The 143,073-nt window shown below is 46.1% G+C and overlaps 6 protein-coding genes, 1 long non-coding RNA gene and 3 pseudogenes across 14 annotated transcripts in view; 5 read left to right on the forward strand and 5 right to left on the reverse strand.

Moving 5' to 3' along the window:
- Nucleotides 1-8,933: 8,933 nt before the first annotated feature.
- On the reverse strand, nt 8,934-10,332 carry LOC103648025 (uncharacterized). The gene is made up of 5 exons (XR_002749983.2): nt 10,164-10,332; nt 9,836-10,077; nt 9,397-9,485; nt 9,271-9,323; nt 8,934-9,123 (listed from the first exon to the last, which is right to left on the reverse strand). It is a non-coding gene; the product is annotated as an uncharacterized lncRNA (long non-coding RNA).
- Nucleotides 10,333-10,336: 4 nt separating this feature from the next.
- LOC103649379 (guanine nucleotide exchange factor SPIKE 1) lies at nt 10,337-11,814 on the reverse strand. Its single transcript, XM_020549191.1, has 6 exons — nt 11,665-11,814; nt 11,175-11,226; nt 10,962-11,059; nt 10,683-10,820; nt 10,416-10,587; nt 10,337-10,353 (listed from the first exon to the last, which is right to left on the reverse strand). Exons 1-6 carry the CDS (start codon nt 11,812-11,814, stop codon nt 10,337-10,339), a joined length of 627 nt encoding a protein of 208 aa, XP_020404780.1.
- Nucleotides 11,815-17,692: 5,878 nt separating this feature from the next.
- LOC103648026 (60S ribosomal protein L34 pseudogene) lies at nt 17,693-18,042 on the reverse strand (annotated as a pseudogene). The gene is made up of 2 exons (NR_164478.1): nt 17,973-18,042; nt 17,693-17,780 (listed from the first exon to the last, which is right to left on the reverse strand). The product of NR_164478.1 is annotated as a 60S ribosomal protein L34 pseudogene (transcript).
- A 435-nt stretch (nt 18,043-18,477) lies between these two features.
- Nucleotides 18,478-23,249, forward strand: LOC100284223 (putative acyl-CoA N-acyltransferases (NAT) family protein). The gene is made up of 4 exons (NM_001157118.2): nt 18,478-18,750; nt 18,883-19,009; nt 22,030-22,085; nt 22,801-23,249. Exons 1-4 carry the CDS (start codon nt 18,541-18,543, stop codon nt 23,011-23,013), a joined length of 606 nt encoding a protein of 201 aa, NP_001150590.2. The 5' UTR covers nt 18,478-18,540; the 3' UTR covers nt 23,014-23,249.
- A 4,343-nt stretch (nt 23,250-27,592) lies between these two features.
- Nucleotides 27,593-39,071, forward strand: LOC103648029 (no exine formation 1). The gene is made up of 5 exons (XM_008672531.4): nt 27,593-29,084; nt 31,493-32,064; nt 32,161-32,380; nt 37,344-38,683; nt 38,763-39,071. The coding sequence occupies exons 1-4, from the start codon at nt 27,798-27,800 to the stop codon at nt 38,658-38,660; spliced, it is 3,396 nt and encodes a 1,131-aa protein (XP_008670753.1). The 5' UTR covers nt 27,593-27,797; the 3' UTR covers nt 38,661-38,683; nt 38,763-39,071.
- Nucleotides 32,387-37,333, forward strand: LOC103648028 (uncharacterized; annotated as a pseudogene).
- A 4,405-nt stretch (nt 39,072-43,476) lies between the features above and the next one.
- On the reverse strand, nt 43,477-76,361 carry LOC103648027 (uncharacterized). 6 transcript variants are annotated; one of them, XR_563193.2, is made up of 7 exons: nt 75,725-76,361; nt 75,316-75,444; nt 45,765-45,878; nt 45,386-45,683; nt 45,154-45,226; nt 44,326-45,057; nt 43,477-43,792 (listed from the first exon to the last, which is right to left on the reverse strand). XR_563193.2 is itself a non-coding variant. In XM_008672529.2 (6 exons), the coding sequence occupies exons 1-5, from the start codon at nt 76,032-76,034 to the stop codon at nt 44,843-44,845; spliced, it is 840 nt and encodes a 279-aa protein (XP_008670751.1). In that variant the 5' UTR covers nt 76,035-76,361; the 3' UTR covers nt 43,477-43,792; nt 44,326-44,842. The 6 variants fall into 6 exon arrangements, 3 of the variants coding, with proteins under 3 accessions (XP_008670751.1, XP_008670749.1, XP_008670752.1); XR_563192.2 differs by having other exon boundaries at nt 75,316-75,618; XR_563191.2 differs by lacking the exon at nt 75,725-76,361 and having other exon boundaries at nt 75,316-75,718.
- An 18,739-nt stretch (nt 76,362-95,100) lies between these two features.
- Nucleotides 95,101-110,556, forward strand: LOC103649380 (probable zinc metalloprotease EGY2, chloroplastic; annotated as a pseudogene).
- Nucleotides 110,557-124,830: 14,274 nt separating this feature from the next.
- LOC103648030 (succinate dehydrogenase assembly factor 2, mitochondrial) lies at nt 124,831-133,092 on the forward strand. The gene is given in 5 exon segments (XM_008672532.4): nt 124,831-124,894; nt 124,897-125,023; nt 125,121-125,247; nt 132,448-132,516; nt 132,605-133,092. Coding segments are annotated over 5 exon segments (519 nt in total). The 5' UTR covers nt 124,831-124,845; the 3' UTR covers nt 132,752-133,092.
- A 731-nt stretch (nt 133,093-133,823) lies between these two features.
- Nucleotides 133,824-143,073, reverse strand: part of LOC100278851 (uncharacterized) — an 11,147-nt gene continuing 1,897 nt past the window's right edge. The window contains exons 4-15 of one of the 2 annotated variants that reach the window (NM_001366629.1): nt 142,992-143,073; nt 142,833-142,904; nt 136,443-136,555; nt 136,021-136,152; nt 135,858-135,926; nt 135,690-135,777; nt 135,510-135,581; nt 135,327-135,427; nt 135,037-135,154; nt 134,891-134,950; nt 134,579-134,689; nt 133,824-134,248 (exon numbers count right to left, since the gene is read on the reverse strand). The exon at nt 142,992-143,073 is cut by the window's right edge and continues 23 nt beyond it. In NM_001366629.1, coding sequence (NP_001353558.1) covers nt 134,144-134,248; nt 134,579-134,689; nt 134,891-134,950; nt 135,037-135,154; nt 135,327-135,427; nt 135,510-135,581; nt 135,690-135,777; nt 135,858-135,926; nt 136,021-136,152; nt 136,443-136,555; nt 142,833-142,904; nt 142,992-143,073 — 1,123 coding nt within the window. In that variant the 3' untranslated portion in view covers nt 133,824-134,143. The remainder of the gene's footprint in view (nt 134,249-134,578; nt 134,690-134,890; nt 134,951-135,036; nt 135,155-135,326; nt 135,428-135,509; nt 135,582-135,689; nt 135,778-135,857; nt 135,927-136,020; nt 136,153-136,442; nt 136,556-142,832; nt 142,905-142,991) is intronic. The other variant, NM_001151991.2, reaches the window with a different exon arrangement.

The following is a 143,073-nucleotide window of genomic DNA, read 5'->3' on the forward strand; positions in this document are numbered from 1 at the left end:
CACGGTGACCGGGAGCCGTGCGGCTAGATCGCCGTGTTCCTGGCGGTTGGTGGTCTCCTAGCGCAATTGTGTGGGTTGTTGAGCATCACCGGCGTACAGAGAAGCTAGAACAGGAATAAAGAGGACATGAGCAGACCTGTGAAAGGCTGGCCACGGTAGGGTGTAGTTCTTGGCGGCGGAGAGGGATTTGGGGGATACCAGAAATTCGAGCGTGCTGGTGGAGGATTGAGGGTGGGAGCGGGTGCAATAGCTTCGGGATGACCTAGCGCAGCTGCCCAGGGGCTCAATTTATAGTGTTCGCGGGCGGTGGTGCTCAATTTGGATGGAGATGAGCAGCGGCCGGAGATAGGGAAGAACACAGGTGTGGTGAATTCGTGGCTATTGCCGTGGCAAGCTCCCCGGCGACGATGGGACGGGTAGAGGGAGTCATGGCGACGCTGTAAAACGGCTAGGCCACGCGGCGCACGGTCGGGAAGCGGCGGTCGACGGCGAACTTATCGTGTCAGCCGCAAAGCAGAAAGGAAGACAGGAGAGGGGGTCGTCGGAGTGGTGGCCAGCTCACCGGCGGTGAGGATCTTTACCGAGCCATGTTTATCCGATGGCCACGACGCACGAATCGCGACGAGCGGCGATCAACGGTGAGGGACCACCGGCGGCGAGCAAAGGGATGGGATCTTTTTCAGTTACCCGTTACTGTACCATGGCAAGCGCTTCATCAGTCGCCTGACAACCAAAGTTGAAGCTGAGTTTCCTCTCGATTTCCCATAACAACTCCAACCAAGATCTGCAGCAAAGTTGTAAAGCAACATGCCCTCTACAATCTTGCCATATAATGTTGCCCCAAAAAGCCACTGCATCTGGTTTGAAATTGGGCTTGAAGTTCAGGGCAGGAATCTGTTAGTCTGATATTCAGACAGAACCAGGCTGACAGTCCAACTTGGGTTGAGATTTTCTCTATTTTCTTCATAAGGACATGGCTTGAACCCTTAAACAAAGTTGTTCTCCTATGATTGGGCTATCAACTTGATATGGTCACCTATCATGAATTCTCACTATTTTGAAAGCTACACAGCCCCAAAGTTGGGCCTACAACCCTGTTTTCAGACTTAGCATAGGAATCAAAATCAAGGTCCTTTTTGCAAATGAGTCCAAAGCTTAGGGTTAGGCTTTCAAGTCCACATATTTGTGAACCAAATGACTTTATATGTTTAAACATAGTAGTTTTTACACTTTGGTCCAAAGGTTCATCACTTTTGCACATAAGCCCCTAGGGTTTGGTTTTAGGGTTTTCCAGAGTTCCAATTAGGGTTTCTGGTATCCCAGGGGTATAAAAGTGTTTCAACTTTATTCTTGGGGTCATTTTATGACTTTTACCCTAAAGTCTTTAGGTTTCCTTAACTTGGGTTAAGTTTCACCCCTTTAACCACTATTTAGGGTTAAGTCCTTTAACCAGGGTTCTATTTGCAAAAACATTAAAACAATACAACTTGTTTGAAATTTTTGCCTAGTGAATGCACTCTAGGTGTGTCAAACATATGCAATGCCAATGCTTATGATGTCATGCTCAAGTTTTAGTTATAGTAACACCAGGGGTGTTACAAATCGGGAAGTCGTGGCATGAGGTTCCGAGGGGTACCCCTGCCTTCGGGAGGCAGAGCTCTCGGCCCGTCGGGCCGCAGCGCCTTCCAGGAGATTCTTGAGCTCTCCCTGGATTCGCCGACCCTCGGTGGTTGATGGCTCCGGCATCACGCGGAGGAGCATCGCTGCGGCTGCCAGGTTCTGACCGACCCCGCTGGATGCGGGCGGCGGCCTGACCCTGACGTCGTTGGCGACGCGGTGCTGGAAACCTTGGGGCAGGTGGCGCATTTCTCTGGCCGGGGGTTGGCCCGCCCATACCTGCCCGATGTCTCGACGGATCGGCTCAAGCGCTCCTACTCCCTCGTCGAGCCTGGCCTGCGCCCCGCGGACTTGCTCGAGCTGTGGGTCGTGACCCCCCGCCGGAACGGGGACCACAGCTAGCTCCCGCGGGATGTTGGCGCGAGGCACCGGTCTAGGGAGATCACCGTCCTCCGGCATGCCGAGATGGTTGCCTTCGGAGGGATCCCCTAGCTCGACGTGGAAACATTCACGGCTTGGGCCGCAGTCCTTGTCGTCAAGGCTGCGGCTACCGTCGGAACAGTCGGAGAGGCAGTAGTCACATGCGGTCATAAACTCCCGCATGGCACTGGGGTTGCCAAATCCAGAGAAATCCCAGCAGATGCTGGGATCGCCATCTTCCTCGGACCTAGCGACCTTGCTTTGGCGGGTTGAGGCCGAGTCGAAATGATGTAAGATGGGAATTAGTCGGTACCTTTTGGTCGACGAGGAGCGTCATAGTCGCGTCGGGGACTGGTTGCACCGTCGTCTCAGGTACGAGGGCGACGTCCTGCAAGCTCTCCGCGAGTGCGCTGGCGTCGTCCACTTGCTCAGGATTGATGTGTCGCGGGGGGACGGCGCTCGCCTTCGTCTCCAACGCGAGGTCGACGCCCGGCGTGCCCTCCGTTGGGGCGCTGGGGACGTCGATTCGCTCGACAGCCGATGAAGCGCGGCCTCCCGCTTGACCTTGGTTGCCCCGCCTCCTCCTCCGTTGGCGGGGGAGAGGACGGGGCGAGCTTGAATGTTGTTCTTCCACCATGCGGGGAAGATGTCGTCGATTCCGCCGCCGGCGGGCGGGTTGTCGGCCGCCATTGTCGTTGTCGCGCGGCGGTGGAAGGAGTATCATGTCGTAGCTGCCGTCGAAGGACATGAACTCAAGACTCCCGAAACGGAGCACCGTCCCGGGCCGGAGTGGTTGCTGGAGACTGCCCATCTGGAGCTTGACGGGAAGCTGTTCGTCAGCACGCAGCAGGCCCCTACCTGGCGCGCCAACTGTCGGCGTTTCGAGACCGGGGGGTCCCTAAGCCGACGAGTGAGTGTGCCGCGTGCCCCAGCCCAGATGGGTCGAGCGCGTGGGCAAGCGCGAAGGGGGGAAAGCGAGGTGGCCGGAGACGGGCGTGAGAGAGGTGGAAATCCCGCGGCCTTCGTGTTCGTCCCGCGCCCAGGTCGGGTGCGCTTGCAGTAGGGGGTTACAAGCGTCCACGCGGGTGAGGGAAGCGAGCGGCCCCAAGAGAGCGCCTGTCCCGTCCTCGTCCCCGCGCGGCCAACCCTCTCTAAGAGGGCCCTGGTCCTTCCTTTTATAGGCGTAAGGAGAGGATCCAGGTGTACAATGGGGGTGTAGCGTGGTGCTACGTGTCTAGCGGGGGAGAGCTGACGCCCTAAGTACATGCCAATGTGGCAGCCGGAGAGATCTTGGCACCCTGCTGGTGTGATGTCGTGGCGGTCGGAGGAGCGACGGTGCTTGGCGGAGGGACAACTGTTGGAGCGGTCGAGTCCTTGCTGACGTCTGCCTGCTTCCGTAAGAGAGCTGGGAGCCGCCGTCGTCACAGAGCGTGCGGGGGCGCCATCATTGCCTATCTGGCGGAGCTAGCCAGATGGGACACCGGTCTTGTTCCCTACGGCCCGAGGCGGCTCGGGGTAGGGTGATGATGGTGCTTCCTGTTGACGTGGCTGGCCTGTGCCCTAGGTTGGGCGACGTGGAGGCTCCTCCGAAGCCGAGGTCGAGTCTGTCTTCCGTGGCCGAGGCCGAGCCTCTGGGTCGGGCGAGGCGGAGGTCGTTCGGCGGAGGCCAGGGCGGAGTCTGAGCCCTGGGGTCGGGCGAAGCGGAGTTCGTCGTCTTCCGGGGCCGAGCCCGAGTCCGAGCCCTGGGTCGGGCGGAGCGGAGTTCGCCGTCTTCCGGGACTTAGCCCGAGTCCGAGCCCTGGGTCGGGCGGAGCGGAGTTCGCCGTCTTCCGGGACTTAGCCAGAGTCCGAGCCCTGGGTCGGGCGGAGCGGAGTTCGCCGTCTTCCGGGACTTAGCCCGAGTCCGAGCCCTGGGTCGGGCGGAGCTTCCTATGGCGCCTTTGGCAGGACCTGACTGCCTCTCAGTCTCACTCTGTCAAGTGGCGCTGTAGTCGGAGTGGCGCGGGCGGCGCTGTCCTTCTGTCAGACCGGTCAGTGGAGCGGCGAAGTGACGGCGGTCACTTCGGCTCTGCCAGAGGGCGCGCGTCAGGATAAGGTGTCAGGTCACCTTTGCATTAAATGCTCCTGCGGTTTGGTCGGTCGGTGCGGCGATTTAGTCAGGGTTGCTTCTTAGCGAAGGCAGGGCCTCGGGCGAGCCGGAGATGTGTCTGCCGTTGGAGGGGGGCCTCGGGCGAGACGGAAACCATCCGGGGTCGGCTGCCCTTGTCCGAGGCTAGGCTCGGGCGAGGCGTGATCGAGTCGCTCGAATGGACCGATCCCTGACTTAATCGCACCCATCAGGCCTTAGCAGCTTAATGTTGATGGGGGTTACCAGCTGAGAATTAGGAGTCTTGAGGGTACCCCTAATTATGGTCCCCGACAGGGCTTGTTCAGCTGGTTAGTCGTCCTTTGAATTTCTATTAGCACCGATCAGATGGGAGTATGGTTTAGCCAAACCTCTAGGTGGGTTTTCCGGCCATGGCGCTGCCATGGTGTCCTTGCGCCGTCGGGCGGGGTCGTGTGACAGGTGAGGAATAGGGGTGGCGCTGGTGGGTCGTTGGATCCGCGGTGGACGTACAGGATTAGATGGGAGTTTACCGCTTCGGTGATTAGATCCGGAGCGTGGATCTGTGAAGCAACGGCTGAGATCAAAGTCAGGCGTCCCGCCACGGGATGGATCAGGGACCGTAGGATCGTGATCCATTGGCAGCCAGTGTGTACCGATTCATGGTGTTGGGATTCTAATCTGATCCTTAGCGTTAGATCAGACGGCTCGGATCCTAGCGTACACCTTCGCCGTGCACTTCTTTCAAAAGAGCCCCTGTAGTTTGTTGAATCAACCCGCAGTCAGCAGTGCTAAATAATTACAAGTAAGTCCTGGTTTTTGCAGAATAGATCCTAGAGAATTTTAAAATGGTGTACGCAGTACAGTCTTGGTTTCCGATTTCATAAATTAATATCAAAAAATGATTTTTATATAAAGTAAACTCCAAAACTTCATAAATCCATAACTTCTTTATTTTAACTCCAAATTAATCCATTCCAGTTGCATTAATCTCATATTAATATTGTTCTTCATCTAGTAACCTTGACCACTTTTATTTACCCAATAATGTTCTCTATAATCATTTTGGCATGCATAGGCTTAATTTTGATGGGACCTAATAGGTCACCCTAGTTTGGTTATCTTTACACCTTGTTTATCCCTGAACTTTTGGGTAGTCTTTGCTATTGCTATATATGATTTTGGGTGTTGAGATAACTATTACACATGGTCATTCTTTATTATTATTGTTCTATTTCTGTTTATGATAAGACAATTATGTTAATTGGAACATGTAGCTTAACTTGAGAAACACATGCCACCACAAGGGTGGAATGGGACACTGTTGGCTGACTAATTAGGAAAGCTAGTGGATGACTACCTTACCCGAAAGGGCAAGGGCAGTAGGGGATTAGGCGTGTAGGAAGGTTCTCGGGTTGATTTTGCTGTGATGGCGGTCAGACGAGGGAATCCTACATTGTTCTTCCTAAAAACTGTAGCGGGTTTTCTGAAGCTAGTGGAACTTGGTAAAGGCCTCGTAGTGTTACCCTACCTCGCTTCCTTGGTAGAGGTGTATGGGGTCCGATCAACCCTGTGGCAAATGGTTAACATGACTTGTGGGTAATGGGTACAACCTCTACAGAGTGTAAAACTGGTATACTAGTCGTGCTCGCGGTCATTAGCAGCTCAGGACTCTCGCATGATTAATTTATGAAATTAAATTCAATACATCATTTGCATCACATTGTGGATTATTATTAATTTTGATCTATTATTACTCTGGTTTGGTATCTACTTATAATTAGTAACTGCTAATAAAATTTTGACCAACTTTAAAAGCAATGCTCAGCTTCAACCATCTTTTTTTGGTAATCCTTACACTTCATATGAGCTCCCACCTTTGGCGAGTTCATGCACATTATTCCCCACAACATGTTGAGCGTTGAACGTATGTGAGCTCACCCTTGCTGTCTCACACCCACCCCATAGGTCAAGGACATGTATCGTAGGATGAGACGCATGAAGGATGTTGTGATGTTTGTGAGTGGTCTAGGTCATCATCTTCCAGTCAACTTTGGGTTGCTGGATCGTTGTCTTCATATGATGTAATTATTTAACTATTCTGTACAGAACTCTGTTATATATTAATGTTGTGACATTCGTTTCTGTACCATGAGTCATCATATGTGTAAGACTTGGTCCTAGCACACTTGGTGATTACTTCGCGCTCGGATCCCTAAAACCCGGGTGTGACAGTTGTGTAAATTAAACTAATTTATTTCTAATCCACCTTAATATATATGGTTTAATGTGAATAGTAGAGCATCCAAACAAGCTCTAAGATTGTTGTCAACAATTCACCTATATGGTCACCGAAAATATTGTTTTACACTGTATAATGCAATGTTTATAAAGTAGAATTTGAAATAAATAATAAGGATGAATAAATTGTTGAAGATAGACTAAGTAAAAGCGAAGTGGGATGACGTGTGGTACCTGCTCTACTTGTTTTGGATTTTTGCTGCCAAAGAGGTAGGAAGCTCAGTAATACGCAAAAGGCTAGTATGGACCAAGTTCAGTCACATGCAACTATATTTTGGTCAATTCCTAACATTTCTTTCATTTCGAAGTAAACCATGACAATCGAAAGATGTATTCTTTAATCCATGGTTCTGGTAATGCGTACTGATGATAAATTCATCTTACCTCATGTTCTGGACTTGTGCCAACCGTTTTCGCTTGATCCCTAAGCCTAGCCCAATCTTGCATATTGAAGGTATGTTTGGTTTACTACTTAACTTGTGCTTAACTTTTCTGCCTAAGGTTAGTTCTTTAATTCGGACGACTAACCTTAGGCAAACTATGACACAGTTAGGTGTGAACCAAACAGGCCCTCAATGTCGTTAGAAACTGTTTTATACAGCGGATAATATGTATATAATAAAGTTTAAAATAAGAGATGAGATAAAAAAAGAAAATAGCAGAGTTATTGAAAAAAGCCTTAGAGCTAGTTTAGGAGAAAAAGAATTAGAGAAGATTGACCAACTCCTATTTATCTAAATTGGAATAACAAATAAATATGAAGTAAATTTTAGTCTCGTCAATCCTTTCAATTCTCTGCTCCCACGCTAGCTTTTAGACTATCTCTAGCAGACTCTTTATTTTATTACCTATCTCATTTTCTATTTCAAACTCCACTCTGTAAACAGTGTATTCTATAGTGCAAAACAGTACTCTGCATAGTCGTTTATATGGTCTATTAGGTATGTCCTTACTGCATCGCACGACCAGACCTGGTGGGCCTCCCACGACGGTTTCTGCAGTAGGCCTAGGCCTAGGATCAATAGGTCGAGACGTATAGACTTTCGATGGATCGTCTGCGTATTAAGGCTTTGTTTGGAAGGACTTCACTTGAAAAATTATAGTTTTAGTTTTTCAGCTTCACCATAAAACAACTTTAAGAGACTGGTAAGACGGAGTTCGAAATTATTTAGCTTGTACATAGACTCCAACTTCTGTAGTACAATTAATTTATGTGAATTTACTTAGGGGTGTTTGTTTGAGATTATAATCTGCACAGATTATATAACACAAACAAACACTACCTTAATTACTTTTGATGATTAGCGAGTAGAGAAAAGTACATGAATCGGTAGATCATATAACTAATGATATGATGGATAATTTTAGTGTCATTTTTTGAGAAAATATAAAAATAATGTTTTTAAAGTATTACTAGGTCAGTGCTCGTGCGTTGCAACGGTGACATATAATATCTCGATAACTTAAATATGCACATATGTGTTATAAGATAGTTATGAGATAGAGGATGACATATATGCGAGCTGTCCGGGATGACATCGAAGAGAAACTTAAACCTGTGACGCACGGACACTCATCTAGTGTATTATATAAGATAGGTTAGTGCCCGTGCATTACATCTGGAACATATAATATCTCGATAACTTTCTCCCGCCGCAGCTAAGCTCGTTCACGAAGCTCTCGTCGTTCAAAGACCACACCTTCACCGTGTCTTCGCTGACAGACACCACGTACTCGCCGGTGGGATCCCAGCACACGGAATCGACGCCCTTAGTGTGGCTCTGCAATTTCAAAAAAAACAAAAAAAACAGATTGTCACACGGCTGCTTTCAAGTATCTCTTTCTCAATAACAACAGGGGACCTGTAGTGATTAATAAAGAACTGTAGTCAACAAGGTTCCAGCCTCTACACCAAGCAGGTGTGACTTGCAAACATATTCAAGAGTGCACCTCAGTCATGAACCTCAAATCTCCTCACGAAAGCTTGCCTCTCCACATCCAGGATAGAGACTACATTGTCTGAAGCCGTTGCAACGAGTCCTCCATAACGTGGTTGGAATCTCAGCTAGGTCGAACCTCCCTGAAAAGGTGTAGCATACAGAAAAAATCCTCTTAGTTGCCATGCAACTCTCTACATGTTCAAGGAAAAAAGATGGAAAAATACACAGGTGATAGTATTGTCACATTTGAGACAAGTTGCTGATTATGCCTGGTGCTACTCACATCAGTATACATATATTATCGATGCTTGCTACCATCACACGTCGATGCGATATTAAATGGCTACTTTATCTAATAGATTGTAACTCAGGGCTTGTTCGTTTTCACCGTTAATCCATGTGGATTGGGTGGTATTGAGTCGATTTATATCAATAACAAGTCAAAATCCATCTCAATCCATTCCAATACACTTTAATCCACATGTAATTGGAATAACCAAACAAGGCCTCAAGTGGACAACTCTTGTGTGTTAGCAGCAAGTTAAGAAAACTACAGGTCGACAAAAAACGAAGTCAAGCTGAGAAACCTTGAAAATTCGGACAACATTTCCATGCTTGATGCTCCAGAACCGTATCTCGTTGTCCCCATCGCAAGAACAAATGAGCCTTTTAACAACTGGTGTCTAACCTTATTCGTTCATCCAAATTGCGCTCTTGCAGTGTGAGAGCATTGATATCTGCCTGTTGATAACAAATATAAAGAACAAATATTTATTCCAAGAGAAAAACCATTACTTAAGCATGAAGCATCTGCATTCCCAATTCGATAAATTGTGTCATGAGAATTCAGAAGAACTATATTAGTCAGAGAGAAGTGAACAGTGGTACCTGTAAAATGGACATATCATCACTAATCTCCGGGTCGAGAGTCGTCAACTCCTCTACAAAAGGCCACATGAATTAAGTAATGCCCATAAACCACCAATTACAGATACAGACATTGAGAATAATTACTTCCAACGGATGTTGTTCTTAAGCTTCTTTTCTATCAGTCCTATCCCTTCAAGAACATTAGTGATGTCATATATACGCCTTTTCTGTACCTGAAAAAAGCTATATATGCATATGTTTAACAAAAGAAACCATGACTGGATCAAGGTACCAAAAGGAAAGCACCAACCTCTAGTCAACATCAATATCATCTGAACAGCTGTGATCAACCAAGCCAGCCAGCAGACCAACCTGGATATATATATATATCGTTGAGCTAAAACAGCATGGTACAGTGGGGCTAACCTAGCTACAGCTAGCAACCAATACGAATTGAAATAAGCTACGAGCGAGCGAGAAGGGGCATAGCGTGGCGCCATGGACGACCCTCCTTGTGCTACAGGTCGCTTAGCTGTGTGGTAGTAGATGAACAGTTGTGATCAACATTTCAGCTGTGATCAACCTCTAGAGTTTCTGCAGCATTATTCAGATCAACAATGCCACCAGGTGCACCTTTTAGCAAGTTCAGGAACTTTGTCAAGAGCCCTAAAAGGCAACAATACCTCGCAATTAAAAAAAGGAAAACTCATCAAGATGCCATGGAGACGTGAACAAAAGAACAGGAAAACCATAGTTGATTCTTCTCACCGAGGGAGCTATCATAGCGGCAGCCACCAACAGGAGTAGAAGGATTGCCCGGAGAACCTGAGGAAGAGTATTTGCAATTGAATTGAGTATTGGTCCCAAATAGGATGATTTATGGTTTACATTACAAGTGTGGCATCACTCACCAAAACCCAAAGGGGTCCGAGGACCAGATTTCTGGCCCTTCGTAGCCTTAGGCTTGGTGGATGCTTTTAAACCTTTCCCTGAAGGGGGTGTAGGAACTGGGCTGCTGCCAGCATTAGCATATCCAGGGCTCATCCAGTCATTTGATTCGGTAGCTTCATTTTCTGTTCTGTCGTTATGTTTCCGTTTCAACTGCAATAGGAAGGTTCTTGTTAGAATCGGAGCTAAATAAGGAGTCACATGCAGATGGTAACGCGTAATGCTTTGAAAAGGATTTGAGATATAATATTTGTGAGCAGCATCACTAAGACCACCCGCATGGTTACCTTCAAACAGAGGAATCATGGCCCATGCAAATGACTCTTTACAAGGCATAATTCGAGACCATACTTGCAGCTTTTGCTTCTCTTTCTTAGCTAAGTGCACCTGACAAAGAATGGGTGCAGGAATAATATGAGAACACGCAATCGATGTAGGCAGCACAACACTAATATTATAATGAATAACACTTTTTAACTTACAGGCTCTTTATGAGAATAAACAGAAGGTGTTACTCCCCCTTCTTCAGTAGCAGCCTTTTCCAATTGAATCAAAAGGCAGACTGATGGTGAATGTGTGTCCAATGAAAAAACACCTCGACGATCCAAAGAACCCTGAGCCTATTAAGCCCAGAGGAAGTTAAATGATCAGTAAGAATAGAAATTTGATTAGTGTAAACTTAACATTGTTAACATGCTACAATATTCTATATATGCAGATATAAAACAAGAAGAAGAAAACAACTGGCGCTGAGAGCTTACATCCTGCATATCTGTTGGAAGTATGTGAAAGTAGAAGTCTTCTGACAGTTTTTCTCTTCTATCTCTGTTATACAAGCAAATCATTCCACTGAAAGGTTCTAAACGCACATGATAGATCGTGAAAACAGAAAGTTAAAATTGTGCGGTTGAGTGTAAATGAGATAAATTACAGTAAAGAAGTTAAGAAGCAATCACAAAATATTCTAGCTTTACTGGATGAATTGAACAATTCAAAAACAGAAATGTTGTAACGCTTTCCATATATCTATTGTTTTAAGTAAAGATTTAGAAACAGCGATAGCCAACATAAGAGTTTTGGAAGTGGGCATCCTATCCTAGTAATTATTGTACCTACCATCAATACTATAAGTTGTTCATTAGTGCACATAAGCACATCAAGTCTGCACCCTTGGAGATGCACTGAGAAAGGTAGTTATTAAGGTTAAAATAAGAGAACTAAGAGGTGCATTTTACTTTGTTTATGGCATTTCCAGTGCAATTGATATAATTGGCTCTAATAAGAGTAAAAATATGTCCACTGGTTTTCCATCGGTTCGCCAAAAGTAGTACTATATATGATTTACTATATAATGCACCTAGCTACATTGTACCTAACACAACCAACAACAATGGTGGAACTGTTTATAGAACAACAGAAGTAAATCAAGAGTAGCATGGTAGCTACCAGCCAGGCGAACATTACCTGAAGCACGACAGAGGTGGTGGTGTTAGCATGAACTGTGAGCAAGCAAATACTCTGCAACGTTCTCTTGAGTGTCATCTCATACTCCCTCTCTTGCCTTCCTGCAAAAACAACTCGCCATTTCAGTGACCTAGTAACACGCACAGCCATGGGACAAAATGAACTTGAGGGGAAGAGCGGGGTATCGATCTGGCCGGTCCTAGGCTTCCACGGCCTCGATGGAGGCCTTCTCGGGGGTTCTCCCCCTTACGGTCCCCGGCTTGGGCCCATACACGGCGGCTAGCATGACGATTCCGCCCTGCGCCCACCACGCGCAGCCGTGGGCGCGGTGGAGCAGGTTCCCGGTGCAGGTGAACAGCCGGAGCTGGTTCGGGTTCTGCCCATCCGCGCGGCTACCTCCCTCCATCATCCCTTACCACTACGCTCCGGTCAGGGGCGTCCCAGAGTGCGAAATGAAAGTAGAGGCCTAATTTAACATACTAAAATAAGAATAGTAGTATGTGATAAAGGTGTAAACTTAGTATTGTACCTGGTACATAATATTCACATGAAAATCATCAATCTCTTTGTGTTCTTTGTAAATGAAATCTTCAATAATATATTCATAGTCAATCTTTTCTACCATATCTCCCTCAACTGCTATGACAGCCAATGCATTAAGTCTTTCTTATATCATTGTAGAGAGCAAGTAGGACTTTAATAGCTTCAACTTAGAAAAGCTTCACTCAGCCGATGCAACAGTCACAAGAATAGTCAAAAAGAACTCTGTATGCAATGGTTGCATTAGGAAAATAATCATGCTCCTCCAGAAAATTTTGAATTTCAAGAGGAACAATGTTGTTCTGTGGAATAAAACCTTGGAGAAAACCCAATTCTACATACAGGTCATTTGCATCAATTACCAAAGGCATCATACATCACCTGCAATGTGCCGCAAGAAACAGTCAAGTCTGTATTTTGATAAGCAATGCATGCAGTGAAACCGGGGTGCAGAAATTGTGTTTCTGAAAAAAAAAGGTGATGAAAAAAGTCACAATAACTAATCAGTATTTCTGAGATACCAAAAAAATAAAACATGGGGCAAGTAGGGACGGACTGTTGGAATTAAAGCACATCACACATGCCTAAGTGCTATGGCACTGTATGCCATCATTTTGCATTAATCCTTTGTTCTACAGGTTTCATCCTCATCTGGTCAGGCATAGATCTTGGCTATCAGATTTCTACCATAACCCCAGCCACATTTATCGTTTTGTATATATCAACTGGAAGTCTGAAACTTCAGCAACAAACCGACATTTATGTCCTACAGTGTACAATATTATTATTACATAGTTTATTCTAAATTTTGCAAAGCACCATTTCTTACAGTACAAACAATCATCAATAAATTAGAATTAAGATTATTGAAGAACACATGTAGAACCCTGTAAAACGTGTATTGCACAGTTGCATCCTACCATGACTGTAAAGTTGATTAAAAATACTAACAAAAATCTAATGTGCAAGCAATAGGATAATTTCAATCTGATCCTATTCAAAATAAATGTAGGAGTGTAAATAAGCACAAAACATGATGTTACCTCTTCGAAAGATTATTGAACAGCCATCGGGTTGAACTCAGTGTCTTTCTTCTTTAGCTCTAGGGTGATATTCTTCTCTAACAAAAATCTAATGTGCAAGCAATAGGATAATTTCAATCTGATCCTATTCAAAATAAATGTAGGAGTGTAAATAAGCACAAAACAGGGAGTTACCTCTTCGAAAGATTATTGAACAACCATCGGGCTTAACTCAGTGTCTTTCTTCTTTAGCTCTAGGGTGATATTCTTCTCTATCTTCAGGAAATCTGTGATTTTGACCTTCTTGGGTGAAGTAGCTCGATTCTTCTCCTCTGTTTGGGAAGCCTGGCATTTAGCCTTGGTCGGTGAGGGTGACCCCTTCTTCCCATCGGTGTGCCAGACAACACCTTCAGCAGGAGGCTAGGTGTCAAATTTAACAGCTAGGGTTTAGGACCTCTTTGGCGATAGGTAATTCTCCTTCATGGCATCAAATTGAGTGATCACAACTGGTAATTTGGGGGACTTCGTTGGGGACAGCGCCAGCTTGGACCTTCGGTTCGACCTTCGCACGGTCGGTCTTTGCCTGCGGCTTCTCCGGAGATGGCGCTGCAAGGGGAGGACGATCGTGAAGTGGGGGTGGAGACAGGCGATGGCAGAGGCAATCTTGGTCTCAGGGGCGGGGTGTTCTGCCATCACGCGATAATCTCGGGAGGGGGAGGGACGGACGGACGACCAATGGGGTAGGGTCAAGGTGCGGCAGCCGGGGGCGCTGGGCGTGGGCGGGCTCGGGGCCTAGAGCGGCACGCCGATGCGAGAATGGCGGGCGAGGAGGCTGCAGGTTGGAGCATGTGGGCCGCGCGCGGACGAGGAACGCGAGGCCTCCTGGAGCGGGGCGGACGCAAGCCTTCCTAGAATGGCGCCTACGTGATGATGGTGTGCGGGGAGGGCGCAGGGCATTGCGGAGGAATGGCGCCGGCGCGAGCTCTCCGGGGATGGGCTAGGGCACGGCGCGGACGCGAGAATGGCGATAGTGGGCAGGGGCATGGTGTAGCCTGTGGAGGCGAGCAGGGAGGGTGGGTCGTGGGAGTGGCAGCGGTGTGGGGAGGAGAGTCGGGGGAGGTTAGAGGAGCAGTTGCCGAGGGATGGAGTAGACTTGAAGGGGAGGCGACGAGACGGACGGTGATGATTTGATGTATATAGATGGACGGTGCAGATAGGCTGAAGGCAGAACCAGGGGGAGGCAGCCTACCCCTTACAGCCTTAATATAGAAGTATAGATTTATTAACAAACAACGATAATATGAAACAGCAGGGAAAATAACATCAATTGTGAGTTGAAGTGCTAAGATTGATGCAAGAAAATAATATCAATGCTATGCAAATTCAGAAGTTAAGTGAGAGAATAAGTGAAGCACCTGGCAGATGAGGTCCTCGGCTAGGGTGAGGACAGCAAAGGTGGCGGCCTTTAGTTGCAATAGGCTTCTTATCAAGAGCCATCAAGTACCTGGTACAATTCACAAGCGCGATTTGAACGAAGTGAAGTACTCTTGGATTCTCAAATTCACACGAAAAGTACTGGGAGCGCGGTTGAATAACCATGCCAAGAAGACCCGCCAGCCTTTGGCGACGTCACTGCCTCCTGCCGCTGTAGTGGAGCCGTTGCAGCAGGCGGCAGCACGGAGCAGTTGTAGGCTACCGCGTTTGCGCGGGCGGATGGCGGCTAGGCCAAACAACCATGAAGTTGAAGAACCACAAGTACCTCCCATCGTGCATTGACATATAGGACATTGGCTGGTAAAGCTTAGCTGGAGGGATTGCAGGGAGAGCTGGTGCAGGAGAGACGGCGCGCGGGGGTGGGGGAGCCCTGGCGAGATGGCGCGCGGGGGTGGGGCTATGGAGGTCGTGGCACACGGGTTGGGGGAGCCCTGGCGATGACGGCGCGTGGGGGTGGGGCGGTGGAGACGGCGAGCAGGGGTGGGGCTGTGGAGGCGACACGGCACACGGAGGTGGGGGAGGCCGTCGACTGTGGGCCTTGTCTGGGCCACAAGCAAATGGGCCTCCCAGTAAGCGTGTAATTCGTATTGGCAAGCTAAAAATAGTATCACATTGTTCACTAAACTGTGCACACATCTGTTTATAAGGTCTAGTGCGCACACAACATGTGTAGTCTTGGTTGGCCGCGAGCTTTGACCCACGCAGCTAGTTTTTTTGGTAAAAATTTGGTCGCGGTGCACGGGACATATAGTTGGGAATGGGAAATGGGTCACATGCGCGGGACACAGTTGGGAATGGAAATGAAAACACAGGTTACACAGATGTGGAAGAATGAGAATGGCAACACAGGTTCAGGAAACCGATCTGTCAGGGGCGCATGGGAATGGGAATGGCAGAACCAGGAATGGCAGCCTACCCCTTACCGTCTTAATAGTAGTAAAGAGCTTCTTCATATTTGAAAAAACACAATAAAATCAGGAACATAGTGGTTAGCTACCTAACAAATGAACATGTAACAAGGATCTTGTTATCAACAAAAGTACTGCATACAGACAAATGAACATGTAACAACATAGAACCGTGTATGTATACATCATTGAAGTAGCAAAAATTCAGTTACACAATCAAAGCATTTTTAGTTTATTAACGTATCAAAAAAAATGATTCCACTCAGAGCCTGTACGCTAATTAACAGAAACAAACTGTGTAACCATATATTATGATTGGTTGCCTGAACCACATGTGAATATACCAGTTTGTTTATGTTAATTGGCTTGAGAGCAGTAATGCAAATACGGCTCTAATCCATCACCTAAGCAGTAATGCAATCAATAATTATAATTGAATAAAAAAACAGAAATGCAACCAATTAAAATAAAGATTGCAAGGGGAGCACAACAGAATACATGTTCTGAATATGTTGGTGCTAGATTTCCAAGTGTTGCTTCAAGCAGAGGAGCGTCTTCTTGGCCGCTTTCTTCTCCAGTGCTTTCTTGTCCCTGCCAACAACAACCGGATGGGGACAGGGTCAGCGCCAAGCAACAAAGATGATATGGACATGTCGCAGAACCATCAAAGAATAAGTGCATCTCTTGCGGCTGCCCGTCCTAGGAGACCTTAGCGTTGGGCTTCCGCGCCGCTGCACGCTCATGATCGCAGCCACGTTGCTTGCTGTGTGCGCGCAAGTGATGGATTGGAGCCGTTGTGGAACGAAAACAGCATATAAAAATGCTAAGCATCTAGGCGCGACAAATTTGCTGAGAGAGCGGAGCAGCATGGTTGTTGAGGGATTGGATTGATAGAACAAGGGGTATCTCAGTGCAAAGGGCCTCGTAGGGAAGATTAGGCAATCAGCCTGAAAGTTTCAGACATATGCTTGTCATGTTTCTCAGTAACCATAGGCCCATTAGTATGAACAGAACAGGCAGTACACAGTTTCGAATGTGTAACGGCAATTTGGAAGTTACAACAAAACATGTTTTAAGGGGAAAGCATAGAAGAGACATCAACAGAGAACATCTCAACAACCAGGAACACCAAAGGGAATAATCGTGTCCCAACATTTCATAATAACCTGTACTACATGAAAAAACAATTCCCTGTCGGTATGTAGCTGAAATCACTGTCAGTTATTGAAGTAGGAGCAACAAACCAGCAAACCAACCAGTAGGGATACTTGGTGCATTTTACATATTCGTGTTATGAACTGGGATGATAATCATGCATCATAGCCACTTGATAACAGGAACATGCACCATGGCCAGAAAAACACATCAAAATCAAAATCAATACAAAGTACACAATGCAAATATACAATTCCATGTAATTGACATCAAAGCCCAGTCTCTCTGGCATCCTGATTTGTTACAATTTCTAGACAAACAACACAAAATGCTGAAATCTTCACAGGAAAATTCAGACATATGCTTGTCAATTGTAACTGTATAATTGTTGGCCAACAAACTCAAAACAAAAATGGAAGGCAGGCCTGGAGAAAGGACAACTTGATACGACCTATAACACAAGCAAAACTTGTACAACACAGCACATTGTGCTCAGATGTGTACACTGCCCTAGGATGAATAATAAGTACCAGTAACACAGATAGATTGAAATGCAAATTAACCAGCTTCGGCAAACACACAAAGGTTAGGGATTAGCTACAAATACAGTTTGCCAAGGTCCTATAGCATTCTTTTAAATCTAAGGATAATAAACTGTTCCAACCAAGAGCCCGCAACATGATTCGACAATAATAGGTGCACTTAAATCTCCAGTTTGCAATGACACTTCACAAGAATGAGTCATAAGGTACACAAAATACTAATGTCGTGGTTTAAATACATGTTCCATCAGAAACTCTTAGCCTAGGCTGATCAAGCAGCATTAAAGTTGAAATCTCTGCATGGAGCATGATGCAACGACCTAACACAATAACGAGAGGATAAAATAGAAAGATGGGCGGCACATACTCCTTGGATCTTCTTCCCGGTGACTGGGCACTTCGGTCCGCTCGCGCGCTTCTTGGTGTACTGGAACACAAGTTTCCCACCTAATCAACTACATCACAACAACGACACTAAGTGAATATACGAGATTAAGTGGTAACGGTGCGATATCCGGTCTAAAGGGTCCTAGATCTCAAGGGCAGATCCATCTAACTCCTAACCAAAACATGAACAAATCAGCGAGAATCCTATCTCTACAACCTGCACGAACAGAAACAACGCGGGATGAGTGCGCTGATCTTACCAGGTGTCTTGACGACGCGGGTCTGGTTCGATTTGGTGGCGTAGCTGTGCCGCTTCCGGTAGGTGAGCCACCGCACCATCTTGCCCCAAGCCGCACCATCTTGCCCCCAGCCGCTGCTTCCGGTAGGGAAGATGACAGCCGAGACGCACGGCGATGGGACGGGGATTGTTGAGATGGGGGGAGCAGATCGTGGGGGGAGGGAGAGTGAGGATCGCGGCCATCGCGGCGGCTCGTGGGGGAGGATCGCGGCCATCGTGCAAAACAGTAAGACATACGACAATCGTGTCCACTGTCTTTTGCTTCGAGGGTGAGGATTGAGCAGGGACAGATCGACGGTGCAGATTGGCTGAAGGCAGAACCAGGTGGAGGCAGCCTACCCCTTACACTCTTAATATAGTAGTATAGATTTGATGAGCTTGTAAAATTTTATGAGACTGACATTAATTTTAGTTTTTTTTAACCTAGAGCTATTGGAGCTAAATCTATTTGGATCTTAGATAGATTTAATTTTTTTGAAGTGAAGTCTCTAAACAGGGCCTCACACGATATCATCACCGGGACTGCGGCGATGTCGTCGGCCGCCGCCTCCTCCTCTCCCGCCGCCGGTAGCGAAGGAAGCGGTGGTGCGGTGGAAGGGCGGGAGATCGCGTACGTGAGCTACGGAGGGGAGCATCACCTGCCGCTGGTAATGTCGCTGGTCGACGAGGAGCTCAGCGAGCCCTACTCCATCTTCACATACCGCTACTTCGTGTACCTCTGGCCGCAGCTCACCTTCCTGGTACACACGCCTCCCCTTCTCTCTCCCCCACCTCTCTCCTCCGCTCCCTCTCGAATCACGCCGTGGTAGTGCCGGATTTGACGCTCTCCTGGTTCTTCGTCTTGGGTGGCAACGGAATGGGGGGTGATGCAGGCGTTCGATGCCAGGGATGGCAAGTGCGTGGGGACGGTCGTGTGCAAGATGGGGGAGCACCGGGGTGCATTCAGGGGCTACATCGCCATGCTCGTCGTCCTGAAGCCCTACCGAGGAAGGGGAATAGGTGACACACTCTGTTTTTAGCTCTTGAATTGCTGTCACCTCTATTCTCGACAAGGAAAATGATCGTGCCGGATTGGTCGATTACACACTAGACTGCAGAAACCTTGATGCGCGGTCCAATTATGTGCACGGTGCACAGAGACTATTAAACAGATCAATTATTACTATGCTTTATGAACTTGCTTGTGTTGTTGTACAACTGGCATTGTTCATTTCTGTCACAAATTCGTAATTTTGCCATTAGAAAAAAAAAGAATATCCCAATTGTGCCAGAAAGAAGCTTCATTTTCTGTGTGAAAATTCCGCTTCCTTGGTTTGCAACATGAACAGGCATATATTGTTTCTTGACAATTGGCATGAGTCATATGACTGTTGTGGCCCCTTTCTTGAAAAAATAGATGTATTTCTTTGACAAAATGTAGTTGAGAAACACTACTAGTTAGAAAAGGAGTTTTGCAAACTTTGTTCTAGTATTCTCCATATACTGTGTATAGACTTGTCGGCAAGGCAAGTTGAGGAAAGCCAGAAGGCCACAACTAATTAATCGAGCGAAGTTGGTGCCGATCTGGGCAGCACCAATCACTAGTGGTGTACCGCCTGGCGGTGCCCTATGCGGCAGCGCGGCCGGTCCGTGACTTTGGGCCGGACGGTCCGCGACTTGGGCGCAGGAGCGGCATGTTCCCTGCTCGCTCCGGACGGTCCGCTCACAAGGTCGGACGGTCCGCGATGGCGCAAGGTCGTCTTCCTCCTCGCTGGAATCTAGATCTCGCCCCCTAGGGGAGAGATCTTAGGGTGCTCCGGGATGACAGGTCACCTGAGGCGTCTCCAGACGACGTGGAGTTGTCTAGGAATTAAGAGACAGTCGAGGTAGTGTATCTTGAATGGACAACTAGATCTTATGGTCGTCTTAGGGTCGGCAGGCCATCCAAGATGGATCTAGACGATGCAGAGTCGAATAGTGATGAAGGTGGATATGCAGGAAGCTATAACTAGAACTACGCTATATCTACTCCTAGGGCAGGAATGATAATGAAAGTAATTGGTTCGATTGGAATGTGTTCGGGGGTTCTCAATCGGTCGTACCTCTTCATATATATAGGGGGAGGTCTGGACCCGTTCCTAGGCGATAGCTAACAAATCCCACATGATTAGATGAATAACCACGCACGAGATAAGGATAATCGTCCGAGTTAATCTGATCACGGGGGCACAGACAGTCCGGGCTTTACGGCCGAACTGTCCACCACTTTTGGTGTTCAACAAGCGAGTTTTTGGATGTCCGCCAATTCCACTGACTTGTGTTCTTTGAACTTAGTGGCTGATACATACAAACCCGCATGACCCACAGAGCACGTGGAGCTGGCATGTTTTCGTTACTGCTTCACATGCCTAAAGGACAGGACCAGTGTCGGAGCCTCCCAAATGAGTGAGATCTAGGGAAGGGATAAACCGAGACAAGCCTCCCCCTGCAAATGCGGAGAGAACATGTGACCTGGTAACTCAGTGAGACAACTCTCACTAGTACACTAGACCTGTCCTTCGACAATCACACTCCTGCTTAATAGAAATACATACCGCTGCTAGAGAATCGGGAAAGATCTGGCCAACAAATTTATCATAATCCACAAAAGTCCCAGCAGAATAGTAATTCATGCTATTCAACAATAGATCAATCAAACAAAATTCTAGATAGATTGCATAGATGAACAAGTGATAGCTATTTTAGTATGAGTTATTATCATTTCATCTGTCATGTCATGGGATTTTTGCGAATATTAATAATGTCCCCAATATTGCACTGGGATAAAAGCTTATGATTTTAGCGAAAATGATTAGTGATTATGGCGAGGAACGTTAACATGTTTTATTTGATAATTTTTTCACAGAGGACTAATATTTTGACAGACCCTTCTGTTGAGAATCTTTTTTCTAGCATACATTGATGATGAAATCCTTGAAATTATCTATCTTTTCAGCACTTATATGTTGAATTAGTCCATTAGCGGTTATTGCTTTTGTTATGCAGTGTCATAGTTGTTAAGGCATCACTTAAGTGGTAAGGCGAGGTTTAGGAGCAAGGCGTCCGCCTCGCCTTGCGTCCGTGACTAAGGCGTCCGCCTTAGACAATAAGGTGTCGCCTTAGACAATAAGGTGTCGCCTTAGCGCCTTGAGTGTCGCCTTAGCGACGCTTTGCGGACGCCTTGGATGGTTGTCCTCCCTCAGTGTGCTCTCTTCCCTCTCTGCTCTCCCCCAGTGCGCTATCTTCCCTTCCCTCTCTGCTCTCTCTGTTATCTCCCCTCTCTACTTTCTCTGTTCTCCCTCTCTGCTCTCTCTTTTTCAATTAACTCAGTTTCAGTTAACTGCCAGTGTTCTTAGTTAGTTAACTCAGTTTTAGTTCTCTAAATATGGATATGATCATATGAATGAGTGATAGTGATGAGGCAGTTAACTGCCAGTGTTCTTAGTTAGTTAATTCAGTTTTAGTTCTCTAAATCTGGATATGAATGTGAGTGATAGTGATGAGGCGAACGAGGTGGAAGATGATGAAGAGAGTCCTCCTACATTTCATGATGAGTTCGATGATGGCTATTGAGAGATGAGGGTGTTATCTACTACTATCTATTACTTCAGTTGGACTAGTCTATTATGTTGATTTATGTTGAACTTGTACTCCTATTTGCTACTATAATACTATTATCTCTATCTATTTGAGACTATATTCCTATAAATTCAATTTTAATTGTCTATTTTTGTATATTACTAAGTCGTCGCCTCGCCTTACGCCTTATCGCTTAAAAGGTAAAAAGGGGGTCGGTCGCCTTACCTCACCTTGCCACTTTAACAACTATGTGCAGTGTGTTTAGCACAAGTTAGTTTTCCAATAAAGGAATGATAATTATATCATTATGAATATACTTGTTTTCATGTGTAAACTGGTTCCAGATCTTTAGCTTTTTCACCTTTTTCAATTGGTTGATCTTAACAAGCAAAGTAACTAAATTTCTGTCTGTCTTGATACAGCAACTGAGCTAGTTACTAGATCAATTCGGGTGATGATGGAGTCTGGCTGTGAGGAGGTAACTACTAACTACTACGTCATTTCATGTCCTCTTTTGATTCCCAACGTTCCAGTTGAGGCCTTGTTCGGTTATTCCTATCTCATGTGGATTGGATGAGATTGGAAAAAATTATAAAAGATTTTGACTTGTTTGGGATTGAAACCCACTCAATTCCACCCAATCCACATGGATAGAGAGCAAAACGAACAAACCCTGATTTAGAAATTCCTAGAAATTAAAAAAAACTCGACCTGCGGGGGTAAGACATCCCCGAGTATTGTACTAAGAAGAAGACCTTCTCACACAGGTCGAGAAAACCCTGAACCCTTGCCCCACCCATACACAGCGGCATCGAAGCCCATGTGAGAACAATCGCGACCGAGGCTGAGCCTTAGACCTGTGCTTTGGCGTGGGACAGACAAGAAGATTTTTTTTAACCACAGCCTGAAATTTGCACCCACAGGAAGTCGAACTCAGAACCCGAGGAGCGCTACTCAGACCACATAAACAACTCGGCTAGAGGCCCTTTCACAAATTCCTAGAAGTTAAAGCTTGCAGCCTATCTTTATTTTGGCATTTGCATTTTGTGTGTGTAAGAAGGGTTTATAACATCTTCAGCTAGAAAGATGGAAATAAGTTTGACCCTAGATTGACATGCAGTTTGCATATAAACATGAAAACATCTTTCCCGAAAGTTCAAGTATTTTACATCCAACTTGTACCTTCTGATCAGGTGACACTTGAAGCAGAAGTTACTAACAAGGGTGCCCTTGCTCTCTATGGTCGCCTGGGGTTTATCCGAGCAAAAAGACTGTACAGGTACTATTTGAATGGTGTAGACGCTTTTCGGCTGAAACTTCTGTTTCCACGCCCTGATCCTGGCCTGCCTCCAATGATGGTTGGCAATGACAGGGATGACCAGAAGATGGATTCTCCCTACTTGTGACAGTACCCTAATCAGTATGTAGAATTGAGTTGGAGACCCTGATCATTCTTTTTTGCTCTGTTTCATGCTTTTATAGCTAGCATGTAACTGCATATTGTTGTACTAACATATAAATTTTCGAGGTGTTTTATTTCCTCCTGTTCTTTGATAAGGATGTATTAATCAACTTCAGATCAAACAATAAGACCGTGCAGTTCTTTTGCTCAATAAACAAAACGCATGCCGCAGTTGCTGTAGACTGTAGAGTGTTGTGAAAATTGCCTTTTAAAGCTGTCATGTATGTTCAGTTGTTTGTTCAGTTGTTCCCTTTGAATATCCTTTCATCTTGTATAAATACATTCTCACATAAGGGTGACAATGGACTGTGATACAAATGTTTCTTCATAATTTATTTGAGCCCTTAATAAATTTTAGTTTAAAATTGAATAAAAATAGAGCTGGATTCTAATCCGATCCTTAAATTTTATAATGTAAAGTTTAAATGCCATTACCACCCCTATTGGCACATCAATATAAATTAGAGTCATTCCCATCTTTATTCATTTACATTCACATTCTAATACCTCATCAGCACTTTGCTCTTAAGAAAAAGAACAGAACAAAAGAGGTGCAAAGACTTATGTACCATCATCGATGAGCATGGCGAGACTTGACTTGTCTTCTCGTACCCTTAGGCCCCGTTTGTTTTGTTGGAATTGAATTCCATTTTAATAATTATAATTTAGACAAAACTAATTAAGTTCATATATTTATATATGTAATATATTTATATATTATCCTAAATTATATGAGAGAGATAGTTATATACTACATTTATGTTATAGTGAAGCAAGTAGAAGGGTGTGCTATAAGTTGTAGATCGGAAAAATAGTATGTAAATTTATAGAATCAATTTCCATGTCTCACCCTATGAATTTGAGATAGGCTTATATGATAACTTTGGAAAGTGGTGGAATGTCACATTCTAAAAAAATAGTCTATTCTATTAGTAAGATTCTAATTCCTCAAAATGAAAGGAAACAAACAGAACCTTAGTGATATGTTCTTCGTGGTCTGCTGCATAAGTGAAGTTTATCGTGGCCTGATTCGCTGCCGAAAGCATTGAGGCCTTAAGGACTGATGACAACATTTTATGATTAACATGTGTATTCTAAAGTGAAATTGAGATCACAAGGATGAAGATTGATTGGCCTATACAATATTCATGCTCTATTGATAGAAGTCACTTCTCGATTTGTAAAACAACGAGCAAAAAGTTAAGGATGAACTAATTTTAAATGTCACACATAGATTAGCGATGTTTTTTTTTAATCTTTTCTTTAAGAGTACTAAAATAGAAATAGGCATCTTGATCTAAGTAAGTTTAGTGGTGAGCAGCGATGCATATTTATGAAAATCTAGTGCTAGGTAAGCCTACAAAAGTCCATAAGAAGTTTGATATTAATCATAACTCAAAAATCGTTTAAAACAAGTGAGTTGGTGTTGCAACAGAGATACCAAATATGTTTGATGGACACTGGATATGTGCCATTGGGGTCAACCTTGTTTAGATCGGAGTTAACTCTACGCATCGGTATGATGTACATGTACTATATATGACACCTATAGAGCTATGTAGACGATCGTTTGAGGTCATACATTTATCAGACGTGTTTGATGTGGCACTGTATATGATAATGTACATAATTTCTAGAGAGATTGCAAACTGAGTACGAGACGAGTATGAGAGGAGAGAGATTGCAAACAGAGTGTGAGAGGATGAGTATTCATTGAACCCGCTTCTCGAGGACCCAGAGCGGCGCGCACGGAGTCGAAGTGACCGGTTTCGGGACGGGCCTGCACCACGTCCGGTACCTCGTCCGGTCGTCCCCGTCCCCGTCGCCGCCGACGACCCAGCGACCTCGTTGGCGCCTCGCTGACGGCTGACCTCTACCCGTACCATTACTACTTACAGCTCCAGGCGCTAGCTGTGGTCGAGACTCTTCGCGGTGCTCCCGGCGCGGGCCACGCGCGTCGTGGTCACCGTCGACGTGGGCGTGCTCCAGAACGAGGACCGTACGCCGGAGCGCGTGGCACGCATGCGCGCGGCGCTTGAGGTGCTGGCGCGAGAGACGGACGCGTCGCCCATGGCCTGCGTTCAAGAGAGCAGCGCCTGCCGGTGCCGGTGTGCTGCGATGAGTACTCAGGTGGGGGCGATCGGCCAGCGAAGCGGGTGAAGAGGTTCGCTGTTGCAGTCGCAGTCGCAGGGAAGTTGTGCGCCATCTGCCACGAGACGCTGGAGCGTAGACTCGCAGCGTGGCCCCGCTGCTCCCACGTCTTCCACGGCAAGTGCCTGGAGCAGCTCGTCGTCACGGGGCAGCGTCGCTGCCCTATGTGTAGGAGACTAGGAGTACGCTGTCAATCAATGCATGTTCGATTGATCTGAAGCATGAATTTGCTGGTTGTATGTAGCAGTAACATTTTCTTCTACTTCTATGAACCTTTAATTTCACGGGAACAGAGAGATTCGGGAACAACCAGATGTTCTAATTGCTACTTTCAAACCATGTTCGATTGATCCGCTGGTTTCGAATAGCCTGACTGCGTGATCATTGAACCGCTCAACGGACCTAACGGTTGGGTTGACATTTCAGGCCAGTAGTTTTTACTGATCAATAAACTGGCTTAATGTATAATGTAACACCTTAAATTTTGGTTATAAAAATTTCTTTACTCTATACTTAAAAAATCAGATGTTACTCTATGTTTTTCTTACTTTTTTTACTAAAATAATGGAGAATTATTTTATTATATATCGGCGTCGTGAGCTCTAGTGGTGATTTAGTTAATTAGCATCCAAAATTTAGTCCGGAACTAAAGTTTAGCATGTGTCATATCGTATATTTGAATGCCTATCACACATATTAAATATAGTCTAATTATTAAACTAATCGTACAACTAAAGACTAAATAGTGAGATAAAATTTTTAAGGCTAATTAATTTATGATTAGAAAATGTTTATTGTAGCACCACATAAGCGAATCATTAACTAATTAGGCTTAATAGATTTGTCTTATATTTCTAACTAGTATCCAAACATCCGATATGACAAGAGCTAGCCTCGTAACTAAACATTATAGCAAGTATAATAAGAGGCAATAGCTAACTAAATGTTGAGGTGGAGGAGAAGAATATGAGAGAGAAGAAGTGGGCTGAAACTTACAACCGACTTCGACACAATAACCAAGAAGCTTTATGAGAGAGACAAGTGGGGTCCTGTATACTGAAGAGCTAACCCCGATACAGATCAACTAAATGACATACTACAAGAATCCCTAAGCCAACGGTTGGCTCTATTAACAACTCTAATAGTTCTCTAAACAACTCTCTAAATCTTAAATTTAAGAAGTAAACATAAAAACGCTTCTTCAATAGTTCTTCAAATGGACTTGCTAAATTTAGTTACTTGCTATCTAGCCCCATCTACTCTCTAGATTTGACAACTCGATAGTAACTCCCTAAACACAGTTTTCGCCTATTCCTTCACACTTACGTGTTCATTTTTCCATTTCTTATACAACGAGGTAGTAAGATCCAGCATGCTCTTTTTTTCAATTCCCGTACAACGAAGTAGTCAGGTTCGACATGTGTGGCACAACATTCTCCTCTACTGTCGGACCATCACTCATCTATAGGTCACGTCGTCGGACTGTCACTTCCCAACAGGTCACGTCGACCGACCTTCTCTGTTCTCGATGTCCACTACCCTCGATCCTATCGTCAAACAAATCTGACGGGAGTAGGCCTACCAAAACTAAATTCAAAAAAATCAAACTATTATCTAAATATAAGAAGCTATTGGAGACTACACTATTTTTACTCCCGATAGCTAATTAACAACTTACGAAATGCCCCCTCCGATTTTTCATTTGACGTTTTCTAGCGTAAAGTTGTACTATGTAGCGTCAAATAAAAAATGAAGATATTATAAGTTTAGAAAGCTTTTTTCTAGACAACCAATGACACATCGCCACATCGGCCGGCACACACGCCCTGGCCCAACCACCGCGCCTCAGACTAGGGCTAGAAACGATCCGAGACGAGCTTGGTGCGGTTCGGTCACTTAATAAGCCATACTCAGCTCTACTCAGTCGTATTACGAACTGAAACATTAGGTTTGGCTCGAGCTCGTTCAGGCTTACGAGCCGACATATTAAGTCCCTTTTAAAACATTAATTATAAATTTTCATTATATATAAAATAAAACTATATAAAAATAGCAATATAATTTAAACTATATCTAGCATTGATTCATTAAAAATAAAAAAATAAATCAATAACATAATAATACAACAACATAATACCGTATTATTAGGTCGGCTCTAAACCGGCTCAGACCGCGAGCCTCTCCTAGCCAGCAGGCTCGCGAGCCTAGAACCTTTTTTTTCCTACCTGTTCAACCCATGCGCTTGGCTAACCCCTTCCACCTAAAACATAGTACCTATTTTACTTTTAATCCCTTCCATATGAAACCGTTGGATCTGGATTGGATGCTTTGGTTAGTTTGATTGCACGTTTGCACCAAAATAAGTGATTGCACAGAATATGTGCTCGTACTTGTGACTCGTGAGCCGTGACCGTGAGTGACGTCTTCCCTTCCCCACCGCGCCCCTGCCCCCACTCTCCCACTTCAGATCTCCTCGTCCACTCCGTCGCCGTCGTCTTCCTCTCTCCCCTCCCGCCGGCCGATGCATCCCAAACCCTAGCCCTCCGGCGCAAAACCCTAGATCCCGCCCCCGCCTGCATGGATCCCTCATCCGGATCCACGTCCCGCCACGGGCGTCTCCTCATCTCGCCGTCGCTATCCACCCCGACCTTCTCCACCCACTCCCCGTCCCCCTCATCGGCCGCGTCCCCCGCGCCGCACCGCAACTCCACATCCTCTCCGAAGCCCCTCGTATCTTTCCCCTCACCCTCTTCCGCCAACAGGCCCCGATCCTCCTACGTCGGCGCTGGACCGCGCGCTGCCACCGCAGCGGCCTCGGCCTCGGGTCCGGCGTTCGCCCACAACGCGCGCCTTGCGGCGGCCCTGGTCCCTGCCGCGGCCTTCCTTCTCGACCTTGGCGGGCTCCCCGTCTTCGCCGTCCTCGCCATCGGCCTAGCGGCGGCATACCTTCTCGACGCGCTCCAGCTGCGCCAGGGCTCCTTCTTCACCGTCTGGGCGGCGCTGCTCGCGGCCGATGTCGCTTTTTTCTTCTCCGCCTCCCTATCGTCCGCGGCCGCTGCCTCGCTGCCGCTGACCGTCCTCGCGCTGCTTCTCTGCGCTGAGACCTCCTTCCTCATTGGCGTCTGGGCGTCGCTGCAGTTCCGATGGATCCAGCTCGAGAACCCGACTATTGTTGCTGCCCTGGAGCGGCTGCTCTTTGCCTGTGTGCCCATTGCCGCCCCCGCCCTCTTCACGTGGGCTCTCGTGTCTGCGGTCGGCATGGCCAATGCATCCTACTATTTTGCCACGTTCTGCATGGTGTTCTACTGGCTGTTCTCTATACCCCGTCGGTCCAGCTTCAATAGCCGGAAGCAGGATGCTCCAATGCTGGACAGTGATGGCATTCTTGGTCCCTTGGAGAGCTGTGTGCATTCTCTGTATGTGCTGTTCGTGCCGGTGTTGTTCCATGCCGTGTCCCATCGTGCAACACTCTTCACATCGTTGGCCAGTGTGTGTGAATTGTTGTTGCTGTTCTTCATACCGTTCTTGTTCCAGCTGTATGCATCCACTCGTGGTGCACTGTGGTGGATCACCAGGGATGCACGCACCATGGACCAGATAAGAATTGTGAATGGGTTCGTCGCACTGGTCGTGGTGGTGCTTTGCCTTGAGGTGAGAGTTGTGTTCCACTCGTTTGGAAGGTACATTCATGCTCCACCACCGCTGAATTACCTGCTTGTAACTGTCACAATGCTTGGTGGCGCTTTGGGTCTTGCAGCACATGCTGCGGGCAAGGTTGGGGATGCTGCTAGTTCTGTGGCTTTTACAGGATTGGCAGTGCTAGTCAGTGGAGCAGGAGCTGTAGTCATTGGATTCCCCATGGTGGTATGTTGTGGCCTCCTTTGTGCAATTGATATCTTCTTTGATTTGTTTAAAGTAATTCATGTTGCATGCTACGTTGAACCAACAAATGTAATTCTATGAAGTACATCTTGTATTGTAAAGTCGATATAAAGCTTTGGACTTACTAATGATAATCACTGCTTCTGGTCGTGTATGGAACATTTGAGTTTCTCTTCGTTGTCTCGACTCCACATATTTTAGACTGGTTATACATCAGGTACTAGTAGTAGCTCTTAGATGAATTGGTCAAGGAGTTATTGTTCTTATCATTAAGTTAGTACTGCCATTGATGTCTGTCCATTTTATGTCACATTGTTACACTATAGATACAGTATGGTTAAACAGTTCTATGAGACTTTACACCAATTCTGTGTTTGCTATTTTTCTTGTCTCTTTGTATTGTTGAGGATCTAAATTCTTATGTTCAGTTGGTTCTTTAGCAGCAATAACTTTTAAATTTTAGTATTGTTAGATTATAATAGTTTTTTCTTGGATCATAGTTTTTAAGGCGTAGGCGACCAGGCGCCCAAAAGTAGCTAGGCGTCCGTGTCGCTCAGTGAAGAACCAGCAAGAGGGAGGGAGACGAGGAAGGGGAGCGTTGAATTGGAGTGGTGGCGCTCAAATCGGGGTGGCGGCGCGGCGGCCCAAATCAGCACGACGATGGCCAAATCAGGGCGGTGACGGCTCGAATCGGGGCGGCGGCGGCGTCGCCTGAATCAGGGGCAGCGACACCAAATTGGGGGCGGCGGCGGTTCCATCGGCTGTGGAAGGGGGGCAGCAGGGGAAGATATATGGGCTAGATGGTGGGCTGGGCCTGCTACCCCTTTCCTTCTTTTTCTTCCTCTCCATGCTACTGTCTTGCTGGTTCTTAGATAGATAAGGCGTCGCCTTGCTCGCCTTAGGCTTCGCCTAGGCGTCCAGGCGGTGGTCCAACACCTTGTCTCACCTTACCGCTTTATAAGAACCGTGTCTTGGATGGATCAGGCAGTTCTTTATACAGTGAGATCATTATTATTTGGATAATCTTCAAAAGTTCTGACCAGCAAACTGAAGCAAAACAGTTCTTTTAATAATCTTTTGCTTGATTTATGCCAATTTTGACATGGATAAATAAAGTAAATTTCACAAACTGCACTAAGTTTGTTAAAAAAATTATCACAAAACTACACTGTCAAAAGCTAGCTTCATATAATTACACATATATTCAAACTAATATTGCAAAACTACAGTTTGTAAGATTAACTTCACAAAATACACTTTGATTGCCAATCCATATAAAACTACATTGCAAGTTTCAGTTTTAAGCCTTTAAAAGCATAATTTTGTGTAATTGGTTCCTAGAGGTGTAGTTTTGTTTTTGTACCTATTTTAATAAAAGTGTTGTTTTATAAAACTGTTTCTACTTTCTAAGAAGTGTAGTTTTTGCGATGATTTTCCAATCATTGTGTTGCTTTGTGGGTTAACTGCAGTAAAGAAACTATCAATACCGTTACTCATATTTGAATGAGAATAAATTGTGATATTGTGCTGCCATACATACAACATACTCATACTTAATAGTACTTGACCATTGCTGTTAGTAGATGCTCATCAATTATGTATTACATGTTTTAACTATTGTTGTGGTTCTTGTTTGCTTTGACTTGACTCATGCATTTTTGTTTGAAATGTTGTAGCTGGGTACCTGAATACTTACACCCTTATAATCCCTCTACTTTTCATGTCATCCTCACCACAATATCTCAATGATGTTGCTTAGTACTTGAATTATGGCTGTGGCGCTGTGCGAAGCTAGTGAGTTCCTTGGCAGAGGTCAGGGTTTTTGAATGCTGCAGTGCTGCCAATTTTTTTAAACCTTATTTAGATTGTATTAAATATCCACATTGTGTAAGTATTGCAAAACTATGCTGTAAAATTAGATAGCTATGTGCCTGTTGATATTTGTCCCTGTGCAGGAATTCCAAATGGCACATATGAATAGATGCTACTGTGCTTTTTAAGATGGGTTTCTGTTGGGGGGGGGGCACTCTATTGTTTCTTGTCAAACTCTTTAGGTACTCAAATTTCATATTAAAAAAGTTCAAGGACAACATGAGTATCTAATCACGTAGAGTTGTGGAATAGCAGACTTTTGTTCAGCAGAGAGATGTTCCTTTACATGGTGAGTAGGATAGAATGGTCTCATTGGACGTATAAAGATATAGCATCATCTAGGCTCCTGGCAGTGGTATAATGCGCATGTCTTGTTGCTACCAATTTTTACCTAGTGCCCTGTCACTACCAACCCTATCCTGAGTCTTGCAACATTTTATGACCAGTTATTTTGTTTGCACATCAACAGATAGTTGTGTAGGGTCATACTTAATGCCTTTTTGTTAATACTTTTGCAGTTCCTGCCACTGCCGATGATTTCTGGCTATTATGTTGCAAGGTTCTTTACTAAGAAAAGCTTGTCATCATACTTTACCTTTGTGGCACTTGCAAGCTTGATGGTCCTTTGGTTTGTGGTGCACAATTATTGGGATCTGAATATTTGGATTGCTGGCATGCCATTGAAGTCCTTCACAAAGTATGTTGTTGCAGCTGTCATCATGGCAATGGCTGTTCCTGGTTTGGCACTTCTTCCAACAAAACTTCGGTTTCTTCTGGAACTTGGTCTTATTGGTCATACATTGTTGCTATGCTACATTGAGAACCGATTGTTTAACTATGCCTCCATGTATTATTATGGATTTGAAGAGGATATCATCTATCCTAATTATATGGTTTTTATTACAACCTTTTTGGGCTTGGCTCTTGTAAGGAGATTATATGTTGATCAGAGACTAGGGCCCAAAGCTGCTTGGATCTTAACTTGTCTATATTCATCAAAGTTAGCAATGCTGTTTATGACATCAAGATCAGTTATATGGTTCTCAGCTGTTTTGCTACTTGCTGTTACCCCACCTTTACTTCTTTACAGGTATTTACTGTAAATCTAGTGTTTAGATTGAAACACCAACATTTTTGTTGTTCTGTAATTTTCTTATGAAAAATTCTTCTGACTTGTGACTTTCAGAGACAAGTCCAAAGGAGCTTCTAAGATGAAGGTCTGGCAAGCTTATTTTCATGCATCTGTCATAGCATTTTCTGCCTGGCTCTGCCGGGAAACAATTTTTGAAGCTTTACAGTGGTGGAATGGAAGACCTCCTTCAGATGGTCTGTTACTGGGTTCATATATTCTTTTGACAGGAGTTGCATGCATTCCAATAGTCGCTCTCCATTTCCCTCATGCTCAGGTAGTTGTTAGTTACATTCGTTCTTGCTAAAAAGATCAATCATCTTACATCTTACAACATATTAGATGTGATATCTATGCTGTTATTATTTTTGTTCTCAAGCAATATCTTGTGAAGGGCTGTTCATTTCCAGAGTTTGAACATGATATTTGGTGTTCTTACTATGGGTAATTTACTCATTTTTATTTTAGGAATCTATAGATGTGTTTACAGCGTCAGACTGTGAGAGCATGGATATTTTTAGGACCACATGGCTAAATAGATAGATGCAGTGTCAAACTAAAATGTATCCAGATCTCACTTGCAATCTGGAATGTCAAACCTGTCTTGCTTCCCTCCAAATTTAGGAACTTTGCAAAATTAAAGGAAAAAGATTTAGTTCACTTCACAGGATGCATTCTGAACTTTGAACTGAAAACAGACCCTAATGGTTCCAAAGTTTGGCCATGTATGATCATAATTACTGACATTATTTTGTTTACTTGAAACCGAGAATCATTTCATTTAATGGATTATATTTTTACCATTACTGAAGAGTTTTCAAATGATCAAGGCGGGAGTTTTATGATGCTCAAAGATATGCTTCACCTGAAATGGCTGTGATGCATTCAACAAATTATTTTTATGGATTTGGGATACCATCATTCAAAATTTGAACTTTTTTGGATTACCATTTTTCTCTGGAATTTATTTATGTAATTCTCAATTGTGGTTTTAGTTCCTTAACAAAACATAAGAATTAGTCCTTTTTTTTTCGAAAGCGCAGGAGAACTGCGCATCATTATATTAAGTAGAAGGAAAAGAGGGTCCAAAGTAGACCATAGTACAAAAGACCTCCCCAGAGGGGATAAAAAACCAAAGAAAAAAGAAGAGAGAAAAAACAAAAACAAGAACAAACAGTTCCTGATAAACAAAACCAGCCCATCAGCGATAAACCAGGCAGCTAGGTGCCCCTGATGGTTGCGGCAAGAAAGGAGAGACCCTTAGCTCCTGCCATTTCCCACAACTGTTGTTCCTCCCTTGCCTAACAAAGAGCTGCAGAAACACTAGGGGAGATTCCATCAAAGACAATTCGATTCCGATGATTCCAAATAATCCAGGCTCCCAAGGCAATAAGGGAGTTGACACCCTTCATAATCATATCTCCAGAGCCATTGTCAATCATCTCCCACCAACCCGTAAAAGACACCGTACTAGGTGTAGGAGCCAGATTTTGTAGTCTGAAAATGCACATCAGCCGGAACCAGAATTCTCTTGCAAAAACACAAGAAACCAAAATATGATCCAAAGTTTCAGACTCTTGGTCACAAAGCGGACACTTCTCCGAATGATCAAGTCCTCTCTTTGCCAACCTATCTGCTGTCCAACATTTATTTAGCACCGATAGCCAGAGGAAGAAGTGGCATTTAGAGGGGGCCCAAGTTTTCCAAACTCTTTCATAGTGACCGAAATGCACAGACCCGATGAACAACCCATCATATGCAGCCTTAGCAGAATAAGTCCCATTTGCAGCAATACTAAAAGTATGCTTATCTTCTATGTCTGGCAGCAGCTCAAAATCTGAAATTAAATTCCAAAGATGAAGATAATCCCATGGTTATTAAAACGTTAAAACGTTATGAACCAACTTTTCAACGTTTAAACGAACGTTGAAATGTCTTTTCAGACTTGACATAGAATTTCAAATATAGAATAAGTTCATACATAAGTTGAGTTCACAAATCAAATAGCATTAGCATAAGTTCAACCACACAACACAAGTTACAACTTTCATGTATGATTAGTAACCATCATCGAACTCATCAAGACTAAGACCATGAGCATTTCCAAGGTCATCTCTCTTCACAACAGCAACATGTAATTCCATTTCCATGACTGCATTGAAAATGTAACACTTAACAGGGAACCAACAGAGTATTGTCCATTCCCCATTTACCAAACAAACCATCAGCGCTGCAGATATAAAAAGTTATACACTACGTAACTTTTATCTCCATGTCTCAATAGTCAATACAAGTATACAACCAGAAAAATAATGAGGACAGACATAAGTCAGCTAGAAAGAATGGAAAAATGAGAAAAATGACCAACTATCCCAATGAAATATCAACACTAAACCCTTGCAGGGCAAATAGGAAGTGCAGAACTCCGAACTCTCAACCAAAATTCGCTATAGAATCAGAAGAGGATGCGAGTGGGGACCTTCCAGACGACGGGTCGAACACCAGTACTTTTCCTACACGCACGACGACCTTGAATTCGGAGAGCAGGTGTGCCCGTATCACCGCCGCACCCTCGTCGTCATCCTCCTCCCTTCGGCCACCACCCACCCCTACGACCTGCTCGTACGGCGGCGGCGGTACGGGAGAGGTAGTAGCTGGCGGCGGCGGCGACTTTGGGGGTGGCGGCGGAGGGAGGGAGGAAGGGGCCGACAGCGTACCTGGAGGGCGGTGGAGGACGGCGTCTGGCTTTGGCGGCTCTTGGGCGCGCGCGATGGCGGCTGGCGGCTCCTGGGCGCGCGCGACGGCGGCGGGAGCACACGCGTCTGGGCGGCTGGGCGCGATGGCGTCTGGCGGCGATGGATCAGCGGCTGCGCGCATTGGATCAGCGGCTAGGTAAAGGCCCATTAGGCCATTAAGGCCCACGAACGCTATGAGCATAAAACGTCCATATAGCGCATAGAACGTCCAGAACGTGCGTTCCGACGTGTAAACGTCGTTTAAACGTCCAGAACGGACGTTCTACGCAGTTTTGGTAAAACGTGCGGACGTTTTATCTACTAATCGCGTTTTAGCGTTTAAACGACGCTTAATCGTCGTTTAAACGACGTTTTAATAACCATGGATAATCCAATAATACTCCCACCGAGAGTGATCCTGTGATATCAGCAATCCATCTTCTATCTGTCAATGCTTCCTGAACCGTCCTTCTGTTAGTGATTTTTTTCGGAATGATATCAAATAATCTAGGAACCAAATCTGCAATTTTCTGCCCATGAATCCATTTATCAGTCCAGAACAAAGTATTAGCCCCATTACCAACCTTTGAAGTCAACACCATCGAGAAGAAAGCCCTTGCTTTATCTGGAACCTGGATAGGAAGGCTGCACCAAGGTCGGTTAGGCTCAGTCTTTTGGAGCCAAAGCCATCTCATGCGCAGGGCCCAGATAAGTTCTTTAAGACTAGAAATGCCAAGACCGCCCAGCTGTAGGGGTCTACAGACTCTGCCCCAGGCCACCAGGCAGTGACCACCTCTGGCCTCCTTGCGCCCTCTCCAAAGGAAACTTCTTCTAATTTTATCAATGGCCTTAATAGCCCAAGGGGGAATATTTACCGCCATAGCAAGATAAATAAGCATTCCGGTAAGCACATGCTGAACTTGCACTTTACGACCTGCTCTTGTCATCAAATCTGCTTTCCAGCCCGGTAGTTGATCAGCAATTCTATCCACAATAGGCTGCACCTGATCCTTGGTGAGATTTTTTAGGGACAGAGGCAGCCCCAGGTATTTACACGGAAAGTTGAGATGCCACAAGGGAGAAAATCCTGAACCATTTCCAACTCCACACCCCCACACTGAATGGGATAAACATTAGACTTTTGTTCGTTGTTGCGGAGACCTGAAGCTTCCCCAAATAGATGTAAAATATCTAGAGTTATAGCAATATCCGTTGCCGAAGGGTGTAAGAAAAGTGCCACATCATCTGCATACATAGATACCCGATGCAGAGGTCTTCTGGGGGAAAGATCCAAGAGCAGACCAGCGTGTTCAGCTTTAGAAAACAGTAGACCAAGAACATCCATAACTAGAATAAAGAGCATGGGGGAGAGAGGATCCCCTTGTCGGAGTCCTCTTCTATATTCAATATGTCCTCCTGGACTGCCATTCAAAAGCACCTGAGTGCTAGAGGAGGAAAGAAGCCCACAAATGATGTCCCTCCAAATTTGTCCAAAGCCAAGATACTTCATAACTTCGATGAGGAAAGGCCAAGAAACCGAATCAAAAGCTTTAGTAATATCAAGTTTGAGGAGAAGACGTGGCCTTTTCTGTTGATGGAAAAGTCTAGCCGTTTGTTGGACCAACATAAAATTATCCTGAATGAAACGTCCCTTAATGAAGGCAGAATAAGAATTAGTCCTAATAGCTTTTTTTAAGGGAGTGTGTTAATACATTATTAGTTCCAGTTTTTTTAAGTGTCGTTTGAGCTGAGAACCAAATGATCAAGGAACACTGACGTTCAATGCAGTCTTTCAACTGATACCCCTTCTAATATGACTGCATGCTATAGTTAACGCAAGCCCTGCATTGTCGCTTGCTCCAGCATAAAATAGTATGATTCGAGGTGAGTAGGGGTTGCATGTTCACTGTTGTGTGTTCGGTTAGTGGAGCGAGCTCTGAAACACTACTCAGGGCGTGTTTGGCATGGCTCTAGAGCAAAACTCCAAGGAGGAGTTGGCTAGAGCCTGCCAAACACTCTAACTCCAGAGTTGTAAACTCCATCGAGTTTTCAGAGCTCCAGTACAAATTTTGGAGTACCTCTTTTGCTGCTCTGAAAGCCTTAAAAAAGTAACCTAGACATGGAGTTTGGAGTTATTTACCCGCCACTGCCACTAGTTATGAGAAAACAATCTAAATTCTGGAGCAGAGTTGTCCACCTAGAGTTTTGGAATAGAACTGCTCTAAAGTGGAGCAGAGCCATGCCAAACACACCCTTAAATTTGATTGCAGGGAGTATGGCCCACACATTTCTGATTTCCTGTCAATGAAAAGGAATATTTTTTTGCCTTTTGTTTCTGTGTTTGAATGTGATTCCTTTTACTGAAAAGCATCTTCAAGTTAAAGATTGAACTATAACCCTTGTTTTCTAGTACTTCTGTTCACCCTCTTATGCTACTATTTGCTCTACATATGGCAAATGCTTTGTTGCTGCACCAATTGATTATATTTTAATGTTTCCTTGCAGTCAGCGAAGAGATTCCTGGTCCTTATTGTGGCAACAGGCCTTCTCTTCGTTGTTATGCAGCCTCCTATTAAGCTATCATGGGTATACCGGTCGGATTTTATCACAGCGGCACATTTATCTGATGATGACATTTCAATATATGGGTTTGTAGCATCTAAGCCCTCATGGCCGTCATGGCTGCTCATTGCAACTGTGGTACTTACACTAGCAGCAGTTACATCCATCATCCCAGTGAAGTATGTCGTTGAGTTAAGGACTTCATATGCAGTGGCTGTGGGGATTACACTAGGCATCTACATCTCTGTTCAGTACTTCTTCCAGGCAGTTGTTCTGTATCCTCTTCTTGTTGCAACAATTGTCTCTGCAGCAGTCTTTGTCGTATTCACACATCTTCCTTCTGAATCAAGCACAAGGGTTTTGCCATGGGTGTTCTCTTTCTTGGTAGCTTTGTTCCCAGTCACCTATCTGCTCGAAGGACACTTAAGAGCCAAAAGTTTTGCAGATGAGGATGAAGCAGAGAAGTTCACCAACATGTTGGCTATAGAAGGGGCTAGAATGTCACTTTTGGGTCTCTATGCTGCCATCTTCATGATTATTGCATTAGAAATCAAGTTTGAGCTGACTTTGCTATTGCGTGAAAAGGCTGCAGACAGAGGTATGCATGGTCCATCTAGTCGGAGTGCTGCCTTCCCACCCAAAGCAAGGCTGCTCCAGCAACGAAGAGCTCATGCTGCACCAACATTCACCATCAAGCGGTTGGCAGCAGAGGCAGCATGGATGCCTGCTATAGGCAATGTTTCTACTGTGCTGTGTTTTGGCATCTGCCTGGTTCTAAATCTAACACTCACTGGTGGCTCGAACCGTGCTATTTTCTTCCTGGCGCCAATCCTTCTGCTTCTGAACCAGGATTCAGATATCTTCGCAGGGTTTGGTGATAGGCAGCGCTATTTCCCAGTAACAGTTTCTATTTCTGGCTATTTATTGTTGACAGCGTTGTATAGGATATGGGAGGAGACTTGGCCTGGCAATGGAGGATGGGCTCTTGATATCGGGGGCCCGGGCTGGCTGTTTGCTGTGAAGAACTTTGCTCTTCTTGTGCTCACTTTGCCGAATCACATACTCTTCAACCGCTTCATGTGGGATTATGTCAGACAGACAGATGCCAAGCTACTGCTGACGCTACCTCTCAACTTGCCTTCGATTATAATGACAGACATACTTACTATTCGGGTGTTAGGATTGCTAGGAGCTATGTACTCTCTTGCCCAGTACATGATATCAAGGCGCATAAGAATTGCTGGGATGAGATACATTTGAAATAGGTCATGTAACTTTCTGAGGTAAATCTGTTACACCTTACCAAGTCGCTGCCAGTAGAGTATGATTTCCTGAAGCCATCTTTCAATGCATTGCTTGCAGGCTGTCACTATACATCAAGTTCTTTCAAAACTCAGGAACAGATACTTCATTGCCTGATCCTCTCGCAGCAAAATTGTGCTATGTAGCAGAGAGAAACAAGTGTCGAACGACTTTGCTTTTTTTGTACTGAATGATTGCATACTGAGTGTAGGCTAAAGGTGTTGTCGCATATATAGATGTATTTTAACAGCACAGATGATGCCATCACCTTGGGTCGTTTATGTTGAACTTTTGACGGCGCAAAGTTTTGCATTCACCTGAGCAGAAGACTTTGATGTAACTGTTGATTTCGTTTTTTTTTTTTGTTCCAGCTCGTGGGCTTGTTTTGGTTCTTTCTCATAGCCAGTGTCTCGGTTCTTCCTCAGCCAGTGAGAGAGCGAAGGGAGAGGAAGGTAGACAGGTGGAGGCTTTGTAGTGGTAGATGGAGTCGTAGATGGTTCTGAGAGTTGAGTTCTCCCTCCTGATCGGAGAGGAAGCAGGTAGGTAGGTGGTGGCTCGTCAGATGGTTCTGAGAGTTGAGTCTTCTCTTCTGATTTGTTGTACTTTCTCGTGCACTGGGACATTGAAGTACCTCGGTGACGGATGGCTTATAACTATTAGGATCTATGGGAGCTATTGTTGGAGAAGCTGAGCAATTTTAGGTCACTAAAGCGCTAGTAGGGAGGTCAGATCATTTCTAGGTGTGTGGTGTCTAGATTTGGCCAAAGCATGAAAGTATTGGCTTTTTTCATGTTACCTCTTTTTTCTCTTGAAAGCTCAGGAGAATTGTACATCATTAAATGGTCGTAACGGCTGGATCAAGTTGTTGCCGGAAATTGGGGAGGTCCGTAACAAACTGAGCTTGAGGAAGAATCTGGCGACGCAGAACGGTAAGGCGTCCATATGGTGGTGAAACGTGCAAAAACTTGGCGTCTTGCATGTATCCTAATGATGCAATGCAAGTGTTCGGCCATAAAATAAATAAAAGAGAAAAGAAGAATGATGCAGGTGTCCGGCTATAAAATAAATAAAAGAGAAAAAGAAGAAAAGGGGACATGTGGGCTGCTGCATGCCTGCATTGGCTCGAGCCGAGAGGCACAGCAGAGGTAAGGTTTCATCCTTTTTTTTGTTATTTTCATTTGTATTTTCTTTCTTCTCTATTCTAGTTTGAAAATTTCAAATTCAATTCTGAGTTGGAGTCTCAAGTTTAAATGCATAATTTAAAGACCTAGCATGATGCACGTTTATTATATTCCTGTTTTAAATTATTATTACTAATTAATTTAATCTCTTGCAAGTTGGTTGATATTCATGGTAAATAAATACAAAAAAAAAAAATTCACACACTCATATAATTAGATATAATCATTTCTTTCTATAGATTTTTGCGTGTTACCGAGGATGATGAGGACATCACTCACATACAAATAATGCATGGACCGACAACACGAGCACGCACACGATAATTAAATCTCCAGGTTCGTTCTTACATAGTCAATTGTATTTTAGAGATTACGCTTTGTGCCATGGATGTTTTGATGATTAAGAACCTTGGAGAGGACCATCAAAGACTTGGGAAATGCAAGATGTCAAGGAGGAAAAACTAGGACGTTCACAACAAGAGAAAATCAAGTCTAACTCAACTTCGTCTCCACCTCGGAGTCCAGGAATAGTATGCACTAAAATGGATGTCCAGGATGCATCCGAACTCATATTATGTTGATCTTTATATGGATGGAAAGCTAAGGAGATAAGCTTTCCAACCCAACCGAACCACCTTAAAATTCATAAGAGTCAACGAGAATCATCGAAAAAATTCAGCATTCAGATTCTGTTTTGGTGCTGCGACACTGTCTGTTGGGTTGTTGGGCCATGTATCATGTTGGAGCCCATTAGGGGTACCTCCAGTGATTGTGCACGCCCCTAACCTCTATTTTATCAGTAGCTACCACCACATTAGGGTTTGAGTTTTGCTTAGATCATATCTGCCTTAGAACAATATCGTTGTTCATCGGTTTGTGAGACCCTACCTCATGATCAATACAGTTTTGGTTGCATTCTTCCCGTTCTTGGTTGTGTTCTTGATTGTGTTTGCAGGGATAAGCCTTCGTAGTGAGATCACTTGAGTGTCATAGGTGATAACCAACGGAGCAGTAGTGTAGTGATTGCGAGGACCCGTTCGCTCGGAGCCTTGGATCATCAACGTCGAGATCTTCATCCAATCAAGTTAATGTACCTCACGGAAGATGGGGACTTGCCCTCTATTAGATTTTTAGGCCTCTGATCTGGTCGACGCTCTGCCATCTGTCACGCTCGCTAGGCCCAACTACGCGTAGGATGTTCCGATTATGCAGTGAGAGCTCTAACTGTAGTGGTTTGGATTCACTGGATGTGAGCGAGACATGGCTACGAGTGCCATTGGCTCTGCATGTTGTTGACACGTAGACCCGACCTAGTGCCAGGAGACAATCGGCTTTTGCGAGCCGATATGACCCAGGGAGCCAAACACGGCTCAGACTGTGCACGTGTCTGTTTATGCAGGAAACCAATTTGGAGCATGTTGACACCTTCCTGACTAGGTATAAGTTTGGGGGCACGCCTAGCACATTTTTGAGGCAGGTCGTGTGCTAGAGTCCGGGTCGTTGACCAAGGGATTAGGGCCCACCATCTGCTCCCGGAGCCTCCTTGCTCCTCGTGTTGCCTATCGCCTCTCACCTCTCATCGGTGGGTTTAGGGTGGCAACAATACCAAATGGGTATTCCACAACAAACATGATGAACATGGTGTGGTGATAAGGATCAAAGGCCGACTTGTGGCCAAGGGGTACTCAAAATTTGAAGGCTTGGATTTCCTTGAAACCTTTGCACCTATAGCTAGGCTTGAGTCAATTTGCATATTATTAGTCTATGCTGCTTACCATGATTTCAAGTTGTTTCAAATACACGTGAAAAGTGCATTCCTCAATGGGCCAGTCACGAAAGAAGTACATGTTGAGCAACTTCTTGGCTTTGAAGACGATGAGTATCCTTTACATGTGTATAAGCTCCCAAAGTGTAACACCCTAAAATTCTATCTTGGGATTTTGGAGAATTTTTCAAAGGTTCTGATTTAGAATGTATTTTATTACCTTGGAAATTACTATGAATACCTTTCCTAATAAAAGATCAAATGAAAAGATGACTAAGTGAATTAAGTTATCCCTTTATAAGTACTCTTTTAAAGGGTTTAAGTTAAAACATATCTTGACAGAGACTATACCCTAGAAATGATTTTTTTTCTAAAATTAACTATTTATGTGTGAATTGCATATTTAGGAGCATTTGCTTAAATAAATATTAAATATAAATGTAATAAAGACCTTTGCATTTTCATGCTGGAGTAACGTTATTTTATCATAATAATATTTAGGAGCATTATTTTATCATAAATACTTTTCAACATACTCAGCAATTGTCCTGTTTGGCTGAGGTTGACTAGCTTTATGTGGAGTTAGGATCAAGCAGTTGCTTTTAGTTGGTTAGGTAATTATTACTAGTAGAGAGCTAGGTTTTAGCATTCGACCCAAGTTATTAACCCAAAAGTACTCCTTCCAAACAAAAAGAATACTAGAAACCATAATCATAACCATAACCATTAAAACCATAATTATCCTCATAATCATCTGTAATCATAGTATCTCTAATCAAAGGAGCTCCCAGGGCCGCTCATAACCGTGAGCACGACTGATATATCAGTTTCATAACACTCTGCAGAGGTTTCACACTTTACCCACGAGCCGTGATTCCCTCTCTAGCCTAGGCTTGCAAGACCGTTGTTCACTTCCGAGGTGAATGGCCAGGGATTCACTATGAAACCTTTACAAAGATTCCCTGAGGCTGTAGCCGCCCGTTAGGTTTCCTAAATGTACCACACTCCTCCCTAAGGGGCAAACCACCCTCGGCAAAGCGAGCCGCATACACCGATGAAAGTCGCCTAGAGGGGGGTGAATAGGTGAAACCTGAATATATAAACTGTGAACACACACTTTACCTGGGGTTAGGGTTAGAAATAAATAGTAGTGAATCCGGAGTGCGGAAGATAGTTCCTCTTGTTATGAGTTGTTCAATCAATGCAGATAACTTTGGGAGCAAACTCAAATCAATATGAGCAAGTGAACTTTAGAAAGAGAGGAGAGGGAAGAAACAAATTGAGTGATGAAGATCAACACAAATGAACACGGTGATTTGTTTATCGAGGTTCAGTTCCAATGAACCTACTCCCCATTGAGGAGGCCACAAAGGCCGGATCTATTTCAACGCTTTCCCTCTCTTAATCGGTCACAGACCGGTCGAGTGCTTCTTCTTAATCACACGAGTCAGTAAGACCCCTCAAGGATCACTACATAATTAGGCTTCGTTTGACTGTACGTGGTTATCGCCCACCGGTAACTCAACCCACACGTGGTTTGGGTTAATACCGGGCAACCACCCAATCCCATCCGTCACCCATCCAATCCCAGCCTTTTGTTTGGACCCACGTCCGACTTCACTCCGCTAGCTCCCAGCCTCAGGTTGAGATGAATGCTGGTACTTATGCTCAATTCTATTTTTTATCTTGTTTGTAGATTTTTATAAATAAGTACATGTGAATGAAGATTAAAAATAAAATAATAAACACTTAACAGCAATGATCATATTACTCAAAAATCCGCTAGAGAAAAATAAAATAAAATAAAATCAGAAGATAAGCCATAAAATTAAGAAACTTAAAACACATGTGATATTTAAAATTGAACCAGAGTCATTGATTCAAAATACATAGTCCTTACTGCAATATGCATGATTAGATTTGAATCAGTTAATAAGAGAATCCATTAGGTAATAAGAAAAATCTGCAAGATCTCATCTTTAATTTAACAGATTACTTAAAAGTTGCAGACAAGTATTGTCATGGCTAAAGTTAAATATCCATCTCTGTTTGTCTTCAATCAAACAATAGCACAAATTGCAGCTTTCTTTCCTTATGTTGGACGATAGTACAAAATCATCCTTCATTACTTTAGCTTCATATATCTGTTGGAAAGAAAACATAAATTAAACTTAACTCTTAATTGTCTTTATAACAGACCCAAAAAAGAAATCAAATTTCATTATAATAAATTGTCATATGGTATCTAAAATGTTGGATTGTCATAGTAAAAGTAAACAAGGGTTATGAAGCCACTTGTTTTCAAGTGACATCTAATCCAGAAACAAGCAAAAGAATCATCCAATATAAGAAAAGTAACTACAAATGTGTACCGGACTATAGAGAATGAAATGTAAAATTTAGTACAAATGGACCATACAGAGAATAAACTATAAAGTGCTGTGGCAAACTAGCTGAAACAGAAGTGTTGTGGCAAACCGACTGTTAAAAACATAGAGAAACATAGTAAAGCTACTGCTATAGAACAGCTAAACTACAGGGAAACAAAATAACTCTGAATTTTCTAAAAAACAGACAAAGATTGCATTTTCTACTGATTTTCATAAGTAATGCTACTTAAGACATCCATATAACTAAATTAAAAACAAGTTAAAAGGGATGAGAAGAGGATCAATACCATATCATGTTCTTGCAATCTTCTTCCTCAACCATTTTATGCGCGTAGCATCTTTGGCAGTCATGAAAATGTCCCGGTTTTGGGCATCCTTAAACACATCATAAGCATCAACCTTCTCATCATCAGAAAGCTCTTCCATTCCATCCACAATAGCAATGCATGTTTGAATAGGGAAATCATCCTCATTTGCATTAGTTGTGGCCCTTTCCTCCGCCTCAGCTTGTTTTTCTTTCATTTCTAGAAACCTTCCCATCATCTCAACCACATTCCCATCTTGTGTATGCTTGTTAATTCTTGTTCTTGAATTACCAGTACCAACATTTTTTGTCCTTTTGCTCACTGATGTAGGGGTTGTTGGATCCAATACTCTAAGCTCGTCATCTTCATCAGAAATGGCTTATGAGATATTAGCTTGAGAAGGTTGTGTGAAAGCGGCTTGAGAAGGCTGTGTGAAAGTGTCTTCAGAAGGCTGTGTGAAAGTGGTTTGAGAAGGCTGTGCAAAAGCGGCTTGAGAAGACTATGGGAAAGCGGGTAGAGAAGGATGTCTAAAAGCGGTTCGAGAAGGCTGTGCGAAAGCAGCTAGAGAAGGCTGTGTGAAAGCGATTTGAGAAGGCTGTGTAAGTGTGAAAGCGGCTTGAGAAGGCTGTGTAGCAGCACCTTGACAAGGTTGTGTGACATGAGGTCGAGAAGGCTCAATAGAAGTAAAATTCATGGTTCCCTCAGCAATATTCCCTAAACCAAGAAGCATCGTAAGTTTTTACGACTTCAATACTAGGATAAAAATATGAGGCTCAATACTAAGATAAAGAAAAAACATAGATAACATACCATCATATAGCTCTCCTAAAGCCTCAAATAGTGGAAAAGATTTAGTCCGAAACTTCTTAAGTCTCTCGTTACTCTATACAAAGCAAGAAAGTGATTCACTTAAGTTAATAGATTATAACAAAAATAATCAAAATAAAAATTTCAAACTCAAACTACCATTGCATTTAACACTTGGGTAATTAATTTACAGAAATAATCAAAATAAAAATTATAACAAAAACAATTAACTTACAGTGGTGAGGTTATTCCAAATGGGTTCTTCTGCTTCTATTCTACACAACCGCTCATCCCATGAGACCCCGCTTTGTTGTCTTGCCTCTTTAAGAGCCTTGTAGTCTCTCTTTAACTCTTTCTCTTTATCTTGGATATGGCATTTTGTAAATGTGACATAAGAGAATTTCTCATGGAAGAACTTGACAATTCTATTCCATGCTTCCGATGACCACCCATTTTGGCCCTTATAACAGTCATTGTTGTGGTCTTGAAGAATTTCAACTAAACCCTTTTCTAGTCCACTATTCCAGTTTGCTCTAAGACAACCAACTATTACAAGAAAATAAAGCATGTGAGTAGGTGTCTGTCTAAAATAGCAAGAATAGGTAACAAAATACCTTTTGGTGATGTTCTCTTCTTGCGCTTGTTAGTAGTAGATCTGGGGGATATTTTTTTCATAGCTGCAGATTGGATCAAGTTCATCCTAGGAGATGCTCTTCCAAACATTCTTGCTGCAAATATAAACATCCTTCAATTGAGACTTACACATATAGAAATATATGAGTTTAAACATCCAAACAACTGAGACTTACATATATCATGAATGACGTTGACTATAATCATTCCACACATTCAATGCAATCATATCTCTAACAGAGTTCCCATTATCCACTTGGCTATTAAGTGACATAACATCATTGCTATAGTAATTGTCTGCTCTAGGAAGATCAACAAAAGTTTCTGGCGATATGTTACTTGTTTGGCTATTCAACCAACCTTCATCCCCGTTGTGCATCCGTATAATATTATGGAACAACACTGCCGCAGCTGGTATTTTCACTTGGTTCCTAATTGGGTGGTGTGTTCCAACTTTTAGAATGGGAAAACGCTTCTTCAAAACTCCTATTGCTCTCTCTATGTGGTTCCGCAATAAAGCATGTCAGTGATTAAACAATTCCTTATAGTTTCTTGGCCGTTGGTGACCATGGCCAAATTCTTTCAAGTGATATCGAACACCACGATACAGTGCAAGGAATGATGGTGTCGGGGACCATAATTAGGGGTACCCTCAAGACTCCTAATTCTCAGCTGGTAACCCCCATCAGCACAAAGCTGCAAAGGCCTGATGGGTGCGACTAAGTCAGGGACCGGTCCATTCGACGGACTCGATCACGCCTCGCCCGAGCCCAGCCTCGGGCAAGGGCAGCCGACCCCGGAGGATCTCCGTCTCGCCTGAGGCCCCCCTCCAGCGACGAACATACTTCCGGCTCGCCCGAGGCCCAGTCTTCGCCAAGAAGCAACCCTGGCCAAATCTCCACGCCAACCGACCAAATCGCAGAGGCATTTAATGCAAAGGTGGCCTGACACCTTTATCCTGACGCGCGTCCTCCAGTCGACAGAGCCGAAGTGACCGCAGTCACTTCGCCGCTCCACTAACCGGCCTGACAGAAGGACAGCGCCGCCTACGCCGCTCCGACTGCTGTGCCGCTCGATAGAGTGAGGCTGACAGGCAGTCAGGCCCGGCCTCAGGCACCATAGGAAACTCCGCTCCGCCCGACCCAGGGCTAGGACTCGGGCTCAGCCCCGGAAGACGGCGAACTCCGCTCCGCCCGACCCAGGGCTCGGACTCGGGCTCAGTCCCGGAAGACGGCGAACTCCGCTCCGCCCGACCCAGGGCTCGGACTCAGGCCCAGTCCCGGAAGACGGTGAACTCCGCTCTGCCCGACTCAGGGCTCGGACTCGGGCTCAGCCCCGTAAGACGGCGAACTCCGCTCCGCCCGACCCAGGGCTCGGACTCGGGCTCAGCCCCGGAAGACGGCGAACTCCGCTCCGCCCGACCCAGGGCTCGGACTCGGGCGCAGCCCCGGAAGACGATGAACTTCGCTTCGCCCGACCCCAGGGCTCGGACTCAGCCCTGGCCTCAGCCGACGGTCTCCGCCTCGCCCGACCCAGGGGCTCGGACTCGACCTCGGCCTCGGAAGACAGACTCGACCTTGACCTCGGAGGAGCCTCCACATCGCCCAACCTAGGGCACGGACCGACCACGTCAACAGGGGGCGCCATCATTACCCTACCCCAAGCTGACTCAGGCTACGGGAAACAAGACCGGCGTCCCATCTGGCTCGCTCCGCCAGACAAGCAATGATGGCGCCTCGCACGCTCTATGACGACGGCGGCTCTCAGCCCCCTTACGGAAGCAAGAGGACGTCAGCAAGGACTCGACAGCTCCGATAGCTGTCCTTCCGCCAAGCTTCAGCGCTCCTCCAACAGCCACGACACCACACGAACCGGGTGCCAAAACCTCTCCGGCTGCCACGATGGCATGTACTTAGGGCGCTAGCTCTCCTCCGCTAGACACGTTAGCACTCTGCTACACCCCCCAATGTACACCTGGATCCTCTCCTTACGCCTATAAAAGGAAGGACCAGGGCCCTCTTACAGAGGGTTGGCCGCGCGGGGAAGAGGACGGGACAGGCGCTCGCTCCTCTCTCCCGCGTGGACGCTTGTAACCCCCTACTGCAAGCGCACCCGACCTGGGCGCGGGACAAAAACACGAAGGCCGCGGGATTTCCACCTCCCTCTCTCGCTCCGGCTGCCCTTTCTTCCCCCCTTCGCGCTCCATCTCGCGTCGACCCATCTGGGCTGGGGCACGCGACGACATTTCACTCGTCGGCCCAGGGACCCCGGTCTCGAAACGCCGACAGTTGGCGCGCCAGGTAGGGGCCTGCTGCGTGTTGACGAACAGCTTTCCGTCAAGCTCCAGATGGGCAGTCTCCAGCAACCTTTCCAGCCCGGGACGGTGCTCTGTTTCGGGAGTCTTGAGTTCATGTCCCTCGACGACAGCTACGACATGATACTCCTTCCCCCGCCGTGCGACAGCGACAATGGCGGCCGACAGCCCGCCCGCCGGCGGCGGAATCGACGACGTCTTCCCCGCGTGGTGGAAGAGCAACATTCGAGCTCACCCCGCCCTCTCCCCCGCCGACGGAGGAGGAGGCGGGGCAACCAAGGCTAGGCAGGAGGCGACACCTCGTCGGCTGTCGAGCAAGTCGACGGCGCCGGTGCCCCAACGGGGGGCGTGTCGGGCATCGACCTCGCGTTTGAAACGAAGACGAGCGCCGTCTCCCCGCAACACGCCAATTCCGAACAAACGGACGACGCCAGCACGCTCGCGAAAGGCTTGCTGGGCGTCACCCTCGTACCTGAGACGACGGTGCAGTCAATCCCTGACGTGACTTCGTCACCGCCCATCGACCAAGAGGTACCCACCGGTTCCCATCTCACGCCCTTTGGATTCAGCCTCGACCCGCCAAGCGACTTCGCTTTGGCGGATGCTCTCGTAGAGGCGAGTCCAAACCCTCAGGGGTTTCGTATGCGGTCACCTTGGGACCTGCTCGCGGACGTCTCGACCTATGGCCCCTTGGGGTCTGAGGAAGATGACGAGCCCGACTTCTGTTGGGATTTCTCTGGACTTGGCAACCCCAGTGCCATGCGGGACTTCATGACCGCATGCGACTACTGCCTTTCCGACTGTTCCGACGGTAGCCGCAGCCTCGGCGACAAGGACTGCGGCCCAAGTCGTGAATGTTTCCACGTCGATCTAGGGGGTCCCTCCGAAGGCAACCATCTCGGTATGCCGGAGAACGACAATCTCCCTAGGCCTGTGCCACGCGTTGACATCCTACGGGAGCTAGCTGTGGTCCCTGTTCCAACGGGGGGTCACGACCCACAGCTCGAGCAAATCCACGGGGTGCCGGTCGGGCTCGACGAGGGAGCAGGAGCACTTGAGCCGATCCGCCGGGACGTCGGGCAGGAATGGGCGGGCCAACCTCCGGCCGGAGAAGTGCGCCATCTACCCCAGGGTATCCGGCACCGCATCGCCGACGATGTCAGGGTGAGGCCGCCACCCGCTTCCAGTGGGGTCGGCCAGAACCTGGCTGCAGCAGCAATGCTTCTCCGCGCGATGCCGGAGCCATCAACCACCGAGGGGCGGCGAATCCATGGAGAGCTCAAGAATCTCCTGGAAGGCGCCGCGGTCCGACGAGCCGAGAGCTCCGCCTCCCGAAGGCAGGGGTACCCCTCGGAACATCGCGCCGCGACTTCCCGATTCATGCGGGAAGCCTCGGTCCACACCGGGCGCATGCACAACACAGCGCCTGCGGCCCCGGGTCGCCTCGGCAACGAGCACCATCACCGCGACCGTCGGGCCCACCTCGACGAGAGGGTGCGCCGAGGCTACCACCCTAGGCGTGGGGACGCTACGACAGCGGGGAGGATCGGAGTCCCTCGCCCGAACCACCCGGTCCGCAGGCTTTCAGCCGCGCCATACGACGGGTGCCGTTTCCGACCCGGTTCCGACCCCCGACTACTATCACAAAGTACTCGGGGGAGACGAGACCGGAACTGTGGCTCGCAGACTACCGGCTGGCCTGCCAACTGGGTGGAACGGACGATGACAACCTCATCATCCGCAACCTCCCCCTGTTTCTCTCCGACACCGCTCGCGCCTGGTTGGAGCACCTGCCTCCGGGGTAGATCTCCAACTGGGACGACCTGGTCCAAGCCTTCGCCGGCAATTTCCAGGGCACGTACGTGCGCCCCGAAAACTCCTGGGACCTCTGAAGCTGCCGGCAGCAGCCGAGAGAGTCTCTCCGGGACTACATCCGGCGATTCTCAAAGCAGCGCACCGAGCTGCCCAACATCACCGATTCAGATGTCATCGGCGCGTTCCTCGCCGGCACCACTTGCCGCGACCTGGTCAGCAAGCTGGGTCGAAAGACCCCCACCAGGGCGAGCGAGCTGATGGACATCGCCACCAAGTTCGCCTTTGGCCAGGAGGCGGTTGAGGCTATCTTCCGGAAGGACAAGCAGCCCCAGGGCCGCCCACCAGAAGATGCCCCCGAGGCGTCAACTCAGCGCGGCGCCAAGAAGAAGGGCAAGAAGAAGTCGCAAGCGAAACGCGACGCCGCCGACGCGGACCTTGTCGCCGCCGCCGAGTACAAGAACCCTCGGAAACCCCCCGGAGGTGCCAACCTCTTCGACAAGATGCTCAAGGAGCCGTGCCCCTATCATCAGGGGCCCATCAAGCACACCCTTGAGGAGTGCGCCATGCTTCGGCGCCACTTCCACAGGGTCGGGCCACCCGCGGAGGGTGGCAGGGCTCGCGACGACGACAAGAAGGAAGATCACCAGGCAGGAGAGTTCCCCGAGGTCCGCGACTGCTTCATGATCTACGGTGGGCAAGCGGCGAACGCCTCGGCTCGGCACCACAAGCAAGAGCGTCGGGAGGTCTATTCAGTAAAGGTGGCGGCGCCAGTCTACCTAGACTGGTCCGACAAGCCCATCACCTTCGACCAAGCCGACCACCCCGACCACGTGCCGAGCCCGGGGAAATACCCGCTCGTCGTCGACCCGTCATCGGCGACGTCAGGCTCACCAAGGTCCTCATGGACGGAGGCAGTGTCACACCCGGTTTTGGAAGGTAAACCGAATGCGAACTATGTACGTGCCAGGATCAGAACTCACGTACACAACGATTACATAAATGAACATCAACGCACATTGCTCGAATAATAACATAAAAGAGTATTAACTTATTACATCACAGAGTCATAGACATCCACATAGTCATCAACTTAACAGATAAATCAAAGTGCTAGCGAAACGCAGTAAAGATAAGGCCTTCACAGGCAGCTGACTGGGGGTTGCCGCCAACCCGCACCTAGAACTCGTCATAGTCTTGGAACTCCTAGAAGTCTCCTTCCACGGCTTCGTCTTCTCCTGAGCAGTGGTTACAATGTGGACAACCTGATGTTTTGTGGTAAAGCAAGGATGAGTACACATCAACGTACTCAGCAAATGCCCCGTTTGGCTGAAGTGGACTAGCTTGATGTGGGGTTAGGCTCAAGCAGTTGCTTTTAGTTGGTCAAGTATTTATTGTTAGTAGAAGCCAGATTTTATCATGAAGCCCAAATTATAAACCCGAAAAGTACCTCCTCGGAGAGGAAATACTAGAATACATAATTAAAGTCACCCTCAGTAACCATCATCATTAAAGTCATCATCTGAAGTGCATCCGGAGTATCTCTAATCAAAGAGGATCCCAAGGCTGCTCTTAACCGTGAGCACGGCTGATATATCAGTTTCACTACCCTCTACAGAGGTCGCACACTTTACCCATGAGCCATGATTCCCGTTCTGCCCGGGGAGAGCTAATCCCCATTGACCACTACCTAGGTGATCCGGCAGGGTATCACTACGTAGCTGTTACAAAGATTCCCTAGAGGTCATAGCTGCCCGTTAGGTTTCTCCAGTTTGATAAACACAGTACCCCTCCCCGCAGGAGAGTGACTAACAAAAGCAAAACGAAAGAACCTCGGCACTCAGCCTCGGCAGAGCAAGCACTGTGCCTGGACCCCATTGACGGCACGACGGCGAAGCAACTACATCCCTAGTTCCTCTAATTAATTAGCTAAGGGCATCCCATTTCACCCTCATGGTTGCACTGTTATCCCGGGTGGTCTCTCAACGAACAGGTCCTTACGGAGAGGTACTCAGGAAACAGCCTGAGCCCCCTAGGGTATCACAAGATCACCAATATCATCAGGATAACAGTATAGTATCATAAATAGTCACATCATGTTCATTGATTAGGTTAAGGCAATAGCAAAATGCTAACCATAATAATAACCCAAAAGATCATCAAGGATAAGGTAAAGTATAAAGCTAGTCAATCCTTAGGTTTCAATTAAGTAATGCGGGAAAGTGAATTATAAGTGAATAGGACATAATGGGTCAGAGGACACTTGCCTTCACCAAACTGCTGATCAGGGACTTCTTCTGCAACTTCCTCGGGAAACACAGACTGCCCGTTGTCTACGTAAAGTAATCATTCATTCTATGCACTTGGGAAATAACAAACAAAAGCAATAAACCAAACATATGCAGCAGAGAGATCACAAGTTCACAGTAGAAAAGGATTGGCAATCTGGTGTTCCCTAGGTCTAGGGTAGATGACTATACAAAATGATTCATTATCCACTAATCAGGTCTAAGTCAGTGGTGGGGTTAAATCATTACATGGTGTTAAGTCCATAAATTTAGGCGCTCCAACTTTTATTAAAATCTACTATCTTCTATTTACCTCAAATAGGGTTCCAATAACATTAATTTTACTCCAATGATCAACTATTATTTGGGACATAGAAACAGCAGGGAAACATTGTTTAAATAGATAGATAAGAATATTATGAACATTTTGCAATTTGAAGCACCTAATTTGGAGTTCATATGACAAAGTTATGAATTTTACAAGATTAGGGATTAAAATATGCCTTAAATACTTATTTTGGATTAAATAAAAGGTCCGAGGACCTAACTGCGAAGATCTAGGGACGGCGGGTTAATTTGCAGAAAGGCGGGGGTCTCTTTAAGAAAATGCGCGGGCGAAGGGGTATCAGGCTCTTATAGCCGTTGGATCTCAGATCAACGCCCGAGATTAGATCCGCGGGCGGGCGCGCGAGCGCGCGGCGGCCTGAGCGGCTGACAGGCGGGGCCAGGCGGGCAGCGCGGGGCGGACGACTGACAGGCGGGGCCGGGCGGACAGCGCGGGGCCGGGCGGACAGCGCGGGGCGGACGGCTGACAGGCGGGGCCCCAAATGGCAGGAAGGCGGGGTGCGGGGGGGGGGGGGGAACGGCTCTGGGCCGTTGGATCTCAGGCGGACGGCTAGGGTTGGGCTCGGCCTATTTGAAACAGGGCCGTCCGATCTAAGCTGGACGGTGGAGATCTGGCGGCCGGCTTCTGTCCTCCCCTCCGGCTAGCAGAGGCGGCGGCGCCCGTTCCCGCGGCGGAGAACTCGTCGGAGACGAGGGACGCGGGGGCTCTGCGGGTCCTTGGGGCGACCTGGATGGCCGGGGAGGTTGGGGAGAGCGCGGGGAACCTTTCGGTGGGGACTAGGTCGGGGCAGGGGCACTGGAGGGGGCGGCCCACGGCGAAGCGGCTCGGCGGTGGCGCTAAAGGACTCCGGCGAGGAATTAAACGCAGCGGGGGGCAATAAAAAGGAAGGGAGAGGGCGGGGGAAGGTTCCTTACCTCAAGGCGAACTCTGGGGACTCCTCGGTCGCGACGAAGGCGCGGCGGCAACCCGAGTCGACGGTGGCGGACCTCGGCGGCTGCGCAGAGAACGGCGGGTGAGCGCGGGCAGAGGAATTCAGAGAGGGAGAGGGGAAATTGGGGCGTGTCCCGGGTTGCGGACGTCGGGGCAAAGCTCACCGTGGCAGAAGGCACGGCGGGGCTCCAACGGCGACGGAGAAACGGGCTCGGGCGACGGCGGTTAATGGCGGCGGCGCTTTGGCGTGTGAGCAGCGTGGGCGAGGTGGAAGGGAGGTCTGCATGTGCGCAAATGAGGGAGGGGGGAGATGGTGGGCTAGGCTCCGGGCTCAAGTGGCCGAGGGCGAGGTGGTTGCGAGCTCCACGCGCGACGTGGGCACGGAGTCCGCGGCACGCGCGGCTCGGGGCGGCGGTTACGCGGAGACGGAAGAGCTGACAGCTCGAGCCCGCGAGTAGAGAGAGCGGGGGAAGCGGGCGCGGGTAAGGCGATCGCGCTGACGAGCGGGCTCGCCAGGGCAGAGAGAGAAGAGGGGGAAGGAGGGCGCGCGCGCGGGATGGGCCAGATGGGCCGAAAGGCCGAGGGGGCGGGGGATGTGGGCTTCTTTCCTTTTTCTTTTATTCTGGCATTTGTTTTCCCTTTTCTTTTTATTTACTCTATTTGATTCAAATCTAAATGGGCCACTAATTCAAATTAGCATTTCTAAGTATTATGCACCAAACAAAAGTGAAATTTAGGGTTTGACATGACGCCACAATACATACTCCTTGGAGTTTTAGTCTAATAGACTATAATTACATGAAGTAAATAGCCACTTTTCTTCTATAGAAAAGAGAAAGAGGGGATTGGGAAGGGTGTGAAAAGAGAAGTAACACCTGAATTTGTGAATATGAGCAAAGAAATTTTATACCCCCAAATTCAGGGTGTTACAAACCTATCCCCCTTAAAAGAATCTCGCCTCGAGATTCAAGGTTGGTCAGCAAAGAGTTCAGGGTATTTGGCCTTCAGATCATCTTCTCGTTCCCAGGTTGCTTCTTCCTCAGAGTGGTGGCCCCATCTGACTTTGCACATTCTGATGGTGTTTCTCCGGGTGACTCTGTCTGCAAACTCCAGAATCTGCGTTTGCTTCTCTACGTAGGTCAGATCCTCTTGGACTTCCAAGTCCTCCACGGACAACTGTTCTTCTGGTACTCGCAGACACTTCTTCAATTGCGACACGTGGAACACATTGTGCACTGCTGACAAACTTTCTGGTAGGTTGAGCTGATAGGCCACTTCTCCACGCTTTGCTTGGATCTGATATGGTCCAACGTACCGGGGTGCTAACTTGCCTTTAACTCCGAACCTTCTGACTCCTCTGATAGGTGACACCTTCAGATAGACGTAATCTCCCACTTCAAAACTCAGTTCTCTTCTCCTTCTGTCAGCATAGCTTCGCTGTCTTGATTGTGCTATCTTCAGATTCTCCCGAACCATTTTGATATTCTCTTCGGCTTCAAGCAAGATGTCGGGGCCAAACACCTGTCTCTCTCCAGGCTGGTCTCAATGCAGCGGAGTCCTACAACTCCGTCCATAGAGTGCCTGAAACAGTGACATCTTCAAGCTGGCCTGGTAACTATTATTGTAGGAGAATTCTGCATAAGGTAACCTTTTGTCCCATCCTGACTTGTCTTGCAACGCACATGCTCTCAACATATCTTCTAGGATCTGATTAGTTCTTTCAGTCTGACCGTCTGTCTGCGGGTGATAAGCCGAGCTGAAGTTCAAATGTGTGCCCAAAGCTTCTTGTAGCTGCTGCAAAAAATGAGAGGTGAACTGTGTTCCTCGATCTGACACTATCTTCTTCAGCACGCCATGAAGGCAGACAATCCGTGACATGTATAACTCAGCTAGCGTTGCTCCGGTGTATGTTGTCTTCACGGGTATGAAATGGGCCACCTTTGTTAAGCGGTCCACAACCACCCAGATGGAATCATAGCCGGCCCGGGTACGAGGTAGGCCAACTATAAAATCCATCCCGATCTCATCCCACTTCCACTGAGGAATCCGCAATGGCTGCAACAGTCCGACGGGCCTTTGATGCTCTGCTTTGGTTCTTTGACAGCTATCACAGATGGCGACATATTCTGCGATCTCTCTTTTCATGCCATACCACCAAAACCTCCTTTTTAAATCCTGATACATCTTCTCACTTCCAGGGTGGATGGAATAGGCTGTCTCATGAGCTTCCTTAAGGATCAGCTCCCGAATAGGTTTGAGGTCGGGAACACACAATCGGTCCTTGAACCATATCACTCCCTCTTCATCCTCTCGAAAGTCTTTGCCTCTTCCTTCTAAGATCAGCTGCCGGATCTTGTTGATGTTTTCATCATCCTTCTGCCCTTCTTTGATCTCCCGTTCTAGGGTGGGTTCTAATTCCACTGTTACTCCTTGCGTACTGTTCAGAAAACTGAGACTCAGTCTGTCGAACTCCTTGGCCAACTCATATGACATTGGGTACGTGGCCATCATATTGACTCGACTCTTCCTGCTCAGAGCATCTGCAACAACATTGGCTTTGCCTGGATGGTAGTGTATCTCCAACTCGTAGTCTTTGATCAATTCCAACCACCTTCGCTGCCTCATGTTTAACTCTGACTGGGTGAATATGTACTTCAGACTTTTATGATCTGTGTAGATGTCGCACTTCTGCCCATACAGGTAATGTCTCCATGTCTTTAACGCATGAACCACTGCTGCCAACTCCAGGTCGTGTGTGGGGTAATTTTTCTCATGGATCTTCAGCTGTCGAGATGAGTATGCTACAACTCTTCCTTCTTGCATTAGCACACATCCCAATCCGGTGTAAGAAGCATCGCAGTACACCGAGAATGGCTTGTGAACATCAGGCAGAACTAACACAGGTGCTGTAGTCAATCTATTTTTCAGTTCTTCAAATGCTTCTTGACACTTTTGGGTCCACTTAAACTCAACTTTCTTCGCTAGTAACGCTGTCATTGGTCTAGCAATCTTTGAAAAGCCTTCAATGAAACACCTATAGTATCCGGCCATTCCAATGAAGCTCTTGATCCCACGAACATCCTTCGGTGCTTTCCAGTTCAGGATATCTGCTACCTTCTTTGGATCCACTGCTAACCCATCTTGGTTTATGATGTGACCCAGAAACAAGACTTCATGAATCCAAAACTCGCATTTGCTCAGCTTGGCATACAACAGATGCTCTCGAAGCCTTTGCAATACCATCTTCAAATGCTCCACATGATCTTCCTCACTTTGAGAGTATATGAGAATATCATCGATGAACACTACCACAAACTTGTCTAGATAGTCCATGAACACGATGTTCATCAGATACATAAAGAAGGCTGGCGCATTTGTCAAACCAAAGGACATAACTGTGAACTCATATAACCCATACTTGGTGATGAATGCTGTCTTCGGTATGTCCGAGGGTCGGATTCTGAGTTGATGGTAACCTGATCTCAGATCTATCTTCGAGAATACGCTGGCACCTCTGAGCTGGTCAAACAGATCTTCTATTCTTGGCAGGGGGTACTTGTTCTTAACAGTGACTTCATTCAGGGCTCTGTAATCTATGCACATCCTTTTGGTACCATCTTTCTTCTCTACAAACAACACTGGAGCGGCCCAAGGCGAGGTGCTTGGTCTGATGTAACCCTTCTCTAACATCTCATCTATCTGCTTCTTGAGTTCCACCAATTCTGGTCCAGACACTCGATAGGCTCTTTTGGAAATGGGGGCGATACCAGGGATAAGCTCTATGGCAAATTCGACTTTTCTCTCGGGCGGCATGCCCGTTAGCTCTTCGGGAAACACATCCGGAAAGTCCGACACAACCTTGATAGCCTCGAGCGGGTTGGTCTCCTTACTATCAACTAAAATCTGGTGACAAACTCCCTCCGCTGATTTAGGCATCTTTAGCTCAGCCACTACCTCCTCTCCGGACGGGGACTTCAATGTTACGGTCCTCTTGTCACAGCTAACATTCGCTTCATATTTCATTAACCAATTCATCCCTAGGATGACATCTACCCCAGGGGTGTCTATTACTATTAGGTCACTGGGGAACCCTATCCCCCTTATTTCCACCCTTATATTTGAGCATATTTTATCTGTTTGCACTTTGCCACCAACCGAATTAATCCTCATGGGCGGCATCATTGCCTCCACTGAGATGTTATGCACTTCTACCCACGTTGCAGTGACAAATGAATGAGTTGCACCAGTATCAAATAGCACTTTTGCGGAATGAGATTTGACTGAGAACATACCTACTGCCACATCTGGTGCATCCTGGATTGCTTCGGCCTCCAAGTGGTTCACCTTTCCACGGTTGTACGCTTGGCCACGATTGCCTGCTGCCTGCTGCAGTACACCTTGCCTTGTTGGAGCATTGGGGTTGGTCTGCTGCTGCGCCATCTTCTTTGGACACTGCATCACCCAGTGGCCTTGTTCTCCACAGTGGAAACATCCTCTGCCTCCTCATTATGCTGGGGCTGCTTGGTTGTTCTGATTTGCTGCGGGGGCAGGAAGGCGAGGTGCCTGGTTGTTCTGCTTCTGATACTGATTACCTCCCTGCTGGCTGTTCTGACGATACTGCTGCTGTTGTGGGTACTGCCTCTGAAACTGCTGCTGATGCGGGCGCTGACTCTGATGTTGATATCCCTGTGGGTGACCGGGCCTGCCTTGCTGAGATGAACTGCCTGAGAAGCGAGGATGGCTGATGCTTCTGGACTGGGGTCCACTCATCTTGCGCTTCCGATCTTCCATATCCTTACGCTTCTTCTCAGTCATAACTGCCCTATCGATCAGGTGCTGGAAGGTGGGGAAGGTGTGATTCATCAGCTGGTAATGCAGGGGATCCACCAAACCCCTCATGAACCTGTACTGCCTTTTAGCATCAGTGTTGACATCTTCAGGTGCATAACGAGACAGCTGCAGAAACTTGTCTCTGTATTCACTAACGGACAGGGGTCCCTGCTTCAGAGCCAGAAACTCCTCCTTCTTCACGATCATCAGTCCCTCTGGCACATGGTACCTGCGGAAACTCTCGCTGAATTCTTCCCAGGTGATGGCTTCGGGGTCAGCATGGGTAGCGAGGTAGGACTCCCACCAGGACTGGGCTGCTCCCCTTAGCTGACGGGGACCGTACAGAACCTTCTCCCTGTCGTCACATTGGGCGGTGCACAGTTCCCTTTCCACTGCGCGCAGCCAGTCTTCTACATCCATGGGGTCAGCAGAATGGGCGAAGGTAGGAGGGTGCCCTCTCATGAACTCGCCACGCTTATCCCGTGGCATCTGGGGCATCTGCACTTGCATCTGGGGTTGTGGTTGCTGTTGAGCCTGCTGCATGGCTGCCAGAGTCTGCCCAATAGCCTGCACTGCCTGAGTCTGCATCAAGAACATCTGCTCCACGGTCATCGAGGGTGGTGGGGGAGGCTGCCTCTGATGTTCCTCCTGCTGGGCATGCTGCTCTTGCTGAGCACGCCTGTTGCATCGGCGCCTGTTGTCAGACATCTGTGGAAGACATTCATACATCAGCATTGATCTTACAATCCTTCCGCATAAGAAAAGGGAATACAGAATTCTTCATGACACTGAGTAAACAAAGAGCTTCACTGATCCTCATTATGATCCAATACAACTTCTCAGATAAAAAGGAAAGTAGAAGTAAATGGTTTCCCAACTAAATAACTGACTTCATTAACATCACTAACTAGGCCAAACTGCAGGGGAAACCCACAGGTTGGCAACAGTCATTACAAAGATTCAAATCCAGCACAAGTTCACCATAACAAGCATGTAAGCAACTGATAAGCAAACTAAACTAAATGTAAGCATATGATAAGCAAACTAAACTGACTATCTAAGACTGAGACATCTGACTTAAGAATTATTACAAACTCCGACGCTAACGATCTAAGGATCCAGATCTATCCTGGTCTTACAGGCAGGGGAACCATAAGTGTGGTGACCACGTGACCACGAGCGGTATGGGTGCTGAGTCCCAACAGGAGCGGGGGAACCACCCTCCTGGTGGCGGCGCTCTGCCAGCTCAGCACGCAACTCAGCGATCTCCGTTTGAGCCCTGCTTAGCTCGTCCAGAGAGTGATCCAGCTCGGTGTTAAGTACAGCGACTAGGTTGACTGTGCTGCTCAACCTAGGGTTACCCTCACCAACAGGTGAGACAACCACACTCTCTGTGCTGCCAGTAGGACGGCGGGGGTAGTACCTAAGGTTAAGACCGTCGGCCACCCCATCGAACAAGGAACAGTACTGGGAGAGTGCACGCCGTGCTGCATCCTGCATAGCTGCCTCTGCAGTGTCCCTCTCGGAGATGGAGTAATGCTCCGAAACGGCCTCTGCACCCCGGAGGTCATCCTCCGGACGGCGAACTAGGCAGATAGCCTCCCAGCGGTCCGGGTACCTTCTGCGACTGTGCTGGTAGACCACACAACGATACTCGATCGACCAGGTGTGCCGGTCGAAAGCCTGGCGCAGCAAGGTGTCGAGTGCGTCGTGGAAGTGACAACCGCGAGCGGCGTCACGGGTGATGGGTCGGGCGACCCATCCTTCCGCCTCCTGCGGCTCAGAGGACTCCGTGCTGTGGTCTGAGTCATCGTCGTCGGGGTCTCCTCCAGGACCTCCTCCAGCAGCCGAGGCGTCCCGCGGTGGTGCAGGGGGCGCCTCCAGCTGGGGAGCAGAGGAGCGGCGCCTCACGGACTCCACCTCCTGCTGAGGTGGGGAGGAAGAGCCCTGCTGCTCTCTGTGCTGACGCCGGTGTTCCTGCTCCTCACGCAGGCGGTGGTGCAGTCTCTCCAGGTGACTCGACTGACCGGACACGGTGCGACGCAGAGGACGCTCCGCAAGTCGAGACGGCAGGAAAGGAATCACCGACTTACGTGCAGTGTGTCTAAGACGAGCCATCTACAAAAGACACCGTAAGCACAAGAGTAAGAACAGAACTAATATGACATGTGCATAAACCATAGACAGAACAAAATAAAATTTTAACAAGGTATAATATAGTATATATATGTAGTAAAACATAGGGTTGGTCGAGGTGACCGACTTTTGAAGTAACATCAGAGGTCAAGGTGAGAGAGAAGGTCAATAGTCCTTAGTTCGACCAGTGCTACTCTAGGTTAGCGGTCCTACAGTCAGCACGGCTTTGATACCACTTATGTCACACCCGGTTTTGGAAGGTAAACCGAATGCGAACTATGTACGTGCCAGGATCAGAACTCACGTACACAGCGGTTACATAAATGAACATCAACGCACATTGCTCGAATAATAACATAAAAGAGTATTAACTTATTACATCACAGAGTCATAGACATCCACATAGTCATCAACTTAACAGATAAATCAAAGTGCTAGCGAAACGCAGTAAAGATAAGGCCTTCACAGGCAGCTGACTGGGGTTGCCGCCAACCCGCACCTAGAACTCGTCATAGTCTTGGAACTCCTGGAAGTCTCCTTCCACGGCTTCGTCTTCTCCTGAGCAGTGGTTACAATGTGGACAACCTGGTGTTTTATGGTAAAGCAAGGATGAGTACACATCAACGTACTCAGCAAATGCCCCGTTTGGCTGAAGTGGACTAGCTTTATGTGGGGTTAGGCTCAAGCAGTTGCTTTTAGTTGGTCAAGTATTTATTGTTAGTAGAAGCCAGATTTTATCATGAAGCCCAAATTATAAACCCGAAAAGTACCTCCTCGGAGAGGAAATACTAGAATACATAATTAAAGTCACCCTCAGTAACCATCATCATTAAAGTCATCATCTGAAGTGCATCCGGAGTATCTCTAATCAAAGAGGATCCCAAGGCTACTCTTAACCGTGAGCACGGCTGATATATCAGTTTCACTACCCTCTGCAGAGGTCACACACTTTACCCATGAGCCATGATTCCCGTTCTGCCCGGGGAGAGCTAATCCCCATTGACCACTACCTAGGTGATCCGGCAGGGTATCACTACGTAGCTGTTACAAAGATTCCCTAGAGGTCATAGCTGCACGTTAGGTTTCTCCAGTTTGATAAACACAGTACCCCTCCCCGCAGGAGAGTGACTAACAAAAGCAAAACGAAAGAACCTCGGCACTCAGCCTCGGCAGAGCAAGCACTGTGCCTGGACCCCATTGACGGCACGACGGCGAAGCAACTACATCCCTAGTTCCTCTAATTAATTAGCTAAGGGCATCCCATTTCACCCTCATGGTTGCACTGTTATCCCGGGTGGTCTCTCAACGAACAGGTCCTTACGGAGAGGTACTCAGGAAACAGCCTGAGCCCCCTAGGGTATCACAAGATCACCAATATCATCAGGATAACAGTATAGTATCATAAATAGTCACATCATGTTCATTGATTAGGTTAAGGCAATAGCAAAATGCTAACCATAATAATAACCCAAAAGATCATCAAGGATAAGGTAAAGTATAAAGCTAGTCAATCCTTAGGTTTCAATTAAGTAATGCGGGAAAGTGAATTATAAGTGAATAGGACATAATGGGTCAGAGGACACTTGCCTTCACCAAACTGCTGATCAGGGACTTCTTCCGCAACTTCCTCGGGAAACACAGACTGCCCGTTGTCTACGTAAAGTAATCATTCATTCTATGCACTTGGGAAATAACAAACAAAAGCAATAAACCAAACATATGCAGCAGAGAGATCACAAGTTCACAGTAGAAAAGGATTGGCAATCTGGTGTTCCCTAGGTCTAGGGTAGATGACTATACACAATGATTCATTATCCACTAATCAGGTCTAAGTCAGTGGTGGGGTTAAATCATTACATGGTGTTAAGTCCATAAATTTAGGTGCTCCAACTTTTATTAAAATCTACTATCTTCTATTTACCTCAAATAGGGTTCCAATAACATTAATTTTACTCCAATGATCAACTATTATTTGGGACATAGAAACAGCAGGGAAACATTGTTTAAATAGATAGATAAGAATATTATGAACATTTTGCAATTTGAAGCACCTAATTTGGAGTTCATATGACAAAGTTATGAATTTTACAAGATTAGGGATTAAAATATGCCTTAAATACTTATTTTGGATTAAATAAAAGGTCCGAGGACCTAACTGCGAAGATCCAGGGACGGCGGGTTAATTTGCAGAAAGGCGGGGGTCTCTTTAAGAAAATGCGCGGGCGAAGGGGTATCGGGCTCTTATAGCCGTTGGATCTCAGATCAACGCCCAAGATTAGATCCGCGGGCGGGGCCGGGCGAGCAGCGCGGGGCGGACGGCTGACAGGCGGGGCCGGGCGGACAGCGCGGGGCGGACGGCGGACAGGCGGGGCCGGGCGGACAGCACGGGGCGGACGGCTGACAGGCGGGGCCCCAAATGGCAGGAAGGCGGGGTGCGGGGGGGGGGGGGGGGGGGGGGGAACGGCTCTGGGCCGTTGGATCTCAGGCGGACGGCTAGGGTTGGGCTCGGCCTATTTGAAACAGGGCCGTCCGATCTAAGCTGGACGGCGGAGATCTTGCGGCCGGCTTCTGTCCTCCCCTCCGGCTAGCAGAGGCGGCGGCGCCCGTTCCCGCGGCGGAGAACTCGCCGGAGACGAGGGGCGCGGGGGCTCTGTGGGTCCCTGGGGCGACCTGGATGGCCGGGGAGGTTGGGGAGAGCGCGGGGAACCTTTCGGTGGGGACTAGGTCGGGGCAGGGGCACTGGAGGGGGGCGGCCCACGGCGAAGCGGCTCGGCGGTGGCGCTAAAGGACTCCGGCGAGGAATTAAACGCAGCGGGGGGCAATAAAAAGGAAGGGAGAGGGCGGGGGAAGATTCCTTACCTCGAGGCGAACTCTGGGGACCCCTCGGTCGCGACGAAGGCGCGGCGGCAACCCGAGTCGACGGTGGCGGACCTCGGCGGCTGCGCAGAGAACGGCGGGTGAGCGCGGGCAGAGGAATTCGGGGAGGGAGAGGGGAAATTGGGGCGTGTCCCGGGTTGCGGACGTCGGGGCGAAGCTCACCGTGGCAGAAGGCACGGCGGAGCTCCAACGGCGACGGAGAAACGGGCTCGGGCGGCGGCGGTTAATGGCGGCGGCGCTTTGGCGTGTGAGCAGCGTGGGCGAGGTGGAAGGGAGGTCTGCAGGTGCGCAAATGAGGGAGGGGGGAGAGGGTGGGCTAGGCTCCGGGCTCAAGTGGCCGAGGGCGAGGTGGTTGCGAGCTCCACGCGCGACGTGGGCGCGGAGTCCGCGGCACGCGCGGCTCGGGGCGGCGGTTACGCGGAGACGGAAGAGCTGACAGCTCGGGCCCGCGAGTAGAGAGAGCGGGGGAAGCGGGCGCGGACGCGGGTAAGGCGGTCGCGCTGACGAGCGGGCCTGCCAGGGCAGAGAGAGAAGAGGGGGAAGGAGGGCGCGCGCGCGGGATGGGCCAGATGGGCCGAAAGGCCGAGGGGGCGGGGGATGTGGGCTTCTTTCCTTTTTCTTTTATTCTGGCATTTGTTTTCCCTTTTCTTTTTATTTACTCTATTTGATTCAAATCTAAATGGGTCACTAATTCAAATTAGCATTTCTAAGTATTATGCACCAAACAAAAGTGAAATTTAGGGTTTGACATGATGCCACAATACATACTCCTTGGAGTTTTAGTCTAATAGACTATAATTACATGAAGTAAATAGCCACTTTTCTTCTATAGAAAAGAGAAAGAGGGGATTGGGAAGGGTGTGAAAAGAGAAGTAACACCTGAATTTGTGAATATGAGCAAAGAAATTTTATACCCCCAAATTCAGGGTGTTACAGGCAGCAGCCTCAACATCATCTACGCCGAGACCCTCGGGCTCCTGCGTGTTGATCTATCCTCGGTCCGGGCAGGCGCTGCGCCTTTCCACGGGATCATCCCCGGGAAGCGCGTCCAGCCCCTCGGACGACTCGACCTTCCTGTCTGCTTCGGAACACCCTCCAACTTCCGAAGGGAGACCCTCACGTTCGAGGTGGTCGGGTTCCAAGGAACCTACCACGCAGTATTGGGGAGGCCATGCTACGCGAAGTTCATGGCCGTCCCCAACTACACCTACCTCAAGCTCAAGATGCCGGGCCCCAACAGGGTCATCACCGTCGGCCCCACGTACAAACACGCGTTCGAATGTGACGTGGAGTGCGTGGAGTACGCCGAGGCCCTCGCCGAATCCGAGGCCCTCATCGCCGACCTGGAGAGCCTCCCTAAGGAGGTGCCAGACGTGAAGCGTCACGCCGGCAACTTCGAGCCAGCGGAGACGGTTAAGTCCGCCCCCCTCGACCCCAGCAGCGACGCCTCCAAGCAGATTCGGATTAGCTCCGAGCTCGATCCCAAATAGGAAGCAGTGCTCGTCGACTTTCTCCCCGCGAACGCCGACGTTTTCGCGTGGAGTCCCTCGGACATGCCCGGCATACCGAGGGATGTCGCCGAGCACTCACTGGATATCCGAGCTGGAGCCCGACCCGTGAAGCAGCCTCTGCACCGATTCGACGAGGAAAAGCGTAGAGCCATAGGCGAGGAGATCCACAAGCTAATGGCGGCAGGGTTCATCAAAGAGGTATTCCATCCCGAATGGCTTGCCAACCCTGTGCTTGTGAGAAAGGAAGGAGGGAAATGGCGGATGTGTATAGACTACACTGGTCTAAACAAAGCATGTCCGAAGGTTCCCTACCCTCTGCCTCGCATCGATCAAATCGTGGATTCCACTGCTGGGTGCGAAACCCTGTCTTTCCTCGATGCCTACTCAGGGTATCACCAAATCAGGATGAAAGAGTCCGACCAACTCGCGACTTCTTTCATCACACCCTTCGGCATGTACTGCAATGTCACCATGCCGTTCGGCTTGAGGAATGCGGGCGCGACATACCAGCGGTGCATGAACCATGTGTTCGGCGAACACATTGGCCGGACGGTCGAGGCCTACGTCGATGACATCGTAGTCAAGACGAGGAAAGCCTCCGACCTCCTTTCCGACCTTGAAGTGACATTCCGATGTCTCAAGGCGAAAGGCGTGAAGCTTAATCCCGAGAAGTGTGTCTTCGGGGTACCCCGAGGCATGCTCTTGGGGTTCATCGTCTCCGAGCGGGGCATCGAAGCCAACCCGGAGAAGATCGCGTCCATCACCAGCATGGGGCCCATCAAGGACTTGAAAGGCGTACAGAGGGTCATGGGATGCCTTGCGGCTCTGAGCCGCTTCATCTCACGCCTCGGCGAAAGAGGCCTGCCTCTGTACCGCCTCTTAAGGAAGGCCGAGTGCTTCACTTGGACCCCCGAGGCCGAGGAAGCCCTCGGGAACCTAAAGGCGCTCCTCACGAACGCGCCCATCTTGGTGCCCCCCACTGCCGGAGAAGCCCTCTTGATCTACGTCACCGCGACCACTCAGGTGGTTAGCGCCGCGATTGTGGTTGAGAGACGAGAAGAGGGGCATGCATTGCCCGTTCAGAGGCCAGTCTACTTCATCAGCGAGGTACTGTCCGAAACCAAGATCCGCTACCCATAAATTCAGAAGCTGCTGTACGCGGTGATCCTGACGCGGCGGAAGTTACGACACTACTCCGAGTCTCACCCGGTAACTGTGGTGTCATCCTTCCCCCTGGGGGAGATCATCCAGTGCCGAGAGGCCTTGGGTAGAATCGCAAAGTGGGCGGTGGAAATCATGGGCGAAGAGATCTCGTTCGCCCCTCGGAAGGCCATCAAGTCCTAGGTCTTGGCGGACTTCGTGGCTGAATGGGTCGACACCCAGCTCCCAACGGTTCCGATCCAGCCGGAACTCTGGACCATGTTCTTTGACGGGTCGCTGATGAAGACAAGGGTCGGCGCAGGCCTACTCTTCATCTCGCCCCTCGGAAAGCATCTACGCTACGTGCTACGCCTCCACTTCCCGGCGTCCAACAATGTGGCTAAGTACGAGGCTCTGGTCAACGGGTTGCGCATCGCCATCGAGCTAGGGGTCCGACGCCTCGACGCTCGCGGTGACTCGCAGCTCGTCATCGACCAAATCATGAAGAACTCCCACTGCCGCGACCCAAAGATGGAAGCCTACTGCGATGAGGTTCGGCGCCTGGAAGACAAGTTCTACGGGCTCGAACTCAACCACATCGCCCGACGCTACAACGAGACTGCGGACGAGCTGGCTAAAATAGCCTCGAGGCGAACAACGGTTCCCCCGGACGTCTTCTCCCGAGACCTGCATCAACCCTCTGTCAAGATCAACGACACGCCCGAGCCCGAGGCACCCTCGGCCCAGCCCGAGGAACCCTCGGCTCAGTCCGAGGCACCCTCGGCTCGGCCCGAGGCACCCTCAGCTCGGCCCGAGGCACCCTTGGTTCAGCCCGAGGTACCCTCGGCCCCCGAGGGTGAGGCACTGCGCGTCGAGGGGGAGCAAAGTGGGGTCACGCCTAATCGAAACTGGCAGACCCCGTACCTGCAATATCTCCACCGAGGAGAGCTACCCCTCGACCGAGCCGAAGCTCGGCGGTTGGCGCGGCGCGCCAAATCGTTTGTCTTGGTGGGGGACGGGAAGGAGCTCTACCACCGCAGCCCCTCAGGCATCCTCCAGCGATGCATTTCCATCGCCGAAGGCCAGGAGCTCCTACGAGAAATGCACTCGGGGGCTTGCGGCCATCACGTAGCACCTCAAGCCCTCGTCGGAAACGCCTTCCGACAAGGTTTCTACTGGCCGACGGCGGTGGCCGACGCCACTAGAATTGTCCGCACCTGCGAAGGGTGTCAGTTCTACGCGAGGCAGACCCACCTGCCCGCTCAGGCTCTGCAGACGATACCCATCACCTGGCCTTTCGCTGTGTGGGGTCTGGACCTCGTCGGCCCCTTGCAGAAGGCACCCGGGGGCTACACGCACCTGTTGGTCGCCATCGACAAATTCTCCGAGTGGATCGAGGTCCGGCCCCTAAACAGCATCAGGTCCGAACAGGCGATGGCGTTCTTCACCAACATCATCCATCGCTTTGGGGTCCCGAACTCCATCATCACCGACAACGGCACCCAGTTCACCGGCAGAAAGTTCCTGAACTTCTGCGAGGATCACCACATCCGGGTGGACTGGGCAGCCGTGGCTCACCCCTTGACGAATGGGCAAGTAGAGCGTGCCAACGGCATGATTCTACAAGGGCTCAGGCCTCGGATCTACAACGACCTCAACAAGTTCGACAAGTGATGGATGAAGGAACTCCCCTCGGTGGTCTGGAGCCTGAGGACAACGCCGAGCCGAGCCACGGGCTTCACGCCGTTCTTTCTAGTCTATGGGGCCGAGGCCATCTTGCCCATAGACTTAGAATACGGTTCCCCGAGGACGAGGGCCTACGCCGACCAAAGCAACCAAGCTAGTCGAGAAGACTCGCTGGACCAGCTGGAAGAGGCTCGGGACATGGCCTTACTACACTCGGCGCGGTACCAGCAGTCTCTGCGACGCTACCACGCCCGAGGGGTCCGGTCCCGAGACCTCCAGGTGGGCGACCTGGTGCTTCGGCTGCGACAGGACGCCCGAGGGCGGCACAAGCTCACGCCTCCCTGGGAAGGGCCGTTCGTCATCGCCAAAGTTCTGAAGCCCGGAACGTACAAGCTGGCCAACAGTCAAGGCGAGGTCTACAACAACGCTTGGAACATCCAACAGCTACGTCGCTTCTACCCTTAAGATGCTTTCAAGTTGTTCATATACCTCGCTCCCACGCAAAGTTTAGTCATCAAGGAAGGGTCAGCCTTGCCTCGGCAAAGCCCGACCCTCCCTCGGGGGCTAAAAGGGGGGAACCCCCTCTGCGTCGAAATTTTCCTCGAAAAAAGATCCTTTCTGCCAGAATGTCTTTCGTGCTTTTCGACTACTTCGAAAGTGGATCCTGAAAACGACGGAGTACACGTAAGCAGCCAAGGCTGACCGAGCCGAGAGACTCCTACGCCTCCGGGATACGGATACCTCACTCATCACCTTCTGCGATAAGTAACTCACGTTCGGATAAGTGATTCCGCGGACCGAACAAGTCTTCACGTTCGAAAGCTCCTCTGCCGAAGCGATTCTTCGAGCCTTCTCGACTGCGTTGGTGACAGAACCCTATGGACGGAAAGAGTGCGCGTAAGCGGCAAGGCCGACCGAGCCGAGGGATTCCTACGCCTCCGGGATACGGATACCTCACTCATCACCTTCCGTGAAAAGCAACTCTCGCTCGCACAGACAATTCTGTTACCGACAAAAAAGTCCAGATACTCGAAACGAGAGGAAAAGAAGCACAGCTTTACAACACGGCGAGGGTGTGTTTGGGCCTCAGCGGCCGCAGAAAACACACGCTACAAGATAATCCGATCCTGCAGGCTCGGATCTTGACGACAGAAGGGAGCAGCAGCACCCTCGGCATCGACTACACGCTACAAGATAATCCGATCCTGCAGGCTCGGATCTTGACGGCTGAAGGGAGCAGCAGCACCCTCGGCATCGACTACACCTTCGGCGAGGTCCGACCTAGCCTCGGACGGAGACGCGGTCCGAGGATCTCCACTCTGAAGGACGACGTCATCATCTCGCCCGGGCCATCGCCGCCAGGGTCTCCTCCAAGAATCCGGCTCGAGCAGGCGACTCGGCTGGTCACCCCGAGGCCTCGGCCAGCTGTCCCCCAAAGACATCAGCCCGGCCCGAGGCCTCAGCAGATCAACTCCGGCGTCGGTCCCGCTAACGGACGACCCGGCCAGGCTCCGGCCGACCAAGTCTTCTTTCCGAGCCAACTCTGCCTCTGTTCGTGCTGACACTGCTACCCCTGGCTTCGGCTCATCGAAGAGCGGCCGAGGGGTTCCTTTAACTAAGCAAGAGAAGCCTCGGACAGCAAGGCCGACCGAGCCGAGGGACTCCTACGCCTCCGGGATACGGATACCTCACTCGTCACCTTTGCACGGGGCGACTCACGCTTGGTGAAGCAGTTCAGACAACCAACAGGCGAGTCTTAGTGCTCGAGAATGAGGAAAAAACACGGCTCCGTGCCGAAAATACATACATGTTCAGGCCCCGACAGCCACAATGAACAAAAACACTGGCACTCAAGGTGCCATTACAAACGGAACTCTGGTTCCGTCCCCGCGGGCATGAACGACCTCTACACCGGGGAGCCTGCGGGGCGACAAGTTCCGGGCGACTCGCCGGCGACCTCTACAGCGGCACCCATGGTCCCAGGACGGACGCGGCCACCGGAAGGCTCTCGTTCGTGTCCCCGCTCAAGGGATGCGAACCAGCCATCAAAGCCAAAGAGCGGGCCGCTCCGAAGCGTACCGGCAGGTCCTCGCTCCCGCCCTCGCCACGAAAGCGAGGAAGAGGGCGGAATGTTGCATCCTAGCTGGGCAGCAACAGTTCGCCTTCCCTGGCATGGCTGGAGGACGTCTCCTCCGCAGAGCTGGAGGATGGTCTCCACCACCAGAAGCTGGAAGAAGAGGTGGCCAGCCGACCCGCGCGGGAGGTAGAGCCCCGGCTCACCTCGCTCTCCACCCCAGCAAGGATGATGAACATCCTTGAAGCTGAGGGCGGGACCAAGATCACCGCCCGGCTTGCTTCTCCCCATCCAGGGGCTGGTAGTCACCATCTCGGGTGACCACCGGCGAGGGGATGCAGCCGGGCTGCATGATGAAAATCCTTGAAGCCGAACGATGGCTGAAAGGTACCAACTCCCACGGAGTTGCGTTCCTCCAACGACGAGGCGGAAGGATTGCGGGTGTCCCCCATCCGGGGGCTCGGAAGGTGGAAAGACACGATGCATAAGGGAGCGCGAAGACATGGTCGCCTTTCAAGGGGGTCACCCTCCTTTTAAAGGCGACTCTCCCCACTTGCGTCCCCAGCCGTCGTGGGCTGAGTCTTCTCCAACACGCTCCAAGGTCCTCCCCCTACGGCGCGGGGGCTGGGTCCCACACGTTATGCAAACTGGCCCAGAGCAGAAGAAGCCAAACCGCCGCGCGCGGTGCATGCAACCGCCCAGCGGTTACGAGCATTCCTCCACTTTCGCCCAGACCAGCGGGCGAAAGGGCGAGCAGCCATGCAGGCGGCATGCAACCGCGCCAAGTGGGCGCGCCCCTCCGACTTCCAACGCACCCAGCATGGGGGCCCACACCCACGCGTCACACAACCGGCGCGCCGGTTGCAACGTGCGAGCAACTGCGCCGCCGCTCGCGCCACTGCCACGCCTCCTCGACTGCAGAACCAGTACCGCGACTCGAGGCAACCTTGCGTACGACCCAGCAGTGCCAGCCAGGCGCGACGGTCAATACGGCCAAAAATGGGCCGGCAGTGATGGCGGTGGCAGGCGGGCGGGAGCAGCGGTCGCGTCGTCAGCCAAGCTTACGTCCCATCCCGAGGCAGTGAGAAAACCCTCTCTCACGGCGTGAAGACGGCGCACCCGTGTTCCGTTCCTTGAACGGCTCGCGCACGCGCAACGGCCGCCCCGCGAACCGCACGCCCCGTCGCATTAACTCCGCGGCGGGAAAGGCGGCGCCTCTGGCAGGGGAAGCGAGCGACGCTTCGCCTTCGCCATAACGACCGCGTCAAAAAAGGTACGCCACGTCATTCGATTTCGTATCCTTTTCCTTTTTCCTCTTTCTCTCTCTTACAACAGGGACCGGGAAAGGGGGATACCCCGAAAAGGATCCTTCTCCGTGAAGGAAACAGGCTCCGAGCCTCCCTACTGATCAGGGGTTCGAAGGCTGGCCCCTCGGAGGGGTTCGACAGCCGCCTCAGAGCGCGTGGGCTCCACACCCACTACTGGTCAGAGGTTCGAAGGCCGGCCCCTCGGAAGGGTTCAACGGCTGCCTCAGGCCACTCGGGCTCCGCGCCCACTACTGATCAGGGGTTCGTAGGTTGGCCCTCGAAGGGTTCACAACCGCCTCAGACACAAAGCGAGGGATGACCATGGGTACGTTCGATACATAACCAAGGCTCGGGCTACGCTCCCGAGGTACCCTAGGACATTTCTGAGACCAACGGGAACGATCTTGTAACGGAATCCCATCAGAGGGAGGCATCGAGCCCTCGGAACCCGTCGACAGGGGACCGGGTCCGGTAGATCACCCGCAGGTACCTTTGGGCGCGCCTCTGGGCCTCTAGCCGACCCCTAGCAAATGGGGCACGGGCGTCCACTCGGATTACCCGCCAGCAGCTCACCGGAGACACCATGTTCGGTGCCCTCCGAGGGCAACATGGCGCTTTCCCCCCTCCTCCTTGCGGAAAGGCGACGCAGGGGCATATGTAAAAAAGTCGAGTCTGTCCCTACCGTCCTCTCGCCCTGTGCAGAGGCTCGGGGGCTGCTCTCGCAAACTCGGCTCTGGCCAAACCGTTGACAGCGTCAACATACCAGCCCGAGAACTTGGAACCCGATCATGCACCCGGGCTACAGCCAGCTCGCATGAGGGAACGACCAGACCAGCCGAAGCATTGCGCGAGGCATTAAGACCTCGGAGGAGTCAAACCACTCCTCCGAGGCCTCGGGGGCTACACCCGGCGGGTGCGCTCGCGCGCACCCACTGGAACAAAACGCAACCGAGAAAGGCTGGTCCCCTTGCATAAAAGTGCGACAAAAGCCTCCAAGCGAGTGTTAACACTCCCTTCGAGGCTTGAGGGCTACTGTCGGGGACCATAATTAGGGGTACCCTCAAGACTTCTAATTCTCAGCTGGTAACCCCCATCAGCACAAAGCTGCAAAGGCCTGATGGGTGCGACTAAGTCAGGGACCGGTCCATTCGACGGACTCGATCACGCCTCGCCCGAGCCCAGCCTCGGGCAAGGGCAGCCGACCCCGAAGGATCTCCGTCTCGCCTGAGGCCCCCCTCCAGCGACGAACATACTTTCGGCTCGCCCGAGGCCCAGTCTTCGCCAAGAAGCAACCCTGGCCAAATCACCACGCCAACCGACCAAATCGCAGAGGCATTTAATGCAAAGGTGGCCTGACACCTTTATCCTGACGCGCGTCCTCCAGTCGACAGAGCCGAAGTGACCGCAGTCACTTCGCCGCTCCACTGACCGGCCTGACAGAAGGACAGCGCCGCCTGCGCCGCTCCGACTGCTGTGTCGCTCGACAGAGTGAGGCTGACAGGCAGTCAGGCCCGGCCTCAGGCACCATAGGAAACTCCGCTCCGCCCGACCCAGGGCTCGGACTCGGGCTCAGCCCCGGAAGACGGCGAACTCCGCTCCGCCCGACCCATGGCTCGGACTCGGGCTCAGTCCCGGAAGACGGCGAACTCCGCTCTGCTCGACCCAGGGCTCGGACTCGGGCTTAGTCCCGGAAGACGGTGAACTCCGCTCCGCCCGACTCAGGGCTCGGACTCGGGCTCAGCCCTGGAAGACGGCGAACTCCGCTCCGCCCGACCCAGGGCTCGGACTCGGGCTCAGCCCCGGAAGACGGCGAACTCTGCTCCGCCCGACCCAGGGCTCGGACTCGGGCGCAGCCCTGGAAGACGACGAACTCCGCTTCGCCCGACCCCAGGGCTCGGACTCAGCCCTGGCCTCAGCCGACGGTCTCCGCCTCGCCCGACCCAGGGGCTCGGACTCGACCTCGGCCTCGGAAGACAGACTCGACCTCGACCTCGAAGGAGCCTCCACATCGCCCAACCTAGGGCACGGACCGACCACGTCAACAGGGGGCGCCATCATTACCCTACCCCAAGTTGACTCAGGCTACGGGAAACAAGACCGGCGTCCCATCTGGCTCGCTCCGCCAGACAAGCAATGATGGCGCCCCGCACGCTCTATGACGACGGCGGCTCTCAGCCCCCTTACGGAAGCAAGAGGACGTCAGCAAGGACTCGACAGCTCCGACAACTGTCCTTCCGCCAAGCTTCAGCGCTCCTCCGACGGCCACGACACCACACGAACCGGGTGCCAAAACCTCTCCGGCTGCCACGATGGCATGTACTTAGGGCGCTAGCTCTCCTCCGCTAGACACGTTAGCACTCTGCTACACCCCCCAATGTACACCTGGATCCTCTCCTTACGCCTATAAAAGGAAGGACCAGGGCCCTCTTACAGAGGGTTGGCCGCGCGGGGAAGAGGACGGGACAGGCGCTCGCGCGAGGCCGCTCGCTCCTCTCTCCCGCGTGGACGCTTGTAACCCCCTACTGCAAGCGCACCCGACCTGGGCGCGGGACAAAAACACGAAGGCCACGGGATTTCCACCTCCCTCTCTCGCTCCGGCTGCCCTTTATTCCCCCCTTCACGCTCCGTCTCGCGCTGACCCATCTGGGCTGGGGCACGCGGCGACATTTCACTCGTCGGCCTAGGGACCCCCCGGTCTCGAAACGCCGACAGATGGTGTGTTAACATATCCTCCATCGACAAGATAATATTTCCCTCGGGAACATGGAATCCTGCAAGTAGTACAGACCTTAGAACCCTAGCATCTGTAGCTAACCCCTCCCAACCAGATGATATAAAAGTGAAGTTCAAGTCAAAATCACAAACCAACATTACATTTTGACTTAGTGTGCCTTTTCGATTCCTATAGGGGGCTTGCTTTTCTGCCGAAATGGTAATTGGAACATGTGTTCCATCAATAGCTCCAATGCAATTTTGGAAGTAAGGAAAGAACCGTTCATCCGTGCTAATCTTCCAATGAACTGAAATTCCAGTGGCGGGCTTCACAAATCTATACATGAGAGTGGGATTACATGGAAAACTGATTGGATGTGTCGATGGATAGTTTCACCGCTATGTTTGAATTCATGTTGTAAATACTCATAACTAGCATTATAGGACAACATGAAAAGGAACATTCCTAGTTTTTCTTCCATGGTAACACCCCTTGTGTCATGTAGGATGTGTTCTTCTCTAAGAAATGTTACTATATCTTTGAATATACGAGGCTCCATACGGAATGCGACAAGACATTTCTTCCCATGCCCTTCAAGAATCTCTTTAAGTCTCTCCTTGCCAGGTAGAATAGAAGCATGCCTTGCTCTTTTCTCTCTCTCCCTCCATTAGTAATTAGATAAAGAGCAGGGAAAAGAAAGAGCATTAACTCCTCGTCCTCCTCTTCTCTTCTATTCCTAGTTCGCTTATCCATTTTTCTTATCCTTGGCACAATTCAATCTGATATCATAGCATACAAAAAAAGAAATGGGCTAATAAATTTCAGAATATAACAAATCAAAGGTTAAGAGCCATCGTATATGCAAAACTTAATTATTATTGCTAACATGTATAAACAGGAGGCATCACTTACTCAGAGTTTTGCAAATAACCATTTCACAACTTAATTATTATTTGCTGACTTGTATGAGGAAATAACTGTTTCATAAGCATGCATGCACGTGTAATTAGAGTTGACAAATAAAAAATAGAGAAAAAAGGAAAACACAGAAATAGAAAATAATTGCAGTCGGAAAAACAAACGATAAAAAACAAGAATTTTACAGAATGGATGTTTGAAGAATAAGAATATAAGAACATGTTCGTCTATTCTAGTGAATAATAATTTGCTCATCTCCCCATTAGCAAAAACCTATATATTATTACACAATAGCTGCTAGCTAGAGCAGAAACGATGATTAAACATGCTGCTTTTTGCATGTACCATACATACACAATATGACAATCTCCTAGGCAACGCCATACACAAATCTTAATATATAATGCCACTAAAATTTAGGAGCAAACCATACCTTAATATAGTCAATTCTTAGCAATGTAATACCATAGTAAGTAGCGCTACTGGAGCACTAGTGCACAATATAAAATAGCAAAATAGCAAATCTGAAGCCTCTCGTATTTCAATAGCATTTTCATTATGAATATAAAATAGAAAATAGCACTTGAAATCTCTCATCTCTCATATTTTCAGCCTTTGAGATAACAGGAAAATAGAGAGCCGAGAATTACTTGGCTCAATCTGGCCTCATAGGAAACCAACGAGGAGGCGAGGAGGCTCATGCTGGGCAAAGTGGAGAACTGAGGAGAGCTTCTGGCCAATGAGGAGGTAGGCCGAGCAGCCTGCTACTTATCCTCACCCTGGGTCATTGCGGACGACATGAAATCAAGATCCAAACACTCTCGTCGTGAAATCAACAGGCCTCTACTTATCCTCTCGGTCTCACCCTCTCTTCCCTCTGTCCCTCTCTTTTACGACCAGGAGGAAGAGAAGCTTAAGAAGCTAGCCAAGATCTAAGCGGAGGTGAGGCGGAACTAGGAAGAAAGGATGGGAGAAAGGTAAACACACGATCTAGATGAATTAGAAACACGACGACGCGTGAGAATTAATAGTGGGATCTGGAAGAATGAAGATGCTTACCTAAATCTGTCGAAGACCTGTGGATATGGCACACACACTCGTCTGGATCGAGGATGACGACGTGGATATGGCCAACAGCGAACCTTGGAGAAACACCACTCGTATGGGAAGATGTGGGGTCGGCAGAGTTCGATGGGAAGGGCACAATGCGCTGACGCCAGGCGACACTGATGTGAGCGCGGTGGCGGCGCTCGCACGCGAGGAGGACGACGAGGTGTCTTCCACGCCTCGGGTGGGGATTTTTCTGTCCCCCGGGTATTAGCATGTATCGGCCCAACATCCACGTCCAGACCAGATTCGCCAAAGTCATATTTAGGTCGCACGGGGAACGTGATCCTATTGTGGGCCTAGTTACACGTGAGGCGTGTATTGGGCCTCAATCCATGCCCTTACCTGAGTTGCCAAATGAGGCCTTAGGTGTCTCTCGCTTGGTTTACAAAACACTTGAGAAGTTTAGAATGAGAATAAGAAAGCACGATTAAAAGCCAAGCAACAAGAGCAATAAGAAAAGACACAAAATTACACTCTATCAAGTCATTAATCACTAATAATCAGTAGTCACAATTATGGAACTTAGAGAGATTTGGAAGCTTGAATGTGTCTTTGGTTGAAGTGCATGCTCTTGTATTGAATGAGAGTGAATGAGAGGCTTGTATATTGTGAATGGAGGTGGTTGAGGTTGTATTTATAGCCACAACCACTTCCTAGCCGTTGCTCCAATTCTGCCGATCGAGGACAGTCCGCGCCCCTGGCCTAGACGGTCCGCCCCTGCACATCAACGACTGAAATCGCAATGGTCAGCAGTAACAGCTATATCAACGACTATAGTGCATTTAATGTGTCGTCAGATGTCAGATAAAGCAATCACGGACAGTCCGCCCGTGCACCTCGGACGGTTCGCGAGGACACTAAAAATACATTTTACCGAACCTGTCACCTTCTGGTTTTTTTGGTTTTCAACGGTCGGACGGTCCGCGCCTGAGGCCGAACGGTCCGCGCTTGATCTCGGACGGTGCTAACTTCTCCTTCGGACAGTCTGTAGTGTTAACTCTATTTTTGCAGTGTTCTTGTCCGAGGCTCACCCTGGCGTCGCGGACGGTCAGCCGCAAAGGCCCGGGCGGTCCGTGCATAGGTGTTTTTCCAAAAAGCTTCTCTTGTCTGGAATAATCTACAGTATTCCGGACAATCAACTTATCATAGTTGTAGATGAACTTATGCACCTGAGAAATGACTAACTAGGCAAACTGGTTAGTCCATAAGGTTTGTGATGGTCGTCAAACACCAAAATCGATTATAGAAAATGTTGAGGTCATTTCCCTTTCAATCTCCCCTTTTTGGTGATTGATGCCAACACAAATCAAAGCAAATACAAAGTGTAGAAATGTAACTAGTTTGCATTTTGACAGATGTGTATAAGTTACTTTGAAATGAAAGCATTTCTAAGCATATATGTTTGATTTGATATATATAACATTTCGAACCACATTTGCACCACTTAGCTAGTTTTTGCAAATCTTTTGAAATTATTTTGCAATTATCCAATGGTATAAGAATATGATTTCAAAAAACATTTTCAAGTTTTTGAAAATTCTCCCCTGTTTTAAATGCTTTTCCTTTGGCAAAATAAAAGCTCCCCTTAAAGAAATTCTCCCCTTAGCTGTCAAGAGGGTTTTTACAAATTATTTGAAATTGGAAAAAAGTTTTTAGAAAACAGGGTGGTGGTGCGGTCCTTTTGCTTTGGGCCTATTACTCTCTTCCCCTTTGGCATCAAGCGCCAAAAACGAAGATAACTAGAGGCCTTGAATTTCTCCCCCTTTGGAAAAAAGGATATGAATGAAAGTTCATGAGTAGGGCAAAGGATAAATGATACCAACAACGTTGTAGTGGAAGCCTTGCCTTTGCCGATTTCTCCATTTCTCTTTCAATCTAAGACTAAGCATAGAGATATTCATGGAAGCACATTAGTCTTAGACTTGGCATAAGAAGAATTAGAAATATACATTTGTACCAAATGAAAGAGACATGATCAAAGGTATATACATGAGCAATGTGTGCAAAGTTTCAATCAAAGTTTCGAGAATCGTGGATATTGAGTTCATTCCTAAGCTTGCTAAAAGTCTTTTCATCAAGGGGCTTGGTGAAGATATCAGCTAATTGGTTGTGGGTGCTAACATAAGCAATTTTGATATCCCCCTTTTGTTGGTGATCTCTCAAAAAATGATACCGAATGTCTATGTCTTAGTGCGACTGTGTTCAATGGGATTATCCGCCATGCGAATTACACTCTCATTATCACATAGGAGAGGGTGAGAGCACCTAGAGGGGGGGGGGGTGAATAGGTGATCCTGCGAAACTTAAACTTATAGCCACAAAAACTTATTAAGTGTTAGCACAATAATCGCCAAGTGGCTAGAGAGGAGTCTCAACAAAACACAATACCACAAGAGATCAATCACAGAGATGACACAGTGGTTTATCCCGTGGTTCGGCCAAGACCAACGCTTGCCTACTCCACGTTGTGGCGTCCCAACGGACGAGGGTTGCAATCAACCCCTCTCAAGCGGTCCAAAGACCAACTTGAATACCACGGTGTTTTGCTTTGCCTTTCAATATCCCGTTTGCGAGGAATCTCCACAACTTGGAGCCTCTCGCCCTTACACTTGAGATTCACAAAGAAATACGGAGTAAGGGAGGAACTAGCAACGCACACAAGACTCAAAATCAGAGCAACAGCACGCACACAAGTCGCAACAAGAGCTCGCAACACAACTCAATGAGTTCACAACTCAACAAGAGCTCTAGATGCTATCACAATGAACCAAATGCGCGGAATCGATGTCTTGGTGCTTAGGAATGTTGTAGGAATGCTTGGTTTTCTCCTCCATGCGCCTAGGGGTCCCTTTTATAGCCCCAAGGCAGCTAGGAGCCGTTGAGAGCAATCTGGGAAGGCAATTCTTGCCTTCTGTCGTTTGGCGCACCGGACAGTCCGGTGCACACCGGACACTGTCCGGTGCCAGATTTCTTTCCTTAAATGGCGAAGCCGACCGTTGGCAGACTTGGAGCCGTTGGCGCACCGGACATGTCCGGTGCACACCGGACAGTCCGGTGCCCCCTTCTAGCCGTTGGCTCGGCCACGTGTCCCGCGCAGATCGCGCGGCCGACCGTTGGCCCGGCCGACCGTTGGCTCACCGGACAGTCCGGTGAATTATAGCCATACGTCGCCAGTAAATTCCCGAGAGCGGCCAGTTCGCCCGAGTCAGTCTGGCGCACCGGACACTGTCCGGTGCACCACCGGACAGTCCGGTGCTCCCAGACTCAGCAGAGTCTTGGCTGCTCGAGCCAAGACACTTCCAATTGGATTTTTCCTGTTTCCAGTACTTAGACACAATACATTAGTCTCTAAAACAATGTACTAAGTCTGAGAAACATACCTTTATCCTTGGTTTATTCTTTGTCCACCATTTTACATTTAAGCACTTGTGTTAGACACTAAATCACCAAAATACTTAGAAATGGCCCAAAGGCACATTTCCCTTTCAATCTCCCCCTTTTTGGTGATTTATGCCAACACAATATAAAGCTAGTAGAACAAGTATAAAATCAATTCAACTAAGAACTCAAAGTTGTTTTGAATCAAATTTGACATATATGGATCACTCTATGCCACCACTTGGTTTGTTTTTGCAAATCAAACTCAAATTCCTCTCTCTAAGTCAAATCCACTTGTAGAGACATAATGAGAGGTTTTCCAAAGAAATTTGATCAAGGATTTCAAAAACTCCCCCTTTTTCCCATAATCAACACTTCTCCCCACAAGAGGCCAACTTTTGACATAAGAGACAACAAAAGAGTTTTGACAAACCAAAAGCTCTAATCTACTATTTTCAAAATTTCTCAAGTGGTAGCTGATCCATCTATTGCTTTGGCCTTTATTTTCTCCCCCTTTGGCATCAAGCACCAAAACGGGATCAATCTTGGCCCTTGAACCCCATTGCCTCACCAAAATCTTCAATAAGAATACAAAGACAATAAGAGTACATAAGATGAACTTGGAATAAGTTACCCTCTCATAGGAGTGCAGTGGAAGTCTTTCATGGTCCAAGTCCACCTTTTCCCTTTCAAGCCTCCTTTGAGACTAAAACAAGCAAACTCAAGCACATGGTTAGTCTCAAATGGTCAAGTTGTAACACATCTCCCCCTAAACATGTGCATCACTTTGCAACGGACTTGTGAGGTCCAGGGAGTGTTTGTACAACTTGATCACCATTACTAAGCAACGAAATGCATAAGGAACATGATCAAAAGCATAAGCACATGTATGCTATAAATCAATCCAAGTTCCACGAATCTAAGACATTTAGCTCACTACGCAACCTGCAAAAGGTCTTCTCATCTAGAGGCTTGGTAAAGATATCGGCTAGCTGGTTCTCGGAGCTGACATGGAACACTTCGATATCCCCCTTTTGCTGGTGGTCTCTCAAAAAGTGATGCCGGATGTCAATGTGCTTTGTGCGGCTGTGTTCAACAGGATTTTCCGCCATGCGGATAGCACTCTCATTGTCACATAGGAGTGGGACTTTGCTCAGATTGTAGCCAAAGTCCCGGAGGGTTTGCCTCATCCAAAGTAATTGCGCGCAACACTGTCCTGCGGCAACATACTCGGCCTCAGCGGTGGATAGGGCAACAGAGGTTTGTTTCTTAGAGTTCCACGACACCAGGGACCTTCCTAAGAATTGGCACGTCCCTGATGTACTCTTCCTATCGACCTTACATCCAGCATAGTCGGAATCTGAGTATCCAACCAAGTCAAAGGTAGACCCCTTTGGATACCAGAGCCCGAAGCAAGGCGTAGCAACCAAATATCTAAGAATTCGCTTCACCGCCACTAAGTGACACTCCTTAGGATCGGATTGAAATCTAGCACACATGCATACGCTAAGCATAACATCCGGTCTACTAGCACATAAATAAAGTAAAGACCCTATCATTGACCGGTATGCTTTTTGATCAACGGACTTACCTCCTTTGTTGAGGTCGGTGTGTCCGTCGGTCCCCATCGGAGTCTTTGCGGGCTTGGCATCCTTCATCCCAAACCACTTCAGCAAGTCTTGCGTGTACTTTGTTTGAGAGATGAAGGTGCCGTCCTTGAGTTGCTTCACTTGAAACCCAAGGAAGTAGTTCAACTCGCCCATCATCGACATCTCGAATTTCTGCGTCATCACCCTGCTAAATTCTTCACAAGACTTTTTATTAGTAGAACCAAATATTATGTCATCGACATAAATTTGGCACACAAAAAGATCACCATCGCAAGTCTTAGTGAAAAGAGTTGGATCGGCTTTCCCAACCTTGAAAGCATTAGCCATTAAAAAGTCTCTAAGGCATTCATACCATGCTCTTGGGGCTTGCTTAAGTCCATAGAGCGCCTTAGAGAGCTTACACACGTGGTTGGGGTACCGTTCATCCTCGAAGCCAGGGGGTTGCTCTACGTACACCTCCTCCTTGATCGGCCCATTGAGGAAAGCGCTCTTCACATCCATTTGGTACAACCTGAAAGAATGGTGAGCGGCATATGCTAGCAAGATACGAATGGACTCTAGCCTAGCCACAGGAGCAAAAGTCTCCTCAAAGTCCAAACCTGCGACTTGGGCATAACCTTTTGCCACAAGTCGAGCCTTGTTCCTCGTCACCATTCCGTGCTCATCTTGTTTGTTGCGAAACACCCACTTGGTTCCCACAACATTTTGCTTAGAACGAGGCACCAGTGTCCAAACTTCATTCCTTTTGAAGTTGTTGAGCTCCTCCTGCATGGCCAATACCCAATCCGGATCTAGCAAGGCCTCCTCTACCCTGAAAGGCTCAATAGAAGAGACAAAGGAGTAATGCTCACAAAAATTAACTAATCGAGATCGAGTAGTTACTCCCTTGCTAATGTCACCCAAAATTTGGTCGACGGGATGATCCCTTTGAATCACCGTTCGAACTTGGGTTGGAGGTGCCATTTGCGCTTCTTCCTCCATCACTTGATCATCTTGTGCTCCCCCTTGATCAAGCGCCTCCACTTGAGGTACCTGTTCGTCATCTTGGGTTGGGGGATGCACCATAGTTGAGGAAGAAGGTTGATCTTGCTCCAATTGTTCCTGTGGTCGCACATCGCCAATCGCCATGGTGCGTATTGCGGCCGTTGGAATGTCTTCTTCATCTACATCATCAAGATCAACAACTTGCTCTCTTGGAGAGCCATTAGTCTCATCAAATACAACGTCGCTAGAGACTTCAACCAAACACGATGATTTGTTGAAGACCCTATACGCCTTTGTTTTTGAATCATAACCTAACAAAAATCCTTCTACCGCTTTGGGAGCAAACTTAGAATGTCTACCCTTCTTCACTAGAATGTAGCACTTGCTCCCAAATACACGAAAGTAAGATACATTGGGTTTGTTACCAGTTAGTAGCTCATACGAAGTCTTCTTGAGGAGGCGATGAAGGTAGACCCTGTTGATGGCGTGGCAAGCCGTGTTCACGGCTTCCGACCAAAAATGCTCGGGGGTCTTGAATTCTCCAAGCATCGTCCTCGCCATATCGATTAGCGTCCTGTTCTTCCTCTCTACCACACCATTTTGCTGTGGTGTGTAGGGAGCGGAGAACTCGTGCTTGATCCCTTCCTCCTCAAGGAACTCCTCCACTTGAAGGTTCTTAAACTCGGACCCGTTGTCGCTCCTTATCTTCTTCACCTTGAGCTCAAACTCATTTTGAGCTCTCCTGAGGAAGCGCTTGAGGGTCCCTTGGGTTTCAGACTTATCCTGCAAAAAGAACACCCAAGTGAAGCGGGAAAAGTCATCAACAATAACTAAACCATACTTACTTCCTCCTATGCTTAGATAGGCGACGGGTCCGAAGAGGTCCATATGTAGCAGCTCCAGGGGCCTTGATGTGGTCATCACATTCTTGCTGTGATGTGCTCCTCCCACCTGTTTACCTGCTTGACATGCTGCACAAGGTCTATCTTTTTCGAATTGCACGTTAGTTAAACCTATCACGTGTTCTCCCTTTAGAAGCTTGTGAAGGTTCTTCATTCCCACATGTGCTAAGCAGCGATGCCACAGCCAGCCCATGCTAGTCTTAGCAATTAAGCATGCATCTAGACCGGCCTCTTCTTTTGCAAAATCAACTAAATAAAGTTTGCCGTCTAATACACCCTTAAAAGCTAGTGAACCGTCACTTCTTCTAAAGACAGACACATCTACATTTGTAAAAAGACAATTATATCCCATTTTGCATAGTTGACTAACAGATAGCAAATTGTAACCAAGAGACTCAACTAAAAACACATTGGAGATAGAGTGCTCATTAGAAATTGCAATTTTACCTAACCCTTTTACCTTGCCTTGATTCCCATCACCGAATACAATTGAATCTTGGGAATCTTTATTCTTGACGTAGGAGTTGAACATCTTCTTCTCCCCCGTCATATGGTTTGTGCATCCGCTGTCGATAATCCAGCTTGAACCCCCGGATGCATAAACCTGCAAGGCAAATTTAGGCTTGGGTCTTAGGTACCCAACTCATGTTGGGTCCTACAAGGTTAGTGCAAATATCCTTAGGGACCCAAATGCAAGTTTTGTCTCCCTTGCATTTTGCCCCTAATTTCCTAGCAACTATCTTCCTATCCTTTCTACAAATAGCAAAGGAAGCATTTAAAGCATGATATATTGTAGAGGGTTCATTAACTTTCCTAGGAACATTAACAACATTTCTCCTAGGCATATTATGAACAACATTTCTCCTACCAACATTTCTATCATGCACATAAGAAGAACTAGAAGCAAACATGTCATGAGAATCAAAAGCATCATATGCGTTACATCTCCTATAAGCATTTCTAGATTGTCTCCTATCATGGTACATAAAGGCATGGTTCTTTTGCACATTACTAGCCATAGGGGCCTTCCCTTTCTCCTTGGCGGAGATGGGAGCCTTATGGCTTGTCAAGTTCTTGGCTTCCTTCTTGTAGCCAAGTCCATCCTTAATTGAGGGGTGTCTACCAATTGTGTAGGCATCCCTTGCAAATTTTAGCTTATCAAAATTACTCTTGCTAGTCTTAAGTTGAGCATTAAGACTAGCTAATTCATCATTAAGTTTGGAAATTGAAACTAGGTGTTCACTACAAGCATCAATGTCAAAATCTTTACACCTATTGCAAGTTTCAACAATTTATACACAAGATGTTGATTTACTAGCTATTTCTAACTTAGCATTCAAATCATCATTAACACTTTTTAATTTAGAGATGGATTCATGACAAGTAGATAATTCACTAGAGAGCATTTCATTCCTTTTAATTTCTAGAGCAAGAGAATTTTGTGCACTAACAAATTTATCGTGCTCCTCATATAAAAGATCCTCTTGTTTTTCTAGTAATCTATTCTTGTCATTCAAAGCATCAATCAACTCATTAATCTTATTAATTTTAGATCTATCTAATCCCTTGAATAAGCATGAGTAATCTATCTCATCATCATCACTAGACTCATCCTCACTTGAAGAAGCATAAGTACTAGTATCATGAGTGCTTACTTTCTTCTCCCTTGCCATGAGGCAAGTGTGACGCTCGTTGGGGAAGAGGGATGACTTGTTGAAGGCGGTGGCGGCGAGTCCTTCATTGTCGGAGTCGGAGGAGGAGCAATCCGAATCCCACTCCTTTCCGATATGTGCCTCGCCCTTGGCCTTCTTGTAATGCTTCTTCTTCTCCCTTTTGTTCCCCTTTTCCTGGTCACTTTCATTATCGGGACAGTTAGCAATGAAATGACCAATCTTACCACATTTGAAGCACGAGCGCTTCTCCTTTGTCTTGGTCTTGCTTGGCTGTCCCTTGCGACCTTTAAGTGCCGTCTTGAAGCGCTTAATGATGAGGGCCATCTCCTCATTATTTAGCCCGGCCGCCTCAACTTGCGCCACCTTGCTCGGTAGCGCCTCCTTGCTCCTCGTTGCCTTGAGAGCAATGGGTTGAGGCTCATGAATAGGACCGTTCAACGCGTCGTCCACATATCTTGCCTCCTTGATCATCATTCGCCCGCTTACGAACTTCCCAAGAACTTCTTCGGGCGACATCTTGGTGTACCTAGGATTTTCACGAATATTGTTCACCAAATGAGGATCAAGAACGGTAAAGGACCTTAGCATTAGGCGGACGACATCGTGATCCGTCCATCGCGTGCTTCCGTAGCTCCTTATTTTGTTGATAAGAGTCTTGAGCCGGTTGTATGTTTGAGTTGGCTCCTCGCCCCTTATCATTGCGAACCGTCCAAGCTCGCCCTCCACCAACTCCATCTTGGTGAGCAAGGTGACATCATTCCCCTCATGAGAGATCTTGAGGGTGTCCCAGATCTGCTTGGTATTGTCCAAGCCGCTCACCTTATGGTACTCGTCCCTGCACAAAGAGGCTAGCAACACAGTAGTAGCTTGTGCATTTTTATGAATCTGTTCATTAATAAACATGGGACTATCCGTACTATCAAAGTGCATTCCACTTTCTACAATCTCCCATATGCTAGGATGGAGAGAGAACAAGTGACTACGCATTTTGTGACTCCAAAATCCGTAGTCCTCTCCATCAAAATGAGGAGGTTTACCAAGTGGAATAGATAATAAATGAGCATTAGTACTTTGAGGAATACGAGAGTAATCAAAAGAGAAGTTCGAATTGAACGGTTTCTTTCTCTCGTATTCGTTGTGGTCGTCGTCCTTTTGGGAGGAAGTAGACTCATCGCTGTCGTAGTAGACGATCTCCTTGATGCGTCTTGTCTTCTTCTTCTTCCCATCTTTGCGTCTGTGGCCCGAGCCCGAGTCGTTGGAATTGTCATCCCTTGGCTCGTTGACAAAGGACTCCTTCTCCTTGTCGTTGATCACGATTCCCTTCCCTTTAGGATCCATCTCTTCGGGCGATTAGTCCCTTTGTGAAGAGAACGGTTCTGATACCAATTGAGAGCACCTAGAGGGGGGGGGTGAATAGGTGATCCTGCGAAACTTAAACTTATAGCCACAAAAACTTATTAAGTGTTAGCACAATAATCGCCAAGTGGCTAGAGAGGAGTCTCAACAAAACACAATACCACAAGAGATCAATCACAGAGATGACACAGTGGTTTATCCCGTGGTTCGGCCAAGACCAACGCTTGCCTACTCCACGTTGTGGCGTCCCAACGGACGAGGGTTGCAATCAACCCCTCTCAAGCGGTCCAAAGACCAACTTGAATACCACAGTGTTTTGCTTTGCCTTTCAATATCCCGTTTGCGAGGAATCTCCACAACTTGGAGCCTCTCGCCCTTACACTTGAGATTCACAAAGAAATACGGAGTAAGGGAGGAACTAGCAACGCACACAAGACTCAAAATCAGAGCAACAACACGCACACAAGTCGCAACAAGAGCTCGCAACACAATTCAATGAGTTCACAACTCAACAAGAGCTCTAGATGCTATCACAATGAACCAAATGCGCGGAATCGATGTCTTGGTGCTTAGGAATGTTGTAGGAATGCTTGGTTTTCTCCTCCATGCGCCTAGGGGTCCCTTTTATAGCCCCAAGGCAGCTAGGAGCCGTTGAGAGCAATCTGGGAAGACAATTCTTGCCTTCTGTCGTTTGGCGCACCGGACAGTCCGGTGCACACCGGACACTGTCCGGTGCCAGATTTCTTTCCTTAAATGGCGAAGCCGACCGTTGGCAGACTTGGAGCCGTTGGCGCACCGGACATGTCCGGTGCACACCGGACAGTCTGGTGCCCCCTTCTAGCCGTTGGCTCGGCCACGTGTCCCGCACAGATCGCACGGCCGACCGTTGGCCCGGCCGACCGTTGGCTCACCGGACAGTCCGGTGCACACCAGACAGTCCAGTGAATTATAGCCATACGTCGCCAGTAAATTCCCGAGAGCGGCCAGTTCGCCCGAGTCAGTCTGGCGCACCGGACACTGTCCGGTGCACCACCGGACAGTCCGGTGCTCCCAGACTCAGCAGAGTCTTGGCTGCTCGAGCCAAGACACTTCCAATTGGATTTTTCCTGTTTCCAGTACTTAGACACAATACATTAGTCTCTAAAACAATGTACTAAGTCTGAGAAACATACCTTTATCCTTGGTTTGTTCTTTGTCCACCATTTTACATTTAAGCACTTGTGTTAGACACTAAATCACCAAAATACTTAGAAATGGCCCAAAGGCACATTTCCCTTTCAGAGGGACTTTGCTCAACTTGTAGCCATAGTCCCTAAGGGTTTGCCTCATCCAGAGTAATTGTGCACACCAATGTCCTGCAGCAATATATTCTGCCTCGGCGGTGGACAGAGCTACTGAGTTTTGTTTCTTTGAAGCCCAAGACACTAGGGATCTTCCCAAAAACTGATAAGTCCCTAATGAGCTCTTTCTATCAATTTTACATCTGGCATAATCGGCATCGGAATACCCGACTAGATCTGTTGGGGACTTGTTCTCAAATGCTATGAGTTAAGAACAAGGCAACACAAATGTTAATAGTTAAAGGCCTTCGTCCTCCGAAGCATTATCTCCCTCAGGATATAATGATCTTCAGACAAAGGTCATGAAGGGCATACCTTCATCATCTCAATATATATTGGAAAGCAGAAGCATGAGTTACATATAAAGAATACGAATAATCATCTTAAATCATCAGATTATTTATATTCCTATTGATTAACCATGAACAAACATTAATGATATTGAATTACATTTGTACCTTCGGTTTGACAGAAGGTAAGAATCCAAGTGTGACGTGCGAGTGAATACAAGTCCGCGTGAACAGTATGGGGTTACTATTCACCTATTTATAGGCACGAGACACAACCCGGTTGAAATTACATTTATGTCCTTGATAACTAATTATAAACATGACACAAGTTAACATGGACTAAACGGTCTTTTTCTCTTTAAGTCGGTGCTGCCCTTCGTCTCAAGGCGTGTCATCATATCGAAGCTCCCTAGATTGTAGCTTCGGCATATACTTGTGTCTGCTTGCATATTGTCCTGCTGAAGGCGTTTTTGCTTAGAGGACCTTCGGCGAAGAAGAAGGCCCCCAACAAGATCAAAAGTTAGATCACTTGGGTACTAGAGTCCAAACTTAGGAGTATAAACTAAATATCTCATGATTCTTTTCACGGTCCTAAGGTGAACTTCCTTAGGATCTGCCTAGAACCTTGCACACATGCATACAGATAACATAATATCTGGTCGTGAAGCACATAAATAGATTAAAGATCCTATCATCGACTGGTATACCTTTTGATCTATAGATTTACCTCCCGTGTCGAGGTCGAGATGAGATTTACCTCCCGTGTCGAGGTCGAGATGCCCATTTGTGCCCATGGGTGTCTTGATGGGTTTGGCATTCTTCATTCCAAACTTCTTGAGTATATCTTGAATGTACTTAGTTTGGCAGATGAAGGAGCCCTTTTGAAGTTGCTTGATTTGAAATCCAAGGAAATACTTCAACTCCCCCATCATAGACATCTCGAATTTCTGTATCATAATCCTACTAAACTCTTCACAAGATGACTTGTTAGTAGACCCAAAGATAATATCATCCACATAAATTTAGCATATAAACAAGTCTTTATCAATGGTTTTAGTGAAGAGAGTAGGGTCAGCCTTATCGACTTTAAATCCATTAGTGAGAAGAAAGTCTCTTAGGCATTCATACCATGCTCTTGGGGCTTGTTTGAGCCCGTAAAGTGCCTTTGAGAGCTTATAAACATGTGAAGGATACTATCTTCAAAGTCGGGAGGTTGCTCAACATACACCTCTTCCTTTATAGGGCCATTGAGGAAGGCACTCTTCACGTCCATTTGATACAACTTAAAGCCATGGTAAGTAGCATAGGCAAGTAATATACGAATTGACTCAAGTCTAGCTACGGGTGCATATGTTTCATCGAAATACAAACCTTCGACTTGTGAATATCCTTTGGCAACAAGTCGGGCTTTGTTCCTAGTCACCACACCATGCTCATCTTGTTTGTTGCGGAATACCCACTTGGTACCTACAACATTTTTGTAAGGACATGGAACTAAATGTCATACCTCATTCCTCGTGAAGTTGTTGAGCTCCTCTTACATTGCCACCACCCAGACCGGGTCTCTTAGTGCATCCTCTGTCCTGTATGGCTCAATAGAAGACACAAAAGAGTAATGTTCACAAAAATGAGCAACTCGAGAACTCATCAAGCATGGTCCTCGCCATATCCAAGAGAGTTCTATTCTTTCTCTCCACAACACCATTTTGTTGAGGTGTGTAGGGAGAAGAGAACTCATGCTTGATGCCCTCCTCCTCAAGAAACCCTTCAATTTGAGAGTTCTTGAACTCCGTTCCATTGTCGCTTCTAATCTTTTTATTCTTAATCCGAACTCATTTTGAGTATGTCTCAAGAATGTATTTAATGTCTCTTGGGTTTGAGATTTTGCTACAAAAAGAACACCCAAGTGAAGCGAGAATAATCATCCACAATTATAAGGCAGTACTTACTCCTGTCGATGCTTATGTAAGCTATCGGGTCGAATAGATCCATGTGGAGTAGCTCAAGCGGCCTCTCGGTCGTCATGATGTTCTTGTGTGGATGATGAACTCCAACTTGCTTCCCTGCTTGATATGCGCTACAAATCTTGTCTTTCTTAAAATGAACATTTGTTAGTCCTAAAATATGCTCCCCCTTTAGAAGCTTGTGAAGATTCTTCATTCTAACATGAGCAAGTCGACGATGCCAGATCCAACCCATGTTAGTCTTAACAATCAAGCAAGTGTCTAGTTTAGCATTATTATCATTGAAATCAACCAAATATAGTTGACCATCTAACACTCCCTTAAAAGCTATTGAGTCATCACTTCTTCTAAAGACGGTAACACCAATATCAGTAAATAGACAATTGTAGCCCATTTTACATAATTGAGAAACAGAAATCAAGTTGTAATCTAAAGAGTCTACAAGAAAAACATTAGAAATGGAATGGTCAGGAGATATAGCAAATTTACCCAAACATTTGACCAAACCTTGATTTCCATCCCTGAATGTGATTGCTCTTTGGGGATCATCATTTTTCTCATATGAGGAGAACATCCTTTTCACCCCAGTCATGTGGTTTGTGCACCCACTATCGATTATCCAACTTGTCCTGCCGGATGCATAAACCTACAAAACAAATTTAGGCCTTGTTCTTAGGTACCTAAACGGTATTTGGTCCTTTCACATTAGAAACAAGCACCTTGGGTACCCAAACACAAGTCTTTGGGCTCTTGTGTTTGCCCCCAACATATTTGGCAACTACCTTGCCTGATTTGTTAGTAAGCACAAATGATGCATCAAAAGTCTTAAATGACATGCTATGCTCATTGGACGCATTAACAATCTTTTTTAGGCATTTTGATATGAGTTGTATGTCTAGAGCTAGAAGCCTCATTACTATACATAAAAGCATGATGAGAAACAAAATAAGATTTTCTAGCATGAATTCTTCTAATTTTGTGCTTAGGATAGTTCTCAGGATATAAAATGTTGCCTTCCCTATCCTGAACCATGGGAGCCTTGCCCTTAACAAAGTTAGAAAGTCTGTTCTTAGGGGCATTAAGCTTGATGTTGCTTTGGCTCCCTTGTTGGAAGCCAATGCCATCCTTAATGTCAGGACGTCTCCCATTATAGAGCATACTACGAGCAAATTTAAATTTTTCATTCTCTAGTTCATGCTCGACAATTTTAGCACTTAATTTAGCTATGTGACCATTTTGTTCTTTAATCATAGCAAGGTGATCATTCATAGAATCAATATTAACATCTCTACATCTAGTGCAAATAGTGACATGCTCAACAGTAGATGTAGAGGGTTTGCAAGCATTCAATTCTTCAATCTTAGCCATTAAACTAATATTTTTAGTTCTAAGACAAGAAATTGAATCATTGCAAATATTAAGTTCTTTGGACAAGTTTTCACATTTTTCTATTTCAAGAGCATAGGCATCTTTGAGCTTAACAAATTTCTTATTTTCCTTAACGAGCAAGTCCTCTTGGCATTCCAAGATATCATCCTTCTCGTTAATGGTTTCTATCAATTCATTAATTTTCTTGTTTTGATCTTTGGTAAGGTTTGCAAAAAGAGAAGTTAAATCATCATCATTATCACTAGAGCTACCCACGTCATCAGAAGTAGTGTATTTGGGGGTATCTCTAGAATGTACCTTCTTCCTTTTGCTATCCTTAACCATGAGGCATTTTGGGCCCACGTTGGGGAAGAGAAGGCCTTTGTTGACAGCGATGTTGGCGGCGTCCTCGTCGGAGGAGGAGTTGGTGGAGCTCTCGTCGGAGTCCCATTCCCGCCCCATGTGCGCTTCGCTACCCTTCTTCTTGTTGTAGTATCTTTTCTTTTTCATCATCTTCTTCTTCCCTTTCTTGTCATCGTCCCTGTCACTATCACTTGTATATATGGACATTTAGCGATAAAATGACTGGGCTTACCACATCTATAGCAAACCCTCTTGGAGCAGGGTTTGTAGTCCTTCCACTTCCTTTGTTTGAGGATTTGCCAGAAGCTCTTGATGATAAGAGCCATTTCCTCATTGTCGAGGTTGGAGGCGTCGATTGGGAGTCTACTTGGTGTAGACTCTTCCTTCTTCTCTTCCGTTGCCTTGAAAGCAACGAGTTGCGCCTCAGGCATGGAAGTGGCGCCTTGCTCCAAGTTGACAATATGTTTGGAGTCTTTGATCATAAGTTCATAGCTCACAAACTTGCCAATGACCTTCGCGGGAGACATCTGTTTATATCTAGGATCTCCACGAATTAATTGAACTTGAGCGGGATTACGTAAGACAAGAGATCTAAGAATAACCTTGACCATTTCATAGTCATCCCATTTAGTGCTCCTTAGGTTGCAGACTTGGTTGACCATTGTCTTGAGCCGGTTGTACACTACTTGTGGCTCCTCTAATTTGTTGAGGACGAATCGACCGAGTTCTCCCTCGATCGTTTCGCGCTTGGTGATTTTGGTCACCTCGTCCCCTTCATGCGCCGTTTTGAGGACGTCCCAAATTTCTTTGGCACTCTTCAACCCTTGCACCTTGTTATACTCCTCTCGATACAAGGAAGCAAGGAGTATAGAGGTGGTTTGGGAATTGAAGTGCCTTATTTGGGCGGCCTCATCGGAGTCGTAGTCCTCGTCACCCACCTGTGGTGCCTGCGCTCCAAACTCAACAATATCCCATATACTTTTATGGAGCAAGGTTAGATGGTTCCTCATTTTATCACTCCACATACAATAATCTTCACCATAAAAATATGGTGGTTTACCTAGGGGTACAAAAAGTAAAGGAGCGCGTTTAGAAATGCGAGGATAGCGAAGAGGCATCTTACTATACTTCTTACGCTCTTGGCGCTTCAAAGATGTGGACTCGATGCCGGAGGTGGAAGGTGATGAAGAATCGGTCTCGTAGTAGACCACCTTTTTCATTTTCTTTTTCTTCTTGTCACCCTTCCTATGTGACTTGATGGAGCCGGTGGATTCCTCCTTATGCTCCTTTTATTTGTCGCCAACCTCCTTTGATGGAGTTCTTTCTTCATTCTTCTTTCCCGAAGATCCGGGCTTTTCCCTGGTCACCATCTCCCTTTTGGCGTGTTCTACCGACATCACTTCGAGTTGTTAAACTCTAATGAAGCATCGGGCTTTGATATCAATTGAAAGTCGCTGAGAGGGGGGCGTGAATAGGCGAAACCTGAAAATTATAAACTTTGAACACACACTTTACCCGGGGTTAGGGTTAGAAATAAATAATATTGAATTTAGAGTGCGGAAGATAGTTCCTCTTGCTATGAGTTGCTCAATCAATGCAGATAACTTTGGGAGAAAACTCAAATCAATGTGAGCAAGAGAACTTTAGAAAGAGAGGAGAGGGAAGAAACAAATTGAGTGATGAAGATCAACACAAATGAACATGGTGATTTGTTTCCCGAGGTTCGGTTCCAATGAACCTACTCCCCGTTGAGGAAGCCACAAAGGCTGGGTCTATTTCAACCCTTTCCCTCTCTCAATCGGTCACTTAGACTGGTCGAGTGCTTCTTCTTAATCACACGGGTCACTAAGACCCACAAGGATCACCACACAATTAGGTGTCTCTCGCTTGGTTTACAAAACACTTGAGAAGTTTAGAATGAGAAGAAGAAAGCACGATTAAAAGCCAAGCAACAAGAGCAATAAGAAAAGACACAAAATCACACTCTCTCAAGTCACTAATCACTAATGATCACTAGTCACAATTATGGAACTTGGAGAGATTTGGAAGCTTGAATGTGTCTTTGGTTGAAGTGAATGCTCTTGTATTGAATGAGAGTGAATGAGAGGCTTGGATATTGTGAATGGTGGTGGTTAGGGTTGTATTTATAGCCACAACCACTTCCTAGCTGTTGCTCCAATTTTGTCGACCACAACCCTGGTCTAGACGGTCCGCCCCTACACATCAACGACTGAAATCACAACGGTCAGCAGTAACGGCTATATCAACGGCTATAGAGCATTTAATGCGTCGTTAGATTTTAGGTAAAGCAGTCGCGTACGGTCCGGCCGTGCACCCCGGACGGTCCGTGAGGATGCTAAAAATATATTTTACCGAACTCGTCACCTTTGGGGTTTTCTGGTTTTTCAACGGTCGGACGGTGCGCGCCTGAGGCCGAACGGTCCGTGCATGGTCTCAGACGGTGCTAGCTTCTCCTTCGGATAGTCTATAGTTTTAACTTTGTTTTTGCAGTGTTCCTGTCCGAGGCTCACCCTGGTATCACGGACGGTCCGCCGCAAAGGCCCAGACGGTCCGCGCATAGGTGTTTTTCTAAAAAGATTCTACTGTCCGGAATAATCTACGGTATTCCGGACAATCAACTTAGAATAGTTGTAGATGAACTTATGCACCTGAGAAATGACCAACTAGGCAAACTGGTTAGTCCATAAGGTTTGTGACGGTCGTCAAACACCAAAATCGATTATAGAAAATGTTGAGGCCATTTCCCTTTCAGCCGAGCCCCATTGACGGCATGACGGTGAAGGAAACTACACCTCAGTTCCTCTAATTAATTAGCTAAGGGCGTCACATACCACCCTCATGGTTGTACTGTTTTCCTGGGTGGTCATCTAACGAACCAGTCCTTACAAAGAGGCACTCAAGAAACCGCTCGAGCCCCTTAAATATCACAATGCCATCATCATAATCAAAAGTAAATATCGTATCATAAATAATCTCATCATGTTCATTGATTAAAGTAAAGCTATAGCATAGAGCTAATCCAAAAATGATCCAACCCAAATGCGTATAAATTAATCCATAGGTATAAATTATGTAAATGCGAAGAGGTGAATTATAAAATGTATAGGACATAGATAGGTCAGAGGACACTTGCCTTCACCAACCAGCTGCTGCTCAAGGTCGTGGCCTGCAATTCCTTCGGACTCCGCTAACGGATCGTTATCTATACGAGTTCAAACATACATTCCACAATCTTAATGTAGGAAGAAATAATACATCACACAATAAAATTTTACAACTAAACATATGTGTGGCGCAGGGCTCGCATCTACGACTATGCGAGAAAAGAAACTATAATGGTCGAGGTTACGGCCGAAAGACATAGCAATTACGTTAAGCAGTTATTGATTAAAATACTTATCTAAACATAATCATATTAATTAACAATCCTAGGTCCTGATTAGTTCGGTATTTGATTGATCGTCCTTACACTACACACTTAAATTAATACACACAATCCTAGGTGAATTTAAAAGGATCGACACGCGATGAAGCGCGTGTCACAACACACTACTCGAACAAAATTTTAAAAAGTATTGTCACGTGGAGAAGCACGCGACACAACACACTACTAGGGATGGCAGCGGGTCGGATTATGTTCGGGTATAGTAATACCCGACCCGATGTTGTACCCGAGTCTTCTACAAATATCCATACCCACCAAGCCAATTGGGCGAGAAACTGTACCCGTATCCATAGCCACCAGGTATTCGGTGGATACGTTTTTAGACTAAATAACATTTAATTATTGTTATAATAAATGTTAAAATAGTTTATTTTTCATCTAGTCAACTGTGCAACATTGAGAAAGACAATATTTTACTAACCGAAGGAAACTTGGAGAAAAAGGGACACCGAGGGAAGCTGGAAGGATCATCGGAGGGCGCAATTGGGGTCACGGGTAGCTGGAGATCAAGCGCGAGACGCTGGAGATCGATTGAGACGCTGGAGTCGGAGGAAGCTTGGGCGGGCTGGGGTGCGGGGCGGCGCATGTAGATCCTCGGCGAGGCTGGCCGACGTGGTTGCGCACTTGCACAATGTCGAATCATGGGCGGGGCGGGGTGTGGTGGTACGACAAGGTTGCTCACTTGAGCTTGTCTGCTTGTACCTTGAATGGTGGTGGCCAAAGCACTAAAGGCATGAAGCACAGAGCTGGTACTCGAGAGAACAGGAGATGAATGGAATTAGGGATAGTGTGGCCAGGTGGGAGTTATGGTGTTTTTGCCTCCGTCTTTTCATGAGCTTTAAATTTTAGTAAATATAACCCATTTAAGAAGATATATTGATATCTCAGGTATCCAACGGATACCCGCAGATAAAATATTATACTCATACCCTACCCAATGTATTTCGGGTATCCGACCCGACAGGACCCGCGGGTGATTTTTTCTACCCACATCCATATCCATCGAGTACGAAACCCACAGGTATCCATACCCACGAGTCTAACTGCCATCCCTACGCACTACTCGAATGGAATTAAAAAAGATTGTCATGCGGCGAAGCGCGCGACACCACACAAGACTCCAATGGGGTTTAAAACATCACGACAGATGTTGGGGGCTGCGTGCACGGGGACAGGGCGCGCAGGGGCCGTGCTGGTGGGGTCGCGTCGCTGGGGCACTGCGCCGGGGGGGGGGGGGGGGCGAGCGCCAGGCGGGCAGCGCGCCGGGGAGGGGCCGCACGCGCTGGAGAGGGGCCGACCAGTGGCCACGCACGGGGAGGAAGGGAGAGGGGAGGGAGGAGAGAGAGGAAACTCACCACGGGCTCGATAGACGGCAGCAACCGCTCACCGGGATCCACCCTAGGACAGGGAGAGAGGTGGAAGAGAGGGAGAGGGAGGTTACTTTGTGTGGGAAAGAGAGAATGGGGGACAGGGGTACACATGGGGGAGGGCTAGGAGTGCCTGGGCCACGCCTAGGGCCGAGTTGGGCCGCGCCGCGGGCTAGGCTGGGCCGCGGGCCGGGCCGACTTCCCTCTACTCATCTCACCTGCTTCTAATCAAGATCATTCCGCGAATCAAAAACCAAAACTAGACGAACGCACGCCTAGGCACAACATAAGACAAAATAAATATGCTCCGGCATGATGCAACAACAATATTAACTTAGGTTTTTGTTACATGCGATACGAACACTAGTCTCTATATTGCTTTGAAAATAGGAGGAAGGAGCGAAAGAGGAAGAGAAAAAGAGAGTAACACCTGAATTTGTTGAATATTGAAGAAGAAAATTTATACCTCCCAAATTCAGGGCGTTACAGGAACAATATGGTTTATTTTAATGTTGTCATTTTTTAGTAATTCATCGAATATTTTATCACATTTGCCAACATTAAATGTGAAATTAACCTCCTACTGTTGTTTCTTTTGAACCGACTGCAAGGAGGAACAAGCCGAAGACTTGGCCTGCTTGGGCCAAACCATTTTGGCAGTGTATACCTCTTTTGATTAGTCGTCTGGGCTACTCTGGTCGCATTCTACTACATGGACATCGTGACGAATCGTTTTGGCAATTTTTTTGCTTCAGCTTTCATAAGCCAAAGCTCTTTGGTGTAACTGTGCTAGCGTAAAAAACTGAATACCTTCTAATCATTCTTTTAAATAATAGTGCAATCCATTAAAGGCTTATCCTGCTAGTTGTTTCTCTACCAATTGAATTTGGAAACATCGGTTTCTTGTATCCCATAACCTCCGAATGTAATCACTAACCGATTCATCTTTCCCTTGTCGCGAGGCCACTATGTCTACCAAATCTAACTCATAGTCGCCAGAAAATAAATGGTCATGGAATTTTTGTTCTAAATCCCCCCACGTCAAAATAGAATTAGGAGATAATGTGCCATACCATGCAAATGCAGTTCCTGTTAAAGATAATGAAAATAAACGAACATGGAACACCTATGTGCTCGCGTGTGCTCTTTTCTTGGTCACCCGAAAACTTCACGAATTCGAGTATTCTCGTTCCCTGTGGCTATGAGTGGTAGTCAAATCGGCTATCATAAGGTCTCCGATATGACTGCCCCCAGGGATCATGCTAACTCCGAGCTTATCTCGGAACGCCCAGGCTATCTCTTCCCTCACTATATCAATAACAGCTGGTGGGAGACCACCGGCTCTTTGGTCCAACATGGGTGAGGTTGTTTGGATATTAGTATGTTGTCTTCCTCCTCATTGGTTTGGGTTTTGTGGCGCATTAGCACTTGCCCTATGCGGCTCATAGGACTGGTCGTTCCTTTCCGGTCTTCTACAAGGGGGCGGAAAGTACTCGCCCCCACGAGTTTGGGATGCTATATTATGGTGCTGGAGCGCTGCATGATGTGATGGGAAATTTAGCTGGGACGGATGCGGATGTGGGTAATAATCTTCCTCATAAGGCTCTACATAATCTGCGTCGGACCGTCGGTTAGGTATGCAGACCGTCCGGCTGCATGCACGGACTGCCCGGTCTATGGCTGGACCGTCCAGTGTTGTATTCGGACTGTCCGGTGCTACACGCAGATGGTCCGAATGGGTCATTTAGGGTTTGCGCAGTACGTGGCGGTTCGGGTGCAAGTCTCGGTAATTCGTTTCTAAAAACAGGACGGTTTGCGCTCAGGTGCGGATGGTCCGGACATGCGCAGATCGGCGAATTTACCGCCGATTTGCGTAAGAGACTGTGGTTGCCTAGGGCACGTGTCTATCGGCATCCTGTAAAGGGGTTGTGATTGGTCATGACACCCTATAGCCGATGAATCACGCATGTTTTCTCCCGATTCAACCTTGTGCGAGGGAAAATTTGCGACAATAGATTTAACAAAAGCACGTACTATCCTTTTATAATCATTTTGCATACCTCATATGATCTGTTGCATTTGGTCTCGCTGCTCATCTATGTAAGCTTTAAGAGATTGGAGTTCGTTTGTGTTGCTTACCTTGGGGGTAGCTGTAGTGGGTCGGAGCGAAGCCAGATCGGTTGCCAGTTGCCGAACGACCTTTTTGTTCCTGACCATTTTGAAGTTGGCCAGGAACTTTGCCTTTGCTTCCTTGATTAGCTGCTCCCGGTGCTCCTCGAACTCGAGTTGTTCTTCAGCCAGCAAAGTTTCCCAAGTCGGCTCTATGATGTTACTGGTGGAAACGTAAGAGCTATCTTTTGAATCGGCCATTGATGGCCGATCTGATAGGTCTTCACGCAAATTTCCTAGCGGAGTCGCCAAAAACTGTGTTGGCGCCAATCCGGGCGCCAATTACTATGATGAGAACCGGTGGCGGTGCTCTCTGTGGAGGCGCGGACGGTCCGTGGCCAGGGGCCGGACGATCCGCGACTTGGCGCAGAGGCTAGGTTCCTGCCTGACGAGCCAGACGATCCGCACCTGGAGGGCAGATGGTCCGCGCGTGCGCAGGGGCGACAGAGTAATTCGTCGGCGGCACCTGGATCTCGCTCCTGGGAGGGACCCCGTCGGGGAGGAGAGATCCTAAGCTCTGTCTTAGGATCGGCAGGCCACCCAAGACGCCTCTAATTGACGTAGAGCCGGAGAGAGGTGAAGATTTAGAGAGAGAAATCTAATTTACTGTCTACTCGTAGGGCAAAATATAAAGAACTAGATGCATATTAATTTATTGATCGATTGTTGGTATTTCAATCGGCTGTAGCCCTCTATATATAAAAGGGGAGGTCTGGACCTGTTACAAGTCGTTTCTCGAGTTAATCGCGCAGATTTAGATAACAAATTCCGCAAAAAATTTAGAATTCTAACTGATTCTGCACGCGTGGACCGTCCGCGCCACCAGCGTGGACTGTCCGGACCGCGGACCATCCGCTCGGCCCATTTTGCTCCTCAACACCTATCTCTTTTCTGTGGTATTTAATTACATATTTTGTCAACTAGATATGTCTCATCTTTTCCACAATTTTCTTATTCGCAGGCACGTGCAGGGCTCTTTTCTTGATGTGAAAACTTATGGAATAATTTCTATTCCTGATGTTTTCTACCACCGCATCAGAGATAAGGATGAATTCACTGTTTTGGCAGTTGATGGGTGAGCACAGAGTAACTCAATTATTGGTTGCTTTATACTTGTAGAATTAGAAAATGTTAACAACATGGTCTCTTTGCTTGTTGTAGGTCTGGGATGTGCTTTGCAATGTTGAAGCTATTAGCATCATCAACAATGCTCCTTCATAGGCTTTAGTAGCAAGATTTCTTGTTGAATCGGCTCGCAGGGCATGGAGGACACGGTACCCCACATCAACAATGCTCCTTCACATGCTTCTTTAGATACTATTTCTTGGTCCGCCAAATAATTTGCTCTGTTGATAACTCAAGGCTCAGATTTGCTCATTTGCAACCCACCCATGGCCCATTTAGTTTTTTTCTAAGAGTATAGAAACACACCTCTTAATAAAATGTAGAATCGAACACGAAGCCAGAATCTTGCAGTAATTCAGGGATTAAATGATTGATCTTTCTTTCTAGGAGAAAAAGTGTTTGGAGATGATGCTTCACAACCTTCAGTTTATAATGTTAATGGGCATGGAGAAAATGACTCGAGTATAGACAATGTACACTTCTTACTTACAACTTGTCAAATCGAGCCTGCATTATATTAATATATTATGGAAAAGTATGCTTCCTTTTGTGCTGGGCTTGACTTGCTCTGTACTTAAAGCGGCACACTTCCATTCTACCTGTTTGTTCTTGCTGTATGAATGTGTAACTGAATTATATATTTAGCTTTCCCATGACTCGCCAGAAAAAAAGATGAAACCACGAATGCAAAACTATTGAGCTCCAACAACACAGTTTAGCACATGGATGGAGAAGCTACTTCTACAAATGGCAGGCATCTATGCTTTTAATTTATACCCAGCAACTTAATATCTTACATGACATTTGAGAATACAATCGTAGGATATCTAATGTTTTTAAAACATAGAAAAATGTGGAAGTTGTTGAAGTTGCCAGTGGATCTCCATTGCCAGGAATGAAGGTAATTATTAGTCATGGTATATGTTCATTAGTTGAGTGGTAGTTGACACTGAAACAAGGATCCTACTTTTTCATCATTAGCTCAATGTTAGAGTTGATTGTATATAGAACATTTTCCTGTTTCATATGAGTTGTTTTGTTTTGGTCAAGCTCAACAAGTCGTGGACCATTACACAGACCTATTTGGGTGCCAAGAAGGGGTGTTTCGGTTGAGGTATCTAGGTATCCCAATTCATTTTAGAAAGCTAAGAAATGTGGACTGGAAAAGGGTGGAAGAAATATTCGAAAAAAGACTTAGCAGTTGGAAAGGAAAACATCTTTCTAATGGGGGTAGGCTCGTATTGATTAATTTAGTGTTGAGTAGCCTACCAATGTATATGATGTCTTTTTTGTTGTTCCGAGAGGAGTCCTAAAAAGCTTGATTATTTTTGGTCCAGATTTTTTTGGCAACAAGAGGAGAAGAAGAAATGCCGTCTAGCGAAATGGAACATTCTGTGCAAACCCAAAGACCAAAGAGGCTTAGGAATTAGGGATCTAGATATTCAAAACAAGGCTTTGCTCAGCAAATGGCTTTATAGACTTTTGACAACTGATGGAACTTGGCAACAGCTGATCCGCAACAAATACTTGAATGCGAAAACTCTCTCCCAAGCCTTTTGGAAATCAGGGGATTCCAGTTTTTGGGCTGGGCTAATGAAAGTGAAACATGACTTTTTGAGGTTTGGGACTTTCACAATAAGAAATGGTTATCATGTTAGATTCTGGGAGGACATCTGGCTGGGTACATCGACCCTTTGTGACCAATACCCTTGTTTGTACCATATTGCCATATATAAACATGTGAGTGTAGCAGATGTATTCAACACTTTGCCTTTAAATTTGTCTTGGCGTAGAGATCTGATAGGACATAAATTAGTAGCGTGGAATGATCTATCTCCACGGCTTGCTGATATAGTTCTATCAAATGATCAGGATGGATTTCGATGGAATCTATCACCAGATGGGCAATTCTCAGTGAAGTCACATTACCTTGGCTTAATTCACCTAGATGTACCCAACCTTAACATAAATTTATGGAAACTAAAGGCCCCTATAAAAATAAAAATATTTCTTTGTTTTTTACAAAAAGGTGTAATTTTAACCAAGGATAATCTAGCGAAGCGAAATTGGAATGGCAGCGTGAAGTGTAGCTTTTGTCACAAAAATGAGACGATTAAGCATCTCTTCTTCGAGTGCCAGGTAGCACGGGTAATCTGGCATATAGTCCAAATAGCCACAAATCTTTACCCTCCCTGTAGTGTAGCGAATATGTTTGTTTCATGGCTATGGGGGATTAGTAAAGATTTAAAATTGTTAGCGCTATTAGGGGCAGCAACAGTTTGTTGGGCCATTTGGCGACATAGAAATGACATTGTGTTTGAACGTAAAAATGTGACAAATTCTTTGCAGGTTCTTCATTTGGCTATCCACTGGCTCAGTTCCTGGGCTGTGTTACAGAAGCCTATCTTCTAGGAGTTGGTTTTGGCTACCTGTCAACGTTTGGAGCAAGTGGTCAAGGAGTTTTTTTACCTAGGCTCATGGGCGGCGATCTAGTCTTAGGATTGATTACTACTAGAGTGTTTGGGTCATTGTTTTTTATTAGACCGTGTGCATATTGCGTGATGTAGAAGTCGGGTTTTTGTTTTCATGAGAATTGTGACTTATGATTATCTTGAAGCAATAAAATTTCCCTTATCCAAAAAAACATATCTGAACACTGCAATGCTAGGAGATATTGATATAGATTATTTCTATAATATAAATGATCTGCAGCAACAACTTGATGATTCTGTCAGGATCCCCAAGGCTACAATAGACATTCTAAAGGATCAAGTTTTTGGATTTGACACATTTTTTGTGACAAGTCAGTAGCCTTACGAGGTAAATATATGATGATTCTGTATAAATCAGATTTTTACCTTACTATCTTTATACAAGATACATTCGAACTCAAATACTCAATTGATGCATGCTACACCGGCAAGTATGCTCTTGGTCTAAGCCAAGTGCTCTCACAGAATATTGCTTAACTTTACTCTAATCTAACATTTTTTCATGTAAAATAAATGTCTCAAGTATAATGGCCTTGAATGACTAAGTTCTATTTACCAACTTACTTTGTCTGAATAAGGGTGGAGTATTATTCAAGAGAAATCTTCATGGTAAACCAGCCAAAAGTTATGAGAAGATCACAGATCGGCTACAGGTAATAACTGATAAGATGATTGCCAAACTGGCGCTCAGATGTAGATGATTATAGAATTTTGTTAATGTCTCATATGTGCTCAACTCCTGGTTATCAACAGAATAAATCTGGTGATGAACATAACCTTTTTCTTCTCATCAACCCAGAGCATGAGAAGCCAGTTGTTGTGGTAATAATACCTGTTGGTGCCGATTTGGGCACCAATCACTACGTTGAGAACCTGTGGCGGTGCTCTCTACATAGGCGCGAACGGTCCGTGGCCAGGGGCCGGATGGTCCGCGACCTGGCACAGGGCTCGGGTTCCCCGCCTGACGGGCCAAACGGTCCGAGCCTGGAGGCCAGACGGTCCGTACGTGCGTAGGGGCGGCGGAGTTCACTGGCGACGCCTGAATCTCACTCCCGGGAGGGACCCCATCGGGGAGGAGAGATCCTAGGCTTCATCTAGGGTCGACAGGCCACCCTAGACACCTCTAATCGACATAGAGCCGAAGAGAAGCGAAGAATTTGGGGTAGGGAAAGGCTAATCTAGAGCTAAACTAGAACTACTCCTAATGCATAAGTACAACGAGAAATAGACTCGATTTGATCGATTGTTGGGGGTTCAATCGGCCATAGCCCTTCATATATATAAAGGGGGAGGTCTGGATCCGCTACAAACTGTTTCTCGAGCTAATCTCGCAGTTTTAGGTAACAAATCGCGCGAGAAACTAGGAACCCTAACTGACTCTGCGCACGCGCGGACCGTCCGCGCCACCACCGCAGACCGTCCGCGCGGTCGTTTCTGGTGCCCAACATATGCCCCCTGCCTTTTGGTGGAGGTTGATGAACCAAAAGCATATGAACTAAGCTTGATGCAAGCCACCGGCTTTTTCAATCCAATATGGTGATCATTCAATAGAGCCCCAATGCATAAAGGTCGTTTAAGACTGCATCTTTCTCGGCCGTGACCATTTGATCAATGGATCAAAAGGATTAGAATGGAGGTGCCCCCAGCCTGAATAGATAAAGGGAGTACGCATGTACCATGTGTTCATCATCGTACCATTCCATATTTGAATAGGACAACACATCGACGATGAGTAGGTGGGTGGGAAGCATCCAAGCATGACAGGATGAACAGGCGATGCTTGTTGCTTCATCTTTCGGGCTGTTTTACTTGGTCGTTGTGTTTTAGTGGGTGATCGGGGTTTCTTTGTTGGCCGATCGCATAGAACGACCTTCTTACTAGCATATTTGGCTAGCAATTGATCGAATGTAGGGCCAGCTTTTATCAGCCGACCATGTGCGTCATGTTGGCTTTGCCCTTGCGTCTCTTTCCTTGGTATGGACGCTGACGCCTCTGGCCATGGGTGGACTGTCTGGCTGAGTCAGCCGGACCGTTTATCTGAGCACCAGACCGTCCGCACGTAGGTGTCAGACTGTCCGCGATGCTGGGGTCAGGTTGCCGTGCTCGGCTCCTCAATTGAGTCTGCCCCCAGCGCCTCTGGACTTGCTAGTCTTCTTGTCCAGAGCCTTCCGAGCAATCTCTTCTTTTGATATATTTGACGCGCAAGGATCGCTAATGACGATGTTTTCGCCTTTGCCTTTATTGGCCACTTCGGGCCAAACCAAGACCTCTTTGCATCTGGGTTCTATGATATTGACAGGAAAAGGTTGCGTGTCCACTTGCATCTCCTGAAAAGCTAACCGACCCCCATTTATGGTCGATTGAATCTGTCGACGAAAAACATTACAATCATTGGTGGCATGGGAAAAAATTATGCCACTTACAATAAGCACGTCTCTTTAATTCTTCCATAGGAGGAATAGTATGAGTTAATTTAATGTTACCATTTTTTAGTAGTTCGTCAAATATCCTATCGCATTTGGCAACATTAAAGGTAAATTTAATATCTTCTTGCCGATTCTTTTGAACCTGCTGTAAGGAAGAACATGCAGAAGATTTGGCCTTTGTTGGCCAAACAAACTCAGCAGTATATACATCTACGGATTCATCATCTGAATTATCACGCTCTACTAGATTTATAGTACAAGCGGCCAATTTTGATGTCTTTTTAAATCAGCTTTCACAGGCTAAAGGCCGCTGATGTAGCTGAGCTATTGAAAAGAACTGGGTCCCATCTAATTTGTCTCTTAAGTAGGATAGCAACCCATTAAAAGTTAGCCATGCTAGCTCTTTGTCCGCGACATGGATCCGAAAGCATCAGTTTCTAGTGTCCCAGAACCTCCGGATATAATCGTTAACTGATTCTTCGCGTCCCTATCGGACTGAAGCTAAATCAGCTAGCCCTAATTCATATTCTCCGGAAAAGAAATGCTCATGAAATTTACTCTCTAGATCATTCCAGGAATTAATGGAATTAGGAGGCAGGGCGGCGTACCATGCAAAAGCGCACGGTACCAGTAAGGGATAACGAAAATAAACGAACAAGAAATGCTTCCCCATCAGCCAATTCACCTAGGTGTGCTAGGAATTGGCCTATATGTTCGTGTGTGCTTCTCCCATTTTCACCAGAAAATTTAGAAAACTCCGGTATCCTTGCCCCTTATGGATATAGGACAATATCAAACCGGTGATCATATGGCTTCTGATATGATTGCCTCACTCTAGCTACACTAATTCCGAGCCTATCTCGAAATAGTTCAGCCATTTCTTCCCAAATTTTCTCCATCGCGCCGGGTGGCAAACCACCAGACCCTAGGTCGTGGGGTTCATTCGGTGGGGCATTGTTATGTTGACCATCTTGCCGTGACCGATCGATAATGTCGATCAGCCTATGATCATATGGCGTGCTGTGGTTTAAATATGTAGGGGGCAGAACGTACTGCTGCTGTGGTGTGTAATCATTTGGTGCGTAGTGTGCGATAGTAGGTTCTGCGTATGCGTATCCGATCTGTACGGTGGTACATCCGAACTGTCCGGTTGTGTTCGCTATTATTAGGGCACCACGCGGTAGCCTTGGTGCGGTCCCGGACTGTCCGGCAGGGAAAGCCGAATGGTCTGCATAAGGGCCGGACTGTCCAGGCAAAAGCTCGGACGGTCCGACCATGTCCTGGGGCACCGATTTGCCAAGCAGGTGTAACACCTCAAAGTCCTATTGTGAGAATATAGTAAAACTCTCTGTAGGCTATGAATCAGAGTACCATTTAATCATGTTTCTCTTAACTTTGAAGTTACACCTCCTAATATGTACATATATATATATATATTCTAACAAAATATTAAATGAAAAGGATCCCTATGTGAACTAAGTTATTCCTCGTTAAAACCACATAATTATAAATTCTCCCTAAGAATCTAAGTTAAACCATCTCTAAATAAAGCATTCTATACCTAGATTTATCCTTCATGAAAATACTTATTTTGGGTGTTTTTGGATTTCATACTTAAACGCAAGTGTTTAATTAAGTATTAATACAAATATAATAGAATCTTTGCATCTCATGACTGGAGCTTTGATTGGGTATTTATTTTGAAGTTGAAACATAAACTCAGAATTGAGTGTAAATTGAAATTAGAAATTCAAAAAGGAAATAAATGAGAAATGAAGGAAACAAAAATAAACACTATAGAAGATAAAACAAAATATATGGTTAAATAAAATACTACTATGCTAGTATGTTTATTTTGTAATTTTAATTTGAGTGCAAGTTCACATTTAAATTTGAATTCAAATTTGAACCAAAAAGATTAGAGAAGGAGAATAGAAAATAAAAGGAAAAAAGTGAAAGCACTGTTTGGGCCGAGACCACATATTCAACCCAACTTGAGATTCTCTCCGCGCGGCCCACCAGTGAAACTGCTGCGCTCGTGCCGGGATGCGCTGGTTTCGCTGTGGGCGGGACCGCTCTGTCAGCCAGTCGGGTGGCCGCCCGCGCACTTAGTTCTCTGGCTGCCGCGTGGGGCCACCATGTCAGAACCGTCATCCTTCGGTAACAGACGCCGCGTTTTTGGGTATGAAGCCACCGTGAAATTTGGAGCTCGGGCTCCTAATTGCCAGCTCCGTGAATCTCTCTGGATAGTTGTGATCTGACCGCGCCATGGTGGTATATAACCTAGGCTCCCCTCAATCGATCACCCGCGTCATGTGCCAGGGCGATACGCAGAGAAAAGATGAGAGGACAGAATGGAATCACAATCTCCGCCGTCGCCATTGTTGTGCATCCTCGCCATCGCTTTGGCCTCTATGTTGGGTCATGGAGGTCCATTGGGGCTCATGGATCACACATCCACATCTGGGCGGGTGCAAGGGTCATTGGTCGGTCCGAATTTTGCTGCCGAGCTTTGTCAAACGCGTCGGACCTGCTGCGCTGCGTGGGCAACATCCCTACCGCCACCCTATCCAAGTAAGCCTCACCGTAATCAGTTCAATAAGCTCTGTAGAACGTGTATTACCTATCGGCACTAGGAATCGTACTCTAGGATGTTGGGCGCGTGCTCACCGGTGCTCGCCACCGTGGAGAATCTGTGCGCCGCCGCCTGGTTGCGGCGTGAGGAAGAAAAGGCGCGGGGCGTTGATCTTGTGATCAACGGCTCCGGATGGACGATAGTGTGATGGGTCTTGGACCATGGATCTACGACCGATGGCGGGTTGCCGTCGATCCTCTGACGAACGATCCAGATCTGGTATGGGTTTCCCCAATTCGACCAAATGATTCTGGCCGTTGATCGATGGATTAGCGGGTAGGGCGTTGCATAGTTCCGGACCGTGGATTCCCGATCCAAGGGCTCGCATGGTTGTGGTCGCTTGAGCGCGTCGTCTTAATCTGAGTCATCCTTGTTCGATCTGACGACTCTAGTTGGTAGATACCCCTTCGGCCAATACTTTTACTAAAGAGACCCCGCGCAATAGAGAAATTAACCCACCGTCCACATTGAAGGTAGTCTGAGTCTGCGGGGTTTTGCTTCGAAGTCCCTGCACTCTTTAGATATCTGGTGTGCAGTCCAGAGCCAGGTGCAAAGGGGATAAATGAATATAGGAAATGCTTTTTTAATATAAAAATAATTCTAGAACAATGTTTAATCTCTAGAAAATTCATATTAGCTTCTTTTTAGTCCATTCCAGTTCCCATAATTTTGTATTAATATTGCCTACTACTTGGTAACACTGTTTAACATGAAATCTATACTAGAATTGATTACTCAATTAATTTTGTAGCAAGCACACACGAACTTCAGTAATTCATAACTTAAAATTTATAACTCCGATTTGACTCATTCCAGTTGCGTTAGCTTCGTATAAATATCTACTACACAATAGCTACATTTATTATATGATATCCCGTACTTTTATAATTGGGTTAATCTATGTCTATTGGATTAACTTCTTTAATATTAATATAGCATTCTAACTTTATGGTTATAATTTAACTAGATAATCCTTAATCGAATAATGACTTAGAATAAGTTGGATAATTACTTATAGAATAATCTCTCATATGATTTATACTAACCAATTTATAGTATAGTTCAATATTTTAATTACACAGATCTTTTGTAAACCATAACTCCTTAATCGTAACTCCGATCTTAGTGGTTCTCGCTCCCACGATCTCGTAGCAACGCATAGATCATTATTATTCAGTTTGTACTTATGTTTGGTGTGATGTTAATTTTGTCTATACCATGTCTGCTTGTATTGCTACGACTAGCAGTGCAGTCACGAGGATCCGAAGAATCACCCTGGTAACTGGAATCTCAAGTGCTAGGCAAGTTGTGCCCTTGACCACTTTTATACCCAATAATGTTCTTTAATGTCATTTATTCATGCATAGGTTTAATTTTGATGGGACCTGATAGGTCACCCTAGACTGTTTATCTCTTTACCTTGTTATCCCTAAATCACATGGGTAGTTTTGCTATTGCTTTACATGGTTTTGGGCATTATCTCATTATATCCATGTTCCAATTATTTTGTTATTCTATTTATGTTCATGTCAAGATCATTAATGTTAATTGGAACATGGAGCTTAACTTGAGAAACACGTGCCACCACAAGGGAGGAATGGGACCCCTTGGCTAACTAATTAGGAAAGCTAGTGGAAGACTACCTTACCCGAAAGGGGCAAGGGCAATAGGGGAGTTGCATGCAAGGAGGTTCTCGGGTTGATTTTGCTACGATGGCGGTCAGACGAGGGATTCTTGCAAGTGCTCTTCCCATAAACTGTAGCGGGTTTTTGGAAGCTAGTGGAACTTTGTAAAGGCCTCGTAGTGGATCCCTAGCCATTCACCTCGGTAGTGTCTAAGGGCTTTGCAAACCCTGGCGACATGGGAAAACATGACTTGTGGGTAAAGGGTACAACCTCTGCAGAGTGTAAAACTGGTATACTAGCCGAGCTCATGGTCAAGAGCAGCTCAGGGCTCTCGTATGGTTAGTCTATGGAACTTAAATTCAATTTGTCATATGCATTGCATGGGATCATTTGTTATTAATTTTGTTCTATTATTTATTGTGGTTTGGTATTTACTTACATTTAGTAACTGCTAATAAAATTTTGACTAACTTTAAAAGCAATGCTCAGCTTTAACCATTCTCTTTGGTAAGCCTTACACTTCATGAACTCCCACCTTTGGTGAGTTCATACACATTATTCCCTACAACTTGTTGAGCGATGAACATGTGTGAGCTCACTCTTGCTGTCTCACACCCCCTATAGGTCAATAACATGTACCACTGGATGAGGCGCATGGTGGATGTTGCGCTGTGTTCGTGGGAGGTCTAGGTCGTCGTCTCCCAGTTGACTTTCTGGCGCCAAGGATGGATTTTATATCCTTTTATATTTATCTTTTATTTTGTAAGACTTCCGCTATGTAATAAGTACTCTGATTATATTGTGACATTTATCTTTATATACTCTATTATTATATATGTTGTCTTCTTTAGCGCATGTATGAGATGCACCCGGCTTTGTCCCTTAAAGCCTAGGTGTGACAGCAGGGACGGCGGTGGTGTTATTTGCCCCAGATATGAGTTCATCGGCATACCATATAATAGCTGGGGCTGCGAATCCCTATTTGTCGCCGATGTATTAGACATAGATATCCTGTTACTAGTTTTATAAGATAGAAAACTAGGGGCAACAGACTTCTCCAACGTACACGTTAATTTTCTAATTGGTTCTTCTAACCCTCCAATCTATTGTTTCATTTGATTCTGCTGTTGATCTACATACTGTTTAATAGATTGGATGTCGTCGGGCTTACTTACGTTGGGGACTTGAAGCGAAGATAGAAGAGATGAGACATTGGTCTCTCCATGTTTGACAACTTTCTGGTGGTGATCCATCGTGTATTGAGATAAGAATTTCTCGTTCGCTTGACGCATGTAGTCCTCGTATTGCTGTTGCTCATCGGCCGTCAGACTTTCAACAACCGGCTTCAGGATATTGTCTAGGGAGATATCAGTGTGAACTTTAGAACCTGCCATTTGAGGGCCTGATTTTTAGTAGATCTAGACACCTGTCCCCAGCAGAGTCGCCAAAAAGTGTGTTGGCGCCGATTCGGGCACCAATCACTGCGTTGAGAACTTACGGCGGTGCTCTCTGCATAGGCGTGGACGGTCCGTGGCCAGGGGCCGGATGGTCCGCGACCTGGTGAGGGCTTAGGTTCCCTGTCTGACGGGCTGGACCGTCTGAGCCTGGAGGTCGGATGGTCCGTGCTTGCGCAGGGGCAGCGGAGTTCGCCGGTGGCACCTGAATCTCGCTCCCAGGAGGGACCCCATCGGGGAGGAGAGATCATAGGCTTCGTCTAGGATCAGGAGGCCACCCTAGACACCTTTAATCGATGTAGACCCGAAGAGAATCGAGGAATTTGGGGTAGGGAAAGGCTAATCTAGAGCTAAACTAGAACTACTCCTAATGCATAAGTAAAACGAGAAATAGACTTGATTTGATCGATTGTTGGGGGTTCAATCGGCCGTAGCCCTTCATCTATATAAAGGGGGAGGTCTGGATCTGCTACAAACTATTTTCCAAGCTAATCTCACGGTTTTAGGTAACAAATCCTGCGAGAAACTAGGAACCCTAACTGACTCTACGCACGCGCGGTCGTTTCTGGTGCCCAACACTGCCCAAGTAGACATTATAGCCTGAAACTACAGGTGGCAAAAAATCGGTACCTTTAGTGGCGTTTGTAGTGCTAAGAGTAGTCTAATATTGTGCTTAACTGTTAGGCATCTATGATTTTATTAGTATATCTATTCATTGCAAAGGTTGTTGAGTGAGTTCATATATTAAATTGCAGCGGTCTCATAATGGTTTGCTGCTGCTGCATTTGGATTAGTTACCGTTTTCACTCCGCTACTTCAAAATGTACCTGCTCTACAGGAGAACTTGCTGTACGAGGTTTCTCCTTCATTTATTCATCAGCCCATTTTGTTTTAGATTGTTTGTTTCCTTTTCATGTTTCTTTATCTTGATGTCATCTTTGAGTTGTTGTATATGCTTATTCTTTTCTGTTAGAACCTTGCTCAAGGTTGAACCTTGATACCAGATGACATATGCCTTCAAGTGCTTGCTAGAATCTTGGTTCAGTAGTAAAAAGACGCTAAATCTTGTGTTCCACGTTGTACTGAAGACTTAATAATAGATGTGATTTTCATGTTTCTGTTTCAATCTTTTTTTTATTCTGATTCGTGTGAATTTTTGTATTCTTTTTATTGCCATGCCTTTACTTCCATATTCATCAACAATTACAAGATTGCTCTTGAAGAAAAAAATATATATACTCCTTCATGTATCTTGTATGTAAGAAGCCACAATTGTCTACTCCATCTACTTCTAAGCCTTACTCTTACAGATCAACTTTTGACAACCTTGAGTTATTGAAAGACGGACTATCCAGTATGCATGGGGTTGAGTATGCATTTGGAGCACATAACTATTCGATTAGTGGAGTTTTTGAGGTGGAACCTCGGCAGCGTCCTGGTTTCAAATTTAGGAAATCAGTATGCATGGAAACTACCTGCCTGGATCCTCAAGTTAGAGAGTTCATGTAGATTCACTCAGTAAATTACAATTGTGATACCATTTGATAGGCATATGATATTTGAACGTTTAAAATTTTATAGGAAGCAATCTATGACATCAGCAACCTTTTCAACTGATGGATCTGTCCTTGCGGTTGTAGCTAAGAGTACCATCACATTGTGGGGTCCTCATAATAACACACTTGGTGTCATTGTAGAAACACTATCGGCATCTGATCATTCTATGACATATTTTTTATGATTTACCTTTGCCTTAGAATAGTAGTTTGAAGTCATTTATTTTATCTACAACTAGTGACAAATCTTTCTTTCGTTGGGACACTAGTGTTTTTGATGCCTCTATGTCAAAGTTCAACCACAGATTGCTCTATGGAATGTTTCAAAATTTTCCATACAGTGGTCTTACAACATTTATGCAGAAGGTACAAACTATGGTAGTAGCATAATGTATGCTATCTAGATTTAGAGAAGTCATAATACTTTATGGTCCTACCTCTTTTACAAAGCATTTTCATTTGTTGTATTGAGAAAACACAATCTGTAGTTCTGATGCTTGATTGTGGATCGTGTTATGTAATATATGATCTAAACATGATCGCTAGATTTACAAGGTCGTTGTCTTTTGCAACAGTAACTTCAAATTATTGTGTTACATATTACCTGTACTTAATTGTTTACAGTTGTGCTTACAAATTTAGTTTAGCAATGCTTGTCGTGTTTGATAACAAACGACTGAACTGTGGGACAATTTAGTTTTGCCTCTTGATCCATATATTTGCCTATGTATTAGTAGGAGGACAATTCATACTGATATGTCGTTCCTACAAACATATAACAAAGACTTATTAATATCGCTAAAAAAGATTAGATTAATGTATGATATTTGATATATTTGTCTATCATTCAAAATTCTATATTGATTCTTTATAAATAATTTGTACGATATTATAATGTTTATTCGACATTAGTCCATTCTATTTGAGTCAGCGTATTTATAATAATATTACATATTGTTGTGGACTTGTTCTCAAATGCTATGAATTAAGAACAAGGCAACACAAAAAGAAAGTTAATGGTTAATGGCCTTCGTCCTTCGAAACATTATTTCCCTTAGGATATAACGATCTTCGGACAAAGGTCATGAAGGACATACCTTCATCATCACAGTTCATATTGATGAGAGAAGAAGCATACGAAACATGAGAAATAACATGAATAATTATATGACTTTATCTATATGTCCTTATTATATAATCATAAATGAATAAGAACAATATCGAATTACATTTGTACCTTCGGCTTGACAGAAGACAAGAGTATAAATGTGACGCACGAGCGAATACAAGTCAGCGTGAACTGTACGAGGGTACTGTTCATCTACTTATAGGCACAGGACGCAGCCTGCATAAAATTACATTCATGCCCTTCATATTCACTATTGACTTAATAACAATCTATCAAGGACTAGATAACCTTTTCCTCCTTAAGTCGGTTTCTCTTTCTCCTACTAAGCCGAAGCTTCCTTGCGCGCAGCTTCGGCGCTGGTTCAACCTTCGTTCCGATCCTGCTCTCCATATTGTGTACAACTTCATCCCGAGTCCGAAGGTTCCTATACATATATTATGCTTGGGAAACATTGTTAATCATGTTTTTGAGGACCTTCAGAAGACGAAGGCCCCCAACAGTAGCCGCTCGCAGTATTAATTTGTTATAATAACAAATTTAGACTGTGACGTGAACGAAGGCCTTAAGCCGAAGGCCCGAAAAAACACCTTCCCTTTGCTAGAATAGCAACAATCAATGACAGACGGGGCCCTCCAAGTTGCAGCGTGCTAGGCATATAAATATGAACTCACACCAGCATCATTTGATACACTGTTTCTGCCATTTGCATTATTTTTCTCAAACTTTTAGCTCTTGCTTACTAGCTCTTGCTAGATTTTCAAGCTTTTTGAGCTTCGGTTTAAAGTCACGTTTTCACCATGTCTGAGGAAAAAATGTCCAAGGAAAAGAAGGTTGTTGCAGAGACGAAGCTAACTGAAGAGACGAAGTTGTTTGAGGAGAAGAAGGCTGTAGATCTTTATATTGCTGGATTTATTGAATCGATGGCAAAGACAAACACAGAGAAGATTACTAAAGAGATGCTAGAAGGTTTATCTGAAGATACTGGTGACAGCGATAGCTATGATGCAGAAAGTGAAGACGAAGATTCTGAAGATCGTCCGTGGCCACCGAGCCATACCATCTTCGGGAAATCAACTATCAAACAGAGTCACGTTGATGCTATGAGAGGAAGATACTTCCGCGACATGACTATTGTGAGGGTTGGAGGGGACAACACTGCTCCTGTTCCTGAAGCGAATGAGGTGGTTATCTACCGAAGCTTTTTGAAAGCAGGGCTTCAGTTTCTATTGAGCAGGTTCTTGGTTGAAGTGCTGAAGACATTTCAAAATTTTCTTCATCAACTTACGCCTGAAGCTATAATCAGGATGGGTTTGTTTGTTTGGGCTGTGAGAAGCCAAGGGTTGGAACCCAGTGCAAAAAGTTTTTGCAGCATGCACGAGCTCCTGTACGAGACGAAGGCCATCGAGAAGGAGCAGTATCACAACAACTTTGGTTGTTACGGATTCGTTGCTCGATCCAATGCAAGCCATCCAGTTCCCACATTCTGAAAGAGATGGCCTGGAGCCTAGATGGAAGAGTGGTTTTATGTTAAGAATGATTTAATTGAAAGGGAAGATATTAAGGAAATCATTCAACGCCCTATCTGGTCTTGCTTCGGCCTTCGGAGGCCAAAGGTGGTAATCGATCAAAATGACGAAGCTTGCCAGAAGGCTTTTAGCAAGGTCTGCACCTTTATTGGCACAAGGGATATTGTTCAAGAGCACATAGCGTACAGAGTATGGCCACTTATGGAAAACTGGGATATGCCGAAGGAAACTACTGCTGAATCAACTAAAGGTGGGTTGATTCGACTAAAATATACTTTTAGGTTCAGAGACCGGTTTGATGAGCCAAATGATGATTGGCTAAAAAGTATTGAGGCTATCAGCGATAAACTACTTGGGACATATAGCAAGGCCGAAGATAATGCTTTGTCCGCAGCCTTTGGGGGCCGAGGGAAGAAAAGATTAAACAGGGTATTTGATGCCATAGGTTTTATATACCCTGATTATCACTACCCGCTGCAAAGTCAAGGGAAGAAAAGAAAAACTATTTCTTCGGCCCCCGCTGGTGTATTGAAGGGCAAGAAGATGAAGGTTTTGACCCACCCGCCGCGGTATATTGAACCGGCCGTGGTCCCTGACTTTGGCGTAGGGTCTTCTTCAGCAGTCAAAGCAACTCAAACTGCTCCGATTGCACATAGCACCATAGAACCAACTGTAATGCCGAAGACGCATACAATTGAACCAGTCAAAGATAAGGTTGAAAAGGCTGAAGAGCCGAAAGTTGAAGAAATAATAAAAATGCAAAAAAAATCTGAGCCCTCTGGCAGAGGCAAATCTGCCGAAGGCACAAAAAACTTCTGCCGCGACCCCGAAGAGGAGAAGGATGGCCAATGTGCTAGATGTTGTACTAGAGACTACAAAGGCGTTGTGCCCTGCTCCTGCAAAGAAAATTGTTCAAGCTGAAGCCAAATCGCAGGCCAAAGCTGGAACTGGGCAAGCAGAAGCCGAAGCTACACAATCTCAAGCTGAAGTCGAAGCTGGGCCTTCAGTGCCTGTTGCAGCGAAAACTGCCGCGCTCGAGGAAATATCAGCAGGACATATTGCACCTAAAACTCCCGCTCCCGAAGCTCCAATCGAAACTATTGACTACATCTTTCGACATGCTCCGGGGAAGAAATTGTCCGAAGATGAAATCGCGGAGGCCAGACATTATGCCCAAAGACTGAAATATCCAAAAGGAGCCCTAGTTTTTAATGGGATTAATGAAGATGATTTCTTATATTGTCTCCCGGACAACAAAGAAATATCCGTTTGCCGGGAGATAGGCAGAAGCATTGGATTCCCGAAGCTAGAAGACGACCTTTCACTTTTGTCGAAGGATGAACTTGCTGACAGCCTAGCGTACAACAGTATGAAGGTATAGAAATTGACTTTGAATCTGAGAATGAAGTATTTTATTTGTCATAGTCAATTCTCTCCTTTTCTAATGCAGGGTTTAATTCTAGGTAACGCCTTTAGGGCGCAGAAAGATATTGAAGACGAAGGGTATACAATGTCTCTGAACAATCTTCGTTCGGAGGTGATTGAATTGATAAACGAAGGTCTTGAAGAAGACAAAATCTTGATTTCTCTGGTTAACAAAGTGAAAGAAGATGAAGCTAGTTTCAAAGCTCAAGCCGAAGCTCAAAAGATTGAAATTGAAGACCTTCGGAGGCAACTGGCCAAAGCTAAGGAAAAATGCGCACTCGCAGAAGCTAACCAAGAAATCAGCGAATATTGGAAAAATCATTTAGAGAAAAATGTTGAAGAACTTCGCACATCCAAGGAAAGGTGCTTTAAAAAAATCCTTGGACTGTGTGAAGAAAATAAAAGCTAGTTTCGCCAAAGTGGGTGCCTATTATGTCGAAGAAAACTTCATACGAGGCAACCCCGAAGGCGTTATTGAATGGATAAGTGGAGAGGCTGAGACCTTCGAAGAAATTTTAAGTGATCGCGGGGATGTTTGCGCATTTTCCGGTGTGCGGGGGATTTTAGCCATCTTAGAGAAGGCGGGATGCGACCATGTTAAGACCATGGGTCCATGGCCCAGGCCGAAGCTGCCTTCTCCATAAATGATACGAAGGATCCTTCAACTGAAGCAACCTTGATGGGCGAGAAATTCTATAATGATATTTGGGTGAATGGTGGCCGAGAGATTGCCCATGAAATTATAAAGAAGAGTGAAAAAGACACTCACGACGCCCGGCAGAAGTAAAGCGAGCTGAAGAAGCTGCAGAACGCGAAAGGCGTATAGGTATTATATCTTGATTACCTAGCTTCATTATTTTCTTTAAGGCTTCGAACTTATGTGTTTATCTATTTCAGCTGAACTATCCCTGCCACCGGAGCCGTATGATCCCCTTGCTGATCTAGAGATGAAGAAATCATTGGATATCATAAGCACGACTGAATCCATTGTTGACGAAGTTGTCAATAAATTACTGAACGAAATTGCTGAAAAAGTCCTTAAAGAGGAATAGATTTTATTGTAATATTCATTTTGAGAGGCCTGATGTGTAAAACAACTGAAGGAAGACTAGATCTCTTTGGTAACAAATCTATGTAATGTCTGAGACATGTAATATTAAAACAAATATGTAAATTATTGTAATTTATTTCTTTGCGATGCATGAAACTTACACACATACCATTTTTGAGCCTTTGGCGAAAAAACACATTCCCTTCTTTTCATGCTTCGTAAAGAGAAAGATCCATGCTTCATAGAGAAAGATATCCTTGCTTTGTAAAGAGAGATCCCTTCTTGTACCAAGACTGATAAAATTGTATTTTCCGAAGCTTACTTCGTGTCTTAACACATTTTCATTTGGACGAAGCATTTTTCGAAGATTGGCTCCGTATTCGATTCTTGTGTCTGTTGATACGATATGATGCATGATGTATGATATGACATGATGACATGATGCAAAAATGATGGGAATGCCGAAGACACATAGCCACACGCCCATACACAAAACTCTGCATCCCCTTGGGAATGACTTTGGAGTCTCGACCGTTTATTTTTTGGCTTTACCGTTTATTTTTCGGTATAAGTTCTACATCCCCTTAGAAACGTCTTTTGAACTTCTTCGCCTTCTATTTCGGCGGTATAAGTTCTGCATCCCCTTAGGAACGACTTTTGAACTTCTTCGCCTTATATTTCGGTGGTATTTGGCTCTGCATTCCCTTTGGAACGACTTTTAAGCAGAAAACTTACGCTGCGCTCCCTTAGGAACGACTTTTTGTAGCTTCAGCAATTTTAGCTCTGCATTCCCTTAGGAACGTCTTTTGAGCACAAAACTTACGCTGCGCTCCCTTAGGAACGACTTTTTGTAGCTTTGTAACTTTTGAACTTCGTAAATCTGTGAAGAAGATTTATTTCATTCTGATAGAAGCAAAATCATTACAAGAAATTAAAAACTAAATTTACATTGCTTGTTCTTTATTAAAAAGAAAAATGGCATAGAACATAAAAGGATTTCATAGGCAGGATATCACTCAGTATATGTGCTTTGATTCTAGCACAGTACTATTGACTGTACGAACTTCGGATTCCTCTTTGAATTCACGTTGCTGTTGGGAGTGCTAGCTCCCTTCTGGCTGCTGGCTTCGGGAATAAGTAGGTTGCAGTGGTGGTGGCGGTGGGAGCTGAGGCCAAGAAGCCTGTGAATGGCTTGTCGAAGCAACAGAAGCTACAGAATGATTGCCCACATATTCTAGTATGTAGGGAGAGTGGCACGAAGCAGTGTGCAAGACCTGCTTCGGCTGATTCTGCCGAGTTTCGGCTTCAGCGATCTCCTTTTGCTTCAGAACAGTGATTTGGCACATTCTTGTAGTATGAACCTTGTCCTCACCATAGAATAAGCAATAGATTTTCCTAGGTTGATCCCCATATCTTCCTCCGAAGCTCCTGCCACCTCTGCCCCTTGGAGCTGGTGGCCTGAAGGAGCTTTGCTGCTGTCCCGAAGACTGTGAGGTATGCTGTGGTCTCTGAAGCTAGCTTCCTTTGTCATCATTCTGACTGGAGCTGTGGATTGATCTGACATGCCTAGGGTGGATTCTTCCTCTGAAGCCCCTAGTCATCTCAGAGAATCTGTAAGCTTCTTCCCTTCTTTGGCGAAAGTCGTTGTCCGCCCGGATGTACTCATCCATTTTCTGAAGCAACTTCTCCAGGGTCTAAGGGGGTTTCCTGGCGAAGTATTGGGCCATAGGCCCTCTCCGAAGACCCTTGATCATTGCCTCAATGACAATCTCATTGGGTACTGTGGGTGCTTGTGCTCTGAGTCGCAAAAACCTTCGGACATACGCCTGAAGGTATTCCTCATAGTCTTGTGTGCACTGGAACAAGGCCTGAGTTGTGACTGACTTTGTTTGAAAGCCTTGAAAACTGGTGACCAGCATGTCCTTTAGCTTTTGCCATGACGTGATCATCCCTAGCCGAAGAGAAGAGTACCATGTCTGGGCCACGCTTCGGACTGTCATGACGAAAGATTTTGCCATGACTGCAGTGTTGCCTCCGTACGAAGATATAGTTGTGCCGTACACAGGGTATTTCAGTCTTTGTGTACTTCATTTACCATATGTTTGGTTGCCCGCGCGAGCTCAACCAAGCTCTCCACATGCATTGACTAGACCTTGGTCTGTGTTTGGTTGTCTCTATGGAACATACCAGATCTTGGATATGCATGTGCAATCAAAGGCAAATTGTACAACATTTTCTGCATTCGTGGAGACACGGTCCGGGCGCGTATCCAACCAATCATGTTGCAAATGAGCCCGATGCTGGACACACATACAACAAATGACACGATTAATGTGTTTAGAATCTATTTAGTCTCTTAAACCAAATAAAGTAGGGACTCAAATTTAGTCTGGAGACTAACCTTAGTCTTAGTACAAATAGAACCAAATGAGACTTAAAAACCAAGGACTAATGTTTAGTCCCTCTAACCAGGGCCTTAACCTAAGGCCTGGCCCGGCACGTAAAGAACCGGCAGCGGTTCGGGCTTTCGGGGCCACCCAGCAGCCGAGACAATTGCCATTATGGAAGAAGAGAGAAGGGGATTCGACGAAATGGAGGCGTTGGCGTTAGCTTCTCTGTTTTGGAGACGCAGCCGGCAGACTCTTCCTAATATGGACAACAGACAGAGATTTGGGTTTGGTGTCAACATTAAATTCATTCTGTGCTCACGCAGTCAAAAAGCCTAGCGCCGGCCGTTTCTTATTGATGCGGGCTGCACCCCCAATCCAGAAACCCTAGCCGCCATTTTGTGTTCACGCGGCCTGCTTCCCCAATCCAGGAACCTAGCCGCCTTTTCTCTGCTCCTCTGCGGATGGATCTTCCTCCGAGCCAAGTGGTTGCCGATGCTGTAGAAGCGGCTCGTGCTGCTGCCATCGCGGCTTCGGAGGCGAGATGCGCGGCCGTTGTTGCTGAGAAGGAGGCCAAGGCTGTGGTTCAGTTCGCCGCCATTGCCGTCGACAAGGTTGAAGCAGTTAAGGCCTCATCAAATGTGGTATGTATTATCAAACTCATACACTCCTATTTTTTGTTGCTAGAAAGGGTACAGGTAAACTGATAGGAAAATAATATCTTCGTACGCCGTGATTATCATCTGGTTGTTGCACAGGAAAATGTCGACTTCAAGTATCATGTGAAATAAAGAATTCGTTGAGATACGCTATTCAAGAAATGAGGAGGCAATCTAAACTGTTGCATTCGGTTCATAAATTGTGTTCCACTATCCCAGAAGTAGAAGGTGGCAAGATAGGAAAGGTTTGCGGGCATCTAGAACATGCGTGCAAGGAGCTAGAGAATACTTCAATTGTTTGTGAACAAGATTTGGAAACAAAGAATCCTAGTTGGGATCTTTATGACAACCCTTCCATAGATGATGAACATCCTTTAGATGATGATGAACTTTGTGATGGCTACAGTACAGAAGATCTAGAGCTATGGGAAATGGTTTTTGAAGACCTCAAGTGGGAAGAGAATAAAGCTAATGTCTCATTTGATGAGCACTATCGTGTCATAAACTACAACGAAGAGATAAATGATCGTAACATGTAGTTGTGAGGTCGCCTTTGGTTTGGATGAAGGTATTTTGTATGTAATGCTCCAATTGTAGTATGTAGAACCGTTATCTGTCTGGTGTTATATGTTCTATGAACAGTAGTGTTATCTGTTCTATGAACTGTTCTGTCTGGTGTTATCTGTTCTATGAAACAATAGTGTTCTATGAAGCAAGTGGCCATTTGTATGAAACAGTAGCGTTCTGTCTCGAATTGCCATTTGTATGAAACAGTAGCGTTATCTGTTTGGTGGTGTTATCTGTCTGTGTGGTATGAAATAGTAGCGTTCTGAAGTTTCTGTCTGTGTGGTGTTATCTGTTCTTTCTGGCGAGAACACAAACTGAAGTTTCTGTCTGTGTGGTGTTATCTGTTCTTTCTGGCGACAACACAAACTGAAGTATTCCATTCAGCAGCGCATGCCATTGTTAACTCTCCCATTCAGCAGCGCATGCCACTGGCGACAACACAAGCTGAATGAAGCCATTCAACATAGCGATAGCTGTTAGGAAGCCACAAACTGAAACATAGTTAAACTATGCTGATAGTCTGAAACTAAAACATAGTAAAAAAACTGAAACTATGCTGACAAGAAGTCAGAAACATAGTTGGTCTGCTGGGCAGTAGGAACTGGGCAACAAACTGAAACTATGCTGACAGTCTGAAACTAAAACATAGTAAAAAAACAGCCAGTAGGAAGCCACAAACTGAAACATAGTGATTTCATACACAAGACTGAAACTAACTGACAGTCTGCTGGGCAGTAGGAACTGGGCAACAGGTACAAACTGATACTCAAATACAAGTTGGTCTGCTGGGCGACAGTACAACAGCTTCTGAAATTGGGTACAAACTGAACTGGGTACAAACTGAAACTAACTGAATACATCTGACATTACAACAGCTTAAAGCAACAGCTTAAAGCAACAACACAGTGGTTCTTCTTAGCAGTTAATACTGCTTCTTCTGAGCACTAATCCTCAGTCTCTTCTTGGGGGTGATCTTCTTAACTACCCATTTCCTTGTCGGTGGTGGAGAAGCTGGTGGAGTCTGCTGGGCTGTTGCATCGGCCACTTGTGAAGTGATTTGTGCACCGAGTGGCTCGAAGAGTGCAAGACCCAATTGTTCTGTCTCTTCAACCTCTGCTAGCTCTGGCTGTTCAGGTATAGTCTGTGAAGAAGTACGCAACTCTTTATGAATCCAATTTTTTGTGGTGTTCTTCCGTGGTTTCCTTTTCCTACTCAAAAAAAATACTCAAACATTTAGTTCACGAGTACTAAGATAAATTACACATATATACAGTGGCGAAGCCACCAGGGGGCTGGGGTGGGCCTGGCACCCCCAACTGGTATGCTCTCTAGTGGAAAAGTATTATTACTTTGTGCTTCCTTAAATTCAATACTTGGCTCTTTTGACATAGAAAAAGTATGCTCTCTAGTGGAAACGTATTATCCTGCAGATTTCTCAAATCAAGAAAGAATGCAATTAGAGTGCCAATTGTCACATTTTCAACTTGATGTTTGCAACCATCCAGAACTAAAGGGTTTATCATCTTTGGTTGATTTAACAAGTGGATTAGTTAAATTGGATAAAAATTCTTCTTATCCAATGGTAGATAAATTATTGAGATTACTCTTGACTCTCCCTGTGTCAAATACGACATCGAGTGAGCCTTTTCAGCTATGAAATTTATGAAGACATGCCTATTTACGGGATTATCTGGTCGTTTATATTGAAAGGGAATTAGCGGCAATGATTAGTTCTGATGATATTATCAAGGCCTATGATCTAGCTAATACACGTAGAGCTAAATTCAAAATAACTGAGATGTAATTTTAATTTGTTTGACAAAATAGATGCTCTTTTATTATACTGTTTTTGTAATGAAGATTATATATCAATATATGCATTGTGGTTGGTTCCCTTGCTCTTTTTATATTATGTCATTGCTGGTTTAGTCGCTTGGAGGCTAAGCCTGCCCCCTCTGTCTTCGGATCCTGGCTTCGCCCCTGCATATATAAGTAAGTTAAGAACTAGCCTTTTTTGTGCCATTCAAAGGGCACTTGTAGCTAGATTGGCGGTGTCCCAATTCACCACAATTAGGACAAGTGTATTGCCTTTTGAGTCGCTTTTTTGTTTTTTCATTGTCGTTGCAAGTATTTTTTCTAGCACTCCCACCCTCGAGGCAACTTTTAATTCTATTTTTTCTTTACCTACCAAGACCTCTTCTAGCAATTGGTGCAAACACTCCACTGGCGAAATCAACTGATGGCCAAAACGAACGATCACCAATTGGTTCCACCATTCTTGAATATGCTATCCTGAATCTTTCAACAGAGTAATAATCGTCAACAAAATTTTCCATGCCTACATCTCTGCAATCTTGGGCTATTATTAGGGCTAGACCATGTTGACACGTTTCCCAGTGTGCTGCCATTCCTCACAATAACAATGTTTCAAATCTGCTTTCACCACATGTTTCGTCATACAATTAGTGCTGTCTTGTACCTCAGCCATGTAGTTGTCACATTTTACAATGGACAAGTGACCCAACCCTCTAGTCCTAGCCTTTAGCAATGCTAAGACAGATGGCAAAATAATTCCTTGAAGCTTCTGACCAATCCTTCGCCTACGATGAAATAGCTCCATCATCATCTCCCTAATTTTCTCAGCCAAATCACACACAGGAAGGTCTTTGTGGTCTTTAACCCAGTTATTAAAAACCTCAGCCATGTTATTTGTGATGTAATCACATTTGATATCTTTGTTGAAACAACTCCTGTACCAAAGGAATTTGTGGTGTTGGTCTAAGTACTCAGCAATATTATGAACATTTCTGACCTGGTTGACATGGTGTTCAAATACATCCCTCCTATATGCCCTAGCTGCTAGATACATGTGCTCTAAACCAGCATGGTGTTTCACATAGTTTCCCATTAAATGTCTGAAGCATTCTCTTCTCTCAGCATACGGAAATACATCATTTACAGCATGCATCAGGCCTTTTGTGCATCTGAACATATAGCAAGAAGTGTCATATCACCCACAACCTTTTTTCAACTGTGTCATGAACCAAATCCAGTTGTCAACCGTCTCAGATTGGAAAAGCCAAAAGATATTGGGTACATCCAATTGTGGCCATCTACACCAGTAGCTGATGCTAGATGTCCGTTCCATCTACCGTTCAATGTCGTCGAGTCTACACTAAGGTAAGGTCTGCACCCATCTCGGAACCCTGATATGCATGGACCAAAGGCACAAAAGAATCGACTAAAATAATACTTCCCATCTTCCAAAATAACATCAATCTCGACCACACTGTCGGGCATGGCAGCAAGTACAACCTCCTTCCAAGAGTACAAGAGCTGGAAGCTTTCCTCCCAAGATCCATACAACTCTTTCAACGCCTTCTCTTTCCCCTTCCAAACTGTATCATACCCAATAGTGACATTATGACTTCCCTGTAGTGTTTGTTGTAACTCTTTAGCATCCATTTGTGGTTTCTTCATGAGCAAGGGTTTAACGTGGAATGCAACCCAACCACTAGCTGGCATAGTAGTCTTCCTCCTTCCACTTGATGTGCAAGTGTGCACATCGTCTAGTACAGCTACCACAATAGTAGGCAATCCTTTCTTCTCTTCGCGTGCATAGATCCTCCAAGGGCAATCACCACCCATACAATATCCAATGTATCTGGTTGTCGAAGTAACATCAATTCCAAGCTCGAACTCATGTTTTATTGCATACTGACGCATAGCAATCCTAAATTTTTCATGTTAGGAAACAAACAACCTGGCTGCATAGAAGGATTCATCCTATTGTACACCACCCTCTTCTCATCTGGAATGTAGTCTTCACATGGCTGATCAGCATGGTGGTCTTCGTTGTCAACATCTACACTTTCTTGCGTATGACAATTTGTACCACTGCTACAAAATCTATCACACATTCTATTATTCGCAGCCTCATCCTCTTTATTGAGTCCAAGATTACAATATATCTCATTTTCGCATGGTACTTGTACTCTTCCTTCTTCATCCAATACATCAAAACTATAATCGAATCCCAGTCCAGTTGTGTTGTCCCATCAATCCTCTGAACTTCCTATATTACAGACAATGCAGGAGCATCCAAGCATCAGCGGGACTATTTTCACAATTAAAGACATAGTTCTGTAAATTGACCTCACCTCACTGCCACCTATTTCCCCCAATGGCACTAGTGGCGCAGATGAACTTGGTGAAGCAAGATTTGTAAACGGTGATGGCACAGGGTGTAGATCGGGGGAGTTGAGAGGAGCGTTGCAGTCTGGCGAAATGCCAAACGGATCGAAATCCATGGATTCGAAATCAGATAAACCCTAAGCTCACAACCGGGTTCGGTAAGAGGAGAGACGATAACCATAGAAGAGAGTGATGTATGGGTCTGGTATGGCGGACGAGGAGAACTCACCACCGTAAGAAGAGACGCATGAGATGTCCACCCTAAGAGCACTCCAATTCCACGACGGAGGAGAAGCGACGGAGACAAGAAGACTACGCCAGACGGCGTCTGCGCACGGGGATGGTAAACGGTGAAAGGACACTGATACTTGTTTGCGTAGCCCCAAGTGCTGTCTCATATCTATTTTGGAGTTTGTCTCTCGCTGCGTCTCCAAAACAGAGAAACCAACGCCTCCATTTTGTCGAATCGCCTTCTCTCTTCTTTCGTAATGGCAATTGTCTCCCTAGCAGCCACGTCCATGACGTTCTCCCGTTTCGCCCGCCGTCGGTCAGCCTGTGTCCGTGGCTCTCGCCTGCCACCCAAGCAGCCATGGCGGCCGCGCTGCTCCGCCGTGCGCTCCACCTCCGCCGCGTGCTCCCCTCGCTTCCGCACAGCGCCTCTCCCCCGCCTTCTCGGCCACTCCGACCCCGAAGACCTCCCAGCAGAACGCCGCCACCACCACGATCGACCTCTCCTCCGACGAGAGTCGCCGCCGCCTCCTCAACAGGTGCATACCCCGGTCTCCGGGATGGTTCGCGCTTGATATTCCGTTACCCCCTTTGTTGAATCCCGAGTCGCTAAGGGCGCACGTACGGCTTGTACAGGTTGGTGTACCGGAGCAAGCAGCGGGGTTTCCTGGAGCTCGACCTGGTGCTGGGCACCTGGGTCGAACAGCACGTGCACGCCATGGACGAGCCCAACATCCGCGCCCTTCTACAAGTGCTCGACCTCGTAAGCTCTCCTGCCTGTGGTGTGGGTGTGGGTGTGGCCGACCAATCGCTCTTCCTCTGTGGCGTTCCAGGTTATCTGTCTGTGGTAGAAACTGATTCAGGGGTTGAAGAATTAGATAATTTACATAGGAACGACCAAGTAATTAGGGAAGGTTAGCAAGAGGAGCAGGGTAACGTGTGTTAAAAAATCAGATGTGGCTTGAAAGTGGTGTAATTTGTATTGGACCAACATCTAATATTTATACGAAGGATTTAACCCTTTATATCATGAAGTATATAATTAGGAGTTTAGGACTTCTAAGTTGATATAGATATGCATATTGTTATAGAATTGATTTATAACTCAATCTACTAGGAAACCTATCATAAAAGAAAGGAATTTGTCTAGACATGTATCTTAACAGCCTCCCTTAATCACAATTTCCTAAAAAGTTTTCTAGTTGGCACACCTAAAGAGTTTTGGTGAAGTCATTTGCAACCTAATCTCCAGTAGTATAAAATCAATCTCAAGAACATTTTCTCTTACAAAATGATAGCCAACCTCTATATGTTCAGTTCTGGTATGAAACCTAGGATTGGAAGACAAATATTTCGCGCTCGTATTTTCACACCACAGACCACAAACACGTTGCCTTTGGACTTTTAATATTTAACTCCTTCAATAAGGCTTGAACCCGTATGATCTCTGTTGTTGCATTTGCCAAAGCCTTATACTCGGCTTTAGTACTTGATCTTGGCACAATATTATGTTTTCTTGCACTCTAAGAGATAAGATTGGGACCTAAAAATACAACAAAGCCTCCTATAGATCTTCTACCATTGCATCTGAATATGCACTTACTGTCAAAGAGGACTTGAGTAGCTTCAACCCAACTTTTGAACTTGATTTGAGATACGTAGAATCCTCTTGAGTGCAGAACACTGAATAGTAGTAAGAGCAGGTAAAAAATGATATATCTTGTTGTCCGGGAAGACTATCGGAGCTTGTCAACGTGAGGTATTGCAAGGTTCCCACTGCACTGCCGTAACTTGTTGTATCATTCGGCCCTAACAACTGCCATTCATAAACAATAAACCTTTCACTTGTCAATAGTGGGGTGCCGATTGGTTTGCAATCAAGCATCCTAACCCTTGAAGATCAGGCACACATTTTTATTGTTTAAGCATAATGCCTTTGGAAATCCTTTTCACCTTAGTACAAAGGAAATAGTGTAGCTCTTCTACATCCTTCTACGCAAAATCCCTCTATAAGTCATGTAGGAGAGCGTACACAACTGTGTTTGGAACTCACCACAATGATATCATCGACATAAATTAGCATGAACACGCTAAAGTCTCCACTTTTGTAGAAGAACACCAATGTATCAACTTTTGAGCTTTCGAAACCGAGAGAACAGAGTTTCTTACTTAAGCGTGAGTATCAAGCTCTTAGCGCATGGTTGAGACCATAGAGTGCCTTCTCCAGCTTGCATATAATCAGTGATTTTTGAGTCCTTAACCTGGTGGCTGCTTCATACCTCCTCTTCAAGTATGCCATGTAGAAAAACATTTTGCACGTTTAGTTATCGCAATATCCAATCCGTGGAGACAACAATTGACAATACAACTCGGATAGTGGCTGGTTTAATTACCAGACTAAAGGTGTCTTCATAATTTATGCTACCATTATTTAAAACCTTTAGCAACTATTTGAGCTTTGTATCTGTCAAGACTGTCATCTTGCTTTCTTTTAATTTTGTATACCCATTTGTAGTGAATAGCATTAAGTACTTTTTTATGGAGAAACAAGATGCCATTTCTAGTTCTCAATGGGTGTTGATACTCAGTATACATTGCTACCTTCTAGTTATCGTCTAGTAAGGCTTCTTGAATATCATGAGATTCGTAAACAGATTTGAGAAAATCATATCTGACAGTACCATTGGTATACACTTTTTCTTTGTGAATACCACTACGAAGGTGAATTTGGTGCTAATGTTGATGTTGTGAATCGGGCGGTAGTAACCCTTCACGCGGTGGCAAGTCTCCTTTGTTGGCAGACTATCTAGACTCAATGCTACTGTCTAGCGCGGGAGTCTAAGACGGGAGGATGCATGGTGATCTTTGCACTAGACCGAGCGAGGAGAGAGACACTATGGATGGGGGGTGTCAAAGGTGGCAACTGGACTGCCTGCTATCTCTAATAGAATACCAATCACCCTTGTGTTTCACACCAGGAGGTACATGATCTGGTGCCATGTGACCCATTTCTTCCTGCAAAACGACAGGACTGACACCATGTATAGTAGAAGTATTAGGCATATTTCAACCCTAGTTATTGTTTCCAAAAGTCGAGAATGGAAACAATTTAGGGAAGAGAAGAATTTCAAATTGCAAGCGGGCACTATCATTAGAACACAGGGTAGAAAACGGGAAGACCTCTTCTCTTCATTAAAGACCACATCTTATGAGATATAGACACATCCAATAGATGGCTTGTGGCACTTGAAACCTTTATGCATTGGGCTGTAACCAAGGAAAGTACATTGTTGAGATCGGATTGAAGTTTATGGGAGTTATATTAGCGTAATTTTTGTCGGCAAGCACAACCAAAAGTACGCAAAGCTAAATAGTCGGGTTGTTGATGTGGGAGACATTCAGGGTAGTGGAATATTGAAGGAGTCATAGTTCTTAAGGCGGTAAGGCGAGACAAGGCGTTGGGCCACCGCCTGGATGCCTAGGCGACGCCTAGGCGCTTACTAAGGCGAGCAAGGCGACGCCTTACCAATTAAAGAAACGACAGAACAACAGCATAGATGAGGAAGAAAAAGAAAAAGGGAGAAAGAAAAAAAAGAGAAGGAAGGGGTAGAAGAGATGGCCCAGCCCACCAGGTAGCCTATATATCCTCCCTGATGGTTAGGGTTGCCCCCGTCTCACCGCCGCCGCTCCTGTCTGTCACAGCATCACTGCTCGTCCACATCACAGCATCGCTGCTCCTACTCCCCCAAGCTCGGCGCTCCCCCGAGTCTCAGCGTCGCCGCTCCCCCGAGCTCGGCGCCACCGCTCCCCGAGCTCTGCACCGCCGCTCCCCTGAGCTCGGCACTCCCCCGAGTTTTGCGGCGCCGATCCCGCTCCCCAAAGTCTCTGCTAGGCTTCTTCCCCCTCCCCTCTTGCCTCTCTTGCTGACTCTTGGCTAGGCGATGGGGACGCCTAGACTTTTTTGGCCGCTTGGACGCCTAGGCGTCGCCTAGGCGACGCCTTTGAAACCATGGAAGGAGTCGACTGGGAGTATGCTTAATAAAGTAGACAACAACAACAACATAGCCTTTTAGTCCCAAGCAAGTTGGGGTAGGCTAGAGTTGAAACCCAACAAGATGTCACCAAAAAGAGAAAGAGAAAGGGGAGGGAAAAGCTTTTGAGAGCACTAAAAGGAAAAAGGCCTACTCACGGTTCGGGCACGTGGATAGCTTCTTTCCAAGCACTTGTATCCAAACATAACTCCATTGGTATATTCCATTCCTTCAAGTCCCTTTTGATTGCCTCCTATGTCAAGTTTTGTCGACCTCTACCTCTCTTCACATTATTGTCCTGTCTTATGATGCCTCTATGCACCGGTGCCTCTGGGGGTCTCCGGTGGACATGCACAAACCATCTCAACCGGTGTTGAATAATCTTTTCTTCAATTGGCGCTACTCCTAGCTGATCGCGTATGTCATCGTTTCTCACTCGGTCCAATCTTGTGTGCCCATATATCCAACGCAACACACACATCTCTGCGACACTTAGTTGTTGGATATGTTGTCTCTTAGTAGGCCACCACTTAGCCCCATATAACATAGCAGGCCTAATCGCTGTCCTGTAGAACTTGCCTTTCAACTTCTTTGGCACTTTCTTGTCGCATAGGACTCCCGATGCTTGACGTCATTTCATCCACCCCGCTTTGATTCTATGGCTAACATCTTTATCAATATCACCATCTTTCTGTAGCATCGATCCCAAATAACGGAAGGTGTCCTTCTTTGGTACTACCTGGCCTCCCAAACTTACATCTCCATCCTCACTAATTGTAGTACCAAAGTCACATCTCATATACTAGGTTTTGGTCCTGCTAATTCTAAATCCTTTTGACTCTAGGGTCTGACGCCATAACTCTATCTTTCTATTTACTCCTTCTCGGCTTTCATCTACTAGAATTACATCGTCAGCAAAACGCATACATCAAGAGATATCTCCTTGTATATCCCTCGTGACCTTATCTATCACTAAGGCAAATAGATAAGGACTCAAAGCTGAACCTTGATGTAGTCCTATGTTAATCGGAAAAATATTTGTATCACCATCAGTTGTTCGGATGCTAGTCACAACCTTGTCATACATGTCCTTGATGAGCGTAACAGGACATGTATGGCAAGGTTGTGACTAGCGTCGGAACAACTGATGGTAAAAGCTTCGGTCTAGAATTCAAGTGACATGGATGCATTGTTAATTGTTATTAAAAATTTAAAACACTATTTAAACGCCAAAACACTCGTTAGAGGCTGGAACTCTAAAGCGTTACAGGACTAGGCCTAAAACGTCGTTTTGCATCTGTAAAACGCCTCGTTTTGGCGTTTAAATGCCGCAATCTGTAAAATGCCATGTTTCAAGCGTTTTAGTCCTCTTCCTGTCCACCAGAAAGGAAATGTTAGCTTCTTTGGGCCCAGTCCAGTCTGCCCCGTATGCTTGCCCTTTTCTGCTCGTCCGAGGTTCGACGGCACCATGCGCTCATATCTGCCGCCGCTGCTTCTGAAGGTGTTGCTGTTCCAGTTGTCCGCCAGCTCCAGGAGACACAAGGAGATAGGGGAGGCAGGATTGCGGGCACATCCCTGTGCTGGTCTTTGTTCTGCGGCTCCGTGTCTGTCTGTCTGTCTGCCATAACGCTATCACTGTTCTGCTCCGGTGCTCCCCTGCTCTCGTCTGCTCGTCCACCACCGCAAGCAGAGAATGCTGCGCCCCTGCCCCCTGCTACCGTCCAGCCTTCCGCCTGCAGCTACGTGCACAGCTAATCTGTCCACGCCGTGTGCGCCGCACGGTTGGCAGCCGCTCCTCTGCCTCTGCTTGGACTGGTAGGTGTAGCACCGACATGGTTTGCAACTTTGCATGCTCATGTACTGTCTTGTTACTGCACACATATTGAACTTTGAATCAACAGAAACCAAGGCCAGAGCTCTGAGCCTTCATGAAATATGCATGTTTTATAGGTATAACATGATGGAGCTTCACATCACAATTTCTAATATTAATTAGAAAGTTATATGTGGTTTCCTAGTTTCTTGCCAGTCTGAAAATTTCTTTCAATAATTCTGCTTCAGTTGTCATTGGATCAGGGCTAATGACAGGTCCCAATCATCCCAGCTACCTGTACCAGTGTTATTATTTACCAAGACAAAGCATTCTATCAGATTACTTGTAGTTTATCATGTTAGTAGTTAGGCTGGTGCCAGTGCAGCCTTTAGTGCGGGCGACAGAGAGGCTTCCGGGGTGAGAGTGAGCCGGGAGCGAGGCGAGAGTGAGCCAGCGGGCGACCCTGCCACCGCCCAGCGAAAGCGGGTGATATCGCCCCGCTCTCACCCGCGTTGGAGCGTGCTCCCGGCCTCCCGGGTGATAGGCGGGCGAAAGACGGGTGACGCGTTGGCAGCGGCGAGACGTGGGCGAGATTGAGGGGCGATAGCGGGGTGGCGGCTTCTGATTGGTCCATCTGGTCACGTCAGCGCCACATGTGCTAGCTGTTTATAACTGTTTGGAGTCTAAAAAATTTTCAAAAAAATTTGCAAAGTATTATAAATTCCATCTCCAATTCATCTGTAAATATTAAGACTGGGCAATCGGTTTATTCGCTTTGTTCGGTTCGGTTTATTCGGTAATAGCGAAATTTCGGTTTTTAAATTATGACAACCGTTTGGTAGAAAAGTTTTATAAAAACCGAGGAAATCGGTTTTCGGTTTCATCGGTTCGGTTTTCTCAATATTACCATAAACTGCAGTCGCCAGTTAGCATCCGCTGCACTGTCTACTGAAAAAGAACAGCCACTAGTTATGGACAGTAACATCTACTAAAACTAGCGACTGCTCACTAGCAACTGTTGCCAAACAGAGGTCTTGATTCTCCTCGGAAGCTGCTGCCTATGACTATGCAGTCATACATGCATGCATGCTGTAAATTGAACTAGACGATGCCAACTCAAATAGCAAACTGAGTATCATAGCGACTGCTCACCAGTAAAGATGCCAACTCAATAGCAAACAGAATAATTGAATATCATAGTTCAGACTTCAGAATTCTTACTAGACTTGTAGTTCTCAAAGATAGCATCATAGCGCTTGGCTGGCGGGAGGATCGAGGATGGGGCCGGCACGAAGCTGCGGCCGGCGCTTGGCTGGCGGGTGGGGGTGCCGATGTGCTGGCCGACGGCATCCAGCGAATGGGGGCGTGGTCGCGCAGGCCGGCGGTGGGTGGGAGCGCGTCCTGCTCCTGCTGTCTTGCGAGTGCGGGAGAGACCGAGAGGGGCAGCGGTGGCCTTGAGGCTCAGCTCTGGACTAGCTGACTGGGGACTTGAGGTTAGCTGGTAGATGTTCGGTTTTTAACCGGTCTTCGGTTCGGTTTTAGTAGATAACTGACATCAAACCGAGAGCCGAAGTTCCCAGAAATACAAACGACACCGAACACCGAAAAATCGATACTTCAGTTCGGTTTTGGGTCGGTTCGGTTTTTGGTTCGGTTACCGGTGTTTATGTGCCCAGCCCTAGTAAATATTATGCACTTTGTTATTTCAAATATAATAAAAATATATTATGTTGTGTGATTTGGAAGCGTTGAAACAAATCTGCGTGAATTACTTAGTTCTGAAATATAAAAGCTGATGTGGCTGTGGGCTGAGGTTGTAGGTTGCTGTAGGCTGTGAGAGTGAAGTCGAGAGCTGATGGGGCAGGGACGAGAGTCGAGAGCTGATGGGGCAGGGACGAGAGAGGGATGGTCCTTAGGTGCCTTAAATCTTACCAATAGTCACAGATGAACATGAATTCCATTCTGTATGATGATATTTTGCTTCCAAAAGCTACTATAGACTCAGGACATCGGAAGTGCCATAGCTAGTGGTGGTGAACTGTAGTTATTAAGAATTTCGTCTCTCTTTTTTTTTTTGAAATTTGTATGCATTCTAATCTAGGACTGTTTGATTCCCCAGGAAAACCCAGATTTGTGGAAATGGTTGACTAGTCAGGAGCAGCCACCAGAGGATCTGATTTCTAATCCGGTTTGACATTTGGCAACTGTTGTTGTGTGCACCCCGTCTTTCTTCTGGGAAAAGTTGCTTCTTTACTGGATAATTCATGTTCAAACAGGTGTTTTCTGCCATCAAATCAAAGGTCACAGATAACCTGATCAAGCATGCTTCTCCCGAGACCCGATCAACACCTGGCCAACCTTGGGTTAGAGGATGGGATGACATAAAGAAAGGCAAAGATGGACCTAACTATGGAAATCAGTGACATGTTCCTTGAAATGGGGATGACAGCTTTACATCCTAAATAATCCCCCCCCCCCCCCCCCCCCATGTTTTGTGTTCGTGTAGATTAAGGTGAACTGTGACCGGCATGTGAGAAGTTTGTTAAATCGATATTGGAGAATCAGCTTGTAACTACAGATGGCACTCCTGATGTGTCCCTGGCAGTTTGTCTGCAACTGGAAAGATGGTATACATAGCATTGTGTTACTTATGGCAATCCTTGAAGCATTTGGACTGAAACTTAAATATTGAAAATGTGGACGACAAACATCATCAGAAAGAAGTGTATTTCTTGCTGCCCTTATTATTAAATTTTAAATGATAGTTTGTGTAAAGAAGCCTTTGGTGCAAACTCCTGTGTATTGAGTAGCCTTACCCTCCTGTGGGGGGACATTATGTTTATGTTGGCATGATAGCCATGAGTCTAAAATTTTCTCTTGCTAAATTCAGTTTACAAAATGGGAGCCCTGATCAAGAAAGGTCATGAAAGCTGGTCTCCTATGCAACACGAGGGTTCATCCCCTATAGGTTAGATCTTTATTTGTGCTTTGAGTCCTCTCAACCCTACACAAGCATCCGTACTCTATAGGTCACCATCCGTACTCTATAGGTCAGTCTATCTCCCCTATAGGTTAAATCTTTATTTGTGCTTTGAGCCCTCTCAACCCTACACAAGCATGTACTCTATAGGTCAGTCTATCTCCCCTATAGGTTAAATCTTTATTTGTGCTTTGAGTCCTCTCAACCCTACACAAGCATCCGTACTCTATAAGTCAGCATCCGTACTATATAGGTCAGTCTATCTCGTGTACACACGACCAGGGAAACTAGCGAGTGACCTACTAGGATTCGAACTCAGGACCTAAAAGTACTACTCAGACCACCTAACTAACTCGGCTAGAGATCCTTTTCCTAAACTTCACTATGTATAAAGTGTTGTCTACAGTGTAAAACACTGTTTTGCAGGGTCATATGCCACAACCTAAAAACTGAAAATTGTTAATGTCGTTGCATAGTACAGAACTACAGATGTTCTTTCCTTGGTCTAGACTATTATCAGAAGCAAGCTGCCTTATGTTTCCTTAAATGTTCCAATACATGATACTGTATGTATATCATAAGCAGGCTGGTGTGAAGCAGCGAAAGCAATCAGGAAGTAACTAATCTACGCGAAAGCAATCAGGAAGCAACGGTTCTGTACATGTAAATCGTGTGCTCTCTACAGTCCACTTGTTGAACTGCCCGTACACTAAAAAGAGAGAAGGATGAGCAGATGAAAGAATAACAACATCTCCTCTACACCAGCAAACTGCTCAAAAGAATGCATCAGCGCGGCAGGCCTTTGCATCGCATAAGTTTTGACTGAATGATGTAATTATCCCGAAGCTTGTTGGGCTCGCATCACCATTTCTTCAGTAGTTGTTCCTATGATCTCATTTGCGCGCTTCAATGGGACGCATAGGATCCTCCCAATCGAGTCCTGAGTAGACAAACTATCATTATAAGGTCCAAAAACTTGGAACGGACAAGGTTGAGAAACCTTGAACCGGCAGATCACATAAATTAAGGGGAAGAAAATGTTATTATTGCTCAAAGTTTTGACACAGATTTCTTGTGTTCTTTAGAGCTTTTTTGGGAGCAAGAGTAATGGAGGGGATTGAGGGGCTACAATCCCCCACTATTCAAGGGATTCTAGGGCTACAATCCCTCACTATTCAAGGGATTCTAGCCCTCTCAAACCCGTCCATTACTCATGCTCCCCAACAAACTCTTATGGTTTGATAATTTTATGAATTGAGATGTAACTTACCCGAGAAACAATGCCGAGTTTCTCTAGCTTCTTTACAGCATCTACAACATCAAAATTGCACTCCATACCAAACTCTTCCTTGATGAGCTGTTCGCAACGTGAATCAAGATCCTGGAAGAATGATAAATACAACAATATCATGAACTTCGATACTAGTTTTCCATTGAGCCTACTAAGACGATGAAATTTATCTGACCAGCAACCGGAACATAAACATACAGATACAGTATAATTAGACGGTCAAGAGCCTGTAAAACCCCGGTTGCACAAGGTTGCCTGAAAGCAATACGGAGAACTAGGAGACAAGCTAACCTGTACAGTGGCCTTTCCTTGCTCCATCAAAATGTAGTAAGAAATGATAACCTCCTTAACCTGCAACAAAAAAGTGTTCAAGGATACATTAGCGGCACCGACAAAGGCAGTTAAATCTGTCAGGGATATAGTGACAGCTTGCATACTTCCTGCTGGATCACATCATCGCACAAGTGGAGGAGTGTTCCTCTCCCACTATCAAGCTGCTTATCATACATCGACTTTGTAATCAAGTTTTGGTATTGGACCATGTTTGCTTGGAATCTGTTTGGAAAGACAGAAACCCATCATTAGTCTTTTACCAGGAATTTGACCAAATTGTTAGAGGTAATATTCTTGCCTTACGAGTTCAGACATATATTAGTGATACTTATAAAGTGACATATTAGCAAGAGAATTTTTTTAGTTGGGTATTATTATGAATTGAATCACTTACGTGAAGTATATCTTCGCACAGTATCCAACCAGACCAGATAGGATAGCTGTGACAAACCATATGTCAGCCTTGGGCATTTCTAGACTGCCTATCAGAGTGACCTGGAGGGAAACGCCCGTCAGATAGATAGATGAAGATAAAATAGAAGCAGCATGTTTAGTGAAGGAAGCATCGATGACATACCAAACCAATCACAGCAGAAATTAGAAATGTGACCCAATCCATCGGTGTTAAGCTTGGGTTCTTCTTCTCTGGCTACAACACAAATACATACTGGTGACAGATAGTCTAGGAGAGCAAGTAAAACATGACAAAAGGTGCTTAAATTAAGTGCCGGTACACACGCAATACACACACTATTACCAGGACTAACTCCATATCGGCCATCGGAATGTGCTTGAAGTGCTTTACAAATATCCCTCGATCTGGCTTACTTTCTGGGCTAGCCTTCCTATAACGTTAGGATCAGAATAAGCAACTGTATTGGCAAGAAGGCTAAGGAAATGATAACACATATAGAATTAAGGGTACCTATACACCACGATCATCCTTTCAAATGTAGGCTCTTGAATTGTCATTTTTCTCAACAGATTCATTACGCTGACAAAAAAAAATTGGAATGCATCACATATCAGCAAAGAAGTCCAACTCGAATTTACCAAAATTCATGTGAAGGAAAGCCCTGATCTACAACCTCAGCTCCATTTTCTCTAGGCGAACACGCTCGACATAGAGGTCTGGCTCTTCTACATCATCATTTATTCCATCAGTCTTCTTTGTGTCCTTTCTTGGCAGTACTTGTTTCTTTGAGAACAGTCTATCGATCCTGATAGTGAAATATTGCTTTGTCGATGCATTGCCAAAGGAATAGCCATTCACTTTAATAAAAGAGTTTTTTAAGATGGTGCCCTCGATTTTGGTGGTGTGCTCAGTTTTACCCTCAGTGGCGTTTTTTGCTCAGTTTTGCCCTTCTGTTCTATAGCACTGGAAGGGCAAAACTGAGCAAAAAACACCACTAAGGGTAAAACTGAGCACACCACCAAAATCGAGGGCACCACCTTGAGAACAGTCTATCGATCCTGATAGTGAAAGAAGATTGATATCAGCGTGTTATACCTTGTGACTCGAAGCAATGACCTCCATGCTCGGGATATGATGACATCCACTTTCTCCATGAAGAAGTAGTCAGTTGTCCGATCAATCCCAATGCCCCGACGGAAGATAATATACTGTAAAGATGTTGGTGACGTGAAATAACTGCTGAAAACTATAATAAAATACCGAGGAAATAATACTTGTGAAGACAAAATTAGAACAAGCAAACAAATTTCCCCACCTTTTACGTCTGGGACTTGGATCAAGAATCATTGGCATAATAAACGAAAGTAATCGTACGGACATTCTGCTAAGCTCCATGGAGGGGGGAGGACAACGTGCAGGAGGTGCTTTTGGCCGTGATGGAGCTCAAGGTGGTCGTGGGGGCCGTTCAAGCGGCCAGGCAGACCTGGTGGGTCGCGGGGGCTATCGCCGGCCGTCCCACGGGCAAGGTGGGCACAGGGGTCGATCTGTACGTGGCCGTCATGGGAGCTATGGCCTGGGTGCTGGCGTCGCTGGTGGGCACCGAAGCAACTTTGGGTATGCAGGTTCCAATCCTGGAAGTCGAGATCAGTTCAGAGGAGGCTTCCAGGGGAACAGAGGCTCTCGTACTCCGGTTAACCTGTCAGCGGCGGCTGTGCCGGACCCATCTGCATCTTCTACTGGTATGATTGCACAAGCTGTTGCATTGCTAAGCCATGCGATCGGGCAGAAGTCAGCTCCGGTGACTAACTGTGCTGCTCTTCAGCTGGGTGCTGGTCCTTCAAATTTTGCATCGGACAAGGGCAAAGGTGTGGCTGTAGATATGGATGATTATCCAGTGGTCAAAGAAACTTCTAGTAAACAGCCGTACTGCTATCGTTGTTGGACATGCCATGAAAGGTTGTACTGCTAAGTTGTTTTGTGACATCTGTCGTGCTGATGCCCACAACACTGAAAGGTGTCCGAAGTTCGGGGGGGGGGACAAACCTAGTGCCTTAACATGCGGTTACGACGTGGATGGTTTAGGTTTCTACTACATCCCCTTTGTGCCGCAACAGAGAAACAAGACCGTGTCTTTGTTGGCATCAGTGAAGATCACTAGCGGTGTGCTGTCGGAGTCGCAAGTTGTGGCTGAATTAGAGAGATTGGTCTCAGGCAATTGGAATTGGGTTGTGGAGAAATCTGGTCCGAACAGTTTCAGGACAGTGTTTCCATCGCGAGAGGACTTGGACCATATGTTGGAGTGGGGGGTGGTCCAAACGAAATACAATGCGGCCATGAAGATTGAAGAACCAGTCGCTGCTAAGATGCCTAAGGCTGTACTTAAAAAAATATGGCTCCAATTTACGGGTTTACCTTCTGAAATGAAACAGTATTTGTTGATATGGGCCGTTGGCTCAATCTTGGGGGTGACAAAGGCTGTCGATATGAAGTTTACGAACAAGTTTGATGTTTGCCGTCTTCAAGTACTTGTTCTTGATCCGAACCTCATTCCTCAGTTTGTGGATATTGTCATCGGTGACCATTTATATGAGCTGCAATTTCAGGTAGAGGAAAATGTGGACTCTGATAACCCGGTTCTGATGGACATGGATGATGAGGGTTTTGGAGATGATGAACCGTATGGTGCAGATGGAAATGGGCCTGTCTCGCAGGATAAGGAAGGGGGTACTAGAAAGAAAAATGATTTGGCGAGTAGCTCGACTAGTAAAATTGGTGGTGACAGTCAGAATGGCAGGCGGGTGCTCGAGGCTGTCTTGCAAGAACATATGTTCCTGCAGACACTGTCACTCGATCACATAGAGACCAGATCAGTTGTGGTGTGGTGCTGAGGTCGCCCATTTCTAGGGGCTCGACAAGTAACTCTTTGGGAACAGTGAGCAGGGAGATGGCTGTGGTCTTGACACCTAAAGCTTCGATGTTGGCTGCTGTCCCGGAGAGTCTTCTTGGCAATGCGGTATCGAAAAGAAGCAAAAGAGCGAATTTAAGCACTGGGGATTCTATTGAGCGAGCTACCAAGCTGAAGGCTGCTAGGAACTTGGATAAATCTTTTACTGAAGGTACGCAACATGTTGCACCCTCTTGTTTCTTGCCTAGTGAGAAAATCCTTTCCAACCTTAGACATATCGGTTTCAAATTTTCTGATTGCTCTAGTGACTTACAGAAGTTTGTGGATTTTCTTTCTAATTCTGTAAATTCTTGTGCTTTAGTACCGAGTAACACAAATGTGATAGATAGGGCTATTGCTAAAGAGGAAAAGGAGTTTTATGAGGAGAAGGAATTAGAAAAACTTATGTTAAGCAGCCTGTGTAGTGACATCCTAGAAGAAGTTATGGATACAACTAGTGAGCAGTTTATTCGGGCTCGTACTGCAGTATCTCATAAAAAGAAAAGAAAAGGTAGGAAAAAATCTCGCTCTATTTCAAAATGAAGGGTGTTTTTTGGAATAGCAATGGGTTTAGAGACCCCAAAAAATTTAGGTTCATTTCAGATTTGTCTAAAGAACTGAACCTCTCTTTTATTGCGATTTCGGAGACAGTACGTAGATCGTTCACCGAACCTTCCCTTCGTAATTTATGTGGAGGTAAAAATTTTTTGTGGCACTATAAACAACCTGAGGGCCGCTCTGGTGGTTTGTTATTGGGTGTTGATTTGGACATTTATGATATTGGGGCTATAGAAGAAGGAGATTTTTTTTGTTAAATTCACTTTGTGCAATAAAAATGATTGCTTCAAGTGGGCTTTGACATTGGTTTATGGCCCGGCTCAATTAGAAAAGAGATGTTCTTATCTGAACTGGTTCGCATGGGCAACCATGAAACGCTGCCTCTTGTGATTGGTGGTGATTTTAATATCTTAAGATTCTCTAGCGAAAAAAATAAAGACAATTTTGATCATCGGTGGCCATTTCTTTTTAATGCCGTTATTGATGGTCTATGTCTTAAGGAACTAGAGATGACTGGTCGCTAATTCACTTGGGCAAATAACCTCGAAAGACCTACGTATGAAAAGTTGGATAGAATCTTGGTAACCACAGAGTGGGATCAAAAATATCCTTTGTCTTCTATGAGGGACCTAAGCCGTGACATTTCTGACCATACTCCTCTATTACTGAATTCTGGGGAACCAAACTCTAGTTCCTCCCAACATTCTTTTAAGTTCGAGCTTGGTTGGCTTCTGAGGGACGGGTTCTACGATATGGTTAGAGAAGTTTGGTCATACGAGTCTAGGGGTCAGTCACCTATGGAGAATTGGCAAGCTAAAATTAGGAAGCTTAGACAACACTTAAGAGGGTGGGCAAAAAATGTAAGTGGGGCGTACAAAAAAGAAAAGAAAGGAATTTTGAACAGTTTGGATGTGTTGGATAAAAAAGCAGAAGTATCTGTTTTGTCAGCGCAAGAGCTTGACTTAAAACAATACTTGCAAAGTAGACTTGCAGAATTACTAAGAGAAGAGGAGGTAAAATGGTATCAAAGAGCCAAGACTAAGGGTTTGTTACAAGGTGATGCTAATACAAAATATTTTCACTTAGTGGCAAGTGGTAAACATAGAAAGTCGAGAATTATCATCTTAAGAATGGGGACCAGGTTCTAGAAGGTGATGCACTTTTGAAAGAGCATATCACTTCCTACTATAAAGGTCTTTTTGGTCCACCGGAAGCATCTGGGGCGTCTTTTGACTCGTCTATAATGAATGATATCCCGCAAGTATCTCCGGATGAGAATTCATATCTAACGACAGTGTTTACTGAAAACGACATTAGAGAAGCAATTTTCCAGATGGAACACAATAAGGCCCTGGGGCCAGATGGCTTTCCGGCGGAATTTTATCAGGTGTTCTGGAATGTTATAAAAAATGATTTGTTGGCTTTGTTTGATGCTTTCCATAAGGGGGAGTTACCTCTTTAGTCTTAATTTTAGCCACATTATTCTCGTGCCTCAAAGTAAAGATGCTATGTCTATTCAACATTATAGACCTATTTGTTTACTAAATGTTAGTTTTAAGATCTTTACCAAAGTACTTACAAATCGAGTATTGGGGGTAGCAAGTAAGGTAATAGGCCCTTCCCAGACAGCTTTTATACCAGGCAGGAATATCATGAAAGGGGTAGTGGTTCTACATGAGACTATTCACGAGCTGCGTAGAAAAAAGGATTGTGGGGTGATTTTGAAGCTTGACTTTGAGAAAGCTTATGATAAGATCAAATGGCCTTTTGTACAACAAACATTATGTATGAAAGGTTTTTCCGAAAAGTGGTGTTCCTGGATTAATTCAGTCACAACAGGTGGTCATGTTGGCATTAAAGTGAATGACCATATTGGTGCAAATTTCCAGACTTATAAAGGTTTACGCCAGGGGGACCCTCTTTCTCCTATTTTATTCAATATAGTTGTAGACATGCTTGCTATTTTGGTAAATAGAGCAAAAGAGGGGGTCAATTCGAAGGACTCATCCCGCATTTATTGGATGGGGGTTTATCCATTCTGCAATATGCGGATGACACCGTCCTTTTTTTGCAACATGACTTAGCAAAAGCGGCAAATTTAAAGCTCTTATTGATAACCTTCGAACAAGTTTCAGGGTTAAAGATAAATTATCATAAAAGTGAGCTTTTTGGTTTTGGTCTGACTGAGGAGGAAGAAACACTCTATCTCTCTCTATTTAGATGCCAAAAAGGCGGCTTTCCTTTCAGATACTTGGGGATCCCAATGCATTATAGAAAGTTAAGTAATAGTGATTGGAAAACCTTAGAGATAAAGTTTGAAAAGAAATTGAGCAGCTGGAAGGGAAAACTTATGTCGGTAGGTGGCCGGTTAGTCTTGATTAATTCTGTTCTTACAGGCTTAGTTATGTTTATGTTGTCTTTTTTTGAAGTGCCTAAGGGTGTACTGGAAAAAATAGACTACTATCGATCTAGGTTCTTCTGGCAAGGAGATCATCATAAAAAAAGTATAGACTTGCACGTTGGGATATTCTTTGTCAGCCTAAAGACCAAGGGGGTCTAGGTATTCAGAACATAGAGGTTCAAAATAAGTGTTTGCTTGGTAAATGGTTATTTAAATTGATTAATGAGGACGGTCTATGGCAGAATTTACTTAGGAACAAATACCTCAAATCTTGTACCTTGTCAAAGGTAGGTAGAAAACCTGGTGACTCTCATTTTTGGTCTGGGCTACTGAAAGTTAAAGACCAATTCTTTGGTTTTGGTTCCTTTATTCTTAAAGATGGGAAGCAGATTAGATTTTGGGAGGACACGTGGACGGGTAAACAACCTCTAATGATGAAATTTCCGTCCTTATATAATATAGCTCGTAAAAAAGTGATACGGTGGCGAATGTTTTTAATAGGATTCCTCTAAACATCTCTTTCCGCAGAGCGCTAGTGGGTGGTAATCTTTTATGTTGGAATAGATTGGTCTTGAGTATTGCTCATACTCATCTATCCACTGGGAGAGATGAGTTCAAATAGAATTTGTCAACCTCGGCTTTTTACAGTCTGTTCGATGTACAATGCTCTTATTAATTTTTTTTCTCGAATATGCAGGAGAGTTGCATATCATTATATTTAAGAAGAAGAAAAAAGTTGGGCCGAAGCCCTTACAAAAAAACCATAACACTGAGGTTTAAACTCCTAAAAAAACAGAAAAAAACAAAACAACAAAACCTCTGAAAATTTCAAACCGCTATGGAAGATGAAAATACCTCTGAAAATTAAGATCTTTATGTGGTATCTTATTAGAGGTGTAGCTCTCACGAAAGACAATCTAGCTAAGCGTAGATGGCAGGGAAGTAAAAATGTGCGTTCTGTGATTAGAATGAATCTATAAAACACTTGTTTTTTAAATGTCATTACGCTAGATTCTTTTGGAGGCTTTTATATTGTTGTTTTGGTTTAAGTACCCCGAGATCATTTAAACATATTTTTGGATTTTGGTTGCATAGGGTGCACCTCAAAGTTAAAAATTTGATTATTACAGGTGTTGCAGCTTTATGTTGGGCTATCTGGATAAGTCGGAATGACTTAGTGTTTAACAAAACCCCGATGGTTACTTATTTGCAGGTTCTGTTTCGGGCGACCCATTGTCTTAGGTTTTGGGGATATTTGCAGAGGGTTGAAGACCAGGAGATAATCAAGGAGACGTGTCGACGGATCGAAGTCGCATTTATGCAATTTTTTTCTTATTTTGGTTGAAGTTTTACGAACAGGATTACATATTGAGGTTATAGTATGTCTGGTGGGTGTCGTGTTTATTTTAATGTTTGTGGTGTAAGATTGCACTCTATGTTGGGAGTGCTGATCTTTTGATGTCAGTTTGTTTGTAAGGCTGTACCCTCCTTTGATGGAGGACAAAGCCGGAACCTGGTTTCCATTATCTAAAAAAAAGTAGGAAAGATGACTAGAAGAATGAACTACAGAGAATGCACATACCTTGTTAGCAAATGCTGGTAGATTGTCATGTGGGTGCTCCCTAAAGTACTTTGTCAACAACTTGCTATCTACCTACAGTTTGTTCAAATAGCTAGTTGAAAGTGAAGAATATTGCTGCGTTAGCATAAACATTGAAAAGCTTAAAGTGACTTCGTATACCTTGGATTCATCAACCTTGATTGGGAGGTTTAGAAGATACTGACCAGACTGCGCCACCTCGTACTCTTCGTCAGATAACAAC

The sequence above is a fragment of the Zea mays genome, chromosome 2 (genome assembly GCF_902167145.1).
Source record: "Zea mays cultivar B73 chromosome 2, Zm-B73-REFERENCE-NAM-5.0, whole genome shotgun sequence".
Taxonomy (NCBI): Eukaryota; Viridiplantae; Streptophyta; class Magnoliopsida; order Poales; family Poaceae; genus Zea; species Zea mays.

Coding starts and splice junctions, on each gene's coding strand:
- LOC103648027 (XM_008672527.2), bottom strand. CDS start 76,034: ATGACTTTGGCGAATCTGGTCTGGACGTGGATGTTGGGCCGATACATG. Junction 45,879..75,724: donor CAGGTCTTCGACAGATTTAG/GTAAGCATCTTC, acceptor TTATATTTGCAG/CAAGAATGTTTGGAAGAGCA. Junction 45,697..45,764: donor GAAGAGAACATCACCAAAAG/GTATTTTGTTAC, acceptor TTCTTGTAATAG/TTGGTTGTCTTAGAGCAAAC.
- LOC103648029 (XM_008672531.4), top strand. CDS start 27,798: ATGGATCCCTCATCCGGATCCACGTCCCGCCACGGGCGTCTCCTCATC. Junction 29,085..31,492: donor TCATTGGATTCCCCATGGTG/GTATGTTGTGGC, acceptor ATACTTTTGCAG/TTCCTGCCACTGCCGATGAT. Junction 32,065..32,160: donor CCACCTTTACTTCTTTACAG/GTATTTACTGTA, acceptor TGTGACTTTCAG/AGACAAGTCCAAAGGAGCTT.
- LOC100284223 (NM_001157118.2), top strand. CDS start 18,541: ATGTCGTCGGCCGCCGCCTCCTCCTCTCCCGCCGCCGGTAGCGAAGGA. Junction 18,751..18,882: donor GGCCGCAGCTCACCTTCCTG/GTACACACGCCT, acceptor GGGGTGATGCAG/GCGTTCGATGCCAGGGATGG. Junction 22,086..22,800: donor TGGAGTCTGGCTGTGAGGAG/GTAACTACTAAC, acceptor CCTTCTGATCAG/GTGACACTTGAAGCAGAAGT.
- LOC103649379 (XM_020549191.1), bottom strand. CDS start 11,814: ATGGCTGTGCGTGTTACTAGGTCACTGAAATGGCGAGTTGTTTTTGCA. Junction 11,227..11,664: donor CCACCTCTGTCGTGCTTCAG/GTAATGTTCGCC, acceptor TTAAAACAATAG/ATATATGGAAAGCGTTACAA. Junction 10,821..10,961: donor TTCCAACAGATATGCAGGAT/GTAAGCTCTCAG, acceptor TGGGCTTAATAG/GCTCAGGGTTCTTTGGATCG.